Source organism: Cupressus sempervirens, chromosome 5 (assembly GCF_028749045.1).
Source record: "Cupressus sempervirens isolate cs-2001-9-10 chromosome 5, ASM2874904v1, whole genome shotgun sequence".
In the NCBI taxonomy this organism is placed as follows: Eukaryota; Viridiplantae; Streptophyta; class Pinopsida; order Cupressales; family Cupressaceae; genus Cupressus; species Cupressus sempervirens.
Genome location: NC_143122.1, coordinates 924020323 through 924164501, shown reverse-complemented (window position 1 = coordinate 924164501; position 144179 = coordinate 924020323). Strand labels below are relative to the sequence as shown.

Sequence of the window (144179 nt, the reverse complement as noted above, 5' to 3'; positions counted from 1 at the left end):
CCTCTTGTCTTTTTCTTCTGTGACAGGTTTTTGCATGCAGGGATTCGAAGGCTTTGTGGATTTGATTGGCTTATTTTCTCAAATCCTACATGGTATCAAAGCCAGATCTGTTGTAGCTTGTTCGATGTTTCAAGAAAAAGGGAGAACAAGGGTTTGGCAGATCAGATCTCGGTGACCACAGGTGGTTTTTTTAACCGCCGCGGCAAAAAGTGCAGCTTTTTAATTTTTTTTTGGCAATTTCTCGTGTCTCAGATTGTGTGCAGAGGTTGTACGGCCCTGTACAACAAAAAAATTTGCCTCCCAGATCAACGTTGTCCAAATTGGACAAATTTTATATCAAAATGGGGGTTTTGACGTCTTCTAAATCCATTCGTGAGGTCTATTTGGCCTCAAACTGCTCTAAAAATTAGTGACCCCCCTATTTTCTCAAAAAAAGCCTGAAAAAACACCAGATCTGATCCGCCAAACCCTTGTTCTCCCTTTTTCTTGAAACACCGAACAAGCTACAGCAGATCTGGCTCTGATACCATGTAGGATTTGAGCAAATAAGCCAATCAAATCCACAAAGCCTTCGAATCCCTACATGCAAAAACCTGTCACAGAAGAAAAAGACAAGAGGAGGCAAAGGGTTTTGCTCTGAAAAATATGCTAATGTATTTTCAGAAATGGAAAAGATAATTGAATACAAAAAAGATCAATCCTTATAAAAGGAGATCAAAACCCTAAAAAGGGTAACCTAAAGCCTAAAAAAGCTAGGTTGCACAATATAATTAATAAAATATTAATTATATGCACCTACAAGATAGCTTAAGCAAACTAGAGTAATAGGAAACTTAATTAATTAAATCAAAGTGATTTAATTAATAAGTGCAAACAAATAATTACTCTAACAATTTTGATACCTCGTTTGGAGGTCATGCAGAGGGAACTAGAAACAACCTTGGATCTTGTCATAGAAGATCATAATATTTCAATGGCTGATAGTTTAATTGATTTAGCTACAAGATTAAAGTTACAGAATAGCATTTTAGAGACACCAAGAATCACATGGGATCAAGCACTGTCAATGATTACCAAAGTTCACAAGTAATTCATTGAAACATATGGATTACTTCAACCCATTCAACCCCAGCAATAGTGATGTATTAGTGTTCAAAAACAAGGGGGAAAGATAAAGTGTAGAGGAAAGAGACATGTGTAGAAGGAAAGAGATGTGAAGATGGGCAAAGAGAACTAAAGAGAGACAAAGTAATGTGATGTGAACAAGATGCAAAAGAAAGGTAAAAGAAGATATACAATGTAAAATGTATAGACTTGAATAAGGATGCAATGGTTTTGTTATTGATTTTTATATTATTTTTCATTGTCCATAAGTCATAAGACTTAGGGGGAGAACTCATTATCAAATTGTATTGTAATGATGTAAATATGACAAAGTTTTTTTTTCCACTAATGTCAAAGGGGGAGATTGTTAGTATCTCTAACCATTAATGTCTATTAGTGTCAACCACTTAGTTATTTACAAGGTAGAGTCAAACAGTCATCATTGTAACCAAGCTACTCTATATAGGTCAAGTCATGTACATAAGTATATACCTAGCTATATAGGAGCAGAATAAGTTTTTGGGTCATAGAGTATATTTGTATACGAGCCGAGAAAGTCATCAATAACCAAGGAAGTTTTTGAGAATACAAACGTCAATTTTCTTAGTATGTACTGAGCACAATGAAGGTTGAGCAACAATAATATCGAGCATCGAGAAATAGTAAAGGCTGAGCTATGTAGAGTTTACATGAAAGTCGAGAATGGAATAGAGTTTTAGGAATAAATGATTATCAAGCTGACTTGGAAGGAATATTTAAATTTTTGAAGAGGTTTTTATAGAATATTTTAATACTTTCAAAGGTTGTTACAGAACATTTACATGTTGTGGATCATAGATCCTTGTGTTTTTGAAAATCGAGATGAAGAGGCAAAACATGGAATCATCTAGAAAAATCTTCACGAAACTCTTTATATAGCAATGATCTTAATCCAGATTTTATGCTAGAAGAGAAGGAGATGAAAAGATTTTATGTGCAAACATGAAGCCATTGACAAAAATGGATTGAGATCAAATTTGAAGCCATTAGAGGGTTGTGATATCATCTAATAGACTAAGTGACCTAGTCATTGCAGTGAAGTGAAAGGGAAATACAAACATATTAGATTAGAGGACAGGATCAGTTAGCAAGGAGAAGACTCAAAATAAGATTACATAGAAAATTGAGTCAAGAACTGAATCAATTTTAACATAATTGAATTAGGGTAAATCTCTTAACAAAGTGCTCTTAAAAAATCTTTATAAATCTCCTAACAAAGTCCTTACTTTTTGTAAGTGTTAAATCCTCTAACAAGGTGAGACCTAGCAATATCTTAAGCTTTTAAAAAGGCAGAATGCTCACACGGTAGCCCATATTTTATGATCAAACATTATAACCTTAACTGGTCAACTTTATTACTGCAGTAGTGAAAAATTTTAGGTTCATCCCCACCCCAGTTTTACCTTCTCCTTGGAGGGGTTTTAGGTAACAAATATTGTGTTATGTGTTTTACTTTAATGCATGTGATTGATCAAAATTAGATGTTACAGAAAAATTTCATTACTAGTTTTACATGCACAAGATATTGATAGATGTGGATGAATCTGTGAAAAGTAAAAAGTGTTTAAGATTCTGCGTTGTTGCAAATTACAGATAGTGTAAGAAGAATTCATTTTAATTTGTTGTAGTGAAGAGTTATTTCCTTCCTCTCTTATTTTATGAATTCTCAAAGCCTTTTTGTGAAATATTTATGCATGGACATAAGTTGTGATTAGTTTGATTTCTAATGAACATGAGGGTTATCCAAGTAATCACTAATTTTTTCAACTTTAAGCTTTGGTGTATCACCTCATGTAGCAATAGGACACATTTTAAGTTTATTTCTTAACCTTTCCTTTTGAGAATGTTTTATTTTTAGGTTATACTTAAGGAAGCTATCCTTTTTGAGAGGTTTATTTAAGTTATTAGGTCACCCACAACCTTGAAATAATCTCATGTTTCTTAAGATTATGTCTAGTTTTGTGAAAGATTAGCATAAGGTGCATATATGGGAGATAATAATTATATTTGGAGAAAACGATGAAGCTAGTAAGAAATTTTAAAAAGAATTGAAGAATGAATCTTATATGAGTGTGATTGGTGAGGGATGGACAAAAGTCGAAGACATTGTGTCTAGAGACGGATGGACTGCATGCGAATAACCTTGCGCTGCGGATCTACCTTTTGCATGGCTAGGGCCTGCGTGCCCTAAGCTTGCTGCTCTCGGTGTTTTCTACTGTTGGGAGCCACTTTTTATCGCTTCAGCCTGTGTGTTGCGGGATAAGTCTACGTAGACGAAGTGGGGAGCTATGGGGAGAGCTTTGAGAGTTTTTGTGGAGTTGGGGCCGGCCAGATTTTGCTGCTCCGATAGGGCTTTCTTCCCTCTATGGTGTGGAGATCTCTTTTGGAATTTGGTGAGTCTGGTTTTAGAGTTTAGCTTGGAGGCAATGCCTTTGAATCCGAACATGGGGCAATCAATGGCCCCCGAGGCTCAGATTTTGAATGAGGATCAGCACATGGCTGATACATCTTTTTAGATGCGAGGAGGGGCTGATGGCCAGATGGGAAATATCCCAGCTGGGGAGAACGTGGCCTCATCAAAAGGTTCTATCCATATTAAGAAGACAAATGGGTTTTTGGAGAGATTTGATGATCGACCAGTGCTAGTTATTCAACCGGAGCAAATTTCAGAAGATGTAGAATATTGGGGCAAGCATGCGCTCATATGCAAATTTTTGGGTCTCCGACTCCCTCTACCTATGTTGGAATCATGGGCTCATCAGGTTTGGAATCCAGAAGGGGATATGGAAAATCTACTGGCTGCTAACAACTATTTCATGGTTATTTTCTCAAGCATGTCGGACAAGAGCAAAGTATTTGAAGGAGGCCCATACTTCTTTAACTAGGTTGGGCTATTCATCGAACCCTGGCACACTAGATTCAATTCCACTGAGGAGATCTCGTCTCGGGTCCCTGTGTGGATTCGGCTTACACGTTTGCCACTGGAATTTTGGAGAGAGGATATTCTTCATTCAATATCTCTTTTGCTTGGGAAACCAATTGGGCCGGCCACCCAGACCCAGGATCAAAAGGTAATTTCATATGCACGTATTTGTGTGGAGGTTGATCTTACTAATCCACTACCAGATTCTATGGAAATTTGTTTAGGCTCTTGTTCATGGATTCAACAGCTAGATTATGAGACTCTACCCTTCAGATGCAGGATTTGTCGTGAGTATGGGCACTTGCAACGCAAATTCCCTCGAAATAAATTTTCTTAATCATCAGCAACTACGATGTCGACCCCTAAGGATGACAAATGCAAAACCTCGATGCCAGATGATCCCTCTGGAGATAAGGAGGGTTTTATCCCAGTGAAGCCACGTAATAAAGGAAAGGGGCAAAAGAGAACTTAGACGAATAGACAAAGTGATGACACCTTCAACAAGTTTACTGTGCTGGAGAACTTAATACAGGAGGAAGGTATACCTATTGAGACACCCCCAAGTGATAACTCTCTTTTGGAACCCCAGCTAGAGGAAGTTGAGAATCTAGTCCAAATTCTTGAGGAAGTGCAAGGCCAGACTGTTGGCTCAGATGGATTGATTTAGGAGTCATGTTGTGATATTCCTGGTAGCTCACATCCTCGTGATTGTCCAAATATCAGAGCCTCTACCCACTCTGGCAAGAAAGGAGTGACCGACAACACAAAAGGCTCTAAAGCTACATCCATATTGGGATTATAGCAAAAGCCCTTTAAAAAAGGGACCTCAAAAAAATCTACTAAGAGTGGAAGGAAAACGGATCAAGAGAAAGTTAAGATCATGGGTGAGACTTTTGTTGAAGCGGGGTTTGTGAAGCCCATTGATTCCCACTTCTCGCAATCTTCTAAATGATTGTTATTTCATGGAATGTTAGGGAGTTGAACAGCATCCCTAGACAAAAGGTTGTTCGCAGATTGATAGATTCTCACTCTCCAGATTTTTTTTCGTTCAGGAAACTAAAATTTTAGTTGATGTATTAAATAGTTGTGGACCAAAGTTATGGCCCCATGGTAGCTGGCAGTGATCTGAAGAACGAATCTAGACTAATTGTAGTATTGAATGCTTAAATAAAATCAAATTAAATACATCACAACTTAGCGGAAGTCTTAATTCATTTACTATCAATGAAATCAAAACTTAAGATGAGAAACAGAATTGAGAGAGAAGATAAGAAGATGCAAACAGAGTTTGATTTTAGAGTTCGCCACAAACGTGACTACATCTCTGGGTCGGCTCCAATAGAGTACGACCGATCCGATTAATCTCCAAAATAAATTACAAATGCACCAAGACTTATTCCCTTAAACACATCAGCATAGCATGCCCTCAATGTGCAGAATAGTCTTCAAAAATCTCTTAAACATTCTCATATTCTCACCACCTGAATGCCCTTCCAAAAGGCCTAACACCCCCCTTTTATACATAATTTTAACCAAAATTAGGCTGAAACCAATTAATGTAAATATAGGGTCTTTAACAAAATTTTTCTTCGAAATACTCCTTTTACAAGTTTAGGAGATTCGGCACCTTACACTTATGGGGCAAGAAATAACACCCATATAACCAATTACCCTATTTAAAATAAGGTTAGGTGGCGGTTTTCTAACAATATATAGCAAATACGCCATATAAATAATCAAATGCTAAAATGGCGCACCGGTTGTTATGCATTTTATGAGGTCGCTAGTCGGCGGTTCAAACCCCGCCGGCGGCTATTTTTAATCCTCGATTTTTGAAAATCACACTTTAAATACCATTTCCGCCCAATAATTTATGAAGTCTACGTATAACGCAATGGCTATCGCTTGAGATTTGGAGTCAGGAAGTCACAGGTTCAAACCACACTAGAATCCTTTTTTATTTTTATTTTTTGGTCTTTAAACTGCCCCATGATGTCATGATGACATCATCAAGATTCAAATGACACTTTTACCTCCAAAATTCAAACTGCCATAACTTTCACATATGAAGTCCGTTTTCGATGAAACCAATGCCGTTGGGAAGCTCTCGACAGGATCTTTGATTTGAAACCCATTGTTGACCACTTTTGAGATGGTCCAATTTTGCCCCTTATCTAGCCCTCTGGTCTACCTATTGACCAAAACTTTGACCAAGCATAACTTCTCCATTCAGACTCCATTTTTGTTCATCCAAGTTGCGTTGGAATCAGGATGTTGAGATCTTTCTCATGGTGTAGATTTTGGAGAGAAATGAGACACTTCAATTTTCACTAAAAATATCCATCGGATCAGGCAGGCTGTAGGTGCTCAAGGAAGCTCAAGTGGTCTTGCTTGTCTCTGGAATCCTAAGAAGGTAACTTCCCTATGGTGGGTTACGAGCAGATCCTCCATCTCTTTTATGGCTTCTCACTTTGAGATAGGTGAAAGGTGCTTGTTTTCCAATGTTTATGCTCCTAATGATTTAGTTGGCAAATCTCTTATGTGGTCACATATTAAATTTGTCTGATCTTTAGACCCTTTCCTTCCTTGGATTGTTGCGGGAGATTTTAATGTTGTTACTAATCTTGAGGAAAAGAGGGGAGGAATTTCTCGATTGGGTCCCTCTTCTAGTATGCTTAGAGACAACATTAGTGCTTTGAACCTTATTGATGTTAAACCCACTTCTGGCTTATTCACCTAGAACAATAGAAGGAGTGGGATGGAGGCAATCTCTGAAAGGCTTGACAGGTTCCTGGTATCTTGTTTTTGGATGAACATTAAATGGGCTACCAGTTCATAAATTCTTGATTGGAGAGGCTCTGATCACTAGCCTATCATGCTCTCTGTCACTCCTTTCAAGACTTCTAAGAATCCCTCTTTCAAGTTTCAGCTGATGTGGTTGAGAGATCCTTCCCTTCATGATCTTATGTTATCCTGGTGGTATGAGGGCAGGCCCCCTCGTGGAACTTCCATGTACACCTTTGAGAAGAGGCTTCAGCATGTGAAGTTCAGGTTGAAACAGTGGAATAAACAGAGTTTTGGAAACCTTCAAAAGCATTTAAGAGGGGCCTAGGCCAGGCTTGATAGTGTCACTCGCCAGATCAGGGACCAAAGAATGTCTCCTAATTTAATGTTTGAAGAATCCTCAGCTTCGAGGGAGCTTGAAGAATGGGAGCTTCGGGAGGAAATATTCTAGAAACAAAAGTCTCAGGTGGATTGGTTGCTGGAAGGAGATAGAAACACTGCTTTCTTCCACAACACTGTTAAAGCTCGCAGGTTTGGAAATTCTATTACTTCTCTCGTATCTTCTTTTGGAGGTCATCTCTCTTCCAAGGAGGCAATTTCTTTAGAGGCCACTAATTACTTCTCTTAGCTCTTCTTTAAGGAGGAACCTGTTTCCTTGGTGGAGACAAGAGCTATTTTAGATTGCATTCCTCATCTTGTGTCTGGCAGTATGAATAGGGATCTGTTAAAACCTGTTATGCTCAAAGAGCTAGAGAAGGTGGTCTTTGGTATGAATAAAGGTAAAGCCTTGGGCCCAGACGAATTTCCCATTGAATTTTTTGAGGAGTTTTGGGAGATTATTAAATTTGATCTTCTAGAAGTTGTTCAGGAATCATATCAGAATAAAAAAATGCTCAAGTCCTTGAATGCTACTTTCCTAACTCTTGTCCCCAAGATTGAGGGAGCTAATAGGTTGCATCAATTCAGACCTATTGCTTTATGCAATGTCACATACAAAATTATCACAAAATTAATTGCTGAAAGGCTTAAGCCTTTTCTTGCCTCTTTGATTTTTGAGGAACAAGGAGGTTATGTTAGAGGTAGACAGATCCTTGATGGAGTGGTTATAGCTTCGAAAGCTATTCATTCTATGGCCACTTCCAAGGAAAAGGCTATGTTTATTAAGCTGGACTTGGCTAAAGCTTACGACCAAGTTAGTCGGGAGTTTATGGGTCGTGTGCTTATTTCTTTTGGTTTTGATATGGAGTGGGTGGATTGGGTTCTCAGTTGTGTGAATTCCACTTCCTTTTCAGTCCTTATTAATGGAGAACCTACTGATCTATTCTCTACTTCTCAAGGGCTTCAGCAGGGGGATACTATCTCTCCATATCTATTTATCATTATGGCAAAGGCTCTGGGCAGATTTATAAAATCTCAAGTAGCAAAGGGGCTGGTTCAAGGGTGGAAGTGGCACAATGACATTCCAACATACACGCACCTCCAATTTTTGGATGATATTGCATTGATGGGATTGGCTACCATAAATGAAGCAAGGAAATTCAAAGCAATTTTGGATACTTATTTGAAAGCTTCTGGATAGCAGATTAATGAAGGTAAATCATCTATTTATTTCTTTAATACTCCTCAGTCAATTCAGGTCAAGATTGCTAGAATTCTCAAGTTTCAGTACTTCCCTTCCTTTGATTTATCTTGGAGTGCCACTAGCCCTAGGAACTCAACTGAAAGATTATTGGCAAGGTCTGTTGGACAAATTTCAGAGCAAAGTGAGTCATTGGACTCATAGATGGCTCTCCTCAGCTGGAAGGGTCACCCTCCTCAGGACTGTGATTCAAGCTCTTCCCATTTATAGGTGTCTTGTCCAAACTCCTCCCATTGGAGTTATGAGAGATTTCGATGCTTTGTCGCGACAATTTCTTTGGTCAGGCACTCTCCTCTCTTCTAGATGGAGCTTGGTCAACTAGAACATTTTTTTCCAGCCTAAGATTGCTGGGGGATTAGGCCTCAAATCTATGGCTCTTAGTGTCAAAGCTCTGGCAACTAAGTTATATTGGAGATGGTGCAAGAATCAAGATCAAGATTGAGCTAAAATTCTGGCCCATAAGTACTTCCCAAGAGAGGATTTTCAGGATATTCCTAGACTGGAACTAAATGGTAAGGGATCCTTTATTTGGAACACTCTTAAAAGAGGTGCTACTCTCATCAAGGATGGCCTCTTCTGGATATGTAATGAGGGATCGAGTGTGTTATTCTAGCAAGACTCCTGGGATGGCTATCCTCCCATTCTCTCTAGCCATCCAAATCTTCAGCCTCTATATCTAATTTTTTCTGTTGCAGGATGGAACAAAGTCGTTCACTTCAAAACTATGGAGAGTTGTGGTCTGATGATTGTTGCTAGTTGGAAAGATCCTCAGGACTGGCCCCCGGGGGGCTCCTCGAAGATTCAAGCAGAGCTGGCCAATCTTCTCTCTCTTAGGTTGTGCAGTTCTTCTAAGGACAAAGATATCCTAGCTTGGGGTCCTAGCCCTAAAGGTAGTTTCAGTGTAGTCTAGGGGTATGCTTGGCTAGATAGTCAATGTAATGAGATTCAAGAAATTCCCTGGTGGCGAAAGGTTTGGAATAGATTCTCATGGCCTAAATGTAATTTTTTTCTATGGCTAGTTTCTCAAAAAAAGTGTCTTACGTGGGATAACCTCTAGAAAAGAGGATTTCAGGGTCCTTCGATCTGCCCCCTCTATAGGATGCATGGAGAAGATGTTTCTCATTTATTCTTCTTATGCCCTCTCTCTAGAGAAAATTGGCATATGTGGTGGGAGGCATGGTGTCATGGATGCATTCATGCTGAATCTCTTATTGAGTTTTGGGATAGCCTGGGTAGACCCCCTACGAAAACCTCATTCCTCCAGGTGGCCTGGGCTGTTCGACCTTCTTTCATTATTTGGAATCTTTGGCTGGAGTGTAATCGTCAAATTTTTTGGAACTCCAGCCTGGGAGTCACTAAGTTATGGCAAGTGATCTTGATTAAGCTTCAGGAAACTATCTATGCTAAATGTGATATGACAGGGCCAGTGGATCCTGATGACTTCAAGATAGTTCAAAATTTGGGATTGGCGAACAAAGAGTTGGGAAGTAGAAGCAGTAAAGGATCTCGGCCACTAAAAAGAAGAGTGTGTAGGATAGGGAGATGGAGACCTCCACCAAATGGCATCCTAAAGATTAACACTGACAGTTCCTCCCGTGGGAATCCTGGACAGGCTAGTGTGGGGGGAATTGGGAGAGATGCAGATGGCAAGGTTTGTTTCATATTCTCTGTTCACAAAGGAGTTCATTCCAATAACGTGATGGAGGCCTTGGCCATTAAGGTGGCTATGGAGCGAGCCTTCTCTCTTGGGTGGAGGAGAATAGTGTGTGAATCAGACTCTCAAATTGTTGTGGACATGATAAGAAACCACAGAATAGAGGATTGTAACTGGCATATTGCCTCTCTTGTTAGAGAGATTCTTCACTTGAGTAGCTTTGTTGATGAGATTTCCTTTTCTCATATTCCCAGAGAATGGAATGGAGTTGCTGATGTCTTGGCTAAATGGGCTTCGAAGAAAGTTGCTAATATATGAATGATCTTCCTACTGATTATGTAGAGACTTTTGAGCATTTAGTGGAAAAAGATAGAACTTAATGGTTTTTGGTTAGTGGTTTGATGGATTGGGCCTGAGGCCTTTTTAATTTGGCTTTCACTGAATAAATTTTTACCCCTTTTTTCAAGTATGATTGGTGAGATGAAATACTTTTTGGAATGACAATTTCATATTACAAACTAAGTATCTTAAGGATTTGTTGACAAGTTTTGGATTGAAAATTGTAAATCGATTGAAACAACTATGGCTACAAGATGTAAATTATCAAGTAAAGATGAGTCTCCTAGTGCAATAAAAACAAGATAAAATTAATGATTTAAATATTGCAATATTTAACACACATAAGACTAGATATAGCTAATGTAGATAAAATTGTAGAAAGATTCCAAGCAGACCCTAAAGAGACACAATTAGTAGTAGTAAAGAAGATATTCAAATACATGATGAGAACATCATATTATGGATTATGGTATGATAGATCACATGACTTTACCTTATGTGCATATATTGATGCATATTAGGTAGGAAATGTAGATGATAGAAAAAGTACAAGTGATGAAGCATTCTTCTTAAGAGGAAGATTGGTTTCATGGCTAAGTAAGAAACAAAATTGCATACTATAATCTACAGTAAAAAAAGAGTATGTTATAGTAGCAAACAATTGTAATAAGATTATTTAGGATGAATATGTTAGAAGACATAGGTATTGAGTTGTTGGAAATTTGGCTAGGTTATTTAGTATGATGTTGTCATTTATGGAAACATATAGTCAAGATAAAGTCAACAGATCTTGGAGATAAAGTTTTGGGACAAAGACTTAGAAAAGTATCTAAGTACAACAAAGTTTATCTATCATAATAGGCACTATTTTGGTTAGCACAGTTTGCAGAAGCATTTATGACATTTTTGCACTTACATGGAGGTAGTATATTATGTTAGGATGATGTATGTATGAAAGGACAATACGATCAGTACAAACACAGATATTTTAGTTTTACAATGATAGTGTGGTAAAGGTAGAACTTGGCAGACTTAAGGAAATGAGTATTTTGGGTTAAGGACTTTTTTTCTAATCACACTAATTAATTAACTAATTAGGGATGACATCCTATATGTTAAACTTAAGTGAGTAAGAGTTAGCACTTTGTAATTTGGAAAGAGTGTGAAGAAATGAAGGCCAAAAAGTTAAAGAAATAAGTTTAAAATGAAAATTTGTGAATGTGAAGTTAAGTATGGTTTTTGTGATATGTATATAATATGTTTAAGATAAAAATTAGGATATAAGATCAAAGAAGTATAAATTTGTTTTGTGAAGAGTAGTGAAAGGAAAAATTAGATCTTGAAGATATCAATAATAGTGAAGAGGTTTCTGTATCTATCTCTTGTATTGAAAAATATTACTATATATTGCATGTTTGGGCAGTGGGCTCATTTTGCATAATGTGTATAATGTAACAACAATTCCTAATAGGGTTGAAGCTTCTAACAAGGCCTAGTCCTCTAAAAATGACTAAAACATTATATAGATGTAATAAACTCCTAACGGGGTCAATATCTTTCATAAGATACTTTTGATTAGTGGATCATCTTGTGGATACCATTCCCACCAAGGTTTTCCCTTGGCTAGGATGCCCTAGTTAAAAAAATATAGTATTATGTGTTGCGTTTGTTTATGGTTGTGTAGACTATTCAACTTAATCAATTTAATTTCATATGCAAATTATAAGTTTGTTAATAATATCCATAATTGGCCAGAAGTTTGTGAAATATTGATTCAGCCCCCTCTTAGTATTTCCTATTTCTAACAATTGGTATCAGAGCATAGTAATTGAGAGAATGCTCAAAAACTTGAGTAAGATCCCTATGGATATGGAATAGTTAGAAAGGAACCTTGAAGTGTCACTTGAGAAGATTGATATTCTTACTGAAGAAAGAGATACTTTGAAACACAAGTATGAAAATGAGAAAGACTACATTAGGAAGTTGAAGATAATATTGTTGAAAAACTACAATTGGAATAATTGTTATGTTGTCATTGATGTCAAACCTATTGGTAAGAAAAAAAAATCAAACTTATTGGAGAGACATTTTACTAATAGTGTAGAGTGTCATATTAGTTGATTGATGAAAAGGATTTGAAAATAAGAGAGATCAAAGTGATTTAGTGAGTGATGAGAGGTTAAGTATCATGGAAATAAAATGGACACTTAACAAGTTAGTTCTTGACAAGATAATGTATTTTTCAATCAATACATGAATTAAAGGAGATAGTTGGATGAAGCTTAGAGTTGAAATAGGTCAAAAGGATAAGCTTGACTGAGTATCAATATTGGCCTAATAATGAAGGAGCTAAAGAAAAAGATTAAGGAACTTAATTAGAAGCTGAATAAAACAATGCAAGCCAAGTGATAGTTATTACCAAGAAAATATATGAAGAAGTGTTAGTATTGATTGAGCATAGTAATGGTTGAGCAAGCCTATTGATTTTGAGTGAGATAATATAGTGTATGTCAATCTATACAATGACGATTGAATAGAAGAATGAATGATTTTTGAGTGACAACAAATGTTATAGTTTGAGAAAGAATTGAATTTGAGGACGACACTGTTGGAATTTTAAATTAGTCAAAGCTCATGGAAGATAAGGATTGATGAACTAATTTATTTAATGCATGAGAAGAGTTTATTAAGCAATCAAAGGTAAGGATTTGATCAAAAGTTTCTATAAGAAGAAGACGAACAAAAATATAGAATGATTCAATGAATTTGACCTAACCCTAAGATCAATGATGATGTTTAAGAGACAAAAGATTGAAATTACCAATTTAAGGAGAAATTAAAAATATTTTCTAAGGTTGGTTTTCTGTTGATTGGTGATCTTAAGGAGGAGTGTGAAGATTTTAGTGAAGGGTGATTGCTTGATGAAATTCCATGAAGATCACTAATGGAGATGTGAATGGAGGCCAGTCAATAGACCAATAGATGAGAATATGGAGATATGTATTTGAAAAAGTGAGGTGTATTCTACAGATCAAACCTATTGTTACATTCTAACTATTGTATCAATCAAATTATTTTAATCAAGGTTGACCTAATAGTAATTTTGTAAATCCTTAAATCAAGGTGACATTCTAATGGAATGATCCAAATTCCTCTAACAAGGCTACTCATAATAGGATGATTAAATCCCTTAATAGAGTCCCATTTAATGGTGTGTTGTATAAACTTTAACATGGTTGACTCTTAACCAAGCTCACTTTAGAAGAGTGAACCATTAGTAGCATGTTACTTGGTGGTTTTTTTTCAAATTGGGTTTCCATATTAAATCATGGTGTCAAAGTGTTATTTTCATGTGTGGATTTTATTTTTATTATGCATGCTATATTTTTATATTAGTTTATTTAGCAGCAGTCGACACATATAGGAAACAAAGAGTTAAGAAATTGCATGAAAAGTTAAATTGTTGATTACATGCTATATGCATAGAATATTTTCTAAGGTTGATTAATCTATTGAAATTAGTAACATTGAATTGGTATATCTTGACCTAAGGATAAATGACTCCCCCCTCCTCCCCTCCCCTTTTTGTTATTCTAGATCAATATAATAACTGGTATTAGAGTTTTGATGCTTGTAATGAAAGTTTGAAAAGAATCGAGTCAAAGATCAAGATTTACAAGAGAGAGATACCTAAGTTGAATAAGGAGAGCTTCCTAGCATAGAAAATGCTAATGAGATTGCACTTATCTAGTATTGGTTATTCCACATAGATTACTACTTAGAAAATGAATATATTGAGGTTCCCAGACATATGAAAGTTGAACAAATGAAAGAGATGATGATTGGAATTGCAACAACCCTAAGTTATGCAAAAATTGATGATGTGAAGGAATGCACTAATGCTAAGAAAATGTGGGACAAATTGGCCAAAAGTCATGGAGGAGATAAGAATGTGTTGAGGTCTAAGGTAGAAAGCTTGAGAAGAAAATTTGATGAAATGAGAATGAAAGAAGGTAAAATTTGTGTACAACATTGTGGTTGAATCAAAGAAGTGAATCTTTTAAAGGAGGTCGAGGAGACATATCTGATGAGACTATGATAAGTAAGGTATTGAGGACTTTACTTCCTATCTATGTAATTAAAGTATTTGCAATTCAAGAAATGGGATGTACACTTGGTAATAATCTAACCTTGGATATTCTAATTGGCAGACTTGCTATATTTGAATTATTAAAGTGTTGAATCTGCATTTAAAGCACAACTAACTATTGATGGATCTAAGAAGAACATGAAGGGAGAGTATGTAGAAAGTGACAGCGGATCTAATGATGACCTTGATGATCTTCAAGTATTGTTGGATAGAAGAATTCCTAGAGGAAAAGACAAATACAAAAGCAAACTTCCTATAATTTTTTTTACATGTAATAAATTTGGTCATATTGTCGCTAGATGTCCTGACAAAGATGAGGAGGAAATGAGAGATTTCAAGTACAAAAGAAGGAGAAAAATAGAGACAACAGAGATAAAAGAGGTTACAAGGACAAAGGTATGAAATCATTCTATATTGTTGACAAAGATAGTTTTGATAGTAATTCAAATAATTATGATGAAAAAGTTGTTTATGTTCCAATGAAAGATTATTCTAATGAAGATGAGAAAAATGCAGTGATCTCACATGTGACTACGAATGATATATGGATAATTGATAGTGTTTTCTCACATCATATGACTGGTGATACAAGTAAGTTTGATAGGGTAGCACAATATAGTAGGAGTAGTGTTGATTTTGGTAATGTGCACCATGTTATGAGAAAGGTAAAGGATCAATAAAATTGAATGATAAGATCAAATGTGACAATTCATATTAGGTTGATGGTTTGAAATATAACTTGTTGAGTGTGGCAGAGTTGATAACTTTAGGCTATAGAGTCGATTTGCAAAACAAGAAGGCAAAGACATGTGATGATACTGGTGAACTAGTTTGAAGTGGAGAGAAAACAAGAGGTAACTTGTTCTATCTATACCTATCTAAAGATACTTTTTTATTTGCACAATGTTAAGATGTTTGGATATGAAATAGTAGGATATATCATGTGGATTTTGATAATTTTCTAAGCATAAGTAAGATGAAAAGAGTTACACGATTACCATGATTAAGAAAACCTAATAAGGTGATGTACAAACAGTGTCAAATGGGTAAAATGGCAAAGCCAAGTTTAAAGAGCAAGACCTATTCTTGTGATGATATTTTGAAGTTGGTTTATACTAACTAATGTGGTCCTATTGGAGTGTAAAGCTATTATGGTGATAAATATTTTATTTTGTTTGTTGATGAGTTTTCTAGAATTATGATTGTGATGTTTCTTAAGGAAAAATATGATGCATTTCAAACGTTTAAGTGATATCTAGCTAGAGTTGAAAAAAGAGAGGTAATAGGCAAAAATGTTTGAGATACAGATAAAGGTGGTGAATTCATCTCAGACAAGTTCAACATATTATGCAATGACAAAGAAATCAAGAGGTGAATGAGTGCACCAACGACTCCACCAAATAATGGTATTATTGAGAGAAGGAATAGATCAATTATGGATTGTGCAAGGACATTGGTGATGGAGAAGAATGTTTTGTAGTACTGTGGAGAAGTTTTAAGTACTACAATCTACATTCCGAATCAAGTTCAAGTGAAGAAATGAACAAACAAAACACCTTTTGAAATATGGTATTACTACGAACAAAATGTGAATTATTTTAAAGTTTTTGGAAGCAAGTGTTACAAATTGAAATATCCAAGAAAAGGTAAACTTGATGCAAAAAGTGATGAAGGCATATTCCTAGGCTATTCCACTAAGAGTAAAGCTTATAAGTGTTTGAATTCTAACACTAACAAAATTGTGGAAAGTGCAAATGTAGATTTGATGAATTTGCAGAGAAAATGAAGAACAATGCAAAAAAGAACCTAAAGATTATAAAAAATTTGTCTATATCTATGAAGGTAAACCTAGCACCTTATCTAAACTAGAGAAGGTGGTTGTTGAGCATCAACAACCAAGAACTATCAAGACTCTACAAAAGAGCTCTACAAAGAATCAAAAGACTACCAAGTATTAGGATATAGAAGTTGAGTCACAGATAGTGACTACCGACCATCAAAAAGTGGAAGCCAAGTTGCAACTAGAGACAATTGAAGAAGTTGAACATAGTGAATCTAGTGAACCAAAAAAAATGAATATATGAACCTCTATTGGGAAAGTATGTAAGAAGACAACATACACCAAATCAAATCAATGCAGACAAATATATAAGAGTCCTAAAAATAAGACTGACAAATAATACATGCTTATTATGTGAGTTTGGTACTAAATCTGTCAAATATGCTTTGGAGAATGAATATTGGATGGAAGCAATGAATGTAGAAATTGAACAAATTGAGAAGAACAAGACTTGGACATTGGTACCTAAACGAAAAGAAAAGAATGTGATTCAAACCAAGTGCGTATTCAAAAATAAGTTAAATGATAAAGGTAAAGTCACAAGGAACAAGGCAAGATTGGTTTGTAAAGGATTTACACGAGAGGAAGGGGATGAATATGGTGAAAAAATTTCCCTAGTTGCAAGGTTGGAAGGAATGAGAATGTTGCTTGCATATGCAACTTGAAAAGGATTCAAAGTGTACCAAAGGGATGTAAAATCTATATTTTTGAATAGAATTCTGGAGGATAAAATTTACATTGAAAAACTTGTAGGATTTGTTGATCCAAACAAAAGGAATGTAATATGTAAGCTACACAAATATTTTTATAGTTTGAAGCAAGCCTCTAGAGCATGGTATGAAAGGTTACATAATTATTTGATGAAAATTGGTTTTGCAAGAACTAATAACAATAGAAATCTGTATATGAAAAGTGAATATAAAAACAAGATATTGCTAGATAATTTTTTTGTTGATGATATTATATTTGGAAGAAAGAATTCATTGAGCAAGTCATTTGTTGATCAAACAAAAAATGGAATTTGAGATGTCAATGTTTGGAGAGATTAAATTATTTGTTGGATTGCATGTTTATCAGTTGAATAAAGGTATTTTCATTACTCAATCTAAGTATATCAAAAAAAAAATTGAAGACTTTTGGTATGGAAGAATCAAGACCAGTAGGACACAAATTATCAAAGAATGATGATTTTGCTAAGGTCAATCAAGCATTATACAGGTCAATGATTAGAAAACTACAATATAGGTTACATAGTAGGCCTAAAATTGCATTAGTTGTTGAAATTGATGCTAGATTCTATACTAATCCTAGAGAAAATCACATGATGGAAGCAAAAAGAATATTGAGATACTTGAAAGGACAATTTTGAGTTGAAGGTTTATACATATGTTGATTGGGCAGGTAATGTTGATGAAAGAAAAAACACAAAGTGGAGGAGCTTTCTTTTTATGAAGAAGATTGATTTCATGGACAAGCAAGAAACATAATTGTATCTCACAATCTACAGTAGAGGTTCAATATGTTGCTGCAACAGTGAATTGCTCAAATATTGTTTGGATCATGCAAATGTTGAAAGGAGTGAAAGAAGAAATCACTGAACTTGTTGTGATATATTGTGATAACACAAGTTCTATAAACATATATAAGAACTCTATGATGCATACAAAGACTAAGCATATTGAGGTCAAGTATCATTACTTGAGAGAGCTAGTACAAGACAAAGAAGTGAAATTGGAATATGTAAACATAAAGGAATAGCTAGCTGACATATTCACTAAGGCACTACGTAAGGATATTTTTGAGTATCTAAGATGTAAATTAGGGGTCCTTCCCCTACCTAAAGAAAACTAAGAAGAGATTTTCCATTGCATCAAATGTTTGAATCAGAATATCATATACATTGATGTAGAAGGTCACACTTTAGGAGTTGCCTAAAGGTATGAAAAGAAAGACATTGAACTATGAGTAGATGAAGATAAAAGGAGTTAAAGTTGATATGACATTTTTATATCAATTAGTACAGTGACAAGATGATGTATGAGAATCTTTGGCATCGAGAATGGCTAAGTTACCATAAAATTACACATGTAAAGAGGGAGAAGATTATCATTGTCATTACTACTAGTAAGAGCGAGAGTATACGTTAAGGTGTTTCTACAAAGAAAGAGTATGTATGGAAATGATAGAGGGAGCGTCCTGAGATTGCATTAGATGAGAATCAGAATGAAACTAAGAAAGAGAGAACACAAACATAGAGGGAGAAGATAGTATTGAAGGTTTTGGGTTGCATGGTAACTAGTGAGGTGTTGCCATCAATGCGAAAGAGGAAGATTGTTAGAAACTACAATTGGAATAATTGTTATGTTGTCATTGATGTTAAACCTATTAGTAAGAATGAGTTTCAAACCCCCTAGAGAGAACATTTTTCTAATAGTGTAGAGTGTCATATCATTTGATTGATGACAAGGATTTAAAAAGAAGATATAGAAAGGTGAGTTAGTGAGTGGAGAGAAGTTAAGTATCATGGAAATAGAATGGACACTTGATAAGTTAGTCCTTGATAAGATAATGTGTTTTTCAATCAATAAATGAAGTAAAGAAGATAGTTGGATGAATCTTAGAGTTGAAACAAGTCAAAAGGATAAGCTTGAATGAGTGTAAGTGTCGGTCGGTCAATGAAGGTGTAGAAACAAAAGATTATGGAACTTAAGTAGAAGCCGAACATAATAGTTCAAGCTGAGTGATAGCTATTACCAAGAAAATGTATGAAGAAATGTTAGTAGCGACCAAGCATAGTAATGGCTAAGGGAGCCTGTTAATGTTGAGCGAGACAATATAGTGTATGTTGAACTACATAGTGATGTCCAAGCATAAGAACACAATGATTATCAAGTGACAACAAAAGTTACAATTTGAAAAAGAATTTTTAATAACCCCAATAGGTTATAACTCCTTCAAACACCAAAATTCTTTATACTTTAGTTGTTTGACATTTCGTCAAACACTTTGCAGGAAAGCTCTGGTACCACTGTAATGACCCTCCCCAAATCTGCTCTCAAAAAATGCTGATGAAAGCTCAAAGAATTTCATCAAACAATTCACATGCAAGGGACGTATGACTGATATAGTTTTTTAGCTGGCTTTAAATGACTTTTTTCAATTTGCATCAATGAGATTCTTATGCTAGAAGACTCCAAATGGACTACACAATGGCCTCACATGAGTGTGCTACTAATTTTGACAATATTTAGTGCATATATATGATCTAAGCATGAGAAATGAACACCTACAACCAACTGGCATTTTTACAAATAGTTGGTATGCAAACTAACTAGCTAATAAATAATGATATTGTATTGCTTAAATGACACCAGCAACTATTATCTTATTAATTTGCAATGAAATTTCTAATACAATGCTCATGAAATATGGCCAAGACTTTTGGCATTTACATGGATTACAAAATGATAATGCTGGTATAATGTACACCTACAGCTGAAACTTATCACACCTAAAAAAGAAATACTAACAAAGGAACCTGGTTGTAGATGGCTATAATAATTTTCTTCAATGTTGCCCCTTCTGCTTTGCTTTTTCGATTTTCTTTTTCGAACTTCTTTTTTGGACTACTTTTTCGGCCTGCTTTTTTGGTTTCGCTTTTTCGGACTGCTTTTTCAGACTACTACCCTGTTGAATCTCAAGACCATATCTTTGAATGGCGTCAAGATTTTCAGCTTGAAGGGATTTCGTCCTTCAAACTATTGAGACATAATCTCCAAAAAATTTCCCAATTTGTTTGATATTTCCAACCATGAATAAATGAGAGCTATCCTCTTTCTTTTAATCCCTTCCTCACTTGCTCCACGCTTCCGTCTTGCCAATGTGGGATAATACATGAGTTTTAATATTACTTCTTTTTTTCCTTTTACAAAGTCCATGTATGTACTCAAAAGGGGAACTCTTGATTTTTTTATAAAGTGACTTTATAAAATATTTTATAATTCAAGTCACTTTATTAAATTAATTAAATATAAAGTTACCTTTTAATATTTATTTATTTGATAACTTTATAAATAATTAACTTAATACCACTTATTTATTTAATTAAAATAATTAATTAGTCATCCTCATAAGATATTCATTATATTGGACAACCTAATTAATTAAATTAATTAAATCAAATTGCCTCCAAAATGGGGACATGACAGTCCGCCCTTCCTGAAATTGCTTGTCGCCAAGCAATGGCTGAACAATAAACCAATCAATTTGCCTAGATCCCAAATATAGTCATGAACTATACCACTGTTAATTAACATAGGCTCCTGCAATATCCTCTGCAATATAACCAAGAGGAATCCATAATCAAACTGACAATTACAACTCAACTAAACTCCAAAATCACAACTGCCACAGTCAGAAACCCACGAGACACAAACTCTTAGAACATCAAAACCCAAGTAAAGTGGGAAAATCAAACTGCCAACACAGTAAATACCATCAACGCATCCCACTGGCCTATATGGAATTTATAATCCAACTCTGAAACAATGGTGAACACTCCCGAATAAAACTGTACCAAGTATGGAGAATCCACACATTGTACATCTCTTGCAGTCAACACAACTCTACAGATCACCGGCCACTATCTCATACCCATAACTCCCATGCACCGCTAATGGTGAAAAGACATCACAAGATAAATAGCAAGAAATGGAACCCAAACCAAATTTGCCTGTCATCAACTCCTCAACACAAGGATCAAATGCTAACTGATGTACATACCCTGCAGTATAATGCTGATAAAAAGAACCAACCTCAGTCAATAGCTCACCATGAACAAGTGATACAACCCATTGTGACTGATCACCAACTAAGTCAGGAGATGTCATAACCAAAAGAGTAGAATCAATAACAACAACTATTGAAGCATCACTCCCAAACTCCTGCTCTAAGTCATATATTATCAAGCTATCAACCATAGAACCTATCGCCATGTCATGTGCATCACAACTCTCATCCTGTGGCGTCAAACCATCCCATAACTGATGACAAGCACTAGGAATCAAAGTATATCTCTGTATCATCATCTCATCAACATGGTCATCAAAGGTAAATTGGTGAGCATACCTCACAGTGTAATGCCGATAGAATGTGCCAATCTTAGTCAGTGGCTCAGACTGCAACCCAGATGAAACTAACTGCAATCGATCACTAACCAAGCTAGAACTGACTACTACCTCCGAAAACATCGCCAAGGGAGTAATATCACTAGCAAGAACCATGCCAACTATCGGCTCACCAACATCACACATAATCTTTGATACAACATCTCTAGTCTTTGTGCCATCATTACTAGAGGCCACCACCATGTCAGGCATACCACAACAATCTGTTGCAACACCCAACTCAACTGAACCTAACTCTAGTGAGAACGAACCCGATATACCAATGTTAGTATCAAGGATGGATGCATCCCCATCTCTACTGTCTCTAACAATCTCGACCATGGACATCCTCGGATCACCAGACACCACGACTTGTAACTGTACAAAATCTGGTAAGACTGCATTCACTCTAACTCCATGGTCACCTTAGCCAAATGAAATTGTGACTCCTTGAAATCCAACTGTGTACTCTCAAGAATCTCAGAAGTCACCTCGAACTGCTGATTAAGCTCACTCACCTCATCTTCCTTGGCCAATAATGCTTCGTATGTTGTACTCCCCCATTCCATAAGATAATCTTTGTCGGCTACCAACTGCATATAATTCTGTCTCAAACTCTGAATAGCCTCCCAGAAAGAGTGGATCTCTATCAAGGAAAGATAATTGCCTCCCTGCTCATTACTAGTAGGAGAACCCCATCCATAAACTACTAACAACTGACGAGTAGCATCGAAATGCTCACAAATGATAGCAATGTCTTGCTCAATAACTCTCAGCTGACTAGAAACATGATTGTGCTAGCTAGTCAAACTCCTATACTCTACCCCTGGTACACTGTCCAAAGGAGCAACCTCATAATAGCTATCATCTGTAATACTACCATCCAAATTCTGCAGTCCAAATACTGAACTTGTATCATCAAACAGAGTGACTGAAGCATCAACATAAACCTCTGTATCAAAGGAAACTATTGAGGAGACTAAGTCTTCAAAACTATCCACAACATCCCCCTAGGTGTTATCTGTAATAATTAGATCCTGGGACTCTTCTATAAACTTTGTCATATCTGAGAGATCATCAACCCATTCCAACAAGAATGGTCGACTGGATACATGAACAGTGCCCAACAAAGGTGTGTAAAAACTAATTCCAGCATCAAACAAGTTGTTGGCATGGATGAGAACTACACCTGGAAAATTGCTAATCAAGTCCATAATGGTGCAACAGATACTACTACCAAAGAATGATAAATATCTCCGATCAAAACGATCCCAAGTACTAAGATAAGGATCCCAACATCTAATCCTTAAACGAAAACCAACTAGCAATTCAAGTAAACTTTTCACCTGAGTAATGTGAACAATACCAACTGACTTCACGAACCTATCTACAGTCTCTGAATCTGAAGTGTGAATGCTAGACGTACTCATATCATCAACAACATGTGACCCGACTGTAAAAGGAAATTGAGCCCCTGCTATATGCGCTAACTCCCGAACTAAACTCACCTCAAGACAACGCTCGTCCACATGTCTCTCAGAATCTTGGAGAGCCAACTTCATTGCCTCCATGCCTTCCTTGATCTACTATAAGTCATCACAAGAAGAACCTGGTGTGACTCCTTTCTATCTCTCTTACAGTTGAATCATCCAAATGTGATTCTCAATCAATCCATGTATCCTATCATGATGGGATAAAGCCGTGACAATATTCTTGTCCCTTGTCTTCAGTTGGTTTGCCAAACCAAGTAAAGAGCTACTAGCCTCTATCTCATGTGAAGAAGCATCCAACTGTGCCTGATACTCACTTTTTGCAAAGTCCTGAATGCTCACTTTCTGATCAACTGTACTATCTTCAAACATGACAGTATCCTCAACTGCTATAACTTCATCCAGCCCAACTGTACTGGAATCACTATCTATGTCAATCACACAATCCAGTGTGCCTGTGATATCACCTTCTGATGCAACTGGCTCAACCTGCACAACATCTGTAACCCCTTCTACCTGTGAAGATGATGCAGATAAACCATTACCTAAAGATGTGCTAATGTCTCCCTGTATCGAATCAGCATGTCTGTTAAACTCCTCATACAAGTTTTTGCCTGTCATAGGGAAGGTACGATCCTTAGGCCTATCAAAACGTTCAATAAGTCTCTCGTTAAACTCCACATATGAGGTAATGTGTGCATGACCCATAGTGACCATACCATGATGCCACCACTCGTGTGCTAACCCATCTAGGTGAATTGCCGCATACTTAATAGCTTCTTCCTCAAGCATAGGGTTCATTTGAAAGTATGTGTCAAGCCTTTGAACCCAAGCTCTTGCTGTAGACTTCCCCGAGCCATCATAATATGGTAATTGAAGTTTCCCTACTTTCTTTCGTAGCTCATAGCTCCGGTTCCTGTCATGTCCACGTGGCATATGCTTCATCCGCACATCTATATACTCCCTAAAGGTGATTGTAGCAATAAAATCTAGACCTCCGGCTTCCCAATCTCTCCTCAAATGGTCCTGTGTATCAATGATCTGGGGCTCTGGCACGGGCTGCTTTGGAGCTCTAGGAGGAAATGTGGGAATAATGGGCCTCGAACTCACTGTCCTAGTTTGCTAGGGTGCATGACCAAAATTGTTCCCAACTTGTTTGCCTCCATTATATGTCCCATCTTGATTATTACCATTCTGATTATTTCCTCCACCCACATTAGCATTCAACCCCATTTGACAAGCCATCATCTACATCATAAGCTCAAATCTATGACTCTGGTCCTGTGCTCTTTGCTCTGCTGATCATTGTCCCTGTGCTATGGTGTCCAATAATTGTAAGAATATTTCCTTTCCTTGATCTGGACTGGCATTCATTTTGTCAAACATTTTTCTCTCTATCTGGCTATTCCAAATTCCCTATAAGACCTCCATAGGATGGCAGGACTTATAGCTTTGATACCACTATAATAACCCCAATAGATTATAACTCTTTCAAACACCAAAATTCTTTATACTTTAGTTGTTTGACATTTCGTCAAACACTTTGCAGGCAAGCTTTGATACCACTATAATGACGCTCCCCAAATCTGCTCTCAAAAAATGTTGATGACAGCTCAAGGAATTTCATCAAACAATTCACATGCAAGGGATGTATGACTGATATAGTTTTTCAGCTAGCTTTAAATGACTTTTTTCAATTTGCATCAATGAGATTTTTATGCTAGAAGACTCCAAATGGACTACACAATGGCCTAACATGAGTGTGCTACTAATTTTGACAATATTCAGTGCATATATATGATCTAAGCATGAGAAATGAACACCTACAGCCAACTTGCATTTTTACAAACAGTTGGTATGCAAACTAACTAGCTAATAAATAATGATATTTTATTGCTTAAATGACACCAGCAACTATTATCTTATTAATTTGCAATGAAATTTCTAATACAATGCTCATGAAATATGCCCAAGACTTTTGGCATTTACATGGATTACAAAATGATAATGCTAGTATAATGCACACCTACAGCTAAAACTTATCACACCTAAAAAAGAACTACTAACAAAGGAACCTGGTTGTAGATGGCTGTAATAATTTTCTTCAATGCTGCCCCTTCTGCTTTGCTTTTCTGATTTGCTTTTTTGAACTTCTTTTTTGGACTGCTTTTTCGACCTGCTTTTTCGGTTTCACTTTTTCGGCCTGCTTTTTTCAACCTGCTTTTTCGGTTTCGCTTTTTCAGACTGATTTTTTGTATCTGCTTTTTCAGACTGCTACCCTGTTGAATCTCAAGACCATATCTTTGAATGGCGTCAAGATTTCCAACTTGAAGGGATTTCGTCCTTCAAACTATTGAGACATAATCTCCAAAAAAATTCCCAATTTGTTTGATATTTCCAACCATGAATAAATGAGAGCTATCCTCTTTCTTTTAATCCCTTCCTCACTTGCTCCACGCTTCCATCTTGCCAATGTGGGATAATACATGAATTTTAATATTACTACTTTTTTTCCTTTTACAAAGTCCATGTATGTACTCAAAAGGGGAACTCTTGATTTTTTTATAAAGTGACTTTATAAAATATTTTATAATTCAAGTCATTTTATTAAATTAATTAAATATAAAGTTACCTTTTAATATTTATTTATTTGATAACTTTATAAATAATTAATTTAATACCACTTATTTATTTAATTAAAATAATTAATTAGTCATCCTCATAAAATATTCATTATTTTGGACAACCTAATTAATTAAATTAATTAAATCAAATTGCCTCCAAAATGGGGACATGACAGAATTGAATTTGAGGTCGACATAGTTGGAATTTAAAATTAGTCAAAGCATGTGGAAGATAATGATTAATGCACAAGGAGAGTTTTTTAAGCGATCAAAGGCAAGGATTTGATCAGAAGTTTCTAGAGCAAGGAGAACAAAAAGATGGAAGGATTTGATGAATCTGACCTAACCCTAAGATCAACAATGATGTTTAAGTGGAAAAAGATCAAAAATACCTATTTAAGGAGGCATAACAGATGTTTTTTAAGGTTAATTAATTGTTGGTTGATGATCTTAAGGAGAAGCTATGAAGAGAAAAGTAGCAAAGGAGAAGTGTGAAGAGTTTGGTGAAGAGTGGTTACTTGAGGAGATACCGAGAAGATCAATGATGGAGATGTGAATAGGAGCTAGCCAATGAAAAAACATATGAGTGTATGGAGATCTGAATTTGTAAAACTGAATTGTATTCTACCAATGAAACCTACTATTACATTCTAACCATTACATCAGTCAAAATACTTTAATCAAAGTTGACCTAACCATCATTTTATAAATACTTTAATCAAGGTGACATTCTAACGGAATGATCCAAAGTCCTCTAACAAGGTCACTCCTAATAGGATGATTAAATCCTTTAATAGGGTCACATTTGACAATGTGTTGTATAACCTTTAACAAGGTTGGCTGTTAACCAAGCTCATTTCAGAAGAGTGAACAACTAGTAGCATGTTACTTGGTGGTTTTTACCAAATTGTGGTGTCAAAGTGTTATTTTCATGTGTGGATTTTATTCTTATGCATGCTATATTTTTATAGTAGTTTATTTACTAGCAGTTGGCACATGTAGGAAATAGAGAGTTAAGAAATTGCATAAATAGTTAAATTGTTGATTACATGCTATATAGTGATGTGGGAGCATCCAGTAGTGTAAAGGCAATCTTGTATCACAAAAAAATATTCTTAGAATTAGTATTTTGTTAATGTGTTTGTATTTATAGATACCCATTTGGGCCAAATAGAGATTCCAACTCTCATAGTTCCATTATTGGTTTTATGGGTTAGTGTTTTTTAGCACCACAGGATATGGGCTAGTGTAGAAAATAGTTTATTTTGTAATTGAGTGATAATTATAATGATTTAGAGGGTGTAAGTTGGAGGGATGATAGGACTTTTAATTTAAAGCATTCCGAAAAAAAAAAGGTCAAAAGACGTTATGGTTTGAAAGTTGTTACAATCTTAAGTTTCTTGGAGAACCCTTAAGAATGCTTCAAAGTTAGATTTGAGGTACTAAACGACCTCGTATGGGCTTGAAAATGAAAGAAGAGCTTATCTCATCCATAGGGCTATAGAGCGCTTGAAGAGTTTTCTGAAAATGTAAATGGTTTGTCAATCAGAGTCTTAGATCAAAAGTCATGCCTCTCGAAAGTTAGACTACCATTTTTGGATTCTTCTAATTTTCAACCAACTTCTGACATGTCTCATAGAACCTTCTGCTTTCATAGTGGATGAAAAAGGACATATTCTAAAATGTATTCCTAACCCTAAAGTGAATTCAGTTTACTTGAGGTCATTTCCTCATTGTAAAGGCAATTTTTTGCAGAGTTTGGGAGAAGGTACTATAAGAAGGATTTTTCTCTAAAATCTGATAACATTGTAAGCCCATAGGGCATGTAGTTGAGTTTATTTTCTCTATACTAAATGTAATAGAATATCATTTTTCATAATAAGATTTTCCTTTTTTCTATTGTGTTCATTTTTCTTTGGTTGTGCCCTCATCAAGTGGTGTCAAAGCTGGAGTTCTTAAGTTTGTAAACAAAGCATTGACTGTGAGGTAGTTTGCACCAAGACTGTGTGGTTGTGGGTTTTGAGATAGTGAGAAGATGCCTCCATGAAGAGAGCATGGTGGAAGGGTCAGAGGTGTTCCCCCTTAGGTTAGAGCCCTCCAAAGACAAGTTTAGGCATCGCAAGAGGAGATTCGTAGAGGGATGAATCTTGTCATAAGGGATGAAAGTGAGGAGGAAAATGAAGAAGGAAATGTTGTGCAAGAAGAGGGAGAAGGAGAAGTCATGAACCAAGAAAAGGAGAATCTTTTTAGGGCCATTGCTAAGCTGGGCAAAAGACCTAAACTTGAGGTCAAAATATTTTTACAAAATCTAAACCTGGATGAGTTGAATAGACTGGATTAATGAGCTAGAGGAATATTTTGAGTATGAGGATATAGATGACCCTGATAGGCTTAAGTTTGCAAAGGCCAAACTGAAGGGCCATGCCAAAATCTGGTGGCAAGAGATTCAGTTAGAAAATAATAGAAGAGGGACGGAGAAAATCACAAGATGGGATCGCATGGTGGAAAAACTAAAGAAGCAGTTCACTCTTGTTGACTATGAGATTGATTTGCTCAAGAAGATGCAAGGGTTAAAGAAAGTGGGAAAATCTATCTATGAATATATAGAGGACTTTTATTGCATCGTTATTAGGATGGGGCATGCGGAAGAAAACAAGGGAAAGGTTGTCTGTGACCTCAATGGGTTCAAGACCTAGCATTCAAGAGGAGCTAAGTCTAGTTAGAATGACTAGCATTGAAGACGCATACCAATTTGTCTTGCGAGTTGAGAAGAATATTAGAGTGGGGTTTCCATTGCACCAAAAGACTGATCTATCAAAGCCCAATACAACCACTCAAATTATAGTACACAGGAGGCAGTTAATCCCTTGTTGCAAATATCGAGGGAAGTGCTAAACAAATTTCTAAAAATCTCCCACTCAACATTACCCAAGGGTTTGAGTATTTAAACTTGTGACCAAGCTCTAATACTACTTGTTAGAGTGGGGTTGTCATTGCACCAAAAGATTGATCTATCAATGCCCAATACAACCACTCAACTTATAGTACATAGAAGGTGATTAATCCCTTGTCGAGAATCCTGAGAGAAGCACTGAACAAATTTCTAATGGAGAAGCTAAACAAAAATTTTGATGGAAGGAAAAGATGGCGTGGTCAAGGAGGAAGAGGCGGTGATAGGTCATTCGAAGGACGAAATGAGGACCAGAAGAAAAATGATGTGGGTTTGAATTACTCCTGTGATCAAAATTTTAGAGACCAAAGAGGAAGAGGTAGAGGATGTGGACAAGGTTCAGGAAGAGGAGGCTTTCATGGTACATTTTTTCATTGCAATGAAGTAGGTCATCGCACCTATGAATGCCCTCAACACCAAGGAAGGAAAAATAGGAGATCTTATAGTCAATCAAGGGTTGCTCATGTGGATGATGATGCTAATTCATCATATTCAAAGGATGTAAAAAGAGGAGAAGTTCTAGTTAATGAAAGGGTCTTGCTGAGTGGTGAGACTGAACCTAGACAAAGGAGGAGTTTATTTTGCACCAGGTGAAAGTGTGAGGGTAAATGTTGTGATATGATTGTTGATGGTGGGAGCACAACTTGGTGTTAGAGAAGATGGTCTTAAAGCTAAGGCTAAAGAGGGAGAAACACCCCCATTCATATCAGATTTCATAGGTGCAGGATGATCATAAGGTTCTAGTTAGCGAATAATGTTTGGTAAAGTTCAAGATTGGGAGTTAACATGATGAGCTTCTTTGTGACATCATCCTAATGGATGTATGTCATTTGTTGTTGCGAAAGTCATGGCATTTTGATAGGCATGTTATACATGATGGTCATGCAAATACATATTCTCTAACGAAGGATGGAGTTCATCACAAGTTGAAGCCCTTGATAAAGGAGGGTAAAAAGGTATGCAGTAGTTATAGGGTATGTCTTGTTGATGGAAGAATTTTTTTAGATAGCATGAAACATCAGCATATGTGTTATACTTTAATTCCTAGAAAGAATAAGGAAAGTAGTAGTGAAGTTCCAATTAAAGTTTTAGGTCTATTAAGTGAATATGGAGATGTCATATCTGATAATGCCTAGAAGGGTTGTCACCATTAAGGAAAATCAGTCATTAAATAGATTTAGTCCCTAGATCTAGTTTGTCTAACAAGGTTTCTCATAGGATGACTCCTACTATGACTGAGAAGTTGAACAACCAAGTTCAAGAGTTTTTGAGGAAAGGTTTGATTTGAGAGATCCTGAGTCCATGTGCAATACCTACAACACTGACATGAAAGAAGGATGGAGAGTGGAGGATGTGTACAGACTCTCAGCATATAAACAAGATAACCATCAAGTATTGGTTTCCTTTTCCAAGGATGGATGATCTTATGGACTGCTTGAGTGGAGCTCAGTACTTCACAAAGATATATCTCAAGAGTGGTTATCACTGTATATGGATAAGAGAAGGAGATGAGTGGAAGATTGCATTCAAGACCAAGAAGGGTCTACATGAGTGGTTAGCCATGCCCTCTGGACTGACCAATGCACCAAGCACCTTTTTGTGACTTATGAATGAGGTACTGAAGAATTTTTTGGGGAAAAAATTTATTATCTATTTGGATGTTATTTTAATTTACAGTAAGCCTTTGGATGAACATTTGTTGCACATTCGTAGTGTTCTTGAAAGGTTGAGTGAAGATAAATTGTTAATAAATTTGAAGAAGTGTAGTTTTGTCAAAAAGAAGTCAGTCCAATTGGGGTTTGTTGTATCAGCTGAAGGTCTCAAAATAGGCCCAAAGAAGGTAAAGCTCATCCTAGACTGGCCTACTCCAAGGTTTTCCACTGAGGTAAGGTCATTCCATGGTTTGGCTAATTTTTACAAGAAGTTTGTTAGGAATTTCAGTAGTATATGTGCATCCCTAACTGAAATAATAAGAGGGGATCGAAAAGTGTTCAAGTGGACTATAGCAGCTGCAAAGAATTTTGAGTTGTTAAAGACAAAGGTGACAAAGCAACCTATGTTGGCACTTCCTATTTTTAACAAAGTGTTCCAGGTGGATTGTGATGCTAGTGGTAATGTTATTGGAGTTGTGTTGAGCCAAGAAGGTAATTCTATTGCCTATTTTAGTGAAAATTTGAATGATGCAAAGAAGCATAATGTTTATGATTAGGAGTTCTATGCAATAGTTTGGGCCTTGAAGAAATGGAGGTATTATTTGTTGTCAAAAGAATTTGTCATGTATATTAATCATCAAGCATTACAGTACCTAAATAACCAAAGTAAATTGAATCAAAGACATTTGAAATGGTAGAGTTCATGCAAAGCTAGTATACATTTGTATTGAAACATAGAAGTGAAAGGTCTAATAGAGCTGCAGATGCATTAAGTAGGAGACGATTATTGTTGACAGAAATGCAAGTTGAAGTGGTTGGGTTTAATGAACTAAAGAATCAATACCCTAAGGATCCTGACTTTACAGAGGCTTGGAAGGCTTGTAAAGAACCTATTACTCTATATAGGACTAGGTGGTTGGATAACATGATCCAGGATGGTATGTTTCTCAAGGGCAGTCAATTGTGTATTCCAAGGAGTTCCATGAGGGAGAACTTGATAAAGGAAAAACGTAGTGGAGGGATGGAAGGGAACTTTGGTCGTGATAAGACCATTTCCATTATTAGTGAACATTATTTTTGGTCTCAATTGTCACATGATATGAAGAAGTTTGTGCAGAGTTGTTGCGTATGTTAGACGGTCATAGAAGTCAATCAAAATTCTAGATTCTATCAGCCATTGCATGTTCCACAATGGCCTTAGGACGACATAAGTATTGATTTTGTTCTTGGGTTGTCAAGGACACAAAGGGTTAATGACTCAATATTTGTGGTGGTTGATAGGCTCTCCAAGATGGCGCATTTCATTCCATGCCACAAGATTCATAATGCAATGCATATTGCAAATTTGTTTTTCAAAGAGGTGGTGAGGCTACATGGTCTCCCAAAAAGTATTGTTTTTGATAGAGATACTATATTTGTTGGGTATTTCTAGAAGACTTTGTGGAAGAAGTTGAAGACATAAATGTAGTTCAGTTATACATATCATCTACATACTAAGGGACAAACAAGTGGTGAATAGAAGTCTAGGAAATTTGTTGAGGTGTTTGGTAGGAGATAAGCCCAAAGGATGGGATTTGATTCTACCACAAACGGAATTTTCTTACAATAATTCTGTGAATAGGAGTACTGGTAGATCACCATTCCAAATTGTGTATGGGAATAGTCCAAGGACTGCACTAGAGTTGAGGAAGATAGAGCAAGGAAAGAGGACTAGTGCTATTAAATGTCAAAATCTTAAATTCAATAATTATAATAGTGAATGTTTATAGGCACTAACCCTGCATAGATTCGTCACTAGACCTAAATATGGAAATAATGTTATAGTTTGTCAACTTTTGTAACAACATTGGATACACAACAAGATATTATAGGATGAGCAATATGAGGATTCCTAACAACATGAGGAATAATATGAGAAACCCAAATCCTAGAAGGAATATGAACAACAATAGAATGAAAGAAAATAATGGCTACAATAAAAGAGAAAGTATGAAAGATCTTGTAGGAAACCTTGATGACCATTTGTTAAAGCTAAGGAACCAAAAATTTCATATGTTGTGTTTGAAAGTTAGTATGTTGAAGCATTTGAGAATAGATTAAAGTTTGTTACAGTCTCCAACCAATTACAATCTGATTAAGTATATCATTTCATCAATTAACATGATTGAATTAGCATTAGATTAGTATAGAAAACTTTAGGATAAGAATTGTGACTTGCAAAGTCAGTATGAGGTAGATTGCACATAAGATTGTGAGTCAAGATGTGAGTGTGCAAAGTAAGGCAAGGTTACTAGTATGATAAGAACAACTTTTTCAATTGTGAGTACTTATGTAATTAATGCAGAAGCAAATTGAATGTGATTTAAAGGGTGAAGTAGAGTTTTTGAGTACTACTTGATCGTGCAAGAATTAAAGGAGTACTTGGAGAAAAGTAAAACATAAATTTGAAGTTTTCTAAGAAGCAAATTCAACAAGCCCTAGTTTCACGAAATTGAGGTATTTATCACTTGCACAAACATAATTTGAAGTTTGAATTTGCAAAAAATGGAAACCCAACTATATGTGATATTAGTGAGAGACCTGGGTACAAATTCAAGAATCATCCCTACATTTCATGAGAAGATGACCCAATAGGAGCATTCTCACAAGTATCCAACAATTTTTTACACACAGAGGACATTCATCTATATATTCTTTGAAATTTTGAGATTACAGATGATAGTGACATCCATCATGACATAGACTTGGTTTGCAATAATGACCCATCATTTAAACAAGGGTTTAAGCACCTAAAATGCCTAAACATCACTCGGCACATGTTTTATATGGAGTTTGATAATCACGATTGGATGAGGATAAATTTGAGTCGTACACATGAGGACATGTTTTGGGTAGGAGATATACTTGTCATGATAGATAATGGCATGATTCAAAAACTCACTAGATTAAGTAATGAAGGTAGTAACCTTATTAATGTAAAGAATATCAAGAATTTGGTGGAGACAAACTTAAAGACAACTTCAGATGACATAAACATGATACTGGATATGATCAAGGAAACTGATGTCAGATTGATAAGCAAATTTATTGGGTATAAGATGAATAACAATTCAAGATTGAACTCTATACCTGCTAGATTTATCCATGCAGCTTACCTAATGACAATCAAGAAATAGAAAGCTAATATGTGTGAGATCTTGAAGCAGTAGATACTGGACAATATTGACATAATTAAAAAAGTAAAGAATATAATGTTTAGATTTGAATCTCCAATAACACACCTATTCTTCCAAGTGATAAGAAAATTCTATGAAATGCCAGATTATGAATGGAACACAAATAGATGCACAATGAATTTGATCACTCATTACTATAGAAAAAATTCAAAGGATAAAATGATTGAAGATATAACTAGAATGGTGAAAAATTCCAAGCAGAATTGAAACAAAGATATAGGACTCCATCATTAGTTGTTCATGGTTGAAACTGACATGACTTGCATGGAAGTAGTTAAACCAAGGGTGAAGTTCATTAAGCCTATGGGGTGAGAAATGACATAAGAAATGATAGAAGGAAATGCAAAGATTATTCTTGAATCAGAAAGAGACAAGGAGTTTCCTAGATGGGGCACTTATGAAGAAAACATCAAATAAATATATACTTAGTTGCATAGAAAAGAGATCAAGGAGAGTGGACAAAAAGATAGACACTATATTGAAGGAATCAGGAATGAGAAGATAAGAGTTCAAAGAAGCCATGGGTATAGCAGTGGAGATGAAGGCAAGTGGGCAATCAAAAATATTCATTGTTATGCATGTAGTTATTGGGAGTACTACAGGGGTTATTGTAGTAGGACCATTAATGCAAATCCAAGTGCCTCCTATGCAACAGTGTCACATGTACAACCTCAATTTATTTGACTTGTTCAAAAGAAACAAGAAGAAGATGTCAACATAATCAAAGTCCAATCAACCACCCCTCCTAACACCAAAAGGGTTGCAAGGTTAATTGAAGTCAAGTAGGAGCCAACTTAATCTAATAATACAAGTGTCAAGAAGATGGCTAGTGGACCTAAAAAGAAAAGAAAGACACTTCTTACATATAAGGGAATACAAAGAACACAAATTATTGAATCAGAATCAGAGGAATCTAAAAAGGACAACATAGAAGCAGACGAAAAAATGAAGGAAAAAGAAAAGATAAGGGCAAAGTCAAAAGTTCTGAAGTGAACCATGGCAGCCAAAGATTGAGACACTGAATAACACAATCATAAATAATGGAAACTTTGTACAATTGAACAAGGTTACTCATTTATTAGAAGTAGCAACTACTCAGGCACAAGTCAGACATGATGCAGAGTTATTTGATACAATGTGCAAAATCATTAGAAATAACTTAGTAGGACTTGACTCTTGTATAAAAGAGTTAAGGAGATGTGTAGTAGAAGGAAGGAAATTGTACGGATAGTACACTTTATCATACAATTTCATCAGAGATGTGAATGAGGCACTAAGCGATAAGAAAAAGAATTACAGAACCTTGTTAATGAGCTTTAACAAGCCGAGAGGAAGATTGGAGACTTAGAGATAAGAATTGTGAATATATATATATATATGATTGAGTTAAAAAGAGAGAAATTATCAAAACATTCTCATTATTGAGGGAAAATTTGACATTGAAAATCAGCAATGTTCAGAAGCAACTAGAAGAATGTCTTAAGGCTAAGACATCATATGAGAAATTTGTATATTTACACTTAAATGTAGTAGAGGTAGTGTCCTATGGGCTATACACCCCAATCAATGTATCTAAGGTAGCCAAAGACATGTGGGAGAAAGAATTTAAAAATCTAAAAGAAAGCTTTGTTGATTACATTTCCAGAATATCAACATGAAGGTTAAGGTACAAAATTTTGACATGTATATAAGTTTTGTCACTACCTTTGTCATTGATGCAAAGGTGGGGTGAATGAGGAAAATTGTATGTAAAGATATATAAAAGATAGAGTATAGTCAAAGGGGGAGTATCCCTATGTATGTAAAGATGGTATATATTATTATCCATAGTTTTTGAAAAGTTTGTAATGATCGTGTAACAAAAGTTACAAACTTTTGAAGTTTCGGTTTTGGGAATCAGCCAATTTTTTCATATGTTACCATTAATGTCAAAGAGGGAGATTGTTGAAAATTTGTCTAGGTTTCTTAGTATGATGTTACTTACAGAAACATATAGTCAAAATTAAGTCAACCAATCTTGGAGATAAAGGTTTGAAACATAGACTTAGAAATTTGTTTAAGTGCAACTAGGTCTATTTGTTAGCACAAACACTATTTTGGTCAGCAAAGTTTGTATTAGCATTTATGGAACTTGTGCACTTACCTTGAGGTAGTAGAATATGTCAAGATGACATGTGGATGAGCGCAAGATAGTACGGTCAATACAAACGGAGATATTTTAGTTTTAAAGTAAGGAATTATTTTATTTATTTAAATATTACTTAACTAATCAAGGATGACACCCTATATTTTAAATCTAAGTGAAAAATACTAAATTTTGTTATTTGGCAAACATGTGAAGAAATGAAGGTCGATAGGTTAAAGAAATAAGGTATAAAGAAAAAGTTGTGAATGAGGAGTTTAGTGTGGTTTTTGTAATACGTATATGATATGGTTAAGATGCAAATTCTGATATAAGATTAGAGTAGTGTGAATTTGTTTTGTGAAGAGAAACGAAAGACAAAATTACATATTGAAGATATCAGCAACACCAAAAAAGTTTTTGTATTTATATCTTGTATTGAAGAATATATTGTATATTGCATATTTGTGCAATGGGCTCATCATGCATACTTCGTATATTGTAATAAAAGCTCCTAATAGAGTTGAGGATTCTAATATAGTGTATTATTCTAACAAAGAATAATACACTATATAAATGTAATAGACTCCTAATAGGGTCAATACCTTTCACAAGATGTTTTTGATTGGTGGATCATCGTGTGTGTACCATCCTCACTGGGGTTTTCCCTTAGTCAAGGTTTCTCTGGTTAACAAAATATAATGTTATGTGTTACATTATTTTATGATTGTGTTTATAGTTTAGCTTAATTAGTTTGTTTTCATATGCAAGTTAAGAGTTTGTTAATGATATCCATAATTGGGCAAATGTTTGTAAAATATTGATTCACCCGCTTTTGTATTTCCTATTTCTAACACGAGTTTTCAGAACCTATTATTATTTCTCATGATAACACAAGTATGGTTAGCATGTCAAAGAATCTTGTGTTACATTCAAAGACTAAGCACATTACAATAAAGTATCATTTATTGAGAGTGAAGGTAGTAGAAAAGTAAATTATATTGGAGTATAGTAGCACAAAAGAATAGATAGTAGACATAGGCTAAAGACACCTTTGAGTACTTGAAGCCATGCTTGGGTTTATGTCCCAACCTAATTCATAGTAGCTAATGTGGGATTGCATTAATCCAATATATTGAGAAATTATTCTTACTTCTAAACTGTATGTTTGGCAATGCTTCCTTTAGGGGAGTAGTCTTTTTTTGAGCAAAATTATTTAGAACTCTTTGATAATGTATTATATAACATCTTTTGACACTTGGTGATCTATTTTAGATTGTATTAGAGATGACTGAACTTCGAGAATTAGCATAATAGAAGCTTTGTCATTGATTTCAATGGGAGAGATTAATATATGACAAAACTTACACATCTATGGGGGATAATATCATTTGTTTTATGGAGGAGAGTTTTGTATGTTGAGGAGAGTTCAGTTTCTACTAATTTCAGTAAAATCTTATTGATATGAATTGGGGAGCAATTGCATTTTCTATTTGGTATTTTTGGCATATGGTTTTTCATCATATGTTGCCATCAATGCCAAAGGAAGATATTGTTAGCATGAATTCTGAAGGCTACTCCTTTGGGGGAGCCTATTAGGACGTTTGCAAAAGATTATTGGGTTCTTATGTTTTTTACACAAGAGTATTTTGGGTACTTTGGAAATCTTGTATCAACCAAAATGATTTCTTTTCAATTCTTCATGTCTACTATTTGAGGAATAGTCTTTGTTGTTCAAGTTTTCTATTTCTATACAATTAGCTCCTTATTGAGGACCTATCATGGATCTTGTATCTAAGCCTACAAAAACCAATTCATTGATTTTCTAGAGTTATCCTATATATTTGCTCAATGCTTGTTCTTTTCTAGTATCTTGAGTAACATTTGGTTTTGGCTTTGGCGAGGTTATGTGTAGTATGAAGGATTTACATGACCTTGGGGTTTCCTTCTTGGATCATGGGTGAACCTAATCTTTGTCCTCCCCAACCCCCACCCCCAAGTTAATTTGTTTTATCGTAAGGTCATTAAATTTTCCTTTGGGACATGACCTATATTTATCAATAATTTGCCTAATATAATAACTCATGGTCTTTCTAGCTATATATTTGAGATCTTGAGTTAGGATAGAGAGAATGAAGTGAGATAGAAGGAAATATTAAGACTTTGTGCTCCTAAGCTTGCACATTGTATTTTGGATATTTATGGTGGAAACTAGGTAGACCTTATGCCTGTATTGGAATTCTCTATAATTTCTTATGGATTCTCCTCTAATTGTCTTTCGTGCCTAACTTGGTAACTCTAGATTATAATGCCCTTCTTTTGGATTCCTAGCCTTGCGTCAGGTGGTATTAGAGCATGGTTTCTTTCCCTACAAAGTTTGGGATCATTAAGAACTTTTCTAAAGATTAGTTGTAGGGTGGTTAACCGAGTTTCTAACCTATGACTTGTAGAGGGTTATGATTCTCGCAAGAACTATTATCAAAATGGTTTGAGGTAGAGAAAATGAAGATAATTCTATTATGAACATATTAAGATAAATTATAGCTAGACTTGAAGTTGTTGAAATATCCTAGAGAAGAGAAGTGCATCTTGTTGATGCTAGTAATGAAGAAGAAGCAGTTGCACCTAATCCTGAGCCTATCCTAAACCCGAGGTTTAAGAAGATGAAGAAAGACTCTTGAGAGCCTTGAGAAGAGTGAATTCAAAACTTGCTTTTAAACTATCTTTCTATAGTGGAAAGTTGGATCCTGATTAATCAATGCATAAACAAAATAACCAAATCCCTTTTTTAAAATCCCTTATAAAACTCAGTCAAAACCAATAAAAAATGATGAGGTACTCTACCCGAATCAATGCGTTAAAAAATAACCAAATGCCTTCTTTAAAATCCCTATTAAAATTCAGTCAAAGCCAAAAAAAAACCCCCTTACATAGATATTAAATTATTCAACGAGTTAGATAAATTATGTACCAATGCAAAAGCTACAATGACCACTAGCATGATGTTCTTTAGGACATGCTCAAAGTATCAAGATCTCTTGATAACAGCAACCGGAAAGCATGGATGCTGAGAAAATTCAAAAGACACCCTGGGTAAACTGTCGCCTTTCCCCGCGAGGATGACACTCAGTGCAATTCTGTTTTTCTCTGCAACATGCTCCATTTGACGAATTTCTTCAAGTCTCCTAAAACCCTTTGGAACACAATGTCTGAGCTCCTTCAAAACGTTCAGGGCTTCTTCAAAACATTTATCCATCCGCCGAAATTGCATCTGGAATTTCAACAACTTGATGAGTCTACAAGTATTCCAAAATTTCTCAAGTCGTACAACTAAAGACCACACATACTAGAAACCAATTATGCCATTATATGTCAATGCAACAATAAGTACACCTAAAGCTTTGACTATCCTATTAATAAGAAAGAGAATTAAAAATTACTAAACGATAGGAAAAATACTCACAAAAAAATTGACATGCATTGTTGATTGCTTAAACTGAATATATGACAGTGGCTCAGGAACTCGAGAGCTTTGCAGCAATTCAAAATTTTGAATGAATATCTGGAAATAAGAGTCAACAAATTACTCAATTTTATACCATGTTTAAATTACATGCACTTCATTGAGATCAATACCATTGGTCAATTAATAAATCTAAGATAACTAATGGCTAGCACCCAACTGTCATGTAACAGCTAAAAAGAATTTCTAACTGCAACAATCGAAGGGACAAGAATAACAGTGTACAAGATAAGGGAAATTCAGCAGTAAATCAATCATAAAATACATTCTTCACATACCTCCTGCTCAGTATTAAAAATTGTTGGACGATCAACAAATTTGTGGTCGTTGGTTAAAGCAGCAAGCATCTGAAAATAGAACAAAAGATTTTCATGATTGTAAAATTTAATGAATGTTTCTGGGAAGAAAAGCTAACTATTAAAAGATTTTTTAATATGCAAAAAATAAAACTGTTTATTCAACAAAATCAAACTTCTATTACTATGTTTAATAGAAAAAGTGTCAACTTCGTACCCATGCCAGTCCCTCACCAAGATACGAACAAGCCTGCTGCAGCAACATACCAGGCAAATGAATCTCCTTTTCAGCTTCCTTTCCCCGTTTCTTCTTCACCTTCTTTTTGGCTGATGATGATAACAACAGAGAGCCATTCCTTCCTTATGAGCCTACTGAGGCAAGGCAAAATAGTCACCAAGAGATCCTGCATGCAGCTATCTTCTACTATGACAGGCAAAATGCATATGCCCCTCCTAATTGCCATTTAGGCCCTAGGGCAGTATTGATCTCTGTATCTTCAGCACTAAAAGAAACTAGCCAAACTACATGACATTCATTTGCTAAATGACTATAAGATCACACATCAAGTGCCCACATCAATGAAATAAAATTTAGAGTATCTTGGAAAGATTAACTGTACATGCGTCAACAGCCACAAGAGCCAACCTCTGTTGGTCCTTTTCTAAATTCAACCTTTCCTGGGATAATTGCAACAGTGTTGAGAGGACACTGTTAACCAAATACCTGCGATAAAGCACTAATCAGCAAGAACTTGAATTCCTAAAAATTATTTGAGAGTTAGCATTAATGGAGCAGTAACTGAAATTATACTATCTACAATAGAGAAATTTTCCATTTAACTTTTCAGTCAATTTCAGCAGTTCAAAAAGATTCAAGCATAAGCTTCAACCATATAACCAAAATACTACACTAATATTTGGTAACACCAAAACAATGTTTCTCAGAATGGCCATCCACCAAATTCCCAATATATTTAATAAAATTTTCAATATTGCATTGCCATTTCACAGACTCATACCAATAAATCATGCAATATTCACTACAAGAATAAAGCTCAAGCTCAAATCCCAGCAAAAGATAACGAGCTGCCATCCAGCAAGTTTGTTCTCCAGTCCAGTTCATCATTTGCATCATCCACAAACCCTGTAAACAGCAAAAGGCAGTGTATTAGAATACTGATAACCCAAGTGGTCCTATTTTTCTTAAATAAACACTGATTGACATCTTTGCATAACTCATGAAGATGCAGAGAGCATATCTACCACACTGATAAACATTAACATTTGAACAAAACTATTTATTATAAAATATTACCTTGCCTTCAAAGCTGCTGGAATTGCTTTCTAATTGATTATTACAGGCCACCTCTAACTGCAATACAAAGCATGGAATTAATTCAAGTTAGACGGCATTCACAAACTTGATAACTGGTTGCATAGGTTCACCGCCAGAAGTAAAAAGAAATGAAATTCAAGAGCTAGTGATTTGATTTTGTTGGAAAACCTACAAGACACCTAAAGCTAAACATTTGAAAAACAATGGAACTACTGAACTGCAACAGTTTGTCTAAAACTACTAAATTTACAATGCTGCCTTTTGCTTTTACACTTTATTCTGCATCCTATGTTACTCAGTCAGCCAAAAAAACCTGAATTTATTCAGTAATAATTTGTCCTTTAAGAATATCAGCCAATGCATATTACTTTAGCCTTAATTCCAATTGTTTCTAGAATAATATTGAATATTGTTCCCTTAATCTATTCAGAACTTACTTTATTTTGTGCTCTTTTCCTATAGAAAACATAGATTAACATGTTACAGATTTGCCCAAAAACAGACATCCTGTGTATGATTCAGTTTGAAATCAGAATCACATTCATTTTTCTCGTGGGATAAATCATTATCCACAGCAAGATTTTTTAAGGCAGATTTGTTTGAAATAGTTCATGACATATGCAGGCAATCCCAGAGCAATCCAGGGTGATTCCAAGTTCCAATAATAGGCAACAATTTCGACACATTTTACAGCACCCTAACCCTAAACTAGTTCACTTTCAAAAGATATTCATGTGCTTAGTTTTATTCAATACCACCAATATATAAGAGAGTGAATAGATTTTTATACAATTGGATGTGTTTAGGCTCATATTCAATGCTGTCTGCTTTGCATACAATTCAATGTTATATGGAGCATCAATTAGCGCATTCTATTTCAATTTAAAAAAGCATGGAATAAGGACAAGAACATCCATGTCAAAAATGCCATTACTAAAGCAAGTTTCCTACACAAGGTTAATTATTTCTTTCTTATACACTTGTATCAGAAAAAATCACTGCCCTTCAAATTTAAGGGAATCTGCTATAATTAAATAACAAAATAAGTTTATATGCACCGGAATGTTCGGTAAAGCGGCAGCTGCCGCAAAAGTACTCTCCAATTGTTATCCCAAGCATAGTTCTTTCAAAGATGTTTAATATTATATCTGCAATTACTTTACTGTAAGTGCATATAAAATACATGTAAATATAGTTTTATAAAGGCTCAACCCCATATTTTTTCTACCAATGGATGTAATTTGATCTGATTGTAGGGCTCATGTTTTTACACAATGCATGATATGTGGTATTCCAAACTAAATTCCTGTTTTTAGAGTGCAAATATGCACATATTAAAGATTTTGTTTATGAAAATGTTCATGGTATTTAAACCAATTTCAACTCTTTTCATGTCTCCTAGTAATTTGAACCTGCGGCTTTTCTACAAAAACCCTGAGGCTTTAATGTGTAGGCTTGTCCCGTTCATCAAATTTATACAATATTTGTAATAAAAATATTTGGCATTTCTAAAGTGTTACAAGGTTTCATACATAGTTTCAAATTGCTGATTTTTTTTGGCTGCAAAATACATTTGTGACTAATGATGAATGCAAGGATATATTTGAATTTTATTTTTAAACTATTTATTTGAACTACTTTTTCTAACACTATCCTATGGAGTTTATAGTTACTAACCATTTACATGAAACATTTTTTCTAGCTTTCATTTTTTGAACTTCATTTTAGCTTAGTTACCAAATAAGCACATATACAAGCCGATTCCAGATACAAAACATCCTTAAATCAAACCCTGGTTCGATTTGCTACAGATTCAACCATGGTAAGTTACCCACGGAAAAATTTCCGAGTTTCTCCCTACAAACTGAACTGATTCTGTTGGCCATGTAGTGTTTCTGGAGTGAATCTGGTATGATGACACAAGCAGACATGTTTTTTGACAAGTTCTAACTTTTCTGACCATGAAAGGACCTAAATGGCAGCAGGCTGAACAACTTCACAACTCCTAGCTGCCACACGAGGGAAGAACATATGAGTGGAATCATCATAGTATAGCTGTTACATTGCACCTTTTTGCTTTGAATCAGAGTTATAAAGGATGGAAACCATCCTATATCATCTATGAACACTATGACATAGTTACTTGGAGACAGGTGCTAAGAAACACCAGAGACCAGTACCAGTGCCAGTAAGGCTAACTTTCAAAAATAGGAAATGAGAGTACTTGGAGATGCCATTACTTTTTAATAAGATTTGATCATTTCTAGAAATATCATGACATAGGACTTTGAAAAAAAGAATAATAAATTGGTCGCACAAGAACGATAAATAATAAAGGCAAATTCTCTTTAGGCCATTAAAATGGCAGGAAATCAATCATACAACTGTTTATATCTTTCAAAAAGTCTATACTGTTGATAAATCCGATCACTGTCATCCAAAATATTAACATGAAACATTGCGTAGGATTATTGTATTGACTTGTCTTCCTGAATTTAAGACTTTGGAGATGGCAGGAGTCAACCAAAAGAGACCTGTGTGTCAGGGAGTTTCAGAAGACATCTTTGGTGCTAGAGACATGTTTCAAGGGGTGGGAGACGAATGGATTTTAAACTCCTCCCCTGTGTGACTATAAATTATTTGGCTGCAAAGAAAGTGTGTGTGTGCTGGACATTTTAAGGACAGCGGCTATATAATTAGCAAACTATATTCAAAGTGACCCTTGGCTTGTGTCTACTGCAATCCAAGTACATTCAGCTATGTCAAAACTAAGCTCCTCGATGCAAAAAGTTCCATTCAACAATTATTATCTTTGTTAACAACATCCAAACACAATTATAATCATCTTACCACTAAAACGATTGGCGACTACTACTAAGTGATCTTTCTTCCATATAGCCATGGCAACTCTACTGTACACTTCTGAAAAATGTCTTTAGTGCTATCCCTTCTTTCTTCAACTTTGTCTCCATGACTCTCCCATAGGATGTATCTTTGACCTACCCAATATTACGCCCAATTCCTTCATGACTAATAAGTTTTTCATGCCATGAATTCATCTACCAAATTAGCTAGCTGCTATGCCCATTACCCACATGTTCTTCTTATGTGGTGAATGGTCTCAGATATGCTGAGCTTCATGACTCTTATGTGGTGAAGGATCTCAAATATGTAGCTGAGCTTCTTGACTATACCCTTGTGCCAGAAATAAATCACCGCAACTCACTTAGGGTCTCATCCAAATCTGCGCAAGCATGGCTGCAATAACTGGCATCCATAATGGAAACCATCCACCAGAATATCCATGCAATGAAATCTTATCAAAGTACATCAATATCGATGCCATCAAAATAATGGAACAGCTGCCTATATTATCATTCAAAACTTAGCCATATGATCAATGTAGATGCAATAGGCAGCCATGTGCAGACTAAAAACTCTCCTGCAAAAAGAAGTCCGTTTCTGAAACCCATCAGAACCAACAACCTTATGATGGAAATACTTGTTCCTCAGTTGATAGTGATGTATCTCACCACCAAAACGTAAAAACAATTTTCACAGTGGCCCTAAGTTCACGTGTCTCACCACCAATATGTGTCTGTAGCAGTCCAGTTGGGTATTTTCAATAATAATTCCCATTTGACAAATATCTTATTTGGTAACTACCTTTAGAGGGTGATAGAGAGGGCATCCAAGAGAAACAATATTATCATGATGTAGTATGTTACCTTCACAATATTCCCTGAATGTTTGCATGCACTGAGTGGCTTGGTTTTCCTGAACAATCATTTTTATTCCTTTTATTTTAGTTGTGCTTGGTGCTCTACCTTTAATAATTTGGAGTAGTCAATATTATCCACTTCAAATTTGAAATCCATTATTTGGTACTTTTGAGTGCTTCTCCAAGCAATTGTAACCATTGCACCCCCAAAACCATGTTTGTTTCACTGTTCACAGTCTTACAACATAGAAATCATCATTAAATTGACCTCCCAAAAAAGTAAGTTGGGCTCTTGTATCCATCCCTTGTAAGGAATAATGTGACTGTCTGCAAACATAACATTAAACCCATCAAACGTTTCTGCATCCAAACCTTTCCTAGAAACAAAATTCATATATATAAAATTAGGAGTGGCCCGACAATCGATCAACACGGTAACTTGGTGAACATGCCAGATTCCATGTCCTAAAGGATGGTACTTGGGTGCCCCAAAAAGAGTAACATGAATGCTCCCTATGATCTCCTCTACTTCTTTATTAAGAACTCTATCATCATATCAAGCTTGGCTCCTTCTGTCTCTAAGTTCAACTCAGAGAAGAAACTCCATGTAGGGTATTCATCCCTTCGCCAAGCACTTCTTCTTTTGAGAGCCCTTTCTTTCTTTCTTCAATCTTTCTTGGTTTCAATAATAATGTCATTCGTTGAGGGGTATACTTTTGGATGGTTTTCTTATCCTGCACTATCAGAGATGGCTCGTGGTTGACATTACCTATAGTTATTAGATCCTCCAAGCTGCCAGCTGCTCTTTCTAAAAAGTTGGCTTTAAATGTCTCCAGAGTTGGATTAACTGAGATCCCATCATTGGCTGAATTACTTCCTTCTACACCATTTCAATTAGGCCTTCCAACAATCAATTGTTGATTCAACCCAGAGTTCCCAGATTTGGACTTGGCTCAGACACGGCAAGGCTGACTTGCCTCGTGACTAGCTACAACTAGGCAATGACTCAACAAAATCAAAAAGCCCTTAAAATTACATACTTTCAAAATATATATATATATATATATATATATATATATATATATATATATTCCATGACCCAAACCAAGTCATTAAAACTCAGCAAGGTCTACTCTGCTCGGCGGCCCGTACTACCTGTACGACTCACAAAGTGTTGTGGAACTCTGATTCAACCCTCTTAATAGTTGAATCTATCATGGATCTAAGAAATTTCTGTGTTCTTTTCATCTTTGTCGCCCATGGCTGCCTCCTCTCTTCAGTAACATTTTTTTCTCTATTACTCAACTTTAATTTCTTATTTCCTGTGTTGCCCGGGACGAGTCTCCAGCCTAAAAACCCCCATCCCCATACCGGAAATGTTTCAGGGACTTGGGGATAGCTAGGGGACATCCCCTGTGGTAATCTTCCTGTCCTGATTAAATAGTTCAAGACTAGTCTATAGGAATTTTGTCAAACAATTGCCACTCAACCCAGCTTATTAGCAAAGGTTAACACTGAATCATTAAATATATATTTCTGCAGAAGTAATGATTTGAACTGGATATTACAACCACTATTACCACAAACTAAATAATCACAGAAAATGGAGCTAACATTTTATTCATATCATTTGATCCAACATGTATACACTGATAACAGAGTTTCAAAATGGATTAATCCATATGCAAATAAAATGCAGAAGAATAGGAGATGACAGACCCATAGTAATTGGTGAACCCGCAGCTGTCTATCTTGATGTTCCTTGTGTGAATTGACTGATTGACTTCCTCCTATGCAACTCCAGTACTTCGTATGCCGGCAGTCCTGTTAACTTACTATGACACAATATCCCGCAGTACAGAGAAGGTGGTTAAGGCGAATAGGGCTCCAACTAGAAATGAACAGGCTCCATCCCCCCACCTCCGGTTAGCTGGCTCTCCACCCCGAAAGATGATTAACAACTTATATGGTTCATGCGTATTTTAAATATAGATACATCATTTGAAAATGATGAACTTATATTTCTATTGTCAATAGATGTTGTGCACGATTTTATAGATGCAGCATTCGATCAAACTGATCAAAGTATAAATCCTTTTTTGCTATACTAGAAAATTCTATTCAACCTGTACAATCTTTAATGGGTTTGCTTGAATTGAAAATTTTCATAAATTTGACCTTCCTAATTAAATTAATTAAACAATTAGCCAATTTAAAAGAACAATTACTATCACGAGATAAGTTCTTGAAAGTAGCGGTGGTAAACTTAGTGAAAATAGAACTTGATTTTCCGGAAGAAAAAAGAAAAGCAAGGAAAACAAAAAAACTATTTCCTTTTTTATCCAGGAAATAATCCAGAGACAAATTACTTTTTATGGCTGCGAAAACATACAGCGATATGTTTGATGGAAAGATATCTGGTTTTGAAAAAATTTAAATATTGGTTTAAATTTCGTTGTTGTGGTTTACTTAAAGGAGAAGAATTCTATCGGTTCGGTTCCGATATTCTAGTAGAATATGTTAAAAAACAAGATCGCTATGAGTGCAATAATAGCATTGATCATATCATACATGATGATCCACTATATCGACAAATAGAAAATCTATACCTCCATTACAAGAAAAAAGAAAAAGATTGTGACAATAATTTATTGTTGTGTACTGACGATACTGAGAATTGATATATTATTTCTATATTCACTAGAGACAATGAAGAAAAATTCTGCATTAGCACTAGATAGCAAAGAAAATTTTGTAAGAAAAGCAAAGAAACTTATATAGAAGATATTGAAGATATTGAGGATATTGAAGATACTGAGGATATTTAAGAAGAATATTCTTTAATTTATTGTCCTCCAACCTCACGTCCCTTATTAGTACTAAGTGTGAGCTTGCTGACTTAACCGATTCACCAACGGAAGATATTTCTCCACCATTCTTCCACTAACGCCCACAGAGATCTATATGTACAGGTTAGTGCCCTTACGGAAGGAGATGTCACCCACTATATTAAGTATTCCTCATGTTTTGTTTGCTAACTGAACTTGCAAATAACGTCCAGCTCAAAAGTCACTCTCGCCATGGCTCGGCTATACTGGGTAATGGAGTCTCTATTACATCCCAATTTTTGACCTAATTTAAAATATAGCCGTTGAGGTTCACATGAAGTCAATTGACAGTTAATTTGGTTATAATCCTATAAAATGGTACGATAGTTAGACGTTATAATTTCAAAATGAAGATAACAAGCTAGTTGATCATTTATCACGAATTCATGGAATTGAGAAGATGGTTAACCGTTATGATTAATTATGATTAAATAATTTATTATGATAATATAATTTAACTACGAAGAATTTCATTGCAGGAAACACGTCTAAGGGGTGGAAGCATTGTCAAAAAAGAATTAGGCATAGGAGAATCACCATCACTGGGCAAACAGGTTGAGAACTTAGCGACTTGAAACAGGATACATATGTGGGACCCGCATGAGCTATTTAAATAAATAAATTGAGAAACATAAAATAATTGAGTTAAAATATAATATATACCTTTACAGATTGTTTATTAATTTTTATTTTATCATTATAATAAACACTTACATACGAACACATAAATATAAAAATGAAATGGCACCAATAAATTATAATAATATAATCTAATGATGTCACCTCATCAATATACTTATGTGAACGTATACAAGAGCATATTATAACAATAAAATAAGTTTAAAACTCTTTAACACCTTTTCCTCTTTATTTCTCTCCTTTTCAAATTTGAATTTATGATGTATTCAAATGGTCTTCTTGATAATTAATGGTAGCCGAGGAGTCTCAGCCAACCATTAAAGAATGCCATGAATCGATTTGGAGATCAATCCTTTCTCCACTCTTTCTTTCTCTCTTTTTCTATCTGCTACGAAATATACCATGTCGAGTTTGGACGTTCTCGGCAAAATAACCATCCAGTATTTCATACCCCCGATTTCCCATTTTCCCTTAACACTACCGGCAATAGAAGTCTAAGAAAAGTATCATATAGTGGGTGAACAAGAGTTCAGACCGTGGGAGGAAGAGCCATATTCAAATTGCAGGTAATGTGTCTTGTTCTATTTTATTATCTCTACTAACTCTAAGCCCGACTGTAGACGGCTTTCCCTCTTTAAATGCTGAATGGAATACCAAGGAAGCAATGTTATTCATTGTTTGATTTCCACTGATTATAATGTTTGTTGCCAAACAGTATAAACAAATAGGCTGAGATTAAATGTGTATTTAAAAGCATAACTCCCTTCTAATCCATATCCACCCATAGTCGGTTTTACATGCACTCTGAGATAACTTTTCGGACCTTGATGTTGGTTCCCTATATTACGTTGAAACTTTTTCAAATCCTCATCGAGTATCCTTGAGATTTTATGAATTCAAATGGTAGTTGTAAAAAGCTTGATGGAATTGTATGAATCAACATCAATGCACATGTTATCACAATTTTCCAGACAAATTCAGAGTTCTTGAAAAACCGAGGAATTCATCGGCAAGATGCCATAGAATTAGTGAAGAGGTGTAGATAATATCAATATGCTCATAATCTTATGAACACCAAGGAATTCACCGGCAAAGAAGCCATGGAATGGTGAAGAGGTGTATATAATAACAAGGTGATCATAATCTTTCAGACTCCTAGGATTCACCTAGGCATAGAAGCCACAGAAAGGTGAAGAGATGGAATTAACCTGGAAGAATCAACAATGAAATCAGATTTGAATAATGAATAATTAATAGCTCATGCATGTCCCAGTAATGGAATCTGTTGTCAAGTCGAGTGGTTGAGATCGGGTTCATGAACCCAACAAATCCTTGGCCAAGGTAGTTTTAGGCATATGTGCCAATCTTAAGATCTTTTGTTTGTCCACAAACATCAGTTATATAGGTATAACTGATTGGGCACTCAAACCACCCGGTAGCTCGAATGGTTGGACTGAAAAACATCCCAAGCCCGATTTCGAGGTAGGAAGGGTCGTTCTAATAAGTTAAGATGTGTAGGGATAAGTATGGTCAGAGGTTGGGAGGTTAAGCCTATGTCACTGCTTCTCCTCTCACCAATGGCAAAGCTTGAACAACAAGATAAAGAATTCTTCTATTAATACTATATGTTTCTTTTACACTTTTACTTTTAACCCTTCGAAGAATAATTAGATAGTTTAGTTTTCTAAATAGCATAAATAATGACATTTACATTGAATAAATATTTCAATTGATATAAATCAGTTAAGAATGTTAGTCGTTACTTTATTTTCAACCAAATACGTTATCAGTTAGAAATGGATAAATTGTTAGCAATGTATTTGTATATTTTTATTTATTCCTTTTGATCCCAATATATCAACTGAATGTGAAACACAATTAGATTAGAAAACGGTTACTTTTATCATAGTTATATTCAGTTAATGGAAGTCATTGTCATGTGAAATGGAATCAGTTACTTATTAAATCAGATTATTAGGAGATTTAATTGGATATGAAAATTCGTTTGTTACAATCTTGTCTAGAAGGATATAAGAGTTTGAATCGACCAACAGAAAATGATGTTCTTGCCGATGTAAAGTCTACTCCCCCCTTATCCCAAACTTAAACTCTGACCTGTACGTATTATCTTGGAGAGTAACCAATATCAACTTCTTGCTGCTGCAAGCTCTCAATACTGAAATATGTAATGAACCAATCTGGAAATTGCAATCCTAAAGTGCTAATAGAAAGAGGCTAGGTTTGCGTCCAAACTCCTCTTTTCCCATGAGGGGTTTCGTCCTCAGGAAACAAATCCAGTCATATTAAGCAACCATTAGGATTTCATATAGACTTTAATAAAACCATATAGTGAATGTCTTAATAAAACATAAAGTAACTTTATTAAAGTACTTTAATACATTGGATGACGAATTTAAGTCAAATCTTCTCTTATGACTGGCAAGCATCCTTTTTGGAAATGTCGTTAATCTATCTGGATGTGGAGATAGATTAACCAGGTGCCAAAAGAGCTAGCACAAAAGAGGAGACACGATAGTCCTCCCTTCCCAAGATTGCATGTCCTCAAGCAATCTCAATGTTGGATGTTGTAAAATAGACTCACCTTCCCAAGTGGCATCTTCATATGATAAATCCTTCCAACAGACTAGATATTCTCTAACAAATCTATTTCACAACTTCTTTTCCCTGGTCCCAATCATCTTTGTCGGCTCCAATGCAAGTATACACTCATCGTCAAGTGGAGGCAAGCCCTCTGACGGTACAACCTACTGACCAATTGCCTTCTTGAGACATAAGACATGAAACACATTGTGAATTTGACTATCACCAAGTAAATCCAACTCATTAGCAACCTCACAAACCCTCTTGGTGATGCAATAAGGTCCGTAAAATCTGGGCTTAAGCTTTTCTGATCCACTTTTCTTCAGGGAGCTCTGTCAATATGGCTAGAGACGAAGATAAACCATGTCACCTATCTTGAAGCTCCGCTTTGTACGATGTCGATCAGCATATAACTTTTGTTGGTTTTGCACTTGCTAAATATTATCTCTAAGAGATCTGAGAAATATCCTGTTGATCCTGAATCCAATCTTTGGCTAAGGGAGCCTTGTTGTCTTGTAAAGCCAAATCAATAAAAGAGAGAAGTTCGTAGCCATAACGAGCACGGAAAGGAGTCATCCGAATAGACATATGATATGTGGAGTTATAACAATACTCCCCTAAATACAACCATTTAACCCAAGCTCTTTGCTGACCTGCAATGTAGTTCTTCAAATACCCTTCCACCCATTCATTCACTATTTTATTTTGACAATCTGTCTGCGGGTGATAGCTAGTACTGGGTGCCAATTATGTGCCTACCAATCTGGAAACCTCCTGCCAAAAGGTACTAAGAAACCTATTCTCCCTATCACTCACGATAGTCCTGGGTAATCCATGAAGACAAAAAACCTCTTGAAAGAAGAACTCGACCACCCGAGAGGCTGATCAGTCCGTCACAATAGCAAAGAAGTGCACAAACTTAATCAATCTGTCTACAACCACAAAAATACAATCCCTACCTTGTACCCTCGGCAACCCCGTAATAAAATCCATGGAGATACTCTCCCACCTCCAAGCTGGAATAGGGAGAGGTTGTAGTAAACCTGCTGAAAAGCCCTATTCTGACTTATTCTGCTAACAGGTCTGGCACTATCTAACATGCTGCAATACATCGTCTTTTAGCCCCTTCCATGAGAATCTCTCTCGAATATGCTTGTAGGTTTTGAAAAAACCTTAGTGACCCGCTGAAGGTGCATCATGTATAGTGTGCATAATATTCATTTTAAGTTTAAATTCTGGTACTAGATAGATTCTATTCTTATAATATATAATATCATTCATTACCTTGTACAGATCATCCTGAAGTAGACCATCCATAATCTGACAAGCATGAGTATTTTTAGAATACTCAATTAATAGCTAGGACCTCCAATCTGCTAAAATCTCAGAAATGGTGTAACACTCCATCACTGAGGGTCTCCTAGAAAGTGCATCAGCAACTATGTTATTTTTCCCCTTGACATATTCAATGTCAAAATCATATGCTTGAACCTTGCTGACCCATTTTTGTTGTCTTTCATTCAACTCCTTTTGTTCTAGAAAGTAACGCAGGCTGTTATGATTCGTCTTTATTGTGAACTTGCTTCCTACCAAGTAGTATCTAAACTAGGCTAAAGCATTCATTATGCCCAGCATTTCCTTATCGTAGGTAGAATATAATAGCTCGCTGCCCCTAAGTTTCCGGCTCTCAAAAGCTATGGGATGACGATCCTGCATCAAAACCGCCTCAATTCCACTTCCTAAAACATCACACTCCAAAACAAAGGGTCTAAAAAAATCAGTTAGTGCCAAAACCGGGCACGTGCTCATCACTTGTTTCAGTCTATCAAAGACTATCTCTAAATCCTCTATCCATCTAAATGCCCCTTTCCGTGTCAAATCGGTAAGGGGGGCTACTACCTATGAAAAACCTTTAGCGAATCGCCTGTAATAAGAACAAAGGCCAAGGAAACCCCGCAACACAGATACATCTCTCGGTGGTGGCCAATCAAAGATTGCCTGTATCTTTTCCTGATGTACCTTGACTCCCTCTGCACCAATCACGTGACCCAAATAGAGAATCTTAGTTAATCCAAAGTCGTACTTAGATTCCTTTGCAAAATAAAGAGTGTTCTTCCATGAGGCTAAGGATCTCATCTAGGTGCTACAAATGTTCCTCCCAAGTCCTATTAAAGATCGATATGTCATCAAAGAAGACCAGCAAACTCTTTTGTAGTTTCTTTTTAAAGATGTGGTTCATGCATGATTGAAAGGTAGTTGGTGTGTTAGTGAGCCCAAACGACATCACCAAAAACTCATAGTGTCCATAATGGCATTTGAAAATTGTCTTATGCACATCCTCTTCCCGGACTCATATTTGATGGCACTGTTGTTTATCAAAATCACTGGTTAGAAACCTACGAGCCTTGCCTGCTCAATGCTGGGTACCTAATTGATTTTGGCCAACTTGACAGGATTAAATCCTCTGCGCTTTAAGTTCTGCTAGACCAAGGCCTGTCTACCCAAATCCACAACTCAAATACAAGATGTATTATAGCGGATTGCAACACAAAAAAAAGAAATTCCTCAACCAGCAAGCATTAAGGAAAACTCCTAGATTTGCGATTAATAACTTCAAACTTGGACTGCTTATTAGAATTGTATTTTGCTGAAATAAAAATTAAAACGAATTACAAAGTGAAATCAAATCCTCAAAGAAAAAAGATGAGGAAATGCCAACATTGGATTCAAAATTTAAGAGCAAGGTTATGACCAGTGTCAAATTCTAGTTGGGTAATAGAGTCAAACATACATTTCTTACATATAACTTTACAGTATTGATGGTATAATATTTGTTAAAAATTAAATTAATTTGACGCCACTAATTGTTATATTTCAGCATATTCAAATTAGTCTATTATGTTTTAACCATCATGCGGACACAATAGATAAAAATAATGGAAAAGAAATGATATCTTGCACTATTTGTATTAATCAAATTTGAACAGCATTAACAATTTACTGTTCCTATCAAATTAATAAATTATAAACAAATAAATAGATAAACCATAAAGGACAAGAATATATACAATTCAACTCTACTACAAATAAAGTCTCTTACTAGTTTGGTTGTAGAACAGACTGTATTGAAGACACTCAGCGTTTTGATGCTCCATTCAATACATATCGATCCTCGCTATATTAAAGCTCAAAAATCCCTCTCTCCTTGGCTTTGTTCAAATTCCCAATTTTTCCCTTAGAGAAACACAAAAGATTCAATGATGCCAACAAAAGATTTTTTACAAGAAAAAGCCTCCATGTATTTTAAACTGTATGCCTGATCACTAATAGTAGCCGTCTCCTTTAAAAGCAAATAATGAATTGATGTCTCCCCCCAGTTTTATTTTACATATATTTATAGATGTAAAAGGATATGTGACCTTTCTGAAACGTCACAACATTTCCACACTTTGCAAACTAATTCGTCTGTTTCAAAAAACAAATGGAGAGTTAACGCCTTGCGAATCGTTAACGTATACCGAATTGGATTAACATTTAAAAAATATTTGAGACTTAGTGTGATTACTTCCACGTTCTTTCACATGCCTTTCTCCATACTCATATGCAGACACCTTCTGTAAATGTTCGTTGCATACTTTCCATACACAGAATTCCATTGAAATGATGTTATAAAAAGCCACTGAAGCCAATGAGTTGAGATTGCTGGTTTCGAATAATTCTGGAAAATCGTTTCCACCTTTGATTAATCAATCTTATCTTCTTTGCCCAGTCTGATCATTTTCATTGATCGATCATGCACTCATTTTGGCTTTCGCATGCATTTCTTCTTACAGCAAACACAACTTATCCATACATGACTGCTCTCAAATGGGGAAGCCATGAACGCCCATACATCAAACTTCCAGGTTGCCTTTATATGCCTCCATTCATCGCATGTGTACCTCCCATCCAATGCATCCGCTGCTTCATGTACCTACAGCAAAAGGAAATATGTTAGAAAATGATTCAATGAAGATTAAAACTCGAGTGTAGATGCCGGATGCAAGGGCTGTTAATTTGTTTGATTATCTACAATAATAGTCAAGATCTGCCCGCTATTATTTCCTTCCTTCTCAGATGTCCATATCAAGAAATGACCAAAGTTATGCAATCCGATATGGTGTTATCATTCAGTTACAACATCAGCAAAGAGACAGATCTGAAGAAGTTCCTCTATACTGGATTTGACATCACATGGAATAAGAACGGTGAGTGTTCCATTGTGCGAAACCTTTAGGAGATTTTGTTATGGCTACAGCCTTTATTAGTACTGCACCACCTGTCAACACTACACATCGTGCATTTGTTCCGACAGCCCCCATGTACAAAACTGATCAAGTGGTGAGTCACATATTTTGACACCATACTCTGTTCATTAGAAATAGTCGTGTATTTAATGGTAGTTGCAGGCGCTATATATGGTGTCTTCATCATTTCAATTATCATCTTCAATCCCAATTTCTCCCCAAAGGCTGCAGGTTTAAGTCTAGCGAAATTGACAGATATAGAAGAAGGCTATGTTTCTCTGATTGTCCACAACATGAATTATTTTGTAAGTTGGTCTATCAAAAATATTTGCTATCATAAAAGTACTGGTACTTCAAACAGATTCTGCAATTTGCATAGAATGTTGAGTAACTGAATCTTCAAAAGAAAACTTTGTATTGAAACGCAGATCGCTGCAGCAAACTCCAAGGCTCTGGCTGCTATTACTGCTTCTGATCTGTAGCTTCCTTTTTATTGAATCCCAAGACTGCCCATTGTGCTCAAATAATCTTTAACTTCTGATTTAAGATAATGAAATTCCTTACTAGCCATACACGTTCTAATCCACAGGTGGCTGTCCTGTTATTACTCAATATTGTAGGAATTAAATTAGCAAAGATCCAAATTATACTGTATACTGGAATTCCTTTTTATAAATCTGAAACTGCTATTGTTACTTCAATCTGATCCGGATATACACTAACATATAACCCAAACAAAGAAAATCAACTCTAAAATCCAAGGTCCCATCAGGTACCCCAATCAAAGATCTATTTTCAAGAAATAAACAGCTCCATGAAGCTCATTCAGTAACTCATCAATGCGAGGAATCGGATACCTATTTTTAATGATTCTCTTATTAAGGGCGCGGTAATCAATACTCATCTGAAGGGTGCCATCCTTCTTCTTAACCAACACCACTGAAGAGGCAAAAGGGCTGGAGTTGGGCATGATATGTCCCATATCTAGTAGTTCCTTAATCTTCTTCTCTATCTCTTCCTTGTAATGTCTGAGGTGACGATAAGGAGTGGTAATTACGGGTTTGGCGCCCTCTTCTAGCTCAATGATATGCTCAAACCCTCTATCTGGTGGAATACCTAGGGGTAAATCCTCAAATACACTCCTATGCTTGTCAAGCACCGTCTGGATGCCACAATGGTACTGTTGTCCTATCTGTATCCTATGTCTCCTTAGAAGAGATGAAACATTGTGTCACCCACACGATATCATTCTGCCTCAAAATGGCTTCCATCCTGTGAGTTGTTATCAACCTAGGCCCACCTTCTAGCATAGCCTTGAGGACCACCTGTCAACCATCCTGTAAGAACTCCAACTGCATCTTCGCATGGTCAACCATATATCTGCCTATGGTCTATAACCATTGTCTCCCCAACATGGCATCAAGTCCATCTAAATCCACTACATTAAAATCTGCCTCCAAAAGGAAATCACCAAAATGAATTGGAAGACCTGACACCTTCCCTAAGCATCTCAACCTCTCACCTCCTGCCACCCTAACCTCAAACTCAAGTATGTCATCAATCTGTAAATTTCTCTTGGTAACCCATCGTGAGCTTATGAAGTTATGTGAGGCACCTATATCCAAGAGACAAATAATACATTGTCCCCTAACAATTCCTTTCAAATAAAAAGGGTGACCTGTGGGATCGCTAGAAAGTGATGCTATGATAGGAGGCTGCTCCTTGGCACCTATCTTCTTCTTCCCTCTAGGTGGTTGATTCTTGTTCTCCTCCTCATCACTGCCCTCAATATTGCTGCCCTCCTGCTACTCATCCTCCTCTAAAAGCACCTCTACATAATGTATCTTGCCTTTGTCGAGGCATCTATGATCCAGTGTCCATGGCTCTCTGCAAGTGAAGCATAGCTTATTCCTCCTAAGTTTGTTCCATGTCTCAAAGTCCATCCTAGGAGGTGTAGCCTTATGCTGGTTTTTGTTCTTTTGGAAGAAACGGGTGACTCTAGATCGTGTGCGATCTTAATAGGGTTATCCAAAGTGTTTGGTTTAAATACCTTAACCAAACCTCTATACCTATCCTGCAAACCCTCAATGAACAACATTACCTTACGTTGTTCTGTCATGTCAAGAACCATAACCGAGATCCGCTAAAACTCGTCAATGAAATCATCTAGAGATCCGATCTGTCGCAGTTGTGCCAAGTCCCTATAATAGATCTCTATAGTTATCAACTTAGAGCTAAAGGTCTCATATGATGTAATGAAACCATGATCCTGTGTAACCAACCCATGATGTCACCAATCATATGCCGCTCCCTCTAAGTGCATCATAGCAAACCTAATGCCTTTTGTCTTTGACATAGGTTTAAGAGTTAGGTACATGTCTAGCTTGTGAATCCAAGCACTAGTAGATGTCTTACTGCTACCATCAAAAGTAGGGAGAGATAATTTGTTCATATCATGCTTTAGATCTCTGTTATGTGCTCTAGGTCTCCTATCCTGTTGCTATCTATCTGACTCCCTTTTCTGATTTAGATATTGAACAAAGGTCAAACTTTGTTTAATAGGATCGAGAAACAAATCCCACTCATCATACATTGCCATAACATTGTCTAGTAGAAGATTTGGTGTTGTTGGTGGTCTTGCCTCTTCTTCTACATTAAACACTGAAATTAAAGGCTTGTCAGTGTTATGTGTGGGAGCTCTAACAGCTCGGGATGATCCAGCTACACTATTACCTCCACTGTGATGGCTCGAGGCTCTCCTTTTAACAGGGGGTAATTGTTGTATATTAATTGCAAGTTGTTGAAGTGCATCAGCTATGTTATTTTGCCCATCTCTAATAGCCCGCAATGTTTCCCTAACTTCCCTGTCTGGTTCTGTTTCATTACGTGCCATTTGAAAGATGCTTACCTGTTCTGCCTGTTCAAAATGATCAACCTGTTCAACTTGTTCACCTATTCCAAAAACCAATTCCTCATCCACTGTATGGTTGTCTTCACTATCAATTTGTTCAGATGACCCTACTTGTTCCGGTTGGAGGTGACTGAAATTATGAGGTTTTTTCTTCATACCCCGTTGTCATTTTCTTCCTACTCAACCCACAAGATGGTAGGACTTGTAGCTTTGATACCACTGTGGTGATCTTCCTGTCCTGATTAAATAGTTAAAGACTAGTCGATAGGAATTCTATCAAACAATTGCCACTCAACCCAACTTATTAGCAAAGGTTAACACTAATTCATTAAATATATATTTCTACAGAAGTAAATGCTTTGAACTGGATATTACAACCACTATTACCACAAACTAAATAATCACAAAAAATGGAGCTAACATTTTATTCATATCATTTGATCCAACATGTATATGCTGATAATAGAGTTTCAAAATGGATTAATCCATATGCAAATAAAATGCAGAAGAATAGGAGGTGACAGACCCGTAGTAATTGGTGAACCCGCAGTTGTCTATCTTGATGTTCCTTGCGTGAATTGACTATGATTGACTTCCTCCTATGCAACTACAGTACTTGATATGCCAGCAGTCCTATTAACTTACTATGACACAATATCCCGCAGTACAGAGAAGGTCGTTAAGGCGAATTTAGCATGGTCTGAATTGTCCTCCAACCTCACGTCCCTTGTTAGTACCAAGTGCGAGCTTGCTGACTTAACTGGTTCACCAACGGCAGATATTTCTCCACTATTCTTCCACTAACGCCCACAAAGATCTGTGTACAGGTTAGTGCCCTTACTCGTTATATTAAGTCTTACTCACATTTTGTTTGCTAATTGAACTTGCAGATAATGTCCAGCTCAATAGTCACTCTTGCCATGGCTCGGCTATACTTGGTAATGGAGTCTCCTCTAGAAGGATATAACAGTTTGAATCGACCAACAGAAAATTATGCTCTTGCTGATGTAAAGTCTACTCACTCCTTATGCCAAACTTATAACTGACCTATACGTGTTGTCTTGGAGAGTAACCAATATCAACTTCTTCTTGCCGCTGCAAACTCTCAATACTGAAATATGCAATGAACCAGTCTGGAAATCGCAATTCTGAAGTGCTAATAGAAAAAGGCAAGGTTTGCGTCTAGACTCCTCTTTTTCCCATGAGGGGTTTCGTCCTCAGGAAACAAATCTAGTCCCATTAAGCAACCATTAGGATTTCATATAGATGACATATATTCGTTGTGTCTTTCCCAAGACTAAGCCTCCTTTTTATAAAGTCGAAATGACAAAAGAGTGTTGGAATAAGAGATGTGGGATAAAACACCAATTTCATCTTTTAGTCACTTAAGTCACTTTATAAAGTGTGTATTAATAAAAAATAAAGAAACATTATTAAAGTGCTTTAATACATCGGATGACGAACTTAAGTCAAATTTTCCCTTGTGATTGGCAAGCATCCTTTCTGGAAATGTTGTTAATCTATCCGGATGTGGAGATAGATTAACCAGGCACCAAAAGAGCTAACACAAAAGAGGGGACATGACATCCCCACCCTCCCCTATTTCCAAAAAATCCAGAAAACATACCCACCCTCCCCTTTTTCAAAAAATTCCTAGGAAACATCTCAAAAACTTGGGGACTTCAAGAAACGTTTTGCAGACGCCTTGGAAATCCCCGAGACGGATGAGCATCCCCGATTTTATAGACAACATCAGCACTTATTAAATATTTGTCTTTTATAAAATATTTTCTTTTTTAATTTTAAAGTGGGACCCTCCTTCCAATTTCACCCTAACATGCTTATTATTGTTTGGTAGTTAATTCCTGCTATTTGTGTAAAGTTTCTGCTAATTCCTTATTTATGAATCAGACTTTTAATCCAGTCTTATATGCTGAGAATGGTCTTCTAAGTTCTCCTGAATATTGATGAAGTTAGTGCTTATTTTGATGCAGATCCAATACTGAATATTCAACCTTTTATTATGAGGGAGTGTCTCAGATATAAATCACAGGATATAAATGCTTAGAGGACCAGACTTTGTTATTGATGTGTGTCCTTTAATCTGCATCTAAAACCTACCTATATATCCTTCCTAAAGGGTATGTCCCTCAAAGGAACATAACCCTTCCTAAATCAGCACTAACTAAACTCTTCCTAAGTTGGTGATCTGGAAAACAAAATTAATAATGCCTAACTAACTATGTGTTAGTTTAGTCAAGCATCAAACTGTTGTTTTATGAGAAGTCACCGGCTCCTATAGAAGAGATATACATATTATATAATGCTAATTTTAGAGATATACTACCATTAAAGAGGAAGTACAGTCTGTACTATCGGACCTATAGGTTATCTAGTTAGTATTCTTAACACTCCTTAACCTGATAATCCTACAGAGAGACATTATATCTAGCAACATCAATACAGATGAATAAGCAAGAATTAATACTCTATATCTGTCTATCTCTTCTTGGTATGTGGTATCATGGAACACATGATACAAAGTCGTATTACTAAACCTGTGATATGACAAATCACTGCTACTAGTGATATTATACAGGATAAATCTGAAGAGTAATCTCTTCATTTATCCTAGTTGTGATTTCATAGAAACTGGTATTTCCATATCACAACAAGATCCTGAGTTTTAAGATCTACCAGAATACGGAATAAACTCGGAGAATACTAAGATTCTTATTTTATCCAATTTGTGACCCATGAACATAGCAATGTCAACATCACAATATGATCTAAAACTCATCTCTATCTTACAGTAAAATCTATTGTTTAGTACATTATCTAAGAGATCATCATCACTCATAATGCCTTTTATACAAGTGTTCATTGTTTCAGAGATCATCACCTCTTTAAATAATTAATACACATGGTGGAGCCCATAATAGTCAATAGCGTGACAAAATAAAATTATTTTATTAATAATTAAAAGAGTACAAATAGATTAAAACTCAACCATACCAAGTCTCCTCCTAAAATGTTCTATCTTCACTCTAGATAGAGGTTTGGTGAGTATGTCTTGTTAGAGTAAATAATTAATTAATTATTAATTATTTATTCTATTTACTTAAGCTTACTTAGGTTAATGCATTTATTTAATATTTAGTAGTTATTACTTGTAGTGATAAATTGTTGACAACATGGGAGTTTGTTCCTTTCTAGCGTGTTCCACTTTTTTGTGGAAGAGTGCTTAGTTGTCAACCTTATCTTCTACCTCCTTCCAACTTGTTCTACAAGCTTCCTCGAGGCCTTTATAAGCAGTCTCTCTCATTGTAAATTCACCCATTCACATAGCAATTTCATTTTTCCTATTGTGAAATATTTTCTCTTGCTTTGTTTCCTTCAAGCTCTTGCTCCTTAAGTTTCTCTTCAACAAGCTATTTGCACTAAGGTGATCTTGGCGACTGCAAAGTTGGATTTCATCAACTCCTACATGTTTGTTGTCTGATCTGTAGTGATGTATTCCAATTTTACAGAATTCCTGTCTACCATATCTATTACATATTGGTTAGGAATTTCAATATGCTTGGACCTATCATGGAAAACTGGATTCACAGAGAGCTTCATGGAACTCTAATTATCACAATGAATAATCGTAGGATTCATGGCTTGCCCAAATAATCCAACAAGTAACTTCCTCAACCAAACTACTTCTCGAGAGCCCATCGATGTTGCAATGTATTCGGCTTCTGTGGAGCTCTAAGCTACTGAAGACTACTTTCTACATATCCAAGATATCATAAGCTGATCCTAAACTAAAATAGCATCCTAAAGTACTTTTTTTGTCTTTAACACTTCCACCCCAATCTAAATTGGTGAATCCATGCAAGTCTAGAGCAACTTTCTCATATTTGAGTCCAAAGTTAAGAGTACCTTGTAGGTATCTCATAATGTGTTTAACCGCAACTAGGTGAATCTCCTTCAGCTCACACATAAACTGACTTAAGGCATTAAATGCATAGAAAATATCTGACCTTATGTTTATTAAGTACATAAGGGACCCAATCATCTATCTGTAGAGAGTAGAATCTATGAAAGGTGATTTTGTTGCTGCTTCCTTAAGTTTGTGTAAATTAGTTTCCATTGGAGAAGACATAGGTTTGCAATTCCACATTCCAAATCTCCTCAAAATGTCTGATGTATACTTTCCTTGATTAAGTATGATATTGTCAGAATTCTGTCACACTTCCAGTCCTAGGAAGTAATGGAGTCCCAAATCTTTCATTTCAAATTCTCTAGTTAGATCTTTCTTGCACTGATCTATGAGATGATCATCACCTATTATTAATAAATCATTGACATACAGTATCAGAATTACCATATCACCTTTATCTCTTTTATAATATAAATTTGGATCAGCTTCATTGTTGGAGAATCCTAAGTTGGTGAGATACTTATCAATTCTTTCATACCAAGCCCTGGGAGCCTGTTTAAGCACATGGAGAGCTTTCTTGAACCTGCAAACAAACACGTTAGGGTCATGAGTTTCAAATCCTTCTGGTTGCTCCAGATATACTTTTGAAATCTTTCCATTTAGGAATGCTGTTTTTACATCCATCTGATGCAACTTCCATCCCTTTGATGCGGCAATTGCTAAGACTACTCTTTCAGAGGTATATTTGGCAACAGGAGCAAAGGTTTCTTCATAATCAATCCCTTTTTTCTGAGAAAATCCTCTGGCTACATTACCGTCAGCAGCATGTTTTAATTTAAATATATATTTGGAAGAAACAACAGATTTTCCTTTAGGTCTTGGAACAATTTCCCAAACATCATTTTTCATAATAGATTGGTATTCTTCTGTCATAGCTTCTTTCCAAGTTGTATGTTTAATAGCATCAGAAGGATTGGTTGGCTCTGTTTTGGATAAGTCACTCATGTTTGTTGTATAACCAAAGAGTCTTTTAGGTCTTTTGCTTTCTCTGACTGTTTCGGAAGGTGCAACAAAGTGTTGAGCTGCTTCAACTGTTTTAACAGCCCAAAGTGGCCTTTTCTTTGAATTTTCTTCAAGGTTCATATTTTGAATTTCATCTTCGATTTCTTCTAAGCTCTCCCTTTGGAATCCAAATTCACTATTTCTTTCAGAACTAGATAAAGGAGAAGGTTCATTAGAACTTATGGCTTTTTGGAATGCAAAATCTTCTTCAAAGATTACATCTCTATTAAGTTCAATATTTTTCTATCCAAGTATGAAAATCCTATATGCCTTAGATGTTTCGCTATACCCTACAAAAATAGCTTTCCTCCCAAAGGGTTCTAACTTGGTTTTCTTTTCTTTTGGAACATAGATATATACAAGACACCCAAAAATTCTAAAATGACTTACATGGGTTCTACTTTAGTAAATACTTCTTCAGGGGTTTTATCTTTAAGATAGGAGTGAGAACTTTTGTTTTGAATGTATACAGCAGTACAATAGGCTTCTGCCCAAAGATAATATTCTAGATTTTGATCAAAAATCATAGCTCTCGCAGCTTCTATAATTGTCCTATTCTTTTTTTCTGCTACCCCATTTTGCTCTGGATTATAAAGAACAGTGTACTCCCTCTTAATCCCTGATTCTTTACAAAACCTTTTAAACAAATCTGAGATATATTCTCCTTCGTTATTAGTTCTAAGGGTTTTAATTTCATGCCCTGAAAAGTTTTCAGCTAACGTTCTGAATTCTTAAACCTTTGTAGGATTTCTTATGATTCCTTGCATTTTAAAAAATAAATCCATGTTTTCCAAGAGAAGTCCTCTATGAACAAGATATAATACCAAAATCCTCCAAGAGAAGGAACAGACATGGGTCCACATAAATCAAAATGAATTAATTCTAGTACATTATTTTTTTTTCTAGTACTATCATGAAAGGGACTTCTAGTGTTCTTGCCCAAAGCACACCTTTTGCAAATACTTAGGTGGTCTTTATTTAGTTTAGGTGATCCAGTAACCATCTTCTCCATAGTTGATAAAGTTTTGAAATTTAGATGCCCTAATCTTTTGTGCCATATTTTATTTGTATCTGCAGCTTCATGAACTAGGGCTTGAATAGAACGACTAGGTTTTGTATTCAATTCATACAAATATCTTTTTCTTTGACCAATTAACTTTGCTTTCTTGATAGAGGAGTTCTAAGTCCAAGTTAATACTTTGCCATCCACGAATGCAACATTGTGCCCATCATCTTCAAGTGTTGTAATTGAAATTAGGTTTCTTCTAATTCCTGGTATATAGAGTACACCTTTAAGAAGAAGAGTATTTCTTGATTTTAGTTTCAAAGTACAATTTCCAATTCCTTCAACGGAGTGTGTTGAGTTATCACCAATGGTAACTTCACCGTTAACCTTCTTTGATAGTGGCCCATGCTTTATTTGAAATTTCATTTGATAGAGAGGAATACAAAACACGGTTCTCAGGATCATAAGCATCTTCTTCTCTAATGACATTTGTACAATTTGCTTGTTGTTTGGAATTTTCAAGACAATTAAATCTATAGTGTCCAAATTTTTCACATTTGAAACACTTTATTTTAGATAGTTCTTTCTTAGGTTTTCCATTCTTTTGATTTCCTTTTTTCTTCTTGAAATGCTTCTTCTTGCCCTTATAGGAGTTTGTATTAAGAACGTGAAGTTCTTCATCTTCTGCTTTCGGTTTCCCTCCTTTCTTTAGTTTTCTGGATTCCTCTTCAAGACAATCGTTCTTGAGTCTGCTAAAGTTCGGAATATTATCTCTGGCACTTATTCCTTGTGCAAATGTCTCCCATGAATCTAGCAATCCATCTATAGCCATAAGCATTAATTTTGTGTCACTGATTGTGATTCCTATACTTGAAAGTTCATCTCTAATGCCGGCAACTCTTAGGAAATAAGAATTTATTGATTCTCCTTTCTTTATCTAAATATGATTCAGTTGCCTTTTTAGTGCAAGAATCCTAGTTGCATTGTTTACTTCATATGCATTTTGTAATGCATTCATCATATCAAAGGCAGTTTGATGTCTTGTAAGCATAGGTACGATATTATTTTTTACTCCATCCAAGAGGATTTGAATAGCTTTTCTATTTCCTTTGCTCCAAATATATTTGTGAGGTTCAACTGCGGGTTGTTGGATGCTCCATCAACGAATTGTTTTACATCGTTCTCTTCAAGAATCATCATGATTCTGAATTTCCAGGCTTCAAAATGTTCTTTCCCATCAAACCTGTCCTTGGATCTGATTGTGTATGCCATTGGAGATAGGAGAAAATTACTAAATATATATGGCGTCTAATAACTGAATTTTGCAGAGCCCTAAGTTTGATAACTTGGCTCTGATACCATGTAAAGTTTCTGCTAATTCCTTATTTCTGAATCAGACTTTTAATCCAGTCTTATATGCTGAGAATGGTCTTCTAAGTTCTCTTGAATATTGATGAAGTTAGTGCTTATTTTGATGCAGATCTAATACTGAATATTCAACCTTTTATTATGAGGGAGTATCTCAGATATAAATCGCAGGATATAAATGCTTAGAGGAGCAGAATGTGTTATTGCTGTGTGTCCTTTAATCTACATCTAAAACCTATCTATATATCCTTCCTAAAGGGTATGTCCCTTTAACCCTTCCTAAATCAGCACTAACTAAGCTCTTCCTAAGTCAGCAATCTGGAAAACAAAATTAATAATGCCTTACTAACTATGTATTAGTTTAGTCAAGCATCATACTGTTGTTTTATGAGAAGTCGCCGGCTCCTATAGAAGAGATATACATATTATCTAAAGCCAATTTTAGAGATATAATACCATTAAAGAGGAAGTATGGTCTGTACTATCAGACCTAAGTATGGTCTGTACTATCAGACCTGTAGGTTATCTGGTTAGTATTCTTAACAATTTGGGGCTCTCTGATTAGTATTTGACAACATTACGTTAAAAATCATGGAATTAATATTGCTATTACAGTCACGCTCCATGCTCAGAATTATATACCAAACTGTTTGCAAGGCGCTGGAAAAGTCTAAAAAATGCATCATAGACCTACAACATGCATCCATATGTCAATTTCTAGCAATACATCAGGGCTTGGATGGTCTTGGGTAGATCTGGGTCCTTTGTGGAAGATATGATGAATATTGGAAATTGCATCAAGATACTATCTTACTATAACAAACCTATATCATGATCAGAACTGTATAGAGAACCTTTTGGTATATATCAGTCCATTTACAACGAATTGGAAGTGTAATTTTAGAATTAAATGATAGGAGTGTTTCAATTTGGAAGGTGGGTTATTTTATTTTATTTTATTGGTAAACGGCTGAAGCCCACATTAATTATTGTTATTTATTGTAATTAATTACTTTTGTGTTAAGCAAAATTCGAACCCAAGACCTCCCACATGAGAAGCTCACAAGTTACCGTTGTGTTGTAGGCCCTTGTCTTTTTGGAAGGTGGGTCATTGTTCTTGTTTCTATTGGAAATAAATTCTAAAATTTGTTCTTGGGTATATCTCAAATTTTTATGTTATTTTAATATTACATGCACATTGACAATAATTCCAAATTATGAATGTCTTAAAGCATATCGAGCATTGAGTTTGATTATTGAAATGTTGTATGTTAAGGTTCTATGATGTAACATGTTTAAATGGCATAGTTTATCAATCTCTTCACATGAATGTAATGCTTATATGCAAATTTCCCTATATATTATATATTTTCCATATATTTATATAGCCATCCCCGTTTGTCACCCCCACCCCCTCCCCAAAATCGGCAAAAAAAATTACGGTCCCAAAAAACTGTCCCAGAAACTCGGGAACATTGCTTATTTCTCTATTACTCATGTTTAATACCACAAGCAAACTGAATAACCAGTTTCAAACTATTGCCTTTAAATAACTTTTCATAGTATTTAAACCAACTCCACAAACAACAGGACTCAAATTACTCAAAATCCCAGAAAGAGTCAAATTTAACTATAGAAATTTCAATGTAGCCTTGTTCTACAGCCAATTGTTGGAAATCAGACAACAGCTGGAAATGGGACAAGCTTATAAATATTGTTGTTAGGTGGATGTTTAGAAGTAATAAAACCTCCTCAATGCCAAGCCATTTCAAGGTTGAACCCAAGTCTAATCTGAAGCTCGGGTTAACTTTTATGGAGAACTACAGAGGCTTCTTTTTGGTGGTTGGTAATCTACATTCAAGAAGTCAAAGCGCAGAAGCTCAGGGTAACTTTTCTGGAGGACTACAGAGGCTTGGTTTTGGTCGTTGGTAATCTGCATTCAAGAAGTCAAAGTGCAGAAGTGTAAACCCTTGGCCAACAATGTCCTAACCACCTCAACCTTGTACAGTTGGATCTTGACCTACACCTGACTATATTACTATAGATGGTCAACGTCCTCCTCGGTTAAAACTGGTGATAAAATAGGTTCACTCCCCTATAGTCTGAAGTGACCGGCTAATCTTCATTGCTATATCACCAATAATATTAACACTTGTTGATCTGCTGTCTACTGCAGCTCCATTGCAGATCTGCAGAGCCTCCCCATAGATCAACATTTCTGAGGCTAAATTGCTGAAGAGTTTGGATGAAAAATAAAAAGACAAAACAAGGCTAGGGTTTGTGTACCTAGCTTACTGAGCTACTGAGTTTTTCATTCCAGCACACTCATTTAGGATTTCCCCAAAATTCTCCATGCTTTCCAATGAATAAAGACTCTTCCTTCGCACATGTTCTCTTAAAGTAATATTACAATATTTATATTATAGTCAATTAGTTTGCTAGCTTAGGTAATTTCCTTTTCGTAGTTACTTCCTGTTTAGAATGTTTATTTTTCTCTCTTTTGTTTCTATTATAAAACTCAGCTTAAAATCTCTATTTAAACTTAAAGAAGCTTTTATCTCCTTTGTAATCAATAATATTCAACTATCGTTTCATGATATCAGAGCAGAGGTGGCTGTTTGGCAAATTTTTTAATTTGCAGATACCATACCTGGAATTTATTTCCAGATATTTTTAAATGATTTTTCTCGTGACTTGAAATTTCTTCATAAAATTTAGAAAAGATTATTACAATTTGGAAAAAATTGAAGATTTTCACCCGTTTTTTAAAAAATGGAAGTTTTTAAAAGTTTTTTTGGGGGGTTTCACATGTTTTTTAGAAATATTGTGACAACTTATTTCCTAGGTTGCATGGAGAGTTGTCTCCGAACCCCATATACTAAGGCACCTCTCTAGTACCAAAGACCTTGCCAAAGATGTCTCCAATTGAAAGAGACATTCAACTAGGGTCCCCTAATAACTCCTGTCATCTCCCACACAAAAGGTGGCATCTCCCACACAATAAAGCAGGAATTTTGACACTATGTAACCATTGTAAACTTGTGCATGTGTGCAAAGTAGCTTCTATTTATCTCAATTATTGTCTTTGATGTTAACTAATTAAATGATGCATTTAAAAGTTTTAAATCCTTATAAATATTTGAATTTCTTGGGTTTTTCAATTTGCCAAGCTTGGACGCCCAGTCCAAATACAAGCCTGAAACCAGCTTGCCGAGTCAGGGTCTTGTAACTATGTTGTAGGTGATAGATATAAGATTTCAGATTTATTTTTGTATATCAGCTTGCTGCTTATCAAGCTAATTTCAATATCTAATCAATTTAAAACTGACACAATGGGTGTATAAAATTTAACATTGTGTACTTGAACTTCGAAGTTAATGATATAGAGTAAACTTTATCATTGTTCTTGTTGTAAAGTCCAAGGTCATTATATTTTCAAATTTCCTATAAATCGTTTGTATTAATAAAACATGTCTCCAAGTAATCCAGTCTCCAACTACCTTCCTCTCAGTGCAACCCTGATCTTTTCCTAATCATTGCGGTTTTCTGTTTTTTGGAGAGTTTTTAGAACAAAATTGGGGAGATGACACAGCAGCCACCCAAGCTAACTGTACATACATAGAGCTTGTAAATCGCAAGTCATATTTTGACGATTTCTTAGGTGTATCTTAGTAGGTGAGTTAAAGAGCTTAAAGCTAAGGTTTCATCTTTTTGATATTCACGGATCTCTCTCTATAGATCATCAAGCTCAAAATGGTCAAAAAGCAGCATTTCAAAAGTGTCACATGATACTTGCTATGTTTTTGCACCAATAGTGTCATTCATTCAAAAATGCCTCTACTTGTGACCAAATGTCTCAATAGTTTTTATGAAATGTCCTAATAGTGGTGCACAAAAGGACCAATCACCAACAAAAAATGTAATCATGATCAACTATTAGTGCATGTGTGATTGGCTATTAGTACATGTATTTTCATTTTTGGGGCTTCTTTTATAGTGGTAATCGAGGGGTAAACACGACAAAAAGGTCAAAGGCAATGTAACACAAGTATGCGTCCCCCCTCAAACACAACACTATCTTTGAGATGGGGACATCATTACGGCATCTCCAATGGCACCACCAATCGGCCACTATTTTGGAGGAGACAGGGGCACGTACTAACATCCCCTAGGGGAGAGGGAGGACGGAAACGCCTGCCTCGACCCCTCCCCCTGTCCAAACAACAAAAATATATTGATTTAAAAATATATATATCATATTGGTTATTTCTTAACCCTGCGGCCTGTGTGGCCCATGACTTGTGATATATTGTTTGCATTCATTATGTGGTTTCATTTGCATTCATTTTTGTTTTCTTATTGTTTTCAAATTTGCGACAGCAACAAGAAGAGTGAAGAGCTGAGAAAGGGGCACTTGTAAGAGTGAAAAAAGTGATAGCAAGTCAAAGAGGAGTGATAAGTAGCAAAAAGAAGAGGAAGATTCTTCACCTTGTCGAAGATAGCTTTCAAGAAAAAAGGGTAGGGTTTCCTGTTGATTTTTCATTTTACTTTCTGATTTTCAAATAAATGTGCATTTCTTTCAGTATTATATTTCTTATTTCATTTTGTTATAGTTATTTGAATTTCATTTCTCGATTTAAGTAGATTCTTGTTGTTTCATTTCTAAATTCTTGATGCTTAAATTTTGATACAGAAAGTTGCAGGGTGAAACCATGTATTATTTTTTTTAATTTTTTTATTTGGTGAAATGCAGTATCAAAATGAGCACCCACAATCATGAAACAAGTCACAGTAATGATGATGTGGAATTGAAAACTCATTCTCATAGTAGCCAAGAATATGAACGTAAGCATGATGAAGACACCTATGAGGGGATGAGCAAACTAAATCCCAACCCACAAATAATTGGTCACCTCGTCCACAATCTATTGATTACCCCTCCACACTTTTGACAAAGTGGAATAGGAGTAAATGTGATCCTAAATCACCTCTTAGACAATTTGCAACAAGGATATATGCCCCGGCACAATCAAGTGTTGGCACAAGGAAGTAGAAATGCGAGATATGTGGTACAAAATGGTTTGGTAGCATCACTAGAGTGAATGCACACTTCCTCTTTTGGACGAGAAAAGGTGTGGGAGCATATAATTCTTTGGAACTAGCTACAAATTTACATTATAGAATTAAATTCAACAAACTTTGGGGTATTCCAAATGATTTGGGAATTGAAATGCCTACCACCTTATTTGGTAGGTGACAAATTCAGTGTATTCAGCAGTCACATGAGCAGAAATTACAAGGGCAGCCATGTATTCATATTCCTAGATTGCAGCTGAGAGCATCATCATTGACAAGGGCAGCCTCAAGGCCTCCTTCCACTTTTAGTGCTATAGCTGAAGCCAAACTGAGCAAGGGGAAACAAAGGATGACAACTGAAACTAACCCCATAGCAGATTAGTTTGGTGCGTGCTTCAAAGAGGAGACAGAGGAATCCATTGGTAGATTGTTTTTTCCAATGGCATACCACATGTAGCTTGATCTCATTATAAGGAGATGATGTAGGTGGTTGTGAAGGGGGCAGAACCATCATTTGTGCCACTAGGTGAGCACGAATTGAGAACCACAATTTTGGATAATGAGTATGCCAAGATTGGTAAAACGATAGAGACTATGAGGGCAGTTTGGTAGGAGTCAGTATGCACCATTATCATGGATGGGTGGACAGACATTACAAACCATCCACTCATCAAACTCATAGTTACATGCTCTGATAGCCCATTCTTTCACAGGGTGGTTGATTGTTTAGGACATCAAAAGGATGTTAATTTTCAGTTTGACATCCTTTGGACAACTATAGAGGAGATTTGGGCTTATTGAGGCTTATTGAGGAAGGCTTATTGAGGCAGCATATAGACATATTTGGTTTACTCCATGTTGTCTGCATGCCATGAAAAATGCACTGAAGGATAGGGGGAACATTGACAAGATTAAGGGAGTGGTCAATAATGTTAGAGATGTGCAAATGTATATCTACAACCACCACTTCACATGCAATCTTCAAGAGTTTCACAAAAAAACAAGTTTCTAAAACCAATTGAGATCAGATAATGCATCCTACTTCATTCTTTTGGAGAGAATGATAGTTTAAGGAGCCGCTTCAACTCATGCTTACGACAAATGAGTGGAATAGGTGGGATGGGTCCATGGCAACGCAAAGAAGGGTGAAAGAGATAGTGACAAGTGATGTATTTTAGAGTGATGCAAAATACAGTCTCTACTACCACTCTAGTTTTCCATAACATCAAATATAGGGATGGAGATGCATCTGGCCTTGAAGAGGTGTACAAGTTCATGGATTCTATGCTAGGCCAGATGATAAAGAGAGAGAGACCCCAAGTTAGCATTCTACAACGAGCACATTTGACCTATCATTCAATCCAGATTGGATAGCCTAAACACTCATGTACACTTGATTGCTTACGCATTGAATCCAAAGTGGTACATGCCTAAGCTTGGTAGAGTTGCATCGATTGAGGATGAAGAGGTTATTCATGATACTTATTATAATCACCTTTATGTTTTATACATCTTGATTCTTATTTTAACCACCTTTGTGTCTTATACTAGCATCTTCTATTTGCCAATAATTTGGATTTTTTTACTTTTTAGGTGAAGGGGTCTTTTAGTGCATTGATAGGATGTATGACTTTGAGACTACTAGGAAGGTTCACACTAAGTGGAGCAAATTCGCTACTTTTAGGGGTTCTAAACACTATGGCACAGGAGGATCCGATTTTGTGGTGGGCTTGTCATGGATCGAAATCAACAACTACCACACTAGCTATTCATTTTATTGTCCCAAGTATCTAGTTCCTCGCCTTTAAAACCTATTTATTATGTATTCAATAAATGAGACTACTGGGAAGGTTCGCACTGAGTGGAGCAAATTCACTACTTTTAGGGGTTTTAGGGTTATGGCAAAGGCGGACCTAAACACTATGGCACAAGAGGATCCAATTTTGTGGTGGGCTTGTTGTCCCAAGTATCTAGTTCATCACCTTTAGAACCTATTTATTATGTATTCAAGAAATGTCTTAACTTTTCAAGTGTTAACTTTTAAAGTTTTTAACTTTAAGGGAAATTAATAGTTTCCACTTTTCTCTTTTAAAGTTTTTAACTTTAAGGGAAATTAATAGTTTCCACTTTTCTCTCACTAGTCATTTGATTGCTACCATAGGTAGCTAGTCCTTCAACTTCTAAGAGAAACTAGTCTACTTAAAGCTCCATCCACTCTCTTAAGAGGAAAAGGTGTAAATCTCAAAGAGCCAAGAAGAATAATGTCTTGCATATCACTGATCGTAGGACCCATGTGTACAAGGAGAGCCCCACAACACGATGGATTGTAGGGCTAGAGAAGCCACCACAGATTGACGACAATGAGGATACTTCAGATACAAGGTTGGCTGGTGTTTCTTTCACAGCTCTTGACCTTGGAGATTATGATAGTTTCGATGATAACAAGTTTGTTGACCTCCCCAAGGATGATTAGAGGCCTAACTCACTACAATTTGGGCCTTCGCATTTTGATTTTGTAGTTTGTACTTGTTTTGATATATGAACATTGAATATCATATCATGTTGCTCAATGTAATCATCTTTATGATGAGATACTCATACTTTTGATATCTATGACTAATATCATTTAATATTTATATAACAGAAGCTAGAACTCTTCCATTTGCTGATTCAAGTATATAAAACATAAATAATTATTGTTCAATGTTACACTTTCATGTTCATGTTCAATGCAATGTTCAAGTATTTAAATTTTAGTAAATTGGTATTTTAAATCTTTATGTCTTATATTGTGAAGATTAAAGGATCGATGCAAATGTAATGGCACTGCCTCTTAGGTGGCACTTTCCCGTGCGTTTGGTAACAAAGGCGGTAATTATTTTAATCCCGTAATATTCAATAGATTCTCCCTTAATGTATATTGCTCCAACTTATTTTGATTTGGTAATATCCCTTAATTGGTCTTTTCAGCTAATGTGGACAAGACTGTCAAGGTACATACCATGCTAGCGATGTTTGATTAATTTGTTTGAGTCTGCCCTCAAGTAGACTTGGCATCACTACCTTTGATGTCTCCCTATGTTGCTATTGGCGGTGTCTCTCGCATTACATGGATGTCGCTTTATCTCCTTCTATGTTCGTGAGTAAAACACTGACTACAGCAAATTGATCATATTCAACCACAAAGTGTAGAACAGATTTCTCATCTAAATTGTGGATGTTGGCAGTCTGGAATTTCCAACATGAATTGTGCATCTACCATATCATCCATCTTCGTCATTAAGTCGTTCTGCCACATAGAATGAAGTAGTAGTACCTTTACGATGTCAAGATGTTCTACAGATTAAAACAATTCTAATTTTTGTTTTTCCCGTTGATTCGATGCTCTATTAATCTCTAAAATTTTAGAATCTGCTAACCATGTCTCTTTGATGCAGACTCTTCTTATGTTATCTATCATCTAAAATGTATCTTCTTTTACATTTGCAGCTTGTCTCTGATATCATGCTAAGGTTGAAGGATCGCTGCAAATGTAATGGCACTGCCTCTATGGTATGTGTTTTCTAAATGCAAATGATCTCTTCCATTTATATGCACAATAAAACAAGAAGAGATATGTCCCATTGACATGTCTATTCATTAATATAACGAGACAAATGGATTGTGAAAATCTGATAATGTTAATTTAATTATAGTTACACACACACAGATAGACTTGGCATCACTACCTTTAATGTCTCCCTATGTTGCTATTGGCGGTGTCTCTCGCATTACATGGATGTCACTTTATCTCGTCCTACGTTTGTGAGTAAAGCACTGACTACAGCAAATTGATCATATTCAACCACAAAGTGTAGAACAGATTTCTCATCTAAACTGTGGATGTTGGCAATCTGGAATTTCCAACATGAATTGTGCATCTACCATATCATCCATCTTCGTCATTAAGTCGTTCTGCCACAAAGAATGAAGTAGTAGTACCTTTACGATGTCAAGATGTTCTACAGATTAAAACAATTCTAATCTTTGTTTTTCCCATTGATTTGATGATCTGTTAATCTCTAATATTTTATAATCTGCTAACCATGTCTCTTTGATGCAGACTCTTCTTATGTTATCTATCATCTAAAATGTATCTTCTTTTACATTTGCAGCTTGGCTCTGATATCATGCTAAGGTTGAAGGATTGCTGCAAATGTAATGGCACTGCCTCTATGGTATGTGTTTTCCAAATGCAAATGATCTCTTCCATTTATATGGAGAATAAACCAAGAAGAGATATGTCCCATTGACATGTCTATTCATTAATATAATGAGACAAATGGATTGTGGAAATCTGATAATGTTAATTTAATTATAGTTACACACACAGATATATATATATATATTTCTCTAATATAATAATACTTAGATATATAATTTGTATCTCATATATAATGACCATATATATAAATTATATCTCATATCTAATAAATATATGTGTATATATATCTAAATTAGTATTGTCTTATATGTTTATCCTATTGAAGCTACAAAACATCAACACCCCCCGCCCCCCCCCCAAGCCCCTGTCACTGTCCCCCGCCATCTCCAAAGTGCAGCCCCTCTATCCCCCTATTGTCTGGAAACCTATCCTGAGATCCCCATATCCACATATCCACAAAGGCGGTGTAACTATGGATCATGGTTATTGGACATCTTAACGGTTACTAGGTCACTTTCCCTAGTGGGTTTTCTAAACCATCAAGAATTTGATGATTTTTCCACAAAAATAGGTGCTCGTTTGCAAATTTTTTTGACAATTTTTGGCAAAATCATGGTCTCAGAGTTTTTTCTGATTCTTTTATCAACAAAAATCAAAGTCTTTGAGAAGTTGATCGTAGTTTTTGTGTCTTTGGATAGCTGGATAGATGGCTTTATCACTAAACATCATGTTGGAAGGCACAAAGTGGTCCAATGGAAAGAACTACAATACGTGGAAGCAGGAATATATTCACTAATTTTGAGTATTGGTGCCTAGATCAGATTCTTCTAGGTAAAATTAATCACCCCACAGCAGCAGGAAATGACCAAGACATGTTTGATGAGTGTAACCGAGAGGTGATCATGATATGCTTCCAGAATTGCCATCAAGCAATAAACTATAGAGATCTAGAGTAGCCTAAATATCTGCACAAGACATCAAATAGAAGCATAGTTCTCATCCTTGAGATTATGTTATTATCGATTTGATAATTGACAAGATGTCTTTGCAAGATCATCTCACAAAGATCAAAGTCATTTATGATCATCTAAAGGCCACTGGTCACAAGATAGAAGAAGACATAGCGGATCACACTGAAAGCTTACAACGATTCTATAAGCACTTCATCAAAACTCTCAACATTACTTCCAATAGTGTTGACTTGAAGAAGATCGCCAATGCGAAACAAGTGTTTGCTACTGAGGAGGAAGGCAAAAAGGAAAGTCTCCTCAGGAGAGAGGATGACGCAGAGATTCTTCAAAGAATTCTAAAACCTGTCAAATTTCATTATAGTGGCAAACTTGGTCACGTTCAAAAATTCTGTAGAAAGTGATTGGCTGATCAGAAGTTCAACTAGGAAGGGTCTCAGGAGCAGGCTCATGTTGCAAAGCATTCTAATCAGGAGTCAACTTTCTATGCATTTATGGTCATTATGGTCAAACCACATGCAATTTATGTCAAGTCTTTTGTGGGGCAGTTTATGCAGAATCTTATAGCATTAAGGCAGGGTATTAAAAGAAATATTGTAAAATTTCTATTATGATCATTTAGTACAAAAGGTTAGGCATTTTGTTTTTGCAGTTACTTCCTATTTAGAATATTTATATTCTATCTTTTGTTTTAGTTCCTATTTAGATTATTTCTTTTCTATCTTTTGTTTCTGTTTTAGAAAGTCTACGTGTAATTTCTATTTAAGGAGCTTTTCTTTCCTTTGTAATCAACAATATTCAATTATCATTCCATGTTCACTCGAGGAGAAGAATTCGAAAATGGCAAAGATCTTGTGTGAGATTGAATTTCCTTTAGTACCATAATATGCAAAGTGTTGGCCCCAAAAGAATTATAACAAGTAAAATAAAAATTAATATTATTTCTTATAATATAGAGTTGAAAAAATATATGTTATATTCAAATTAATATTGCATTTTCCCCCCAATGGAGTGGACGTGATGGAGTGAACTCTCAGTTCAATACTTCATGATAGAGTGCATTTATAGAAAAAAAAGATTCAATATGGAAGATAAGTGTGCATCAATAAATTTCACTCAAATTTGTATTTTCTAGCTTTAAATTTATCGATGACATTCTTCAGAAAATCAAAGGCATGCTAGCAATGTGTTTCTAAACTTCCTGAATACTATTTAGCATAATTTTCTTCTAAAGTGTAATTCACTGCACATATCTATTGTCCTCAGATCAATAGTTCAAACACTTGAAACATACACACCTGATGAAAAAGTGTGCCCCACTCTTGCAAGCTTTTACCAAGTTTACGCCGTTGCCACGCAGTATTTGTGCAAAGAATTCTCAACAAATTGAGCATAAGCTATACAGCAATCAAAACAAATAATGAAATGTAAGAATCCATCTTATAGATGTATAAAAAACTTCAAATGAAATAACATGAAAGATGAAAACTGAACTCACCCGTCCCAACTGTATCACTATATAGTGTTTAGGGAATTCTTGATTGTTTGAGAGCTGTGGCATGTTAATAGCTCTACAAATAACATCAGAAAGAAGGTCCCTGCCAAAAAGCTTTCCATCTTGCACAAGTAAAAGCTGCTTTCAAACAAGAATCACAAATACCACAAATGAGTGAAATTAATTTGCTGGAGCCACTGTAGCTCTAAATTATTTATAACCATTATTCTTAATCCGGTAACAATTTTGTGACAGACTAACTGAAATCAATTTTCAAGCATAAGAATATTTCAATGGAAAGCCAATTTTACAGATCTGGAAATGATATTTAGTGTTGAAATAGAAATATATATATCTATATATATATATATATAGCAGCGCTAGAGGTAACATTTATATAGAAACTTATTAAATTTATAAATTATATGGCCATGCAATTAAAATTAACTAATTATGAAGACGATATAGATAAAAATCAATTGGAACAGTGGCATAAAATGCCAATTTTTGAGAGGTTCTACTCATATGGGAAATCTCTGTTAACATCACAACTAGTATAGATTAAAAAATTTCATGCTTTAAATCTTACAAACAGTAAGTGAAAAATGATATTTCAGAAAAGAGTTGAACAAACATAGAAGGAATTTGATGGAAAACTTGTAGAGAAGAAAAGCTCAATGGTTAAACCTGAAGCCGTGATCTAGCAACCAAATCAGGCTGAGATTTTTGGAAATCGACAGTGAACTGTAAAATCTCTTCAATACTAAGATTAAGAGGCATTAAGCATATTTGATCTAGATCTTCGAGAAGCTTTTCAAAATAATCCATGGCCTGCAAAGCATATATTGATTTGTTAAACTTCAAAAGGCTTTGATATTATTTAGAAGATATCTCCAGCAACAAAACTAAAAATTCACCATACCATCTTCCAGTTAAGAATTTCTATCGAGCGTGGCGGTGTAGGGGCTAGTAGTCGACGATTTATGCTATCATCAAAACCAACTGCCATTTGTCCAGATGCCGTAGTGCTATCATCAACCTTGCAAGTGTTTCCTGGTATAGAAGATAGAAATATAGATGATTCACGAATCCCAGCCAACTCTATCAACCCTGACCGAATGTGTTTGTGTGCCATCTCTAAGCCCCTTCCTTGGGGCTTGCCCATATATGTCAGTGCATGGTAGAAAGCCTATTAAAAACAAATCCCTGTTTAGAATTTTTATTAATTTGTAAAATATTGCAAATCAAGGTCTAAGTACTTTTCTTGCTCCATCCCTGGAGATCAATTTTTCCACAAAGGTAATAAGCAGTAGGTGGCATATAGAAATAGCTTCTAACCTAAGATACTAATACTGTTCATTCCATGCATTGCATAAGACACAAGTAGTACAGATCCCCATTTAATCAAATCCTTATATCATTAAATTTCTGCATTTGCTCATTGAATCATACTAATATTCTCAATATATTCTGAAGCATAAGCCACTACCAAATGATTTCCCCATTTGTCTCATGCCCCACAACAGAAACAGTATTCTGCAGTACTCTGCACAAGCACAATATCATGCCACTTCCAATAGATGAACAAGCATAGTCAAGAACGTTTACAAATATTATATCTTGTATAACCATTGTTTTGGATAATCAGTACACCAAAGAATAAATTATAAAATCATAGGCTTTTCTACATCATGAATTGTAGAAAATTGATTATATATTTTATATCAAAATTGTTAATTGCATAGGAAAATATTAATTTAACTTTTTAAGAGGGCAGTCACCAAATAGCTGTCTAAGTCTAAGATCAAATACTAGCTAATTCTATGAAGTACCTGAGATCAAAACTTATCAGCCTTTTAAAGAGATCAGTCACCAAATAGTTGTCTAAGTCAGAGACTAATACTGGCTAATTAACTGAGATCAAAACTTATCAGACAGCAATCTAGCTACTGTTAGGAATACTACACACATTCCCCTCTACAAAATCTGTCACTACAACAGAGCTGCTTATGGTTATGTCTCCATAAACCTGAAGACTTCAAGAGGACTTGCAGCAAGGGTTTCGAGAAGTGCTGGAAAAATTTTTACATAGCTGGTTGAATAGGTGGAAAGTATAGATCATTTAAAGCCTACCGACTATAAGTGAGCATTCAAAATATAAGAGTAGCCCGTACATCTCAGTGATCTTTGACTATTGTGGATACATTGCTAACCCCTTCCAGATTTGGGCCTTTGCATGAACCTGTGCCTCCAAAATGATAACACTAGGCTTTCATTGTCAGGCACACTCAATTGCACTGTATAAAAAACTAAATGCAATTTTCTCATTTTTGCATAAAGCTCACAAGATTTTGCGAAATATTTTTTATCAATATGTTGATTAGTACTAGGAAGAGCACAGAACAAAAGGAACCGATAAAGAGATCTGTGCACGCGTTGTACTTTTGATTAAATTGGGAAAGACGCATACTCCATGTTAGCAGCAAGTTTGTCATTAGATTCTACTTAGCCTTCAAGATTATTCAGCCATTCCTGACAACATAAATCACATAGAACTGTACCACACAATGAAGTACATGATCGATAAAAAACTTAGACATGTCAAAGCATATAATTTCCAGCACTCTGGAATGGAGCTATTTCTGCATGAATAATTGAAGCTAGAGGGTTTCTAACCTCTCTAGGATTTTCATGTAGCATATTTCAAAATAGATGTATTCTGAATATTTCTGAATTGATACTAAATTATTTATATTTTTTAATTTTGCATTTATGAATCTTATTATTATTTTACTTTCTGAAAATTAATAGCATTTGCATTTTGAATTCACAAATTTATCCTATTTTTACAGACTTGGCATATCATAAACAGCAACATACATCCAAAATACCTGTGAGTTTTGCGATATAGGGTGCCAGATTGTAAAAACAGACATAATCTTTATAAAACTTACATTTTTGTAATCAAAGTATATATGATCTCTATTAACTTGTTCTGTATTGAATATTTTTAAAAAAATTAATGCAGCTATTTCTGATACCTGTTATCTCTGAGTTATGAGGCTCAATAAACTTAATCTCTGAAATCTTAATGTCATGTAGTCACTTGCATTCTACCTCTATTAACTTGTATTGAATATATCATCTGCAGCATTTTCGGAATTTTTCTCTGTTATGTAATTTATGGGACTGAATAAACAAAAAATCTGTAATCTTAATGTCTTGTAATCAAGTGCATCGTACCTACCACTGTTAGTTTTTCTTTTCTTGTATTGCAAAGCAGCTACTTTTTCTAATCCAAATAAAAGTCATGAATGTAAAAAGCAGAGATAAACAGGGTGTGGGAACTTATAAGCAACCTTTCGAAAACGTAAACGGCATAAAACTGCTTTGCAATATCCTCCTTCAAGTTCAGGATTTGATTGTAACGGTTCGAAATCTGTACAAACAAAATAAGCATGTCCACGTATTACACAAAACCCAAAAGATTATTACATTAAAAGTGATCTAATTGTTCATTCTCTTACAAAAAATTTAAAGCACATTAACATGAGTTTCTTATGCTACAGGGACACATGAATTTGACAACGTACAATACATTCTCAACTGAATCTCAAGTATTACCCACTGGGATATTCCATTGTTATCACTAACTTGACATTAAATGCACTCATTATAGGGGACAGATACATGTTTATACAACTTTTTGTACAGCACTAAAATGAGGCAACAGTTAACAAACATACTTGAAAAACTATAAATTACAAATAAGAAACCCATAAATTACATAACCAATACCTTCTGTTAATTTCTTCTTCGGAACAGAATTTTTACAAGCACGCAGTTGTCGAGATATTGTCTCTTCCACTGCATTCAACATAGACAGGCACTTCTCATCACCTTCTTTCTTTAACACCAAGCCAAATGCCATGGTGAAGAAATCTTCCTCCTGTGTAATCAGGTATATAGGTATGGAATATAATCTCATTAACTACTCTAGAAAGTATAGAAAGCTAGATTTAACAAACATGCACATAATCAACTGCAAATCATCAATGACCCATCCCTTGCCTAAAAAAGGGAGACGAATGCTATGTATTTCAAGTCACTCTGAAGTTGAGCATGCTGTATTTCTACAGGCTTAAGGAAGTCCATAGTTCCACAGAATTTCCCAACAGGGGGATGTATTTGGTGGACAGGGGAACCAAAGGCCTAAATTTGAGGATGATGCATGCCGTACAGTAAGCAACCAGATGACATTCCTAACAGAGGTGACAGTGCTGTTGGGTGATGTTTACCCCCAAGTCCCCGCATCCCAGAAAAATCCTCATCCCAAGGATAGGGTTTCTTTGGAGCAAATGCATCCCTGTAGAACAGCGAAGGAAACTAAGGCCCTCTAAATCAAAATATGTCAGCTAGATACAACATAGAAAGCCCAAATTAACTACCATTGACTTCTGAAAGAGAATTAAAGACTGATAAGAAATCATTTTCACTGCCATGGGGACCTAGTTCCTGTCAGGAGACACCCCAAGCATGAAATTGATTGACCTATCATACAATGTAACTGGATTCTGAACTTCTTAACATTTATTTATTTTTAGATGGTTACAATCAGAAGGGAAATCAATAAAAGACAAGAATAAGAGAATGTTCAGTAAAAGTAGACAAAATTTACTTCATGGGTGCGGGAATCAGAAACAGCTGAACGAATCAGCTCACAAGTTGCGCGCACTGTTCTACAATATGAATGTAAAAGAGGATTCGGAGATGTTCTCTCCACATCTAGAAGGTAAAGGCAGGAAAACACTGTCTGAGCCAATGAATGCCCTTTGTGCCACGTTGCCTGAAAAATTAGTTAAAAGGTGTTATTTCATAGACCCAGCTTTGTGTTAGTTTAAAGAAAAAACAATAAACTAATAGTACGTCATATGCAAGAAGATTGTCTGGGTTAGTTTAAAGAAACAATTATAAATTAACAGTACCTCACATGCAAGAAGATGGTCCATAACATTAATGGTCTCTAAGACACTCAAGTTAATTGGAGCTGCATTGCTCTCAATAGCTTCCTCAAGAGAATGGAAACCACAAGTAGTGATTCCAGCATCCATTTTAGGATCCATAATCTGGTGAACCAAAAATATATTTGAAAAATATTGTAAAATGTAACAGATTACATTCAATGTTCAGCTGTATTAAAGATACATTCTGCATTCCCTTGCAACTGTGATTATTAAGGGTTTGCAATAACATTGAGACTTGCACTAAGAACATAAATGACAAGGAAAAAGAATGCCAACTAGTATGATTACACCTTTCCAGAGTTACATAAACTATTGTGAATACAATAAATTAAAAACTATGTCTTTAAAACTTTAGCAAATAGAACCACTCCATATTAACATAAACTAGTGGCAGGACAAATCCATCCATGAGCTATACTTTTTACAGGATTGATTTCTCTTTGATACTATTATGAGCCTAGTGTAAAAACAAAACTCCAATAAGATCTCCAACCCTTGTGAAAACAAACGATTGAGGCACAGAACAGCAATTTGCACAAGATATGGGAATAATATCAAGCTATCAAACTGCTCTCGTCTCTTTCACAGTCAAAAAATAAAATTATGATGAAAAAACTATGTGATAGTTATGAAGAGCTACATCCAAGAGAAGGCCCCTCAAATGATCATCTAACAATTGGTTACATCCTCTTTTACATGACTTTAATTTATATCATGTATCTATATATCTGTATATTTACTTTTAATATGTAATATGCACTTTCACCTTGATTGCAAAAGTTGGTAAAGTCCTCGAAAGCATAAAAATGAGGCAACTACCTTAAGATATTGCTTGGCCCCAAGTATATTTTCCAAAATCAACACAAGCTTTTGAAAATTTGCAGGCTTAAAAGTCAAAAACTCATAATTTAGGGCAAAACACTTGTCCACCATTTTTTTCATAACATGTTTTTCACCTTTTAGGGTTCATTTTAGGTCAATGTGTTTCCGCTAGGGTGTCCAAGGGTTTTTAAGTGTTAAATATGTCAATGTTTGTAGCTGCAAGAGATATCCTAATTATCTGTGCATTGGGCTCTTTCATACACACACGTTTGGAAATATGAAGAGACGTGTTTGAGATGTGTGTTTGGAAATATGAAAAGACACATTTGGAAAATGAAAAAAAACTTTCAGTTATGATATGACGAGTCTCTCAATTCTAGATATATATATCATTGCTTTGAGTGATGAGTTTTGTCTTCAATTAGAAGCATTGTACTCGTACCTCTATTATTTAATAAAAGAGCCATATTTTTCAGTGTCGCTGGGTTTTTTCCTTCAAGTTGGAGAGTTTTCCCAGGATAAATCGTTGTCTTTCTGTGTGTTAGTGTTCTTTATTTTGTTTATTGTTGTTTATCTTTATTTATGGGCAAAACATTAACATGGTATCAGAGCTAAGTTGGATAACAATAAATACGGCAGATCCTCTTGTTCATTAGTTCGTTTATCCATTGTAGTTTGTAATGAGTATTTTATGGGCAATTTGTATGTGTTGATTGTTGCTAGTGGAAGGAACTATCATTCATACCTGTTTTGGTAGCTGAAACAGAGATCATTCCTACCTGCAATGGTTGTGCGAACTAAATCCAATCTCAAGCCTTCTCAGTTTCATAGTGTTGAATTGTTTATTCTTTCCATGTTAAACCTGAGTGACTTCATTGTTCTGATCTTCATTTTGTCTCAGTTCCTTGTTGATGTCACTATATATGGGTCTACTTATTCCGTGGACAATTCATGTTTTGTGCATCCTCACTGTCTAGCCTTTATGAGACTTCATATAAGTGTCTTTATCAAGCTCATGAGGTATTGTCGTTCATGACTTAATAGTCTTCCCTTTTGTGATTGTGTTGATGAGGTGGCATAGTTGGAGGTTTCCTTGTCATTGTAATTTTTTACTACTATCAACACTTGGATGATATCAGAAATACCTCTTCAGTTTTGTGACGTAATGTCTTTCATTGGCCATGTCGTGTCTAAGAAAAGATTTGTTTCTGTGTAAGATAATTATTCTAACAGTCATCAGGTGTTTGGCTACTTGTCATTTTTTTCCTGCACCAGCTCCATATGTTATATAGATTGTATATATAGGATTCTAAAATTAAAAAAAGCCTCTTTCTAGGTCATGTCAGCACAATCAATATCACTATCCCCTAGATAGAAACATAAATTTTCTAAAACCAGAATTTAGTCTCCTAATTCCTTCCAATTTATTTATCAACAACCAAATATTGATAGGCAAGATTCTAGATTGAATTACATAACAAAATTCATCCTTAACATTTTGCATATTACTAATGGACTCGTTGTGAGGGGAGGAGCATCAACATAAGGGGAAACAAAGAATCGTTTTTTCTTAAGATTTCATTAGATTAGATATTGCTTAATGCTGATGCAGTTATTATTTCCATAATGAAGCGAGATGAAGTTGAATTTGATCCAAAGATATCCCTCAAACATACATGAAAGTCCCCGGCCTAAATAATTAATACATAATAACAAATTCATATTAAATTTGTTGAATACGGTTCCATGTTGTAGCCATACAAATCCAAGTTCTTGTACAAAAGGGTACATTAAGGCTGGTCAAGATCTGCAAAAGACTAATTTGGTGTACCATGGAGCATTGAATCTATAAGCTTCATTTTATGAAGGGACAAACCGTGACCATATATTCCTTGGTGTGCAGTCCCATATGTGAGAAGAAAGCACAAGGAATGTACAGGAAATAATAACTGCCACAGACTTGAGTAGAAGCTGTTAAGAAATAAAACTGCAAGATTTGCATCCACTATTTAAAGGAGAATTTCAATTAAGGAAGAAAAAATTTAAATAGCAGGTGCCGAGAGGAACAACTCATTACCATTATAATATGAAACTACAAAAAAATATTAAAGAACAGTCAAGGAGTACTTTAAAGAATTTTAGCTGTTGAAGAAATATATTTGAGTGAGTCCAGACAAGGGAAAAAGGGCATCAATTGATCAAGAAATATATATATATAGACTTGTGAATTATTCAACAACCTGCCGATGAAAACCACTAACTTTAGACAGAAATTTAGCAAAAATTTCATGATAATTACACATGCACAGCTGCAGATTGGAAGAATGATTACAAAAGGATATAAGTTTAATAGTTTCAAATTTGTAATTAAGTTTTATATTCAAGGTTAACAATTACCAATTCTATAAGTTTGAAGTTAAATTAACTTTTATAATTAATTATATAAATATGTGGAATACAAATTTAAAGAAAAAATAACTTTTAGAGCAGGAAATTAGAATAAATGCTAATCAATCTCTCTCACCAGTAAATATAATGCAAGCTTATAATCAGATTTCTGATTCAATCAAATTGTAATAGGATCTCAAAGAACAACACACTGCATTAGATATGAATTATCTAGGCCCTTGTAATACCATATTAGTTTCAACGTTAAAGGATAAAAACTTCAGCAAGCACAAATTAAGTTGATAACAAACTTGAAGCATCCTCAAGTGGAAAGGTTATCAACAGACCTCCAATGCAGACATCGCCTCAAAAAGGCTAAAATTCTCCCCATGAATGAGTTCACCAACTTGTAGCTCTGCTAAAAACAAAAGTTAACTCCATAGTTAGAATTATTAACACAATTTTCAATCAATTATTAATCCATTGCCAAATGCATCGAAGACATGATTGGACTACAGAATATATTTCCAAAAATCATCTAAATACATGTAGGATTCCAGTTGAAAGAACTTTAAAAATAAGAAAAATGGAATGAAAACAATGAATGTCACATTGACTACAAACAGAAAAATTTCAAAAGAATTACAAATTGGGATTCTATTTTCATTATAAGTTATCCAGTTGGACTATTTTGTTCTATTGAGACATGTTGTTTCAAGTTTTCAGCAACAGCTAATTTTAGAAAATTTGCTGACTAAATAAATAAAATTACCTATTCCGAATTAGTAAATTACATTTGATAATAAACATGATAATTGTTCAGTACAAAGTCGCACTCAGAAAATGAGCAAGAAAAAATTGCAAAAATATTGATATTAATTGCAAATCATTCCTGGTGTCTGTAAAGTCCCTTCCTTAGAACCGTTCAGCAGATAGCACAGGGTTGGCCAATAGCCCAGATTTCAGTAGATCAGTAGTATGGATAAGGGGACCATCCAGAGGTTTGTAGAGCCACACATAGGCTTTATAGGCTGTTTTGAGCAGTTTAGTACTGTCTTTTAATTTTTTGGAGGGATTCCTATTTTTTAGAGATTGACTGGGAGTTGACCGGAATGCATCAGGGATTCAGGAGACCTCCTGAATCATTCTGGAGGCTTCAGTTGCAGTTCCCATTTTTGTTAGGGAGACTATCAGTTTGCCTGCACCATTTAAGTATCGTCCTTGGACTGATGGCATCAGTCAGAATTTGGTTCGGAGTCCAGATGATCAGTTTATGAATAAATTGGAACTATTAAAATATTTCCTATGTTGGATTTAAATACATAAAATAATGATACAATGATTTAATCAAATCACTTTATATTATAATAATATATAATAAAGGGCCCATGGTACATTTGACAGGTAAGGTCTTGTGTGGTCTGAATCCCTGCGAGGTGAATAAAATAAAACAAATATAATATTGTATAGTAGATTAATAATAAATTATTAGAAACCCTAAAAGTTTGAACTCCATGGAAAAAGAGGGGAAAGAGTTTTAAAAGAGTCTATAATTATTTTTACATGAGCTATTGAAGTTTGAACTCTGAGCAGGGTTTGAGCAACAATCAAGCTTCCAAGAATCAAAACTCTTGGATGTAAAGGGAATTGGACGAAACCCAAGACTCCCTGGCAACAGTTTACATCACAGATCAAATATGAATCAGCTTAGCAGTAAATTTGGAGAAGAATTTTGATTTCAGATTGAATAAAGGGCATATCAGAATTCATATTTGTGGATCTGAGTCTGAAGAGCACCATTCACACACTCCAGGTTCCTTTTCCTTGGCTGTACAGCTCCAGGCAAGAGCTGACACCAAATTTACTGGAGAATATCATCACAGCAGACTGGTCTAGGGCAGAATATATTTATCAGTTGCAGATCTGTGGCTTTGACAGCAATTTTCAATCATTCCCAAAGCATCCGTAACCAGTAGTCATCTCCCCAGTGGACATGGCAATAATATCAATAGCAGACACTACAAAAGTCAGAAAATTGAGACTGCAGCAGCAGATCAGTACTAACAGAAAATCAGATCAGACATTGCCAGTCAAAATCAGATCCATAGATGCCTGGTACAGTTATGATAGTAAAAGTTTGAATGAAATAAAATCAGAATTTCAGGCTATTCTATTGGAGTTATTATTTGTTGTTAATTTCTTTCAAGCATTTTTTCATTTTTCAAGCACTACATTTCCCTTGTCAAAAAAAAAAACCAAAAAATCAGAAAACAACATTAAACAAAAAGAAATCAGTCATTTCCTCCTAAAAGCTCGTCAAAATCAGTCAAATACATCCTTTTTTCCCTCTCCTTTCCATCTTCCCCTTGGCTTTTCACTTTACATCTGACTTGACCCTTTTCCCTTTTCCAAGTGCCATTTCCCCACTCCACCCATTTTGTTTCCAATATAATTGCTTGAAATATTAAATGTTCTCTTATTCTTCTAGCTGACTGGCTTATTCTTTCAACATTTCTTCGATAACTCAAACATCAGAACTTCAAATGAGCTACAACCACCTCCAATGATCTTATTTTCATCCCCTCCTCATCTTCATCCAATCTTGTCTTCCTCAGAATATGGGGCGAATAGTTTCATATCCATAGAGTAGGCAAGAGTTTACCCTGCCCTCCTCTGGCTCCAAAAAATTAATGTAAGGTAGCACTGGTCCGATTAACCTAAGTTCAAATTGTTCCTACTCAGAAATCCCTCCAAAAATCTATAAATGGAACCTCGTCTCTTCCTTCCATTTTCACATGACAATCAAATTTTCAGACTTGCCAAATTTCAGTAATCAGCAGACTTCCATCTCTTTTCTTTTCCATAGCTTTTCCTAACCTTTCAAAGATTTTTTATTACTAGGATTTTCCAAGAATTCCTCTCATCTCCTGTACATATCTAAGTTTACTATTTCCTTCAACTACAATTTGTAGTTATACTTATGTGATCTTAACCTTATTTCAAATTGTTCCTACTCAGAAATCCCTACAAAAATCTATAAATGGAACCTCGTCTCTTCCTTTCATTTTCACACCACAATCAAATTTTCAGACTTGTCAAATTTCAGTAACCAGCACACTTCCATCTCTTTTCTTTTCCATAGCTTTTCCCAACTTTTCAAAGAATTTTTGTTACTTGGATTTTCCAAGAATTCCTCTCATCCCCTGTACATATCTAAGTTTACTATTTCCTTCAATTACAATTTGTATTTGTACTTACGTGATTGATGTATATTCATGTACGTGATCAAAATTTCCAATTAGCTTCTATTTGATGATGTTATTGTGTCTATAAACTTTATTCAATAAAGCATGCATGAAACAGGTTTTAAATCCTTAAAAATCTCTATAATTTCCTGGGTCTGTTTCACTTTGAAGAGTTTTGCCATGTTTTTGTCCAGTTCTTTTACAGAGTTTTGATTCCTGAGTCAGGTCGGCCTTCCCAAGCCCAAGTCTAGAAACTTAGTTCAGTTTCAACTTTGAATTACCCACGAGGGAGCCAAGTAACAAAGCATCCCATTTGCCAATAGTGGCATGTTGTGATGGTTAAGTTGTTGTTGTGTTATCCTTGCCATCAAGGTTCAAATCTCATGGGGATGAGGTCCCCCGTTTGTGGCCTCACTGGTTCATAGCTCCAGGTCAAAGCGTTTACCCCTCTTTAAAAAAAAAAACAAAGCATCCCATTTGATCTTGCAGGTGACTTCTTAAACGTTCTTGTCATTTTTGACCACCAAGATTATTATGAAAAACAATCAGGAACTCAAGACAAACAAACCCTGAAAATCTCAGGAGATCCTGAGGCTCGACAATGGTAACTCTAATCTCATACTGGCAAGTTTGCAGTATGTCAATAAATAACACCCCCACACTTGTACTAACATGTGTTCTTGCTAAAATATCATTCTGCAACCACCAAATTTACTACAGAGTTTTCTAATATACCCAGACTCATTTTTTGCTTCTCTTTCAATTTCTTATCCAATCTAGGGTTTCAATTTTCTGACTCTCCCAGATGCATAAATTTTCTTTTATTCATTTACTCTAGGTTTTCATATCGTATTTATCAGTTCTCTTCCATGTTTGTGTCCTACAAGCAACTAGACTCAAATGAATCTGACATATCCATACAACACCTATAAGATCTGAAAACTTGAACAGATTCTCAATCATGTCACAAACAAGTGCCGCTACAGAATCAATGCATTAGCCTTATAGCAAATGCAACCATACAATACTACTAGGACATTTCTCCTGCCTTCTTCTGACCTGGAAGTTTCCTAGGATATTTATCACAGCATTCTAAGCATTCATCAAAACTACTACAGTCCACTGCTGTCCACAATCTCATATGAACCTCTACTTTCCACTTATCTATGTTTTATATCATTTTGCTAGTCCCAATTTGTGATTATATTAGAATCTATGCACCTCGTAATCTCTCTTTCATTTTATCTTATTTATCACACACCTTTAGAAACGGGAAGTTAATTTTTGTATTTTTAACCATGGTTTATTTGTTATTTGCTTATAAAATACTTGTCTTTAAATTTTAGTCAAAATCTGATTTTTATATTGCAGAATTGAATTAAACAAATTTAATTTAATGACAAGACTCTCAGCGTCTTGGTAATCATTTAGTTTGTTGTTAGAGTGCTATAGATTCTCCTCTACAAATTTCAGAATTTAGTCTGGTTAAGATAAACTAACATGGAAGAATATTCCCATTTTGAATTCAGAGTTCGTAAGTCTAATGCTTACATATTTTAGCTGTAAGCATCACATTTGTGATAATAGACATTAAGGTTTGAATCCCAACAGCTGTATTGGAGCCCACAGTAGAATTTTGTAATGTCCACATTTTATGGCTGGGTCAGCCAGCTCCAAATACTAAAATTAATAAATAAAATGTTAAATGATTAATAAATTAAAATTATAACTAAATAAAATAATTTCGTAGGCCAACTTTAAAGGAAGTTTCTTTGGGTTGGTTTCCTGCCTTAGCCATTTGAGCAGGAATTAGTGTATATATATGCAATAGCAGAGGTCTTAGAAGGCATTGTGGATTCAGTTTTATTCAATGCCTTACATGAATGTAATTGCCTGCTCAGACAGAGAGCTGAGAGGCACTTTAAAGTATTAGGAAAACTACATTACATGAACATCTGAGACATTCATCTCAGAGCCATGCAAGAAGACTGATGCCAATTGGAGTGATGCCAGCCAGCAAGGTAGTTCGTAGTCATCGGGCATGGAGGTAATCCACTGTATTTGCAATAAATGAGTGCAACCAATACTCAGAGAATGAGTTTTAAAAATGGAGAACACAATTTTCTTTGTTTAGTCTCTAGCAGAGCAAAGATTAGCTTTGACTCTCAAGTAGGGAGTTGCATAACAATCACATCTGAAGATTCATACCAGACTAGGGCAGAAATTCAAATCAGTTCGGGTGCGGTCACATGGATGAATCGTGGTCATTAATAGGGAAAGTCTAAGGTTATTGTCTCTGTTCTGAAATATTCAAATATCCAATGTAAGTTCTTGAGCAACTGGAACAAACCTCAGACAAGTAGGAATATCTCTCATCCTATACATATTTTGGACAAATAGTCTGATCTTAAATGCATTATGGTCTTCTTGTGTGGTTTTTCACACCATTGCTCCACTGCATTGGAACCCCCTCTTTTTGCTTTAGCAGGAGTAGGTTGTCTTAGGAGTCTTAGCTAGTGGCAGTTTCGAGTCTTCTAGCCATAGAAAGCGCTTGGTGAGAGACCAAAAACCAATTAAATCCTTAACTTGAGTTTGGGCTTGAGTGATAATTGGGCAAAACTGGCTAAAGTATGAAGGCAGCAAGTCACATGAGGAATTAAACTCAAGGCATGACAGACTACGCCTGCCCTTGAGTATAAAATCCTCTCTACATCCAGAATTCCACCCTTTCCTTGTGGCTTAAAATCATGCACTACTCTTAGAATCGACCTATGGGCAAGACATTGGAGTCATTAGAGGGGGCAAAGGAATGTCACTTAGAGGTCAAAATCTTAAGAGAAAGTAAAAAATCAGATTGAGAAAGTGGGGGGGTGAGCTTAAAATCAGATTCAGTTGAAACAAAACCAGATTGAAATGATCACTAATCCCATCTTAGGAGAATGGTTGAAGAACTCATTGCATGTAGAATGGCATAGTCTAAAGGGTGAGAGGGCCAAATTTGAAGTAGTAATGGTGAAATTTTGGAGAATTCATGTCAAGAGGAAGAATCCTCTAGGTCTGGCAGAAACCGCCCCACCCACCTTAGAGGATTCCAAAATTCTCTCGTTACTCTAATCTCCACGTCATAAGAAAAACAACAAAGCTCAAATAAACTTAAGCCTGCACTACAAAGAAGAGGAAACAAGAGGAATGAAAGGTGATTTGATGAAGTTTTTGTCGATGAAGAGTTGGACAGGAGTGAAGAATGAGAACAAAATCCTCAAGCAACTGAAATTTCCACCCAGCATCAAGACAATCCTCAAGTATAAAGAATTCTGTCTTGAACAAGTACGGTGTCAAAGTAAACAAGGTACTCCAAGCTACACAATGAACACAAAGCAAAGATCAAAATGATCAAAAATTGCAAGTGTTTAACTTCTATTGGAGATGTTCATTTAGAGTGTGCCTTCATAGGGTATTTCGATGAGCATTGACAATGTGAATATCACTTTTGCATCCATAGAAAATATCACCCTCCTATGCCTAGTTGGTTTGGAGAAGCAAGGAACAGTTAGAGACTAAACCCATCATCGACATTGCCTTGCACTCTTAGGTTTAGATTAGATTTTCTTTCCTTGCATTTAATTTGGTTGGAAGTGATTGAAGTGGTAAATTTTGATATTATAGTTGTGGGAGTCATCACTTTTCTCTCATGTAATCAAACTAAATAAATATATTATTCAATGCATCTCAACACAATGTCACCTTCTTTATAACATTAAAGCAAATGAAGAGTCAAGACAACAAACAGTCTTCACTTTGTAATGGCAAGACAATGAATGGTCAAGACAATATTATATATTCTTGTTATTGTCTACAGATTATTGGGGTGTTGTTAGTCATCACTTCAATTTGAGCCTTGTGTCTGGGCAAATTATATTATTTAAGACTTTGGCCTCTTCATTTATGTATATAAGTGATATATTTGTGGCTGGGTTTTTCTCCCTCAAGTTAGAGAGTTTTCCCAAGAGTGTGTTATTGTGCATAATTTTGTTTTGTTATTTATCTTATTTTTGGCATAAAACATTAACAAGGTAACATGGCCAGGTTAAGATGAAATGGGACTGGATTTGAATTCTGATTTTTTCCTATTTCTAAATTTGTGATTCTGCAGGTAATGCAATGTGGGGCCTGTTAAAGGCCTACAGTTGAGGGGCACGTGTTTCTCCATCTCCTCAAAACTTTATGGTAGGAGGCGGCCTGGGGATTCACTCATGAATATGAGCTCAATGACTCTCTCTTGGAACAGTGTGGTGAAAGAGGTTGGTAGTCTTGTAGTGGCTTCGCTGGTGTCCACTCGACTCCTTTAGTGGGAGTTGAAACTGTATGGATGTCGTCAGAGATGTATGGGAGTCAAATTGGTTGAACAGAAAATGTCAGGCAAAATAAGGGATTCAAATACTTTGGGGCCTCCAAAAAGAGATTGTAATACCGAGGAATTGGGATGATGTCAGAGGTGTACTATACCATATGTGCTTCAAAAAGTGAGACGGTATATCTGTTGTTGGTTGTGGATAGATGCAGGGATCCGAGAATATTATGTGATATCTGACAACACATATTTGGTATATTGGATGATCTGTTGGCAGCAAGCTTGGACTCTCGTCAGTGCATGAAGAAAATTCTATCAGGACTATGGACTGATGGGGAAGAGGGCAACAGGTGTAGGCACTCAGCCAACTATGTGATATGGTGTCAATAGGCACAGATGAGTCACTCAGTAACCTCGCACTTGATGCATTTGTGCCTGTGTTGGTGGCCCTGGATAATCATGCGACCAGCGAATACATAATGTTACTTGTTGAAAGGGCTTCGTCTCATCTCTGTATCCAATGGGGGAATGACAGGGCTGGGAATGGACCAGTGCAAACCACATGGTGTTCTTGTGGGAGGATGTTGTCCTTGCTATGAGGGACTCTGCTGAGAGGGAATCTCAACATTAGTGATCCTTGCTATGTGCTAAAAGTGCATATTTTTATAAGACAGACAAATATGAGGTGAAAGCCCTTGAGAGATGTTTCTCTTTAATGCATATTTTTCTAAGACGGAGAAATGTGAAGTGAACGCACTTGAGAGATGTTGCTCTTTCCTTTAATGGGAGTGGCCATGGTGAACGACATGTTGAGAGACTCCATGACAACATCACATTGACTAGCACTTATGTATGTGTTTCTTTCCATACATGGGAGTAGCAACGGTGAACATTATGTTGACTCCATGACATTATCACATTGAGAGATTATGCGATAAATATTTTTCCACATATGAGTCTAGTTGTTGTGGATGTCATGTTGAGAGACTCCACCACATGGATATTGGAAAACATACATCCCTAGCCAAGGAGTGTTGATTTTATAGCTGCTGGAGCTATCTCTCTCTTCTATTTGAAATAAATATATTACTGAAGCCATCTCAATATATAATGTCATCTTCTTTGTAATGGCAAGGCAATGAAGGGTCCAGACAACAAAGGGTCTTTACTTTGTAAGGACAAGATGATGAAGGATCGAATCAAGTTTATATATTCTTTCAGGAGGAATTTGCATGTTAAATATATATATATATATATATATATACACACATTGATATCTTGTGTTTCCGCATATCGATAGAAAAGAAGCCCTTATTAGTGTCTGCAGATTCTAGGAGTGTCGTTAATCAATAATCATCACTTCAATTTGAGCATTGTGATTGGGAAAATTTTATTTCAGACTTCTGCGCATTCATTATATATATATATATATATATAATGTCATTAATCAATAATCATCACTTCAATTTGAGCCTTGTGATTGGGCAAATTTTATTTCAGACTTCTGCGCCTTCATTGTGTATACACACACACACACACACACACACACACACACACACATACATACAAGTGATATATTTATGGCTGGGCTTTTCTCCCTCAAATTGGAGAGTTTTCCCAAGATAAATTTTTGTGTCTTATTGTACATAATTTTCTTTTGTTGTTTATCTTTGTTTCTGGCATATGACATTAACAATAAAGGTAGTTGATTCCATTGAATGAACAGTGTAAGTCCTTTTATGATAACCAGCATATCACATCTGTAGTGCCTGCCCCTAGTTCGCATTTTGTTATCATTGCTGAACTCTTTTAGGGCTAGTTTTATGTTGATGGTTAGCAGCATTGTTTTGGGATTATCAGATATTGTGCTATGGATTCAGTTTATTATGTGATGAGATTACGTACACTCTACATTTCATGTATGTATGATGATTATTTTTAGTGTTCACAATTATTGATGATGATCATTACATTGCTTTCAGTTATTAATGATGATTAATAAGATGATTTATTATCATATGTGTTTTATTATGGATACTTACCCCATACTTGCATGTGTATGGTGTGCGTGTTTGCTTTGTGTGTTTACTTTTGTATGGCGTGTCTGATGTGGTTAAGGAAAGGAGTCGTAGTCACCTGCTAGTCGGGATCTACACGATGCACCACTTCCTGCCATTGCTTGTTTAGTTTTGTATATATTGTGCTTGTACATGCATGGTTTTTATGCAGGTTGCAGGTACCGGGTATCGACTTCCCTGAATTGCTAGGATGAGCGTACCCTATCACATTATCTCAATGATAAGAGAGGGGAGATAAATTCTCAAGTCCAAATCCCAACCCTTTTAAGCCATTTGTTCTAATTGAAAAATTAGGACAAGTATCTGAGTTGAGTACCCTCCGAATACGTTGGATAACGTAATTCGTGATATTAACCCTTGATTTGATTTTGTATGTATTTTGGCTATGATGAGTTTTCATATTTTTACCTTGTGAGTATTTGGAGTATTTTTTATTAATTAAGCCTAATTAAAAGATTTAATTAATGGTTTAATTAAATGGAAAATTAATATGATATTTTATTTAATTAATTGGAAAATTAATTAAATAAAATAATTAAATTTGAAAATAAAAGTTAAAAGTTTAAATTTGGAATGTGACAATATTTATTGGAGTTCATTTTTAAATAAATGACTAAATAATATTATAATTAAAGCTAATAAATATTTTAGCAATTAAGTTTTGGAAATGAAATTTAAAAGTGGAAGATATATTTAAATTATTAAAAGATTCTAAATCTCATGTGATTAAAATATAAATATATTAAGATTGAAAAGTGAAATTATTAAAGTTTGTGCATGAGATTTAATAAATAAATAAATTAAATTGGGAAGAGTAAATTAAATATTATATTAATTAATGTGCATTATTTTAATATTTGCTCACATAGGAGTTGGCAAATTCTCGAAAGTTGTCATGTAGACAACACAGGAGTTTGCACTCTAAGAATGCACTAGTTGTCTACACTTAGAAGTTAGCATTTTTATTTGAGCACATGGTGTCTACAACCTTAGGACTCATCTAGAAGGTTGGAGAAGACCCATGCTTGGTTGTCATGCTTATCTTCTAGTTGTTTCTAGAGACACTCTAGATGCATCTTAGAGGCCTTTAAATAGAGGCTCTCCTAGTGTGTTTGGACAAGCAAAAATGAAAGCTGAAGTAGAAGCTGAATGGAAGCTGCAAGTTACAAGCTCATATTCTTCTTCATATGCTCATATATTTTTTACATGCTCTATGAGTGTTTCGATTGGCTTGGATCTTGGAGGAATTGCAAATGATGGAGAAGGAAGGGGTTTGCTATGGACTTCTGACGCATGACGGATTAGCATCAGTGTCCAGGTGCACTCGTGATAATCACATACTCTCTTTGCACTCTTTCTCTTCCTATTTTCATCGTGTCTGATTATATTCCATGAATGAATTTGCAAATTTGAATTTAGATATGTATTTATTTGGTTGCAAAGAAATCAATAGAAAACATTAGAAATTCCTAGCTCCAATTAAAGAGACATTAGATCTAAACGGTTTTGGGTTCGAATTAGAATTAAATTGAGAAAGATGATTTCTAATCTGTAGTTAAACCTATTGGATGGATTAATGGATACGTTTCGAAAATAATTATTTTAAAAAGGAAAAATTCTTGTGTAGAAAGGCCCTTTAGATCTAAGTATATAATTTCTTTTGTAAATCTACATATATATATATATATATATATATATATATATATATTTTAAAATGTAGTGATAATTGATAACAAATTTGTGTATATATATATACATACATATACATATATAAATATACATACATATACGTATATATATATACATACATATACGTATATATATATACATATATGTATATATTCGTGAAAGTCGAAATAAGAAACTTTAATTACAAATCTGTATTTGCAAATCGTATAATTTAAAATGCGATGGGAAAACTTTAGTTAGAATCCGAACGCATTTATTAAGAAAATGTTATAATACTAATGGTTTTGGGAGGGGCGGATATATCTACCCCTGCCCGCACCTGCCTTAATTTAATGGCACCGGCGGTCGCCTGTACCAGCTGACGCAGGTACTACGACTGCCGTCGCAGGCCCTGCGTCAGGGGGGCAGGGCCGCAAGGCCTTCATGATGCGGTAGCGATTTCAAAATCGCATATGATTTTTATGCCAGCGATAATGAATCGCTTAATACATTTTATTATTATTGTAATATATGAGTTATATGCGATAATCAGTTTTAATAAGTTTTCACAATAGTTTATATTAACAATATATATTTATCACATATTAATATATGTTATTTAGTTAATACGAAAATGCTATTTAACATGTATTAATCAGTTGTAAAATGTTATTATTAATAATAATTTGATTTAAATTATTATTAAAGTAATTTATTTAGTATAGATTTGAATGATTCTTATTTATAAATATTTATTTAAATATAGTTTATTTTAATTAATAAAATTGATTACTAAGAAGTTGTTATGGATATTATATAATTAATTTAATTAATTGTGATTAATTAAATTAATCGAGTTGTAATGGAATGTTAATTGATGTGAATAACGATGATACCGATGATTATTATTATTATCGATAATTCCATTAAGTGCTTCAAATTTTGATAATATTTCATCAAGTCTTAATTGAGTTATTAATATAATAATCTGATCGTAAATGGTGAGTTACATGTTAATTAATTAACTTAAATGTGAATTAACTTAGGGAGTCATTGTAACAATGCTATGAATTGAATTAATATGTTATTCTTAATTCGTTATGTAAATTATTGATACACCTTAATGGTGTTAAGAGTTAGTTAGATATTAACTGATGAAGTTTATGCATGGTTTCTCTAGATCGATTAATTATAGTTATCATTTAGTAATGTTTGTTGGAACTACAAGCTATTAATAAAAATGGCTAATTCAATTAGAATTAAGCTAGAAAAGATTATTTAACGATTGAAGTCTTGTAAAGACATTAGTTTTTGGATTTGAAGCATAATTGATTTTAATCAATTAATGAGTTGTCAATATAATTAAATGCGCTAGAGATTTAACTAGGAAATGATTATCATTAATACGAAATCATTAAGAAAGATGAATGTAGTCATTATGGATAAGATTTCCAAAGTAACTTGTCAATATTATTATTATTAAAATATTAATATTTGTGTATTGGATTGAAGTTGACTTTGACGTACAAACTATTGTTAGTCAACTAATACTCATTGGGTTGATGGTTTGATTGTGAAATTATTAATTAAATCAATTAACTAGAGCTAATTGGATTTAATTAATAACTATGTAATAGAAATTTAATTGATATAATTCCTTTAATGAGATTGTAAAAAAATATCGATATCAAAGTTGATAGGTCTTATTCTGAAGACTAGAATAATAACCTTAGTTGTTTTAATGGTGACACTTAGTAATATTGAATTAGAAACTAATAAGATGTTAATAGGTCATGGATGGTGTACCTATGTTAATGGATTGAGATAAATGAAGTTAACTTCTTCTTATTCGAAAATTGATAATTGGTTCTTTTATAAACGAATAATGATCCTTGATTTATGTGAAACGTTGAAGTAACATTATAGGAAAGTTAATCAATTGGAATATGGATCATAGTTAAATAAAGAGAACAAGTTGATTAAAGGTCAATGATGATCAATTTTATGAGTAAATACTTATCCTTAGAATGTAATTCTTAATAATGGAAGGATAATGCTATCGGGGAATCAAATGGGTTGACTTGTAGGTCAAATGATGAAACTTATGACATTTGAGGAATATTTGCAAATGGAAAATTGAAACTCCTACACATTTTTCAACTATGTGAATTTAGTAAACCAAAACATGTGTTTGCATCGTGTATTCTATATGCTTCTTGTTTTGGGTTTTTGGGTTGACTAGTGTTGACCAGTCCTAGATTGTTACCAGAGGCTTGGGGGTTATGAGTTGTGTTGGCATGTTGATCTTTTTGATCTCGATCTTTATAAGTCCAACCATGGTTATGTGATCGTATGCTCTATGAAATGTTTGTATTTGTTCATCAGTCTTCATGTGCGAAGCTGAGATGTATATGTATTTGAGACACCTGAGCTAATCATTTTTGAGTCATCGATTAGTTATCCTTGGATTACTTTCTAGTCGCCATGATGGGACTGAAATGTGGATTTATTTCTTGATGATATCATGTTGTGACATGTTTGACTCAACCATTTTGGAGTCTTCGATCAGTATGAATTTGAGATATTCTTGGTTGCTTGTTAAGAACCAATGGATGTGATGATATATTTTGGTTATTGAGAACCAATGGATACTTATGATTATCAGTGATGCCTTCAGTTGCCAATGGAGAACTGTTGTGGTCATGATTTTCTATGGATGATTGCTCATGGAGATTTGATGCTTTATGCATATTTGATGATTTTATTATGAAGATTTTGATGATTCTTATCTTGGAGATTTGATGATTCTTATTATGGATATTTGATGCTTATATTGTGGATACTTGATGATTCTTTTTATGGATTATCTTTTGGATTTTCTTTACAGTCGCTAGTACAGGACTGTGGTGATTTATGATTCCATGAGCATTAGGGTAGGTAATCTACTTGTAGTGTCGGGAAGTGGCTTGCAATGGGGGTCGGGGCCCTAAGTGGCTGCCAGGGTAACTCATTGTAAGTTTGGTTAATAAGTGATAACATTTACACACTAAATGGGGATTAAATGAACCTAAAAAGATAAGAGTTTTGGTTCTCGCCCATGCCTGGAGCGCTTGTACAGGCTAGGATGGGAGTAGTGAGACGCATGGTTGCGACCTTGCATTCCATAGTATGCCTCGTCAGTATGAGAGGATACTAGTGGCCGCATGAGATCTGTATGGACCCGTGGAGTTTAGCTAACTGCCAGGGTAACTTGTACGAGATAAATGCGATGACACTTTCCCGCTTGCATAGTAGGTTCCTACATGTCTTTGTGTGCCTCTGGGAATTAGATGTCAGTTTTCTGTGATGGAACCCTTGAGTTAGTATACTTTTAGGATTCCTAGACATAAAGAGATTTATGCTTTGTGGTTTTGATATCCTGTTTGGGACTTGAGATTATCTCCTTAGCACGGTGGGAGTGGACCACTTAGGTTCCACGCGGTTGGGTGGTAGTGTTTTATCACTCTTATTATTTGAGATCCGTCCGAGACACCGTGGTTGGAGTATTATTGGTTGGTATTTATCTTCATTCTGTTCTTGGATCATTATGATAGATGATATACCTTATGATGGATGTATTTATTGGTATGTTTCTTATATTGATGGTTTGCATATGTTAGATGATGGTATCCTATGCTTTACTTTGCATGTTAGTAGGATGTTTTTAGGAGTGACATTCCTACTATGTATATAGCCGATGATCTCTTCGGTGCTTTGGAATGTTACGCACGGAGGGATGGCTAGGATCCATGATGGTCTAATGATGCTATTTACGGTTGGGAGGAACCGTGCACTTAGTTAGTTATGTTTGTGATATATGGTTATCTTTTATGATGGATGTGATGATGTATCATTTATGGTCTCATTATGTTATTGCATCATAGATTAATATTGGATGATGATGTACTTTATTTACATGGATGTTTATTCTTTTAAGCTTTTCATACCTTGCAACATGTATAGTGGATGATTGAGCAATTTAAAATGTACACTTGTATATGGTTTAAGAACATTGGATGTATCCTTGTTATTTCATTGTTAAGGATGTAATGTTAGATGAATAAGTTATGATTAGAAGTAATTCAACGTTAAGAGATCTTTAAAGAATGTAATCTGTTATGTATGTTATGTTTACTTTCAGTTGGATGTTGCTATTGCTTCCGCTATCATGTAAATGTTATGAATGGTGTTACTTTCATGTTTCAAAAAAAAAAAAAATTGTTCGGCAAACTTAGTGTAATTCTTTGGATCCCTTGGCGGGGCATTACAACATCAAAAGAACTGAGTGAAAGTCCACAATAAAGAAGAAACCTTGAGGTTGTCTCATTTGATCACACGATTCATCTACATTGTTGGAGATTTGGTGTTTCATCTTGAAATACTAAGTATTCAAGTCTCTATGTTATAGTGGAGCAAAACTCACATCAACAGGTCTGGACATGGCAATGGTGAACATCGGAACGGAACTGATGAAATTGTACTAAACTGGATATTGCCTGAACCTGGTGTTTTCAATCTGATTGTGACCTGAGCCATTAAACCTCAGTTTGCATATATATGTTTCTTATTTTTTCCTGTCTTCTGAAGAATATTATTTCAAAATTTGTTGTTCCACAAGCAGGTATATTTCAGGCTACAGTTCAGATACTCATATTTTTCATCTAGAAATTTTAGATCTATATATATTATAATCAACTTTGGAATTTCCTGTTCCAAATTTTCAGATTCGAGTTAGTGGCTTTTCAGATCACCAGCCATTGCAGATATGGTTCGGAGAAAGTGGCATTAAGTGTCTTCCTTGGGCTCATCAGGGGGCCCCAACATTACAGAGATGGCATTCTGGAAGATGATTGAAAAAACCTATCAGAACTTCCTGCAAGGAAAGCACAGAATAAATTAAGGATAGACATGCATTCTATGTCAAGGGATACACCTCGGAGGTTATTAAAAGAAATGAATAGAATTCATGCTGAGGACCATAAAGATCAAATCAACTAGATTATCTACAGTATTAAAGAGCCTTATTAATGTCAACTTCAATGCCTTTTTGGTCATGCAGAATTTTATAACTAAGGTTTGCTATGGCCAGGTATTGTGATGTCCCGAATTAGAAGCTGAGTTAGCTCTTTTGTTCTTTGGTGTTTGTTTTTTATTAATTGAATAAAGTATTAAATAAATAACTATAACTACTGAATAATTGTAATGTCATTCTCCTCTCAGGCCAACTCTGGGGCATTTAATTCAGCCATTGGACTGAACTTGTAAATATTCAGGTGTTGTTGCAAGGGACAAAGCATCAGACAGAGCAATAAGGCAATCATTTTTGCTTTTGTCTTTGACAGCACAGAGCTTAGTCTTGGCATTAAGAAAGGAGTTTGTAAAGCCTGTAATGTCCCCAAGTTTGTTGTGTATGAATAATTCCATTATATTTAATTAATCAAGAATAACCTACTTATGAATTAGGGAATTTATACTATTTCCATTACAGTACTGAATTAGAAGAGTGTTGGAACATAAAAGGTTGGTTTAATCCAACATCAATGGTGCTCCTCAAGGTTTCTATGGGTCCAAGCCCATGATCCCATCTTGGAATGACCTCAAGGCAACTTGATCCCAACTTGGTCAATCCTCAAGGCAACAATGGAGACGCTGATCCTACCCATCTCAGAATGACCTATCAATTGGATTAAACTGGTCTCACTAAACCTAATTCTTATAAGTCAGTATTCTAATAATTATGATATTATACTCCAATTTAAAATCAGAGAGTGTGGGACACTAAACTTAATAATTCCAAGACAGATTACTGATTTAATCATTTAAAGCATATGTTTATAAACTTATGTTTGCCAGGCTATACTCAGTGACAGTAATATTTGTATGTACAGTACTTTAACTGTTGATGGCTCTCACGAAGCCTACTCTGCCTGAGATTGCAGATTATCTCAGAGTGCTTATTATATCCTGTTTGTCCTTCTTTGTTCTATTGACAGCTTTTTATGTTTCTTATCTTTTTTTGTATATGGCTCTGTTCCTTTCATCTCCGTCTTTATATCGTTTCATTTCATTCATAAGGCATTATCGGGGGTCAACTTGTTCTACATGGTGTCTTTTAGGACCTCACGTATGCAGACTGTCCGTTAGTCTTTGTTTGTTGGCATGCTAATTAATTATGCCAGTGCTTATTAATTGGAGTCCGTGCCACGTTGGAAGATTACATCTATTGATGTGTTGATTATGTCTGTGGTCAAGGAGATATATTTCCAATCTCTAACCATGGATTTCAGTACGCACGCATCTGCTTTCCTTATTATTGCTCAAATTTAAATATATACTTTATGTTCCAAGGCAGTTCTAATTCTGATGTAGCATCATAATGTATAAGGAAACCAAATCTGACATCTCCTGACCCTTGTCTACTTAAGGCACCGACTTCTTTAGGAGAAATGATATTACTTTTCAATAATTTCATTAAATATTTGATTGGTGAACATTTCCTGACAATCCGGAATTTTGTTTCTCAGAAAAACACACAGAGCTTGTAAAATAAAAGATTGTTAATTTGTCTGAAAATTACTTTTATATTTCAATATTGTCTTAACTGCTTGATATAATTTTAAAATCCTATTTATGTTAGTCTCTTTGATACTTCAATACAATTACAGCTTGTTTCTCTAAGAGATTTTACAAAATAATATTTCTTTATTTGTTTAATTATTTTATATTTTAATTCTATTGCTATTAAATCTTATTTAGGATAGGGGATATCACAAAGCCTGTGCAACCTAAGTACCAAGAGCCTCAACATGTCAGATCAGGACAGAGGTCAGATAGAACATTGCCAAGGCACGTAATTACTACTTGCATGTCCCTGGAGGGGAGTAAACAGCTGTACCAAATCAAATTAAAATGAAAAGCCTGTTAGCTTTCAACAATTGAAATCCCAATTAATCTGGAACAGTGATTGCCTTACCATTTTTGTCTGTGAACAGTTGCCTGTATATTGTTAAAAAGACTGCCTTAAGAACCGAATGAACTGAGAATAATTTGTTGCATTAGCATAATCAACTCTGAGGATAGAATTGCAGTCACTTGTTTGTACCTGTGAGTTCAATACAATAATCTATTTGTAACAATCTCAACCTTGAAGAATTGCAAGCTTTTCTGTGTTGGATATTTTTCTGTGGATATTCATGGCATGCCCCTGCTCTCTAAGACATGTCACAGCTATTTAAGGCAATAAACTAGTGGAAACTCAAAGGAGAACAACCTTACAAATAACCCCAGGTGACATAATTAATGTAAATCTGAGTTACTGGGTTCATACCCACAAGCCGCGAACCAGGTGACATAATTAATGTAAAATTGTAAATTCAAAAAGGCCAAACTCACAAATAACCCTGGGCGATATAATTATATACAAATATAAAACTGGCTCAAGTAAACACACTGCATGGCAAATGATAAGTGACAGTAAATTAGTTTTTCTAGTAGTAAATAAAGTATTTGTAAAGAGTAGAGAAGGTGTTCATCATGCAAGGGATTTGCTGAATAAAATGCCCAAGTACTGCTAAAATATAGCACTGAACAAGCTCGGGGAACTTAAAGTAATACATTCAGCTTTAAAAGGCTCTGGTGATCCCAAATTCTCATGATCACAAAGTAGATATCAATAATTTGATTCAAATTCTAACATGGCCAACAATAATCAGAATTGCTGTTAATGATTAAGTATACACCAATGACCACCCATCTAACCTTGGCAAGGAGATTTTCAAAATGCATTCTCCCCACCCATACATCTGCAAACCCTGATGAACGGAATCCAGCAAAGTAAATGTTGTTACTTAGATTACACCCTTGTGCTGAAAATAGACTTCCAGCAATCTAGTGAAACATGGGATGATCTTTGGCCTGTGGGTATGCCATGTTAAGGATCAACCTCCAGTACAAAAGGCCGGCTTCCCTTGAATCACCTCTCAAAACTTGAACTAAAATTGATGGGAAAAGAGATAGAAAGAATGCATTTAACATAACTTGAACTTAAACTAAGGTGATTCACCAATGTTATGAAAGTAATGTAGCTTTGAAGGGAAAACTCACAACTGAAATAACTACACAATAGCCTTTCACAAAATGACCTCACCAATCTTTGATGCATGCAATGTAAAAAGGTGTGAATTTTCAAAGAAAGGAAATTAGATTCACAATCTTTAAGCTTAGTAGCACACAAGTCACACTACTTAACATGAAAAATCCACTCTCACATGCTTTGAAACCATTTAAAACTTTAAAGTAAAGGACCTTAAAGATCACAATAACTTAGAAGTATGGACAAGGAGGTATAATGTAAGAGCTCATTAGAATAATACTCAAGCATGGAGTATAAATCATTAAGGTTGTAGCTTCCATCGGATTGATTTTAACATGAGATACCTTGTTGATGGTAAATCATCTTTAAGATAAATATCTTATATATAGAATATAAATTATATATGTAATATTATATATACTATATATTTATTATTATATAATATAATAATAATAATATATATTATATAGATATGTTATTATATAATTATACATTACCTATATAGTTATTTTTATTACTATTATATTAATATATTAACTAGTGATGATTAACTGTAGAGACATGTCTCCTCTCATATTTATAAGCCTTCATTTGCATTTGGAACACAATCAATATAATGGCAATTATTAGTATGTTTGCAATGATCCTAGAAATCAACATGGTATCAAAGTAGGCTGCAAATGTAAGAAAATGGTTAAAGAGCAATAAACGATTTTGTGAAGTGAATAGATGAGAACCTATCAAGCGGCTTGAGGATATATTGGTTTGGTCATATCAGCAGAAACAAAGGTTGCGGACATCATTGTCAAAAGTGTCATCACAGTTGTTGTTTTTAGAGGACTGCTGCAAATGTATTAGCATTGCCTTTCTATTCGGTATGTTTTCCAAATGGCAGTGACCTCTTATATATATATAAGAAAGTGAGTAAAGAATAGATATGTCCCTCCATGAGACATGTCTATTCGTCAACATAGTTAAAATCTTATAATTAATTATGTATATATTATCTCTAATATATATATATATATGCTACAATTTATCCGAGTGAAGCTACAAAACATCAACACTCCCTCTTAGCTAAGGAGGATAAACACATGACATGTATTACACCGTTGGTAATATTAGGTATAGCAAAAATATATCTTTCATCAAATGATATCGATCATTTTGATATCACAGTTGATATTACGAGTATTGGCCTCCCAGAATATCAAAGGTATTCACCAAGTACTCAAAAGGTTTTGATATCGAATTTGTGATCAAGAGTATTGGGGTGTGATATCACATTTGACATCAAGAGCATTGGTCTCCCAAAATATCATAAGATATTCACCAATTACTCAAAATAAGGTTTGATGTCACAGTTGATATCAAGAGTATTGGCCTCCAAGAATATCAAAGATATTCACCAAATACTCTAAATAATGGTCTCCCAGAATGTTGAGATGCAAGGCATTCACCATTTACTCAATTTATTTGATCTCATAATACAAGATATTGTATGATCGTCACCTTACAATAACTTTTGCAAATACAAGTGACATCATTTGGAAGTCGTCACTTCCTCATGATGTACACAGGGGTAGGCCCATTAAAATCACAGTCACAAGATATATTCATGAATCACAATCCTCTTGACTGTTATAACTTATTGATCACAGAGACTCCATCACAACATGGTTTACTCCCTCTTTGACCAATATGATTGAGATCATTGAAGGTTGACTAAATCACATTATCTATCTACTCGCTCTCTTTCAAAGTTTCTAAAATGTCAATCTTCATCTAAATCAATCTCCCTCTTCTTCCTTATATACATATACCCATATATACTTAGCTTAGCTTTCATATTAGGATCCTCTATTCATGGTGGTGGTCATACACGAGATGCTATAATGTTGCAGATTCTCAAATATCACATGTAAGTATCTTATCATGCAACTCGGCTTTTGGAACATCTCGATAAATTTGCATTCGAGGATATTCCCTTCTTCTATCAAAAGATGTGATGGCATAGGGATCTTCTCTGTAGTCCACCTTACAGGGTTTACTATTCCATATACCTTCTGCCAGCGATGAAAGATTCACCTCTTTTCTTAGTGGTTATCATTTACAATCGCCGATGTAATTGTTAAAGGCATATTGCTGTGGCAGTATTGTAATCTGCAACTCAGTTAGAATGAATGCTTTGTTGCATATTTTAGGTTCTCATATTGTCAAGTATGTTCAAGTCGTCATTCATATTGTGCATGTACAACTTGAGGATCAACATAGAAGCTTATTCTTCTGGGCATAGTGTTCAATGATTTGATGATTATAGTAATAGCCTAATCATGAATTCTGGTCATGAAGACATAATCATATGTTCTTGTTTAACCCAAGTGGCAGATCTCGCACTCGTGAATTAACATAGTGTGCTTGACACCATAGAACTATATCCAAAAAATGGTATGATGTGGCTGAATCTGAGTATGATTGTATACATGGCTCTCCCAAAACTAGTTTATTGTTAGTACGAATTCGCAGGGTCAAATTATGATCAGATGCATATGTAGGCGTTGTAGTCGCTGCTCTTTTGATCAGGGAGTCAAATTACAACTCTGCGCTCGAAATAATATTTCTTCGGCTATTTACTTGTTTCATATCGGGTATGTCTTAAATCAACATACGAATCCCTTGGCACCATGGATGCACACATAGCAATGTCTTCAATAATTATAGTGGATCCCGTCTTAAAATATAACTGCAACTTTCCAATCTATTATTCTTGTCAAAAAATGAAGGTATTGCCATCTATATCAAAAGCTCAACAATCTTTCTGTTCCAGATTTCCTATCCGCATAACTGTCTGCAATGATTAGAATACGAAGGAACTCCTGCACATATCAGGATATATATTTATTGTTCATGTTTGTATCTCTTTTGTTGATACTTATTCGAATCTTCCTTCAAGGCTTTGAATGGATGACTATCAGCGCACATATAAGACAACTTATTCCCTCATAATCACAGTGTATGCTTAAGTTGTGATAGTGATAACAAGCGGTGCTCCAAAGGTAACACGCAATTTAAGAAGACAGGCTGCAATTCTCACATCTACTCTTTCTTTATCTATTGCCGTTCATGTTTTGAAATGATCGATTCTTCTAGTAATCATTGTACTAGTTCACTGCATATATTTACTTAATATCATTGTCTCACAGGTCTAGGAGGGGACCTGCTCTGATACCATGTTGTTTTTAGAGGACTGCTGCAAATGTATTAGCACTGCTGTTCTATTCAGTATGTTTTCCAAATGGCAGCGACCTCTTATATATATAAGAAAGTGTGTAAAGAATAGACATGTCCCTTCATGAGACATGTCTATTCGTTAACATAATTAAAATCTTATATAATTAACTATATATATATTATCTCTAATATATGTATATATATATATATATATATATATATATGCTACAATTTATCCAAGTGAAGCTACAAGACATCAACAATAGTCAACTGAGAGCCTATTTAAAACAAACATCAATATTTGCATTGCATTATGAGTGTTTACAATTATAACTATTTGACGACAAAGGATTTTGTGTTTGACACAACAAATGCACTCGATGGACTGCAGAAATTCATGCATAAAGGGCAATACTGGGATAGGGTGATCTCGTCTCGAGGAGATAATTAATCGAAAAGAGAGATTAAAAAATAGGCTTGCAATAGAAAAAGTCATCGGCATATTAATTTTCATTTTCTTGAGAAGTATAGTTATTAATGACTTATTAAGGACACATCAACACCTGATATTGGCAAATGCTAGTTTTCGGATTGAACCCGTCAATGGATAACACTAAATACGCTGATCAAAGATGCCAGATATAATTGATATGGCCTTCTGAATAAACCCTGATTTCAACTGAATGATGACTACATGATTTCAGAATTAATCCTGAAAGCTTGTGTCTATTCTCCTAGAATAGAAAGTGTACCTTCCAAGAAGTATCAAACTTATGCTTGTAGTGCAATGTGTACTGGGTTAGTGAATGTAAACCCAATATTGCAACAAGTTTGTGTGATACAAGTGAATCTGGTGTCAAACTCAAATATTCTCGTTATTATTTCTCCGTCCTGATATAGAAAGAACCAGGCCTGAGCACAATGAAGAAGATGACAAAACTTGATGCCTAACTCCATATAGAAGAGGTCAAACCCAATACTGGGGATAAACATGTTTGATAAATACAGAGTGCAGTTGGTAGTACAACATACACAAATCTACTTTTCCTTCACGTGTATGGTCATTTGGCTTTAGAAAGTTCAAATAGAATCTCTATGGCACCCAGAAATGACAAATAATTATTGATATATTAGAAGTAGCCACCGAGCAGCTATCTTTATTCCCTATTTTGAAGCTGACTTTGATACTGTTGGTGTTCAAAGAATAATACAGAACGAGCCAATGTATCACTGCTTAGACATATATCCTTCCTAAAATGTCCTCACTGGATCAAACATTGGTTAAATATTGGCATAGATAGTAAGCACCACTTGAAGACAATCTGAGTGTCATCTCCCATGGGTGCACCAGTATGCACTCCTATCTAGAGACCTACACCAGATGAATTGCCTATCTCCAAATTGCTGCCTTCGGATATTGTTAATGAAGTGCCCATAAGTGAAAATTAGTTTCCTCCAATTACAAAACCTTGGGGCTTACGATCATTGTTTCTAAATTGTTGATACTTCTGTCCCATTCAATGGGTTGATAAAAGAAGACCACACCGATATAAGGGGCAGGCAAATAACGGTAGCAGGAAGAGGGTATGAAGTCTCTAAACTCACCCATTGCAATCTGTCCACATGGGCTTATGTTGAATGAAGTTGTAATCACCATGCAAGTGACTTGGTGACATTATATTATATTTTTATTGAGGGAAGACAAAACCATTGTTTTTTCTTCATGGAAGAATATTGACTTACCTTGCAGATATTTTCTGCTTCGATTATAATAAACATTATCAATATTATTGATTGATGTATTACTACAGAGCAAATACATTACCAAAGAAAAGTTTTGTAGAAGATATCATGTGTCTCAAAGACTAATAGAGTTATCAAGGTCAAAAACTGATTATACTCTTTGTTGTGCAATATTTTTTAAAATAAACTTCTATAATTGCAAGATGCAAAGAGAGGCAATGAACAATGTTTTGACAGAGAACACAATCATCTATGTGTATGGAAGCATTTGAACTTTGATGAAATAACAAAAAATTACACTTATGGTTTTATGGTGTAAGATTACACCCTTGAGATTGCAATTATTTTTTGAGAATAAACACTCAATGGCCAATGCCTGCTATGATATAGAGCTCTCGATAATGATCAAAATCTAGTGGAAAAGTCAGAGTTCAAGGAGTACCAACCACATCTGCAAAAGTTATGAGGAAATCAACTGATAGAATTAAAGTGGATGTTGTCAATTCTGAGAAAGGGGGTGTTGGAAATTTATTGGGAGGGTCTCTTGTTACCTGCAGAATAATTTTGCTCTCGGCCTATAGACTATCAGATAATCAGATTGAAGGAATTATATTGATTGGGTGATTGATACTTACATTGATTGGGTGATCAATAGATGATGGGCACAATATATGTTCTTGGAGACATAGACACATAATGGCAAGTACATGGAAAGATTTGCTTCAAAATTATAACGGGGTGGCTAAACCCACAACCAGTGACGAGGCATGTAGTGGAGACTGCTAATAAGATACCTCATGTTAGGGCCCACACATAATAAGGATGAAGTTTTCCATCTTTGATGTGATGCAAATTGTTTGGGATATAAGAGTAGGAATGTTACATTGTGAGGGGAATAATAACCAATGTTTCATTCCAATTGGTTGACAAATGTCTATACGGAGACATTATCTTATTTGATACATATGGAGCTTCATTGGAGCAACCTGTATCAAGAACCCTTCATTGGAGCAACTTGTATCAAGAACCCTTAATTGGAGCAACTTGTATCAAGAACATTAATGTGCAGATAAGTATTTATGATCCTCGAGTATTATATTTACTTGCTTATTGTAGTCTCTCTCTTATTTGTAATTCTACACATACTATAAGAGATATTTGCCTTGATCTTTTCCTTTGCATCTGAAGATTGATCTTGCAGGAAAAGAAGAATGACACATTCGGCAGCTTATGACAGTTGCTTAAAAGAAGTTGTGATAAGGCTGGATAAGGTGAGGCTCTTGAAGCAAATATCTTTGATGATTGAGATTATGAGTATCCTTCTACATTAAGAGGGAGTATGACACTTCTTCGAAGGCAATGCAAGAGCTTAGAAGATTCATACTCAAAGAGAGTCTAGAAATACATCTGTGTGAATCCATGATTTTGATGGGCCTACTCTTGAGTGCATCATGAGGAAGTATAGACTTATCACTAGAAAAGCAAAAGATTGATGTAAGATTCAGAGTGAGTTTGATAGGCATCCTTGGGTAAAAAGAGTTTTTGACTAAGTAACTACAGGACCTGACTTCCAAGGATCATTGTGAGATTGTGCTCCAGCATTTATCAGTATGAGATTGTGCTCCAGCATTTATGGAAAACTAAAACACAGCCCTATCCTATCCTATGCTAATCAATCATCAAAATTCTCAAATACATCCATTTATTGATTGATTTAAGTAGTTTCCCTTTCTAACAAGTGGATTGTCCCTTTCATGAATATGGGTAGCTAAACATATCAACATGCATGAAAGACATAATGCAGCGATTTGAAATACTTCCCAATGCTAAGGAAAAAGAAACACTTCAGTACTAGGACATTCTCTTGTTGAGCAAGATACACTTGCTCCTCTTTTTTATGGTAACCTTCGTGCTCAAAAGTAAGCATAATTGGGGGCAACATGCTGATTTGTTGTAGAGCTAGATGCCTTATGGGACATCCTCTTGATGATATTGGGCTAAAGGAATTAGCCTTGAGATGTTGTGCTCTACAACACTTGTACCCTGGTGGTCTGAAAATGGCTCTATCTTCTCCTATGAACATAAAATCTTCATCTCTTCTTCATGTTGCTCTTGTGTTGCCTTTTGAAAAAGTGGAAGAGTGCCCTGCCTAAAGCTAGCAAACTTTCTCTTTGGAGGCTTTTGCACTTCAACTGCTTGCACTTGAGAAAGCTTAAGAATCATCTCTTCATTTGCAATAGCCAACCTTCTTACAAGATCTTCCTCAAACCAGGCCCGAAGCACCTCCCACTCTGGAGAGTGTATGAGAGCCCTTAAATCATATTCATTCTCATAATGTGGGGGGCAGTAATAAGCATCTCTAAGAAGGGAATCCATGTTAAGGTACTTTAGAATACAACTTCATAGAAATCTTGAAGAAACACAAAAGATCAAAAAGATCTTTACACGTGCTAGCACTGTAACTCCTTGAAACCAGTAGATGCACATAGAGTCGCCATGGTGTTGGATGAATGCCTCAAAAGACTAATTTTACTGAGAATTACACCAAAATTCTCAATGAATGAAGATCTCAAATAGATAACCAATGGACATATAAAGCTTAAATCTCGTCCCACCGGGTGTGCCAAAAACTGTTGTCACTTAGATTGCACCCTTGTGCTGAAGCTTAACTTTCAGCAATCTAGTGAAACATGGGATGATCCTTGGCTTGTGGATATGCCATAAAGAGGATCAACCTTCGATATAAAGGGTCGGCTTCCCTTGAATCACTTCTTAAAACTTGAACTTAACTTAATGAGAAAAGGGGGAAGAGAGAAAACATAACAAAACTTAAACTGAGAATGAAGGTGATCCACTGAAATTGTGAGGTGATGCAACTTTGAATGAAACTCAAAACTAGAAATAGTAATAACAGTTTGATCGTAGAAAGATCCTATCAACTTTAAGTGCATCTAATGTAACAAGGTGCGAGGATTAAAAGTTGTGAACAAGTTTCCTTCTTTTGAGGAATTCATCTCAGGTTCTACAAATGAAGGTCATCTACAATGGAACTTTCTTTGGCAGATTTCAAAGTCCTTGTGGTTCCAGAAACACCCGATCATCAGAGGGTGGATGCTTCATCAAGAGATAGTCTAAGCATTTTGAAGCTGAGTAGGCCGCAGCTTGTGAAGGGTAAATATTGGTTTAAACTTTTTAAGTGAAAAATGAAAAGAAATTGCTTTTGGGCATTTGTTTGGCGTCCTAGGCCTTGGATGCATCCAGATGCTAGGGGAGGCTCTCTTGATGCCCAGCACATCCACAGAGCATCCACAGGGTGTTGATGTGCTTCTTGTGCACTCCAAGAGAGCACCCGCCTTTGCATCCACATCTGGGGATCCAGGAGAGCATTCGGTAACTAAGGTTCAAAGAAAAGGGCTGACTAAGATTAGTTAAAAGGTATCATTAGCGGTGAATTAATAAAGAAGTAGCAACCCATTTGTGAAGGGATATAACCCTTACAAAAGGAAGGATGTGACTCACTCACCTTAAAAATATGACTCACTCCAAACAGGAGATATAAAAGGAATAACAATTCATCCAAGAAAGGCATCTATGGAAGAGTCAAAAAGGAAATGATCAATGAAAATGATCAGAAAAAGAATTAAATCAGAACTATAACTGATTTAGCACCAATTCTATTTAAGAGAAGAATCTGATAAATATAGAATTACTGATCTCTGCCTATGTGTTCCTCAAATAGAGATGCTTGCAAAATTATTGAGTAATCCTAATGCTCTACCTAATACAAACATGCTATTGAAGATTCCTATAATAATCCCTTCAGAATATAGAGAAATGGTTGCAAACAGGAAAGCCAATAACTTTTCAAATTCATGGGAGGTGAAGATCCAACATACCAGCCATCAAGTATGCCACTCATAGTGGGTTAAGCTTTGTGGACCATGAGGTGTATCTTCTCGGGCTTGGTGGATGGAGGTAGTCTCCGTACTCTTATCAAACATGTTGCCCATCAGTGTTTACACATCATGGGCTGCGAGGACTAATCATGGACGGCCAGCCTTCAAATTGAATGGAGGGATGGAAGGGTGGCCCGCCTTCCATGCTCTTGTAATACAAGGGTACCAAACTTGAGACTGCTATTTTCAAATGCTTCAAAAATTCCCTAATGAGACTATTATAGTAATCTACTTTGAATTGACTATTGTGAATGTGGGATTTTAGCATGAAATTTGTTTATAGATATCATGGTGTTTACTAAGGATTAGTAGGATATATATCATCATGATTTTATGATGTAATGTCAATTTCTAGTGACTAAGATTGTGCATGACGTAGACTAGGATCCTCTTTTAATAGGTTTTCCAATGGGTAAATTTGTGTTCTTCAATGTAGCATAATTATTATTTTAATTGAGACTGGGATTTAGAACAAATTATAGTGATATCCTTAGTTGCCGATTCAGGATCCAAATCCAATTCAGGCACGCAAACCAGATCCGTGGATTCGTGAATTTTTTTTCCCATTATGATTCATAGGGGTTCGTGTGTGTGTATATACACACAAAAATAAAAGAAGTACACATAATTCTAAAACTAAATCATTTGTGCTGGAAGCTCATGGATTTGAGGAGATTCTCATAGGATTTGTGTTTTTACCTTATGTATTGGATTTGCAGTCCGTGAATCCGGCCACATCCACAAGGTAAAAATAAGAACCCTGCCCAGATCGGGATCCAAATCCAATTCGAGCACGTGAACCAGATCCGTGGATTCGTGAATTTTTTTCCCATCGTGATTCATAGGGATTCGTGTGTGTGTGTGTATGCACAAAAATAAAAGAAATACACGAATCCTGCTAGATCAGCACGAATCCTAATCCAAATCCACTGTAATGTCCCCTTTTGGGACATTAGAAAATTTAAAGACATATTCATATAATATTAAAATTGACTATGAGAGCGTGAATTAAAATTATAAGAGGTCAATTTAATATTATAAAGTGGGCTAAAAGTGACAAGGAGAGATCAGATGAAAAGATAGGGAGTAGAAGAGTCCCAACTTTGAGGATTAAAAGGGGAGACTCGTTCATTTGGAGAAGGCTTGGTTTATGATTCAGATCTCAGTTTCTCTCTTGCAAGAATTATTCGGAAGCTTCGGCTTTCATCTAGCGGGAGGACGTAAACACTCGTGTCGGAAGACAGTGGACACAAACCCATTGTTCGTAGAGACGTCACATCAGGTGTCTCGCGTATGCTTACAGGTTCTTTCTTAGTATTCCAATCTAACTATAAAACTATGTTTAAGATTGGACTTTTGAATGCTGGTTATTGTATTGCTGATGTATAATGCAATAGCATATTTCAAGGTATTTTATGAGAATCTACAGTTTTATATTATTGGTTTATCATGCAACTTCATATGTTTATGTTCTGAATATTATTTTGAGAAAGAAATCGGGTAAATATATATTGGGGATATTTCATCCGACAACTATGGTAATATCCCCAAAAGGGACATCACAAATGGTATTGGAGCATGATCCTGCCAACCTGCGGGGTTAAAGACATGACTTGCACTTTTTATTTCTGCACCTATACTCTGGTCTACCGCAAAACCAGATTAGCATAACCTAATCCAGATCCGACAACTATGGTAATATCCCCAAAAGGAACATTACAAATGGTATTAGAGCATGATCCTGCCAACCTGCAGGGTCAAAGATACGACTTGCACTTTTATTTCTACACCTATACTCTGGTCTACCACAAAACCAGATTAGCATGACCTCACAGAACACATCCACATTTATGGTTCAGAATGGATTACAGGTGTTCATGACCCATTCTGAGAAGACGCATTCAGAAATTATTAATTGTTCAGACTCCAAACTGAATGAATTATTCTGTAGGCTTACTGTAGTGGAAAAGGCATCCCTAATTAAACTGTTCTATGGAAAGCTTGCTCTGTTTTCTGGTGATTTTGCTCGTGCTATCCAACAAATATGCTCCTCTTTCTTCTCATGCAAGACTAATAAAGCAGATGAGCCTGCGCTCACCAGCAGCTAACATGAAAAGGAGTTCACATTCCAGAGATCACTATCTGGGATCTGTTCTAGGTTTTTTAAGCTACTGTTATAGGTTTTATTGCAACTAATGAAACAAAATATTACCTATGGACACAACAGTCTAGTAAACCATATGTTACCCCAAGTCTCCAAAACATGGGGAATAGGGGACAGAGAAACAGGTATCCAGGACGGATTTCTTTTCCCAGGGCAGGGGACGGTAGTGGGGACGACAATATTAATAGTAGATTCATATGAAAACATGGATAAAGTGTGCTTGTACACATCATAGAACCTTAACATTGATAGCAACTATACGAAAAGACCGGAAAATTATTGGAGTAACCATCCAAGGAATAATTTTAGCAGACTAAAGAAAACCTAATTCTTTTAATTTGAGAAAAGTTCTGGAAAATTCCACACTGCAATTCAATCAGCGAAGTGGCAAACTATATCACATTGTGAATGTTGAATTTGAAGGCTTGAGGTTTCCGGGAACAATTTCCGTCACACACACTTATCACTGGATTCCCATAGTAGTTTCTTAACCAAAGATACAACTTGGAACAAAATCAAAGCGCACTCTTAATGGTTTTGTGACTGCAATTTCTGCAAAAAATATTCGCCATAGAAGCAGGTACTCGTTCTTAATTCGAAAAGCTTTGGATTTAGAAAAATTTAAGCCATTAAATTGATGATTTTCTGAGAATCGTAGAAGTATTTATGCCCTAGCAGTAAATTTTTTATTCATTTAAAATCTAAGTCAATATCCCTGTGCTTATATGTTAAATCCATATGAACAAAATCTAATAACAATATAAGCAAATGTAAGTTGAAATAGTAGTGTCATACAAAATATCTAAACATCATTGATTTCAAAATACAATAGATATTAAAAATCTTTTCATTTCATCATTCATTTATTTGACCATTATTAGGAGGAAAACTAAAGATTTAAAATTAACAACAATCCTAAAATTATCAGAGAACAAAGTGTTTTCCAGATTTGATATGAGTAATTCGAAGTGAACCTACATAATTCATTACTATGTTGATTGTTTGGCCTTAATTATGATTTTCAACCTGCATGTAGCAAACAAGCCCTATAAATTTTCAATTTGTTATACAACGTAATAAACTAAGTTTGCGTATAATGAAATGGCAAACTTCTCTGCGCCAGTTCAAAATGCGAACTTTGCATTTCCAGTGAAACCTGTGAATTACTCTGTTTTTTATTTCAACGAAAATGATGCATTCTCTAAAAATATCAGATATGCGAAACAGGTGTCACATTTTGTGAACAACAAATATGGTCAAGCAATATTTAATACAGCTAAAAACAGAGTAACCAATCTGACCTGTAGAAAGATTTCAAGTTTAAGCTAGGGCATATTTTGATAAAACTGATCATGATGGAAAGAATGGCAGCACTCAAACCAAATATCTTCCACCACAGAGGAGAATACATCTCCCTCTTCCGCAAACGGATCAGATGTGGTATGGAGCGAGCAAGGATACACTCGAAAAGGAGGGTTGGATTAGAGTAGAAGGCCTAAAAAAAATAAGATCTTGCCAACTATTGGCAATAAGAATTCGACACAATCAAAAACCTTCACATGTCAATTGCTCCAGCTAGAGACACATGAATTAAAAATCCACAATGTTCCAATCTGAAAGATCTTGCTATGGAATAAAAGCAGATTCTAATGAAAGAAAAAAGGAAGCAACCCCCGGGTATACACAGCGAATCAAATTTCAAGATATCAGGATCAAGAATTCAAAACTCATCCAAGTTACCTTCAGTTGAAGAAACAGGTGTCACATTTTGTGAACAACAAATATGGTCAAGCAATATTTAATACAGCTAAAAACAGAGTAACCAATCTGACCTGTAGAAAGATTTGAAGTTTAAGCTAGGGCATCTTTTGATAAAACTGATCATGATGGAAAGAATGGCAGCACCCAAACCAAATATCTTCCACCACAGAGGAGAATACATCTCCCTCTTCCGCAAACGGATCAGATGTGGTATGGAGCGAGCAAGGATACACTCGAAAAGGAGGGTTGGATTAGAGTAGAAAGAAGGCCTAAAAAAAATAAGATCTTGCCAACTATTGGCAATAAGAATTCGACGCAATCAAAAAACCTTCACATGTCAATTGCTCCAGCTAGAGACACGTGAATTAAAAATCCACAATGTTCCAATCTGAAAGAAGATCTTGCTATGGAATAAAAGCAGATTCTAATGAAAGGAAAAAGGAATCAACCCCCGGGTATACACAGCGAATCAAATTTCAAGATATCAGGATCAAGAATTCAAAACTCATCCAAGTTACCTTCAGTTGAAGAACAAATAAACCATTTTGCACAATCCAACTATGCCAAAACTTATTCAAGTAGAAATAAAACAGATTTCCATTGCCAAGAACAGAAGGATCCAGGAGGAACATGAAGCAACAACAAGGAGTGTAACCTAAATCATATTAAATTTAGAAATAATGATCAGTCAAACAAATGGACTCCAATAGTCAAGAATAAATGGAAAAAAGACCCAGGTTACATTTTACCAACCAAACGCCCACTCCCATCACAGTTAGAGGCTTTTCAATCTATATCAGCAAGGACGGAAAGAATGAATCAAGAAAAGAACTCCCAGGATGACTCCAGAATAGGTTTTCACCAGAACAAACCTTAACCTTACATAACCCACTAAGAATGATGAATCTTTCCCAAATAAATTAAGATCCAATCGAAGTGATGGACAAGGATTGAGATCTAATGGTTATCACAACAAGAGAAAAATGTTTCCTAGCCAAAATAAAGATACGAATATAATGGCACAAAGCAAACACAATTTGGGAGAAAAAACCAAAGGCAGTATTGCAGACAAACATGTGAAGCAGTCCGATATAAATCAAAATATCAAGGATAAGATAGTAATCATTAATAATAAATGCAATGAAGATCAATGGCATCAATGCAAAACATTGGGCATCTTTGCCCATTGGAATGGTCCCAAAACCAAGGATGCTAAATTGGTTAAAGAAACTATGCAAAGACCAGGTGAGTATCACTCCACTTTCAAATAATTTATCTTTCTTACAATGCAAAGATAAAGAAATTAAGGATGAATTTGTTTCTGGCCCTTTATCTTTTTATAAAGGATATTATGTAAATTTTATCAAATGGTCACCAAATTTCAATGGGGAAGCAGCTTTTCAATTAGACATACCAACATGAATGGTCTTCAAAAAATTGCCAGTAGAATTAATGCATATTCATATATTGAAAAGGAGAGGGGATAAATGAAGTTAAAATTGAAAAACAAACCCCAACAATTGCAAGGATAAAATAAATATGGATGTTTTAGCAAGGGAAAACATAGATGGCTGTAAGACTAAGAGTTGTATACCCGCAATAGCAACAGATGGACAGATGGAAAACCCAAAAAGAGCAAAAGGAAAAAGGAAACTTTACAAGCTCTAGCAAACTCCAATAAGAGGAAGAAACCCATTTGAGGATGACAACAAACTAATTAATAATCAAGAGGTGGAAGGAATTAAGGAGAGAAATCTTAATCACATTCCACTAGAAGTACACTCTTATAAGGAATTGTGGGACAATTAGTCAGGATGAAGTTTTCAATGTATGGGAAAAAAGATAGAATGGAGGAGAATGTGGCAGAAACAATCCAATGTTAGGAGGAGCATGGAGTTCACACAACATCGGAAAGTATACTAGGCTATAAAAATGAGAAAGTGCATGAAGATCAAATTGAGCATTTGAATATCAAAGCCAAAGATGTAGATTGTAGAATAAGTGACACAATAATGCAAGAGTTAAGAGAAGATGAGGCAGTAAAACAAGATGCATCTATAGCAATCAGTATGCATAATGTAAATAGCAATCTAGATAATTTAGGCATTGCAATAAACAGGGATGGCATAGTCCATCCAAAATGTGGAAAACAAAGCAATAACGTGGGAGGAAATCCTCAACTTGAGAGTAAAGTTGAAGGGTCAAAAATGTTTTGAATAAAGAACTAAAAAAGCTTAATGAAGAAATTATAAAAGTAGGAATGGATAACGATAATTATATTAGGGAAAAATAACTCCCAAAACAGGAAAACATTCTAGCTAAAAAAATGTAATAAATTGGAAACAGAAATCACGTGAAACATGGTTAACAGAAGGGGACAAAAACACACAACATATTTACAGAAAAATTAGATAATAAAGAACTAAAAAAGCTTAATGAAGAAATTATAAAAGTAGGAATGGATAATGATAATTATATTAGGGAAAAAGAACTTCTCCCAAAACAGGAAAACATTCTAACTAAAAAAATGTAATAAATTGGAAACAGAAATCACGTGAAACATGGTTAACAAAAGGGGACAAAAACACACAAAAAAATTACAACAGCACTCTTTAACCAAAGTAATGAGAATTGGAATCCAATCGGAATTGGCAAGGCTGAAACGAATAGCAAATCAACCATGAATCGAAATCAAATTAGCCACCTTTGAAATTTAGAGATTTTAACAACTTAAAACTTATTTCATGCACCCTTTATTGAATATAACTTAAACACACTATAACATCATCAAATAGAAGCTAACATACATAAACATGGAACATAAATGATTATTACATCACATACATAACTACGTTACACGTAAAATGTAAATTGTAGCTGAAGTAAATAGAAATCATAGGATCATAATGAGTCAAATCATAGGATATATGTAAAATGAAGATCCATAAGACATCAAATCATAAATGTATGTAAGATGAAGATCCATGAAAGGTATGTCTATCAGTATCTGTAAACAAAATGAAAAAACGAGGCTCTAGCTCAAGCCTCATCATCCTCAACCTCGGTCATAGGCTTAGCCTTTGAGTATCCCGCCTACATTCTACAAAGGCATCTAAGGTAGGTCCTAGAAGACTGCTAAGCCATAGCCCCCGTATGTAAGATGGGCTCATGAACAACATCACTAGGGCTGGTATCTGTGCATGCACATGTGTGTATGCTAGTACTTGAATGTGCTCTAGCTACCTCCTTTGCCATGGTTTTTGTTTTCTCTTCTTCTCTCTCACTTTTCCTCTCTTCTAGTCATGCTAAACAATTAAAAGGCCCTTTAGGGTTAAAACAAAGATGAAAGGCAAAAAAAACATTAAAAAAATATGTGTTTATATTAAAATTTGACTTGACTTTTTGCCTACCTACACGGTTGATTTTCCGCGATTTACAAAGGTGATTTTGGCCTTTTTTTGCAAGAAACGCATGAATCGACGACTCGTGCAATGAAATCACTGATCTGGTACACCAATTCAAAATAAATTGGGAACCATGAATCGAATTGTCAAACCAACAATTTCATGACGATTCTCATTATTACTATGCTCTTAATAGAAGGAACATAAATAGAATTGTGAAAATCAAGGACAACGATGGAAATGAAATAGAAAATCCAAGCTGAATAGCAAAAGTTTTCGTTAATTATTACACTGATATTTTAAATAATTTTGAATCATCTAATCTAATAGCTCAAAACAAGTTGAATAGTACAATTTCTAAATTATTAACAGCAGAAGATAACAAATATCTAAATAAGAAATTCACCTTAGAAGAAATTAAAGAAGCCATTTTTTATCTTTACACAAATAAATCTCCGAGTTCGGATGGCTTTCAAGCCTTTTTCTTTCAAAAATATTAGGATATTTTAGGCTACGATCTATGGGAGGCTATTGAAGCAACCAAAAATATGGAATCTCTCTTAGCTGAGATTAATAATACAAAATACTCTCTAAGCATTAGCAAATAGGTTGAAAATAATATTACCCAAACTGAATTCTAAATTACAAACCAGCTCCATTCAGAGTAGCTCAATCTTTTATGGTATAATTATTATCCAAGAACCAATACATTTGGTTCAAATCAGCAAGGAACCGTATATGCTAATGAAGTTAGACATTCACAAGGCTTACGATAAAGCAGATTGGAGATTTTTATTTAAAACTATGGAAGCCTTTGGCTTCTCTCACCGGTTAGCAAATAGGTTGAAAATAATATTGCCCAAACTGAATTCTAAATTACAAACCAGCTCCATTCAGAGTAGCTCAATCTTTTATGGTATAATTATTATCCAAGAACCAATACATTTGGTTCAAATCAGCAAGGAACTGTATATGCTAATGAAGTTAGACATTCACAAGGCTTACGATAAAGCAGATTGGAGATTTTTATTTAAAACTATGGAAGCCTTTGGCTTCTCTCACCGGTGAATCAATTTAATATATAACTATATCTCAACTCCCAAAATTTCCCTCCTCATTAATGGCTTGCCTAAAGGTTTCTTTACCATTTCTAGAGGTATTAGACAAGGAGACCCAATTTCTACTTTCCTCTATCATAATCGCCAAAGCATCTGGCAGAGCCATAAAATAGGCTCAATCAGATGTAAAAATTAGAGAAATCGGTGTAACAGAGGAAGTCCCTAAAATAACACAACAATTCGCAGATGATACCATCCTTCTAGGGAAAGTACAATGGAAGAGGCCTATAACTTTAAAAATATAATTAGAACTTATGTGGGATCATCAAGACAAAAATTAAATTCTAACAAATCAAAGGTTTTCTTTCTCAATACTCCTCCCAAAATAGAAAGAAATATATGTAATACAATGGGATACAGAAAAGGAACTTTTCCTTGTAAAGATCTTGGCATTCAATTGGAAAGGGGTACTAGAGAAAGTAAAACATGTAATCTTATATCCAAAAAAATGGAAAGTTGGAAAGGAAAATGGCTAACTAAAGATGGGAAAACAACCACAATTAAAACAATTTTATATGTCATTCCAACATAACAGAGGTCATATCTTCCACTTCCCAAGGGAGTAAAACGAAACTTAAACAGCAAGTTATGGAAGCTCTTCCGGCAAGGCCTGCAGAGAAGAACAAACAAGCATTGAACAAATGGGAAAGTATATGCAAACCTAAAGAATATGGAGGTTTGGACATAAAGAATTAATGCTGGCAAAATGAAGCTCTTGGAGCAAAACTAATTTGGAGGATGTATCAAGAATACAATAGTAAATGGGCTAAAAATTTATTTCACAAATATTTGAATAGCTCAAATCCTTTATCTCTGTTTCGAACTAGAAACCCGCCTAAAGGATCAAGCACTTGGAATTTCATGATGCATTGTTATCCCCTTACATCCTATCATCTTACTTGGGACATTGACCAAGGTGAGGATGCTCTATTTTGGGAAGATTCATGGGATGGGCTTCCTCCACTCGATAGCCTTAACTTGTCAGCTAAAATTAACAATACTCAAATAAATCTATGGCGATATCATGTTAGCGACTGCAAACAAATTATTAATGATGACCAACATGGAGTTTGAAAGTGGAAATCTCTTGAATAAACAAATCTATCAACTCGAGAAAGGCAAATTTATGAACAATATCTTGAAATAGACATGTTATTCACAAAGCTAGTAGGGATAAATTAATAAGGGATGTCTCAAAGAGAGAGAAATAGTGTCAAACGAGGATATGAAACGATAATTAACTCACCAATGGAAAAAGATAGATATTTCCCTCAATCTTTGTTGGGACGCAGTGTGTCTTCCCAAGGCAATTATCCTTCATTGGGCAGCTTTGCAAAAGGGAATCCTTACGACTGATAGGTTTACTAGGATGGTCTTTGCAAGGAGCTCAAGATGTTCTTTATGTGAAAACAAATCTAAGATGGCTAGGCATTTATTGTTCCTATGCCCCTTTGCTAGAAAATATTGGGAATGGTTATCTCAAAAGTTTAATTGATCAACAGCCTTTCCTGTCAACTTTAGAAATTTTCTTGATAGTTGGCCCAAACATGAGGATTCCAGGGTCTACAATTATTTATGGAATAGTTCTATGGGAAATATGGAAGGAAAAGAATAGAAGAATTTTTGCTAACAAAAGTCTGAATTTAACCTCCTTTCTCAGTGAAGTGTAAGCATGTATTAAAGAGGTAGAAAATAATAACCTCAAAAATTCTCATAAAAAAGAAGGTTCTTTCTCTGAGTGAGAAGCCCTTAGGGGTACTCTCTATTAATCTAGCAAAATTAGAAGCCTTGATCGAAGGTCTAAAACTTCGCTTGGAAATGGACATTAGAAAATTAGTCATTATAAACTTATAACCTTAAAATAATAATCAAAGATACCTTTATTAATTAGTTAAAAATCTACCATCTAGCTAGAAGACTATATTCGACGGTACCTCTTCCTAAAACAGTCACCAAATTAAGATATTAATCAAGGATAAGTCATACATTCCAAGATATAATTAAGGACAGCAAAAATATTTTAATAAGTAAACAACAAAGATTATAGTTAGTCTTTTTCTTTTTTAATCTTAAATGATTTTTTGTTAAAATTCTCTCTGGTAATTCAAGGGTGACCTTATGAATTAAATCTTTCAATTGGTTAATCCAACAATGATCTTGGTCAAGAAGTAATGTTTGCAGGCCATTTTACGGAGATAGGCAAGGAAATGTAGAGCAATAAAGGGAAGTCATAATCATAAAAAGCATATACCAAAGTTACAAAGGCCATTATCAAATTAAGAATGCACTATGGGAACTCTTAATGATGCAAATGGGGGAATGCCCCCACAATATTCATAAACTATGTAAATGGATTAAGAACTCCCCGATTAATCAAAGAAACCATGTAATTAATTCATTAAAGGTTTTGGCTTAGGCCTTTTACCGAACAAAAAAAAAATGCAAAACCTACAAAAAAATTTCGAGGTAAAAAAATGAAAACACAACCAAAAAAAATTAAGGAAAAATTTATTAAAACCCCACACGATTTTTAAAAGAAAACATTACTAAAATCTCTGATTTAATTTTCCAAAAAATTAGATAACCTGTGATCTAATTTTATAAGGACAAAAATATTTTAAAACAAACCAAAAAATTAAGGGCAGAAACCAAGACATATGTGAACGGCCTTTGCTTCATGAGAAAATGGCACAGAAGACCTGCAAAAAAACCTCATCAAACTGAAAAAAGATAGTATAGCTTCTTGTAGGGTGAAAAAAGAACAAGTAATGGCCATAAAGAAGTTGCAAAAAAACCTCATCAAACTGAAAAAAGATAGTATAGCTTCTTGTAGGATGAAAAAAGAACAAGTAATGGCCATAAAGAAGTTGCACAAGACGAGAAGGGCAAGTAAAAAAGCCTTCATGCCTTCACATGCAAAGAGAAGCCCTCAAGCTCAAGCACCCACAAACAATAGAGAGAACACAAAAGGGCACAAGCAAAAACATAGAGATGCAGGCCATGAGCTATTGTGAGCAAACAAAAGATCGAAAAAATGACACAGCTAAAACCCTCAAACAGAGGCTGAAAATTTGACACACTACGACTTGGTTGGAAAAATGCACTCACAAAACAGGAATACACAGAACACATATGCATGGCAAAACACGGGCCATAAAAACAGCCAACGGAAAATCACATGGACCTCAAGGAATGTACGCACAGATAATCAATACAAACACAAGAAACCACTGCAAAAATGCAACAACAAAAAGCTTCTCAAATTCATGCAAACCAAAGAACCCATCGCAGCTCAAAAACGGCATCCCACAAGAGAAAAATGGCTTGGAAATAAAGCCCAACTAGAGAAAACATAAAACACCCACAAAATTCTTCAACAATGTTTTTCATAAAATTATTGACAAAATTCCAAGTACAGAGGGCTACAAAATTTTCTTTTAAAAAATTAGCCAAACCTTAACAATGCTCATTGGCCTGCTCTATTACCTTGTTACGGAATATTAAACTTATATTAAATAGAGGGTACAAAAGCTCCTTGTATAGATTTACAAAGATGATGGTTCTAAAAGAAACAATTGCAAACTAACAATGGCCACAGACCTCATCTTAAGCTTTATATTTCCCTTCTCAAGGATGAGGACAGCTTGGACGTTAAAACAAACACTAGTGTTGCTAAAGCTCTCACTATAAACAAAAATCCTATTCAAGTTTGTAACTCTCTAGTGGAGGTATGCAAAAATTTATTCCAAATTGTAGGCAAGAAGAAATATCTTGACATAAACAAGATAGATAATCTTCTCCAACAAGAACTATTAATGCTGGAAGGACAAATGTGAAACAATAGCTTGGATCATATATTAGAGGCCCAATCGGTGAGAACTAAGACTCTCTATAGGAAAATTCAGAACTAAAAATTTCAGGGTCAAAAAAGCAGAGCTAAAATGAATTTGCTAAAGGAGGGAGATAGGGGTTTACATATCTTTTTCACTTTATCAAGTAAACAAGACAGAAAATGCATTGGCCTTATTTCTCACAGATCATAGCCATCCGAGCTCAAGTGATCTAAACTTTTAAAAGAGATGCTTTCATTAGCTCTTTCAGAACCTCTTTACATCAGATCAGGGTAGGAAACAGAATAAAGCTCAGAAATTTTGCTAAACGATGATTTCCAAAAGGGTTGCCATGAGGATGCTAAGGTCCTGGACAAGGACATCTTTGTTTTAGAAATTGAAAAGACTATTAAATCCATTGCCAGTGCGAAGTCCCCGGGCTTAGAAGAACTCTCAGAAGAATTTTATAATAAAATATTGATTGGATTAGAAGGGAGCTCCTAGAATTCTATAATGTTGCCTTTACTAACAGATCCTTGGGAGGATATCAACATAATTATTAAGCAAATTCCTAAGGAGGAGAAAAGACTCACATAAGGAACTGGAGACCTATTACACTTTTAAATGTTTCATGCAAAATTTTGGCCAAGATCTTGGCTAGGAGGCTCACTAAGGTCACCGAAGGTGCTAGAGATAGTGGTATCAGTGACACAAACTAGATTCATAAAATGGAGATACATTCTTAAAAATCTAATAAATAGTTGGGAAGGTATAATTTGAGCTAAACAAGATGGCCAGAATGTGGCCATTATCCTTCTGGACTTTGACAAAGCTTATACCAGCATTGAGCGGTCCTTTGTGATAGACATGTTGAAAGATTTTGGATTCCCTTCAAAGTTATAGAAATGGATGAAAATTTTGTACAGAGCTCCATCCACAATAATCGATGTTAATGATGATCTATCACAGCATATAACTCTGCAAAGCTCCATTCGTCAAGGCTGCCCTATTGCACCTGCCTTGTTTGTAATTGCTACAGATGCACTTCATTATATACTCAAAATAGTCCTTATTTCCCCTCCACTAAAAGGAGATCATGCTTTGCAAAAAAGAACAGCTCCTTAATACTCAATTTTTAGATGATACTGCTCTTTTTCTTTAACTCTCAAAAAGAAACTTTGACAACACAATTAAAAGGTCAACGATTTTCTACGATGCCTTTGGGTCTAAGATTGCTCCGCATAACTCCACCATAATTTGGGAGGTCGGTGGGCCTCCTAATTGGTTAGCTTGTAAAGGGTGGGGATGGTTAAAACCAGTACAATGTGGTTGGATGACTTGGTATTTCTTTGTTAGTCTCTCCCTCTCTAAGAGATGTGGGAATGGTTGTTCAAAAAAATTAAAAGGAAACATGAGAAATAGGCTAGAGCAGACCCACCTTCTCTCTTTGGTGGGGAGAGTGCAAGTGGTTCGGAAAGTTTTGACGTTCACCTGCTACATATCATTCTTCTGCTTGGATCTTTACTAATTTTCAGTTTAACAAGCTCAAAAAGATTCTAAGTGAGTTTCCATAGCCAGATCATAAGGCTAATGGAAAGAGACACAGTATCTCTTGGGCATGGTATTGCCTTCCAAAAAATCAGGGAGAACTATGTTAGGACTATAAGTTTGGATGGCACTTGAATATACTGATGATGAGTTTTATTAATGACAAGGTTTGTCATTGATGACAACATATATGTTTGAGTTCATGACAAACAGAGATTTTGTACATCGTAGAGGTTTATTGAGTTAGCAAAGTTAACACAAAACAAGTTAAGCTTTGTGAGCTTAGAACTGTATTCATGGATGAGTATAGATGCTACGTCTATGTTCACTTATATTTATGTTGACTATTGGATGAGTTGCAATTCTTTTGGGAAAGACTGGTAGCGAACTGGTTTGCCAAAAATTATGTCAGAGATAGTTGTTGGTAACCTTGTTGTATCTTATCAGCAAGGTGGAATTAAGGTTAGTGAGCTTGAATCATGATTGAAGACATGTTTTTGATAGCCTATCTTGGAGATTATACTAAAGAGGTCACAGAGTAAAACATGCAATACGTTTTACTAGCAGTTAATTATATTGATGAAACATGTTGATCATTATTGGATGATGTGTTAATCGTATTGTAATGTGTGAGAACATTATTGAAATAATTGTAATGAATCTTTAAAAGGCATCTATGCCTTAGAGAGGTCCTATATAGTCATTTCTACATTGGGGAAGCTTTAACAACCCGACCTAATTAATTATTTAGACAAAGTATAAAGGAAAGATATTTTCCTTGGTTGTAATATCATATCATATCACATGTAATTGTGTGGATGTGATCAGTGGATGCAAATTTGATTAGAGGAGAGCAAAGATAGAGAGTATTGGTCAATTCAGCTTATTGGGTTTGTTACCCTGAATATCTACTCTTCATCATTGACTGAAGCAATTTGGACAGTGGGTTCAGTTGTCTTCCTATCAGCCTTTAACAGGATTTGAGCCTTCTAACAAGAGTTCAAGGTCTCCTAACAGGGATTTGTCATCTAACAAGAATTGATGTATTGATTGCTTTGTATTTGGCTCCTAACGGGGTCACGTCCTTTCACAAGGAACATTTATATCAGTACACTATCTTGTGGGTACTATCTTGGCCAAGGTTTTCTATTAGATCAAGGGTTCCCTTAGTCAAAAAATCATTGTGTAATTGTGTATAGTTTATCTCCTGTTATACTCCATTATTTTGGTTATTGAAGTTGGATAAAAGTTTAATTTGCTCACTATTGATTCACCACCCTCCCCCCCCCCCACTCAGTTGTGCGGGTGGACTTTACTTTCTAACAAACTATGCTTAGAGGATTTGAAAACTCAATGTATGACCTTAGCTTCAAAAGGATATTTAATGTCATTTATGGTGATGAAACGTGGATGGTATTTGTCACGAATGACTTGAGATTGTCCAAACCCAAAAAGGGCAAATTAGGGTATCCTATTAATCTGCAAGATACTCTCTTTGGCCAGTTTGAGGTGAAGACTCGTGGCTCCATGGTCTTTGCCTCCTTGTGGAAAGCATGGGCACATGTAAAACATCTTGTCATTAATGAGGCAGCAATGAATAAGTCTCTTGCTCATATCATTGATAACAGATCCACTTGGTGGGGCCTTGTTTCCAATCGGAAGTCATTGACGTTAACCCAGGGCTGTTCTGCAAAGTTATGGGATTCTATTGGAATTACTGTTCTGCGAAACATCTTAGAGCATGCAAAAATTAGAACATGGGAGCAGCTAAGTACCAAGCTTGGGTTACATCCAGCACGCAAAGAGACTTACACTGATTAGCAGGACCTTGGGGTATTTGTTTCCAGGGAAGATGAAAAGTGACTTAGAGCTGCTTGAGTATATTAGATGACAAGATGGCACCAAACTCAATGATATTAGAATCAACAAGATCTACACTCTGCTCATTCACTTGGAAGACATCTATGCTTGTCTCAATAAAGTCTGCAATTTGAATTGACTGGATTCTAAATGGCTTAAAATCCTGAAACACGCGTGGTGCAAACCAGTTGAACCTATATAGACCTGTTTTGTTCACCACTCTTGCTTAAAAAACTTATTATTGATAATGCCCTGCATTTGTATGGGCTGCCTACTAGAGCTTGTGAATGATGTAACATTACTGAAACTTTTGAGCATCTGTTCTTTGACAGCAAATTTACCATTTCTCTTTGGTCTTTGATGTTTGGACTGCCCGTTTGTTGAAAAAAACTACAGTTTTACTTGGGCAGAGATCTGTGCTTGTTATGTGGATAAGTTTCATGCTGTTTTAAAAAGTTCCTGACTTGTTTTTAAGAATGCAATTTTTTGTCTTTACTGAAAAGGATTTATGAAGAAATTATTCAGTCCAAAAGAAGACTCCTTACTGATTTCAACATCAAACTTGTCTATTTTACTATTATCTTGCAGATATCAATTCTGCCCATTTCTTTCCCATTGGAAAGAATAAATTGAACATAGAGGAAATGGATCAGATTAATAAGTACCTGGAGGAATAACAGATCGCCAAGAATGACAGTGAAGCAAAGGACACAGAAGTAAAGAAGATGCATGAGACCAAGTGGAACATGATAGTTGATCCAGAAAGTGTCCCCATTAGGCACCTATGACGTGAACAAGCTAACTGTAACAATAAAGTAATAGGTTCTTTCTTGTGATATTAGATGTTCAAACCTGTATCATTTTTTTTGTTTTTGAAACTTGCTGATTGATTCTGATATAACTGGGGCAGGACCTCCTCATTTTCTACCACTGTTTTTGTACACTATCTTTCATAAATGAAAAATGTTTGTATTTTAGAGATAAAGTTATTGTGGACATTTCAGTCTGACTATACCCACATCAGAATTGACTCTAATCAATAAAAATTGGAAGATATAAGATAATTTGTGAAAGAAAATGAATCAAACACTGTACAATGCAAATGGCACACTTTGTCATGATGAAGCCTTTTCAGTCTTCGTGATTAAACTTCTTAGATTGAATTGACTTTAACCTTTTGAAATGCTCATCACAAGTTGATACATTCAGTGCCCTACACAAACATGTTTGAACCTTTTCTAATCAGAAGTAGGTTCAATCCAGTGGGCGATTGGGTGACAGAATATCCTCCTTCCAGACACAAAGATGCAAGATTTTGCATTTTACTGATCCCAGAAGTGTGTCAATTATTCCTATTGCTAGGCGCAAACCTCAGGTTGGCTGAATGATGTCTCTGGTGATTTGTGAACACCCTCTGCTGTGGAGTTTTGGATATGCATAAAATAGTGGTTGAACCCTGGGCCTTGCTAGTTCAAAATCATAAATCATGTTGTACTATCAGAAAGCAAGAACACTGGATAATAATGTATTTAAGTTTACAACTTATCTATTAGATTTGAAAAGCAAATTCTGCAATGATGGTTATTTGAGCAATGAGAACGGTATCACATTAAGCTATGCTCATTTTGTCCACACTGTATGTCTGTTAATGCTTTATGAGACATTATATTCGATAAATTGACAATTATATAAACTATTTTGCTGAAGAGTCGGTAAAAACTACAAAACTGAAGTCATTAAAAAACCGTTAAACATGCATTTTCTATTTGCAAGGGCTCAGCACACCGACGTGATTCTCACGTTTGGCGCTGGAATATTAAAAACATCTAGATATGAAATGTAAAAATTATTCCGCCATAAAATATCTTTAAAAGTTTAAGGAATGGTTTTTAAAAAGGAGAAATTTAAATTATCTTGGTTAAGAAATCCCTAGAAACCCTAAAAATCCCTAGGAGGAAAAACATTTGTGTTTCCTATCATTTAAATTTTCCTCGACCAAGATGCAATGCAAAATTCAGAAGGAAAAAAAACGATATCGATAAGAATACATCCTTGAGAAAAATTTGAAACTAAATCCCTTAAACCCTACCAGTAACATAAGATATAGATCATTGATATTGTTTGCATATTCCTCACAGAAAACCCGCGTCAAAGTAACATTATAAACAGCAGAAAACGTAAGCGTAAGGGAAAATATGAAGAAATACGAAATACAAAACCCTGGAGAACCTGTCAGGTTGTCAATTTTAACCTCACCTCTGCTAACGGCTTCGATCAGTGGTGAAATATCTGCCCAAAACGTTTGATCGCCGGCAGGGAAACATGATGTCGAACTGCGCTCTCCTTGCGCCGCCATGGCTTAACAGTGCACTGAAGTTCGCTCAACTTTTTGCCTCGGCCGTTCTGTTGATTTAACAAACAAAATCGGAAAATGAAATGGATGGAGATAAAGTGTATATTCGCCAAGGATGCATGGTTTCTAGGGGAGAGGCCCTGGTACTCGTTCACCCTAACTTTGGACTTCTCAAAATCTATCGTAACACAATAAAATTGGCTAAATTTTTAATGACGTCTTCTTTACCTAGTTAAGTACTTATAACTAAGATTTGGACTTCTGGCCATGAAAATTAATATCAATTTTATAGATTGTAGTAAAAGGTATACAAATTCTCATTTTTTGAACCCCTTACCTATCGTAGTCAATTAAAAGCCCTCATCGTTAATTTACCAAGACCCAATACTTGTACATTTTGTCATGTTACATTTTAATATATGCCACTCGTATATGAACATATAATATTTTTGCTTGCACACTATATCATTTATGTTCAAATGACAATGTTCTCCATTCACTTGCCAACTAACTAATAATCTCACAAATAATATTATATCGTCAATTATTAAAAGCCTAAAATTAATCACCAAAAAAAAAAATCATTAAATTCGTTTTACCCTAACCCTATATTCTTTTTCCTAATGCTAAGCAAGCATTTTCGGCTTGCCACTCGTTGTTGCTCAACGATGTCGCTGCCATTCCTCTGATGGAAACCCATTGTCGTGGCTGCTCCTTTGATGAAAACTCATTGCCGCTGCCACTTGTCTAATGGAGAACCTTCCATTCATTTTTTGGTGGATATAGTTGAAATTTATGTGACAGACGCAAGACTCTATGGATATAAGGACCGAGTATCAGAAAAAGGGCATGCCTGGTAGCTCTGTTACAGCATCCTATTTAAGTCTCTCTTCAGATTTATTATGTAATCCTTTTGAATTGGTAGCGGGTACCAGTCTAGTCTGGTATCACAATGTTGATTTTTTTCCGCAGCTTTTGTCTCAAGGGGAGGGGATGCTCATTGTTGTTCCACAGTCCATGGCCAACTTCAAAAGATTGACAAGTTTAGAAAATGGTTAGGGATCTGCAGTTAGATACGATTTTGTGCAGAACCCATTTTTAATATAAGCTTCAAACCATTTATTTGTTGATCCCATATAATCATGGCTTTTCAATGTGGGTCTTACTATTAGGAAAGGAAGAGGGTTTTATGATTATAAATATTAAATAAAATCTTGAAAGTTTTCCATTTTTGTGTATTAAATAAATAGTTGTAGTTGTTTGATAACAGTCTGTTGTAAATGACTTTGAGCCCTCAATGGTAGCATGATCTTTATTTTGCTAAAACCCATTTTTCCTTCAAATAATGTTATAGATTTCTTTACAATTTTGGAGCACAAAGATATCTAAAATGTTAGCTCAGAGGGCTCTCATATGTTGTACTTACCAGTCTTCTCTTTCATTGTTCTATTTCACAAGCAAATTCATTTTTTTGTGGATGTTCAAGATAACCCTGGTTGGAAGAAATTGCCAAACAGTTTGCTTTTGTAAAAGATGGTAAGTTGGGGTTCAAGATTCTTATACAAATGTCATTTTTTATTTGCATGCATGTTGAATGCCTGTATTTGTGATAGGGGGAGCGTAGGGATTCTTCAAATTATTATTGGAACCAGCTTTTGCAAATGTATCTGTGGACACAAATAAATTGAAGGGATTTGGCACATCTCAAGAAGGTAAGGTCTTTGTTAGACCTTACTGGGAAATGACCCATCTATTCCTTTTTTTAACTATTAGTTTCTCTTTGAACTCCTAAATTCGCATTATGTGGTTATTTTATAATTTTATTTCCATTGCTTCTACATCTTGCAACTTTCTTTCTACAATATATCCATTTTATTATCCACGTAGATTTTATGTTATATTGGAATTTTTTTATTTCCCCCTTATTGAATCACATATATATTACAATTATAGATATATTCGTGTGTTAAATAATGACAATGTTATTAGTATTACAAAATGACAACTTGTATGCATTGCAAAATAAGTATGGTCATGATATTAGAAGTACTATAGAAGGGCCAATTGTTACAATATTAGAAAATGACCATATTTTCTGCAAGTTGCACATTTTCATCAAAAGCAAGTATAGCAATGTGTAGATTCATATAAGTCTGTACATTGAAATATTGACATTACAACATGACCAGCTTGTGGAAATTGGAAAATAAGCATGGTCTATGAAAATGTATATAGTTGGAAACAGAAGTAACATCATTAGTTCACCATAAAATTTCAGCTTGTGGAAATTGGAAAATAAGCATGGTTTAAGAAAAATCACATAGTTGGAAATAAAAGAAACATCACTAGTTCACCATATAGCTAGGGAATGGTTCTGGTTCCTCCACAAGACTATCTATTATAGGATTGTTTGGACTAGATGAGTCAACCTGTGGGGTGATAGGAGTTGTATGGCCAAATATGTTTTCATCTAACAATCCAGAAAAATGGAGTTGTTTGGCTGGAGAGTGAGGGGGACTGTGGCTATTAGTAGCTTGGATGTTGTGAAGGGCAGCATAGGTTGGAGTTAGAATGTTGTACATATCTCTCAAAATTTGGTGATGCTCAGGTAGGGGGGTTGTTGGAGTACTATGTTGACTTGCTCTTCTTGAAATCAACTCTAAATTACTACCAGGACCAAACTGGAGCTCATTAATATTATGGTATGCAGGGGATATAGTGTTGAATATGTCTCTTACAATTTGATGATGTTCAAGCAACGGTGTTAGTGGAGTACTCCCCTACCCAATAGTAGTTTCAAGTCCCTTATTGACTTTCTTTTTTGATATCTTTCCTAATTTGCAGTATTGTCTTTCTTTCTTTTTCAACTCTCTCTCCTTTTGTTGTTGCTCCTTTTCCTCTTTCTTCCTCTATTTTATTATTTCTCTCTCAAGTTTTTGCTCATGTTTTCTCTTTCTCAGCTTAATTTGATTAATTTTCTTTGCTTCCAACTATTTTTTCTTCCTTTCTTTCAACTCTTGAAGTTCAACCTTCTTTTCTTCTTGTTTCTCTTGCAAGATTATGTACTCATTAGATGTAAGTATTTGAGATTTCCTACACAATCTAAGAGTAGTATTATCAGAAGGAGTGCATCTCTTTGTAACCCTTTCAATTGGTAGTTTCAAGAATTTTCTTAATGATCCCTTACTGCTTAAAAAATGTTCATCTTCTGTCTCAATAGCTATAGATGTCTTCAATGCATCCAGATTTTATTCAGCTTGACCGTCTTCATCTTTTTTATGTTCTACATTTGGAGTTTCCCAGTCTATTGTTTCAGCATAATAATGAACCATTTCTGATCTTGACAGTGAAGGTGGAGAAGGTATGCTTAGTGAAATGTCTTCATTTTCAAAATCAATCTATAGTTGTAAGTTCTCTGTTCCTTCTTTAACCCAGCTAGGTGGATAAACTTGTGTTGGCAAACTCATTTCATTGTGCAGGTCATTTTCATATTGTGTCTAGCTAACATGTGTTGGTGAAATTGTGCTTTCATTTGAATCATCTATCTGTTGTTTTGCCATCTGTGTCAAACATTGTTCACTAGCATCATCATCATAACCAGCTAAACTTAAGATGCTTGTAATTCCTACAACATCATTTTCATCTTCTACATTGAATGCATTACTTGGATTCACGTCATTACAAAGAGCATCCCTATCTAATGGCCAAATTCCAATCCTTCGAAAACCAACTGTGATGTTGTCAGACACAAGGGCAAGTTTGAAAGCTTTGCTTGCAAGTTTTGCCAATTATGTTCTCCTTATCTCTATGTGTGGATGTTTGGCCATCCATTTTGACCTTTCATATTTGAAATATCCCTTGAATGGAGAAAAGACACTTACATCTAAAGGTTGCAATTTATGACTAGTGTGAGCAGGCAACATAAGAAGATCTATGCCTAGAGATCTTGCCTCTTGAATTTTGGCTAAGGCAACATGGCTACCATAACCATCAAATATGAGAAGGTGCCTATTTTTAGGTGAAGCGCCACCTGGAACAGATTTGGAAAAATGATGCAACCAGTTTAAGAATAGTTCCTTTGTCATCCAAGCATGTGGTTGTGCTTCCATGCAAGCTCCTAACTCACAATTAGCAATGTAATTTCTAAGATTTCTTTTTGCCTTGAAGAGATAAAAGCCTGGTATGCTATGACCTACTGCATTTATACAACACAATATTGTGATCCATTCTCTGCTTTTAGATAATATTTGGGGCACACTTCTACTACTCGACTTTGCAATCACCCGCATGCCACAATTTATGCCTACTTGCACCCCTATTTCATCACAATTCCATATGTTTGTTGGTTCATAATGATAAGTATTATACAATGTCATCAAATTATCATAAAAATCTGCTACAATACTTGGTCGTAGCATCATTGCTCTATCCCTATCTAAACCCTCTACAGTCCTTATTGTCAAATCTGGATGGTGTTTGTGAAATCCCACCCACCATGACCTGCCTGGTAAACCATTCTTGAATGGATTTGGCCTAGTTTGGCATATGTGAGCCACATGTGACTTAAGTTGAATAACCTCTAATCCATGACCAAGCTAAGCTAAATATTTACACCACTGAACAACCTCCATCTCTTCTTAAAATGACATAATTGTTAGTGGTCCTTTTGTTTTTGTTGTTGTCAGTCCTGCTAGCCAATAGGACAAGCTACTAGCAGGGATTCCCCACTTTTTGGCTGCTCCTCTAATAGAAAAGGAATTATCTTCAACGTCTTGAATGACACCTTCCATCTCATCTTTTGTCCATTGATTGCCTTGGAGCCTTTTGTTTCTTTTATGTTGTTGACAAGATTTTTCAACAACTTCATTGTTTGCATTATTGGCAGCAACATTGCAGTCTGTGTTATTAGGAGTTGGTATGGTTACATGGTCACCATCATCAGAGTCAACGACGTGCAATTTAACACCACAAGGATAAACGACTTCTTGATTTTCTAATTGTTCTTTTGCTTCTTCTCTTTCCTGTTGTCATAATGCCTAAACAAAGAAACGTAAAATATTAACATACATAACATGAGGATATAGAAGATGGAGATATAAGGATTGTATGTGTACGTATATATATATATATATATATATATATATATATATATATATATATATATATTTATATTTATTTATTTATTTATTTATTTATTTATTTATTTATTTATATATATCCTGAAATAGAATGAGTCCAAAATTTCTGCCTGCTGATTTATTTCTTTGTTTATCCTTAGCAGAAAGTTTAACAAAAAATTGGAATTGTATGTATGCATGTATATGTATATGTATACATGCTTATGTTTATGTATACATATATATGTTGAAATAGAAGAATGAGTCATCTATCTATTTCAGAAAATATGTATAGAAAGCCAATACTAATCTTAGCTTACAGAATCGGACCAAAATTTATGTCTACTGGAATGGAATGAGTCATCTATCTACTTGAGAAAATACATATAGAAAGCCAAAGCTAATCTTAGCTTAAAGAACTAGTCAAAAAATTATGCCTGCTAGAGTGGAATGAGTCAACTATCTACTTTGAAAATATGTATAGAAAACCAAAACTAATCTTAGCTTAAAGAAAATAAGTGTAGTTTTAATATGTATGCTGAAACAGAAGAATCACTCCAAAATGATTATATATATATATGCTGAAAAAAATAGATTAATAGTAATCTTTTCTTAAAGGAAGTCACACAGAGGAATCGGTCCAAAAATGATGTCTACTAGACTGGAATCAGTCATTTATCTATTTGAGAAAATGTTGTCTACTAGACTAGAATCAACCATTTATCTATTTGAAAACTAATCTTAGCTTACTATTAGACAATGTTTTTAAGTAATGAGATCATTGGGTAAAATTAAGTTGTAAGGATTACAACAAATTTAGAGATGCCCAATGACATGTGTGTGTGTGCGCGCGTGCGCGTGCACTGAAATATAAAAATAGAATAATAGTAATATTTTCCTTAAAGGAAGTCACACAGAGGAATGAGTCCAAAAATGATGTTTGCTAGGCTCGAATCAGTCATTTACCTATTTGAAAACTAATCTTAGCTTACTATTAGACAATGTTATTTAGTAATGAGATCATTTAGAAAAAATAAATTGTAAGGATTATAAAAAATTAGAGATGTAGGGCATTTGTTATATTATAGAGAACTACTACCTTTGATCCTAATACAAAATTGTAAAATTAAACTAGCATTGATTGTTTAGTAATTTATAAAACAAAGATAAAATAGCTTTCAAACTTAAATAGCTCTTTCACTAATATGCAGTGTAATATGATTATATTAGTACAATATATATATGGAAAAATACCTGGATTTGGATGGTTAACTAGGCCCTTTGATATCCTAAGTAGTTGATATTCTATGGAGTCTCTCAACTGGGCCCTCTGATATTTTATGCAACCCCTCTGTTTTGTACTCACAGAGAATACAAAATTTTAACACATAAGCTAAGCCCAAGCTGATATCTTGAGATCTCGTTGATATTTTGTGCTCACAAAGAAGTCTATGCCCAAATAAAATTTAATGCATTATGTGCAAAGAGAATTTAAATTGACGTGGTATGAGCTCAGAGAGAATGTAAATGCATTAGTAAAAGAATTCTTTCATGGAATACCATATTAATAGATAAATTTTCCCTCCACCAATTTGAATTTGAATTTGACAATTTTGTTTCATTTATGGCTTTCCTTTCAATATCTGGGCATTTCTAAAAGATTTTGTAATTTGGTTGATCTTTGGTGATTTGTGGCTGTCAAAATTTATAATTTGATTGGTTGACAATGCAAATTGGGTGATCTGTGGCTATCAAAGTTTGTAATTGAATTGGTTGACAATTGATTGTTGTCTTTCTAAGAGCAGATTTTGAATTGTGTTGGCATTAATTGTTTGATTTCGATGGATTGGGGAGCTCGGCTATATCCATGTTTATTATGCAGGTACTCTAAGTTTGCTTGTCAAAGACTCAACTTTGCTTGCCAAAGACTCTGATTTCAACATTTGAGTTGAGAAACTGTCAGAGATGGGATGAGTGTAAGAAGAAAGATTAATTTATTTATATAGATAATGACATTGAAAGTTGAACAGATTTTCAGTATTACTTGCTTATGAAGGAAGTAAAAAGTTGTTGTCTTGTCCATGAGTTTAGACAAGTATTTTGTAAAAGAGTACAATTTTAAATATAATATGTTATACATGTTTCTTTATATTGTGTAAGGACTGATTTACATTAATATACTTTACATTTTATATCAGTTTGTATGAAACATATAATGATGGTTCCTTGTCTACAACTTGAATTGATTTTAGTAAATCAATGATATATGTAATATTAAATTTTAATGATTCTATAGTATGTAATTACTGATAAAAAAATACATAAAAACCAATATCTTACTGTTCAGTCAATAGGTTGTATTGATTCTACATTTAGCTCAAAAAATCTTAATGACCCTTACAATAATTGATACCTATTCAAGTTCTGGGTCCTCTCCCCTAGTGTCTCTCTAGGGGAGAGGAGGTGTTAACTTATATTCACATTTGTTGTAACGTTTTTTTATAAGAGTGTATCGATGTGACTTTATAGTTTTTTGTTTTTGTTTAAAAAAAAATGTTAATGATGATTACATATAATTGAATGAAATGTGTTCCTTTTTCTAATTAGTAATCAATTGTGTGATGTCATATCAAGTGTATGAGTATGGGGTCTTTAATGTATTACAATTGATCTCATTTTTTTGGGTTGTTTTAGACACCTTGGCAAAAAGTATGTTGATGTGGCATCATATTTGATGATGTAACTACTGAAACCGTAGTTAAGTAAGTTGTAAAAAAATTGGGAGTGATTTGAAACTTCCAAATATGATTTTTAAAGCACAAAGTTAGGGTGTTCAACTACTAGGTTCTCTCCCATATTAAATAAAATGTATATTATATTATATTTGAGTTGAAGATTATATCAAAGTGTTATCTATGAAATTTAGCTATCATATAACTATGTGAATTTAAATAGTAATACAAATGAAACTTTATTTAGAGAACATTATAGTGTGTAGAATAAGATTAGTAGTAAAATGTGAAATTATTATTTTTATGCGTGTCTTGACTTAAAACATGCTTAAATCAAGATGTTTTTAGCTCTTCTTATTAATTTTTATAAATTAAAACTAAATTGTATTATAGAAAATTCTATTGTGTATTTTATAAAGAGAAATACATTCTAACATTTTAATGTTTTTATTAACATTTTATAACTATTTAATAAAATTAAATATTTATTTTTTATTAAAAAATATGACAATATAAAAAAAATATTAAACTAAATTTTTATTTTGTTTTAAATATTTTGATTGTGTATTTTTAATTAATTGTTTAAAATATAGAAAATTAACATCATAGTAGAAAATTAAAATGAATACATCAAATGTGGGCCATATTAACATTATTTTAATATAGTATTTTGTTCCTTGAGATTGTAGTACAAAATTTTACTGTCATAATATAATCTATTAACTATGAATTAACATCAAATAATTTAGATCATGTGACTTGTATAATAGAACATCCTTCATTAATGCTTCTGATAATAAATAAATAAAACCTTGATTTCTCATACGTTTGAGGGATACAATCTATACAAATTGATTGAATTCCTATCCATTGCCCCAAAATCAAGTAATGAATTGAAATTATTTATTGTGGGCAAACAACTTCAAAGACGAAAATGTGGGAGAGATAGGACTCGTGTGAGTATATTTTAATATCATTCTTTGTAAATCAAAATGGTAGTGGAGTTATGGGATCACAAAGGTCCATCATCTGTTTACCCTCTTGTGCTTCTCTCTTCTGCTATTAGCACTTCACTTTCAAAGAAAAGGCTATATTAGTTCCTTAACACTATTTTTGTATCAAAATGCTTGAAATCTATCAAGGCTCTTTCTGGCTCCAAAACCTACCAACGCTCTCTTGGACTCTTTTTATAATCCAAAACAAAGAAATTTATTGAAAATGTAACTAATCAATAAATAACCTGGTTGGAAGTAACTTACAAAAAGGGAGAAAGAGATCGAGGCCTTATAATGTCTTATATAAAATCTTCAACAATCATCCATCCTGGATTTTGTAGAATGTGACTCTCAACAAGGCAACACTTGCTACCATCCAGAAATAGTAACATTGAAGGCACATCCTCTTCTAGATGTTGCTCAAATCTATAGGCTAGGTACATAGGAAAGAAAGAGAAGCAACTGTCATTGGGTATACTCATAAGAATGACACCACTGCCCAATGCCAACCATTCTCTTGTACAAATAAGAAGGTCAATCAAGTGAGAAAAACCACCACAAGACATTTGGGTGCTTGCATTCTTTACAAACACGTAGTTCATATAGAGAGTGGTCATGGTGTGTGTAAGTTAACAAATTTGTCTTCTTCAAAATACCTTCACAAATTACTCTTAAATTCCTAAAACTGAAAGACAAACTAGCACTAACAATTGAGTCACCTGCAATGATTAAATGCAAGTGCTCTCTGAATTTTGATGTGAAGGTTCAGCTCCCTTTATTTGATGTAAAATAAATGAAATATAGACTATGCCTTTAACTTGAAGGCACAAAAGGTTTACTAACCATTTACCCATTAACATGGAGTAAATATGATGACAACTTTAGAAGATAGAGATAGAAACAAATAAATTGCACACAGGCCATTTATTTGATCTTTCCACATGTACAAAACAAAAGGACACTTCAACATTTCAATTTGCATATATATGAATGTACGAAACCTTTAGATTTTGTAATACAGACATGGGCTTGACAAAAGACAGTAGAACAGTAAAAGGAATATAATTGAAATGACCAACATATCAATCTCAATCATAAATAAATTCCCACACCAACAAATTTGAAAATATATTTCTACTCATTCCAAATACATAAATATATGTGACCAATTGATTACTCTATCCCTACATCCCCATCAAGCTACATAGAATAAAAATGTATTATTTCCCTCCTATCCTTGTTACAATAAAATCTAAAAATTAAATATTCCCCCTGTTGGCCTACAAACTCCCAGGAAAAAGAACATTTTCCTTGTCTTTCTATTGCATATGTATTTTTCTAGCTTCTCGATGATCTTTTTTAGATTTTATAACTGATTCATTTGAATTGTTTTAAAGTATCCCCCTTTTGAGTTTTTAGAAAAACCCTTATGAATACACATAATGTTTTGATTTCAAAACTTAGCATTATTTTAATATCTTCAACATTGATATATGATATTCAATTAAACCTCTAGATTGGCATGCACGTGTGCTTGACATGTGGTCACACTTCATTTAAACAACACTTTGTATCGTGTCAAAATAAAATAATCCAAATCGGATTGTTGCCACCTTGACTCTTATGCACCATAGGCAAATAATTTATTATGTTCTATGTATAATTTCACTCCCACTAAAACATAGTTTTCATTTTTGGTATATTTTTCAATCAAAATAAGAAGTTGTTGATCTCTTTTGATAGACACATACTCAGTCGATCATAACATTTTAACTCGGTCATATTTCGCTAATCGCTCTAGTGTGAATTTAAAAAACATTTTTTGTAAAAATATATGCAAAATTTAGAAAGATCCAATAGTTGAACTAAAAGTTATACCTCGTGCATTGAGACCCTTTTTTTTTCTTTAGTGAATTTGTAGTTACAAGTCGTTGTTAAAACTAAACATTTTGAAACTGCATATTTTGAACTTTTGAATTTTGAACCCAAAGATGCACTTTTGAACCTATGGAATCATGAAAATTTGAAATTTGAACTTCAATCCAAAGTAAATACAATGGTTCAACTTCAACATTGGTCAACCTATTTTTCTCTTTCCAAATTAACCTTCAATAAAGATTCAGGTTTGAATCTAACACTTTGAACACAGGATTTTGAACCTTGAACTTTGAACCTTAAGGTTCAATCAAAAAGTTTAATGTTGCATATTTCTTTTTTTGGCTATTAATTATAGCTTTCATCACCTTGTCTTTGTATTTCCATGCACAATGAACCTTGAACTTTGAACCAAAGAAAGTATGATGGTTCGAGTTCAACATATGCCAACCTACAAACCTAAATTTTTGAACCTAGGTACTCAAATTATGACCACTTTCAACTCCAAATTGTTGAATTCTAGTTCTGAATGTGTACTTTGAACCTTGAACCTTGAACTTATGGACAACTAATTTTTTTTGAATTTCATGAACTCTCGAACCTGATGAATCTAAATCAACACTTTAAACTGTAAACCTTGAATTGTGTGGTTCAAGGTTCAAGTTCAATGGCTCCTGCCAGTGTTGTCCCTTCACAAAATATAAGCTTCCCAAAAGCATTTTTATAAAAAAACCAATACAAGGCATGGGAAAATTTAGGTAGTTTCTCCATGAGGCTCAATTTAAAATTTTTATAATTGGGTTGTCATAGGCAAGCCAACACCTTGCTCCAACTGGGGACATGGACATATAGAATCCACTTTAGTAAGAAATCAGTGCCTAGCCATAGGGAATAGAGTTAAGATAGTACAAAAAAACAAGGAGTTTCTTGTAGAGGGAGTGAATAGGACCAGGGTTGAGCCAACAAACCAAAACATAAAACTATAGCAAGCTACATCTAAAATACACTAAAACTTTTATTTACAAAGGAGAGGCAAGCAACCCATACCTCCAAGGATGCACCTAATTGCTTATGTAAAGTCATTTTCTAGTTGAGAGAAGCATATATCAATGTGAAAAAGTGGTTGATATGCAAGATGCACCATTCCCACAAACCATCCTACAATAATCATGAGAAAAGACCCAACCACAATGTATTGAAAAAACTTTTGAGGCAACATATTGGATCTAAAAATTTGCCCACCATCATAGACTTCTGGTTGTAACATTCTAACATCATCTTGGATGAGTTAGTTTGTATGACAATCCCTAATATCTTCTATCTAAGAAAAATAAATTAGGACTTTGATAGGAGAAACATTGGGGGAATGCCCCACAAGAGTGTTTTTGTCCATATATAAAGTTAGGCTTGCTAAGAATTTGTTTCCAATGAATGCATTACCAAATTCATCTTTAAAATAAAATGCCCCCACCATGAGAGATCTATTAAGTAGCTCATATTCATAGCCAACTTGGATCACCTCTAGTTCAACCTATGTATGTAATATCATAGGGATGAATGAGTTTTCCTTGTCTTCTTTTTGAATGTCTTAATGATCCTCTAATACTTTGGGTTGTAACCATCTCTATTGATGTGGTGTACAATCAAATTGAAATATTTCATATTCCACATCCCCATCAAGATGAGGGATGCTTCCTAGTTCACTATTGTTAATAACAGTTTGTCTATGTTGATCCACCACACTTTCTTGATTAACACCAACGACT

At 35.0% G+C, this 144179-nt stretch overlaps 1 protein-coding gene across 1 annotated transcript; it reads right to left on the bottom strand.

Moving 5' to 3' along the window:
• Positions 1-38564: 38564 nt before the first annotated feature.
• MAK10 (MAK10 homolog) lies at positions 38565-131908 on the bottom strand. Its single transcript, XM_089832927.1, has 17 exons — positions 131598-131908; positions 85601-85668; positions 82005-82145; positions 81698-81865; positions 80818-80968; positions 80379-80458; positions 77942-78208; positions 77707-77850; positions 77023-77157; positions 76823-76921; positions 40846-40902; positions 40550-40674; positions 40151-40254; positions 39748-39857; positions 39513-39581; positions 39175-39273; positions 38565-38982 (listed from the first exon to the last, which is right to left on the bottom strand). The coding sequence occupies exons 1-17, from the start codon at positions 131695-131697 to the stop codon at positions 38740-38742; spliced, it is 2160 nt and encodes a 719-aa protein (XP_089689053.1). The 5' UTR covers positions 131698-131908; the 3' UTR covers positions 38565-38739.
• Positions 131909-144179: the final 12271 nt, after the last annotated feature.

What these genes read in the sequence shown, in the direction of transcription:
- MAK10 (XM_089832927.1), bottom strand. Translation starts at nt 131,697, where the DNA reads ATGGCGGCGCAAGGAGAGCGCAGTTCGACATCATGTTTCCCTGCCGGC. An exon ending in CTGATTCCCGCACCCATGAA is followed by an intron (nt 80,969 to 81,697) that starts GTAAATTTTGTC and finishes CTGATTACACAG; the next exon opens with GAGGAAGATTTCTTCACCAT. An exon ending in TCTTGTGGCTGTTGACGCAT is followed by an intron (nt 39,858 to 40,150) that starts GTACAGTTAATC and finishes TATCATCATCAG; the next exon opens with CCAAAAAGAAGGTGAAGAAG.